This window comes from Eleutherodactylus coqui, chromosome 4 (genome assembly GCF_035609145.1).
Source record: "Eleutherodactylus coqui strain aEleCoq1 chromosome 4, aEleCoq1.hap1, whole genome shotgun sequence".
NCBI classification, from domain to species: domain Eukaryota; kingdom Metazoa; phylum Chordata; class Amphibia; order Anura; family Eleutherodactylidae; genus Eleutherodactylus; species Eleutherodactylus coqui.
In genome coordinates this window covers 213,763,701-213,907,879 of record NC_089840.1, presented here as the reverse complement: position 1 = coordinate 213,907,879, position 144,179 = coordinate 213,763,701, and the positions used below count along the sequence as shown (strand labels likewise).

The following is a 144,179-nucleotide window of genomic DNA, read 5'->3' as shown; positions in this document are numbered from 1 at the left end:
CCCCATATAAAGTTTAGCTCTTCTAGGAGGATTTTCTTGACATTTTCTTAGTTGCTTTTTTTTAGCAAAAGCCATGTTCTGTAAAGAGCTTACAACACATCAAAAGGATCTGATTGTTAGAAGGTATCAGTCGGGAGAAGGGGCAAAAACATCTCCAAGGTATTACATATACTATAAAACACAGTGAAGACGGTCATGAAGAAGTGGATTTAATTTGGCACAACAGTGACATTATCAACATCTGGACATCCCTCAAAAATCGATGGAAGAACCAGAAGAAAACTGGTCCAGGAGACAGAAAACAATACCTACAACAACATTAAAGGAGCTGCAGGAGTTTCTGACAAGTACTGGTTGTGTAGTACATGTGATAACCATCTCCCGTATTCTGTATATATCTGGGCTGTGGGGTAGGTGGGCAAAACAGAAGCCTTTTCTAACAAAGAAATATATCCAAGCCTGGCTATATTTTGCCAAAATCTACATCAAGTCTACTAAACGTTTGTGGGAGAATGTGTTATGAACTTTTTGGCTATAATTCCAAAAGGTATGTTTGGTGCAAAGCCAACACTGCGCATCCCCAGAAGAGCACTATACCCACAGTGAAGAGGCAGCATTATGCTTTAGGGCTGTTTATCTGCTGAAGGAACTGGGGCTTTAGTCAAGGCCAAGGGAATTATGAACAGTTCCAAATAGCAGTCCATTTTCGCACAAAACCATCAAGCCTCTACTAAAAAGCTGAAGATGAAGAGGAATTTCACCTTCCAGCAGGACAACAACCCAAAGCATACTTCCCAATCAACAAAAAAATGGCGTCACCGGAAGATGATCAAAGTTTGGGAATTGCCCAGCCAGAACCCAGACCTGAATCCCATTGAAGATCTGTGGGTAACCTAAAGAGGGCGGTAACCACGAGATGCCCTTGTAATCAGACAGATTTGAAGCATGTTTGTAAGGAAGAGTGGACAAAGATGTGCCATGCTGATAGACACCTACACAAAAAACGTAATGCTGTCATAAAGTCAAAGGGTCCATCAACAAAGTATTAGTTTTAGGATGTTCATATTTATGCAACCACATTATTTTAGGGTTTCAGTTTGTTTTCTAATAGAATTGTACAGATAATGGGCCACATTGAAGGTGGAAATAAATCTAAAATGATCCATTTTTGTCAGATTTTTTTAACATGATAAAAACATGGCATTTTAAGGGGATGGGGGTGTTGACTTTTTATATGCACTGTAAATATGCTTAAATAATATATAAAGTTGTAGTATACATAATATAATGTTTGGGCACTTATTCAGCACTACTATTAAAATTCTTAATACTTGACTTAATGTCTGTTGAAATACGTTGAAGATATTATGGGTAAATGCTCAAGAATATCACAAAACAGAATAGCAGTTTAAACAGTGTGACATCTACAAATGAAATATAACCATAAACTCACATGAGAGGCACAACTTACCAATTTACACGTTCTTCCAGTCCTGGAAGTCCAAATGTTAAGGTGTCAGCTTTTATAGCAAAAATGCCAGTTCCAATCATAAACCATATATCAATCACTATAATAAATCATAGATTATCATCAATCAATATAATAAAAGTTAATTGCATTATCCGACTATGAAGTTGCCAAGGAGCTTAAACAAATATTTTCGGCTTTCAAATGATGTTTGTATCAGGACTACATATCAATTAACACAGACTTCTAAACTGAGTGAATGGGAATGTAACATCAGAAAGTAACATAATATTTAAAGGCTTTTTTCAAGAAGTTTATTAAAAGCAATGGATCATTATAAAACAATATATCCAAACAGATAATGAAAACAGCAAAATACGTCCCTTCAGGTAATTGTATATGGAATGCACCAGACTATCAATGCTGGTTCGGTCATTCCCAGCTTCACAAAGTCCGACTATCACTGATGTAATTGAGGGGCGGTGCATCGCCCTCTGGTGCTTCCATGCTCCTCTGTCCTACATTCGCTCTGCCGCTGCTTTGGAAAGGGAGCAGCAACTTCAACCAGCACTGAGACATCCTGTGGGGTTACCATCAGGTATGGAGATCAGTGCTGCTCAGTCTCATTACACTTAGAAGCTTTTTGGTCTTGCAGCCATTAAATGGCAAGGAGTATGTTCCAAAATAAAGACTGCACAACCACTGGGAATGGGTCCAAGATCTAGCATAGAGTGAAGCAAAATAACTTAGAAGATCAGTAAAACCTTCCTTACGGTTCTAGTATGGTTACGTATATCCAATAAAAATGAATGGTGACACAGCATGATTGCACAATTATGTAACTGCACTCAAATGATCTACTGTATTATATACAAATAGGTATTTGTGTATAGATTCCATGCAGTATGAAGGATGTAAAGTCATGGGATATTAGATGAAGGCCTTATGTATTGCTTTTATGTCAGAAGCTTGAACTTTCGTCTCTACACGTAACATTATATATACCATAACTTTTATGAAATACTCCACAGTAGTTGTCACCTATGAATTCTCAGCTCCTCCTATGTTTTATTTTAGATCCTCCTGAGCACTTATACAAACATTGAGCTTATATCCTTGTATCACTATTAGAGATGAGCGAGCACCAAAATGCTCGGGTGCTCGTTACTCGGGACGAAATTATCACGATGCTCGAGGGTTCGTTTCGAGTAACGAACCCCATTGAAGTCAATGGGCGACCCGAGCAGTTTTATATATCGCCGATGCTCGCTAAGGGTTCCATTTGTGAAAATCGGGGCAATTCAAGAAAGTGATGGGAACAACACAGCAACAGATAGGGTAGGCGAGGGGCTACATGTTGGGCTGCATCTCAAGTTCCCAGGTCCCACTATTAAGCCACAATAGCGGCAAGAGTGCCCCCCCCCCCCTCCCAACAACTTTTACTTCTGAAAAGCCCTCATTAGCAATGCATACCTTAGCTAAGTACCACACTACCTGCAACAAAGCACAATCACCGCCTGCATGACACTCCGCTGCCACTTCTCCTGGGTTACATGCTGCCCAACCCCCCCCCCCCCCCCCCCCGCATGACGCAGTGTCCACAGCGCACACCAAACTGTCCCTGCGCATCCTTCAGCTGCACTCATGCCACACCACCCTCATGTCTATTTATAAGTGCGTCTGCCAGAGGAACCGCAGGCACACACTGCAGAGGGTTGGCACGGCTGGGCAGCGACCCTCTTTAAAAGGGGCAGGGCGATAGCCCACAATGCTGTACAGAAGCAATGAGAAATATAATCCTGTGCCACCGCCATCAGGAGCTGCACACGTGGGCATAGCAATGGGGAACATATGTGCCACACACTATTCATTCTGTCAAGGTGTCTGCATGCCCCAGTCAGACCGCAGTTTTTTATAAATAGTCACAGGCAGGTACAACTCCGCAATGGGAATTCCGTGTGCACCCACAGCATGGGTGGCTCCCTGGAACCCACCGGCTGTACATAAATGTATCCCATTGCAGTGCCCATCACAGCTGAGGTAACGTCCGATTAAATGCAGGTGGGCTTCGGCCCACACTGCATGCCCCAGTCAGACTGGGGTTCATTAGAAGTGTACACATGGAGTTACAACTCCGTGTGGACCGACAGCATGGGTGGGTGCCAGGAAGCCACCGGCGGTACATAAATATATCCCATTGCATTGCAAAAAATTAATTGGATTACACTGTAGGCGAGGGCCCCAAAAAATTGGTGTACCAACAGTACTAATGTACCTCAGAAAAATTGCCCATGCCCAACCAAGAGGGCAGATGAAACCCATTAATCGCTTTGGTTAATGTGGCTTAATTGGTAACTAGGCCTGGAGGCAGCCCAGTTAAACTAAAAATTGGTTCAGGTGAAAGTTTCAACGCTTTAATGAGCATTGAAACATATAAAAATTGTTTACAAAAATTATATGACTGAGCCTTGTGGGCCTAAGAAAAATTGCCCGTTCGGCGTGATTACGTCAGGTTTCAGGAGGAGGAGCAGGAGGATGAATATTATACACAGATTGATGAAGCTAAAAGGTCCACGTTTTTGATGGTGATAGAGAGCAATGCTTCCATCCACGGGTGCAGCCTACGTATTGTTTAGGTATCGCTGCTGTCCGCTGGTGGAGAAGAGAAGTCTGGGGAAATCCAGGCTTTGTTCATCTTGATGAGTGTAAGCCTGTCGGCACTGTCGGTTGACAGGCGGGTACGCTTATCTGTGATGATTCCCCCAGCCGCACTAAACACCCTCTCTGACAAGACGCTAGCCGCAGGACAAGCAAGCACCTCCAGGGCATACAGCGCGAGTTCAGGCCACGTGTCCAGCTTCGACACCCAGTAGTTGTAGGGGGCAGAGGCGTCACGGAGGACGGTCGTGCGATCGGCTACATACTCCCTCACCATCCTTTTACAGTGCTCCCGCCGACTCAGCCTTGACTGGGGAGCGGTGACACAGTCTTGCTGAGGGGAGCCAGAAAGCTGTCAAAGGCCTTAGAGAGTGTTCCCCTGCCTGTGCTGTACATGCTGCCTGATCTCTGCGCCTCCCCTGCTACCTGGCCCTCGGAACTGCGCCTTCGGCCACTAGCGCTGTCGGGTGGGAATTTTACCATCAGTTTGTCCGCCAGGGTCCTGTGGTATAGCATCACTCTCGAACCCCTTTCCTCTTCGGGTATGAGAGTGGAAAGGTTCTCCTTATACCGTGGGTCGAGCAGTGTGTACACCCAGTAATCCGTAGTGGCCAGAATGTGTGTAACGCGAGGGTCACGAGAAAGGCATCCTAACATGAAGTCAGCCATGTGTGCCAGGGTACCTGTATGCAACACATGGCTGTCCTCACTAGGAAGATCACTTTCAGGATCCTCCTCCTCAGGCCATACACGCTGAAAGGATGACAGGCAAGCAGCATGGGTACCCTCAGCAGTGGGCCAAGCTGTCTCTTCCCCCTCCTCCTCATGCTCCTCCTCCTCCTCTTCAATGCGCTGAGATATAGACAGGAGGGTGCTCTGACTATCCAGCGACATACTGTCTTCCCCCGCCTCTTTTTCCGAGCGCAAAGCGTCTGCCTTTATGCTTTGCAGGGAACTTCTCAAGAGGCATAGCAGAGGAATGGTGATGCTAATGATTGCAGCATCGCCGCTCACCATCTGGGTAGACTCCTCAAAGTTTCCAAGGACCTGGCAGATGTCTGCCAACCAGGCCCACTCTTCTGTAAAGAATTGAGGAGGCTGACTGCCACTACGCCGCCCATGTTGGAGTTGGTATTCCATCATAGCTCTATGCTGCTCATAGAGCCTGGCCAACATGTGGAGCGTAGAGTTCCACCGTGTGGGCACGTCGCACAGCAGTCGGTGCACTGGCAGATGAAACCGATGTTGCAGGGTGCGCAGGGTGGCAGCGTCCGTGTGGGACTTGCGGAAATGTGCGCAGAGCTGGCGCACCTTTCCGAGCAGGTCTGACAAGCGTGGGTAGCTTTTCAGAAAGCGCTGAACCACCAAATTAAAGACGTGGGCCAGGCATGGCACGTGCGTGAGGCTGCCGAGCTGCAGAGCCACCACCAGGTTACGGCCGTTGTCACACACGACCATGCCGGGTTGGAGGCTCAGCGGCACAAGCCAGTGGTCGGTCTGCTCTGTCAGACCCTGCAGCAGTTCGTGGGCCATGTGCCTCTTATCTCCTAAGCTGAGTAGTTTCAGCACGGCCTGCTGACGCTTGCCCACCGCTGTGCTGCCACGCCGCGCGACACCGACTGTTGCCGACGTGCTGCTGCTGACACATCTTGATTGCGAGACAGAGGTTGCGGAGGAGGAGGGGGAGGGTGGTTTAGTGGAGGAAGCATACACCGCCGCAGATACCACCACCGAGCTGGGGTCCGCAATTCTGGGGGTGGGTAGGACGTGAGCAGTCCCAGGCTCTGACTCTGTCCCAGCCTCCACTAAATTCACCCAATGTGCCGTCAGGGAGATATAGTGGCCCTGCCCGCCTGTGCTTGTCCACGTGTCCGTTGTTAAGCGGACCTTGCCAGTAACCGCGTTGGTGAGGGCGCGTACAATGTTGCGGGAGACGTGGTCGTGCAGGGCTGGGACAGCACATCGGGAAAAGTAGTGGCGACTGGGAACTGAGTAGCGCGGGGCCGCCGCCGTCATCATACTTTTGAAAGCCTCCGTTTCCACAACCCTATACGGCAGCATCTCCAGGCTGATAAATTTGGCTATGTGCACCTTTAACGCTTGAGCGTGCGGGTGTGTGGTGGCGTACTTGCGCTTGCGCTCCAACACTTGCGCTAGCGATGGCTGGACGGTGCGCTGACAGACATTGGTGGATGGGGCCGAGGACAGCGGAGGTGAGGGTGTGGGTGCAGGCCAGGAGACGGTAGTGCCTGTGTCCTGAGAGGGGGGTTGGATCTCAGTGGCAGGTTGGGGCACAGGGGGAGAGGCAGCGGTGCAAACCGGAGGCGGTGAACGGCCTTCGTCCCACCTTGTGGGGTGCTTGGCCATCATATGTCTGCGCATGCTGGTGGTGGTGAGGCTGGTGGTGGTGGCTCCCCGGCTGATCTTGGCGCGACAAAGGTTGCACACCACTGTTCGTCGGTCATCTGCACTCTCAGTGAAAAACTGCCAGACTTTTGAGCACCTCGGCCTCTGCAGAGTGGCATGGCGCGAGGGGGCGCTTTGGGAAACAGTTGGTGAATTATTCGGTCTGGCCCTGCCTCTAGCCCTGGACACCGCACTGCCTCTTGCAACCTGCCCTGCTGCTGCCCTTGCCTCCCCCTCTGAAGACCTGTCCTCAGTAGGCGTAGCAAACCAGGTGGGGTCAGTCACCTCATCGTCCTGCTGCTCTTCCTCCGAATCCTCTGTGTGCTCCTCCCTCGGACTTACTGCCTTTACTACTACCTCACTGATAGACAACTGTGTCTCATCGTCATCGTCCTCCTCACCCACTGAAAGGTCTTGAGACAGTTGCCGGAAGTCCCCAGCCTCATCCCCCGGACCCCGGGAACTTTCCAAAGGTTGGGCATCGGTCACGACAAACTCCTCCAGTGGGAGAGGATTCGGAAACCCTTGCTGCCCATTCTGGGCAGGGGCCCGGGAACAGTTCCTGGGAGTCTGCCTGCTCCTCAGAATGTGTCATTGTAATGGAGTGAGGAGGCTGGGAGGAAGGAGGAGCAGCAGCCAGAGGATTCAGAGTTGCAGCAGTGGACGGCGCAGAACTCTAGGTGTTCGATAGATTGCTGGATGCACTTTCTGCCATCCACGACAGGACCTGCTCACACTGCTCATTTTCTAATAATGGTCTACCGCGTGGACACATTAATTGTGAGATGAATGTGGGGACGCCAGAAACGTGCCTCTCTCCTAATCTCGCAGCAGTCGGCTGCGATACACCTGGATCAGGAGCTCGGCCTGTGCCCACACCCTGACTTGGGCCTCCGCGTCCTCGACCGCGTCCACGTCCTCTAGGCCTACCCCTACCCCTCAGCATGGTGTATTACCAGTAGTGCAGAAACAGAACGCTGTAATTAAATGTGCCGCTTATTGGCCTGTGGTTGGAGGCTGACTTCGCTTACGGAACGCCAGGAAATAATTTTGCGCAAGCCTGCTGTAACACTTAGCTGGCTGCGTATGAATTAGGAGGACAACTACACCCAGCACAGACCCAGTACACTGAGGACAGTCACAGGCAGCCCAAATATATTTTTTTCCCCAAATGTTTTTGGAAAGGCCCACTGCCTATATTCAATAAATATATGACTTCTGTCCCTGCCTTACCGCTACTGGCCCTGGAGTATGTAAAATAACTGCAGACTGTTGCACTGTGGACAGGAATACAGCGGTGATGTAACAGCCAACACAGAGCCAGGAAATAATTTTGCGCAAGCCTGCTGTAACACTTAGCTGGCTGCGTATAAATTAGGAGGACAACTACACCCAGCACAGACCCAGTACACTGAGGACAGTCACAGGCAGCCCAAATAGATTTTTTTCCCCAAATGTTTTTGGAAAGGCCCACTGCCTATATTCAATAAATATATGTCTTCTGTCCCTGCCTCACCACCACTACTGGCCCTGGAGTATGTATAATTACTGCAGGGCGCAATGCTCTGCACGGCCGATATACAAAAAAAAAAAATCTGCAACACTGCAAAAAGCAGCCTCCACACTACTGCACACGGTTAGATGTGGCCCTAAGAAGGACCGTTGGGGTTCTTGAAGCCTAAAATACTCCTAACACTCTCCCTATAGCAGCTCCGGCACCAACAGCACTTTCCCTCCTCTATGTCAGAATAAATCTGCGGCGAGCCGTGGGAGGGGCCGATTTTTATACTCGGGTGACACCTGATCTCGCCAGCCACTCACTGCAGGGGGGTGGTATAGGGCTTGAACGTCGCAGGGGGAAGTTGTAATGCCTTCCCTGTCTTTCTATTGGCCAGAAAAGTGCGCTAACGTCTCAGAGATGAAAGTGAAAGTAACTCGAACATCGCGTGGTACTCGTCACGAGTAACGAGCATCTCGAACACGCTAATACTCGAACGATTATCAAGCTCGTACGAGTACGTTCGCTCATCTCTAATCACTATGCTGTGCTTAATATTTTATATACATGTATGTGTAAAATTATGTCAATATCAGGTAATCGGGGGGCGGAGCCTGACCGCTGTGCTGTATGGCCGTGTGAGTGCAGAGCTCCGGCGGCAAGACATCTGCAGAGGACTCCAGCGGCTATCATTAGCGCTAAAATGAAGAGAATCGGGAGGGAGAAGAACACTGAGCACTCGGGGACTCCGCGGGTGAGCAGAGGACAAGCTGACATGCAGCGTTATCTGAAGGAGAAGAACTCCCGCTCACCGCTGCTCCCCACTAAGATGGCGCCGGCTCAGAACTCCACTGAAGTTAACAGTAAGGAGGGGGAGGAGGGGGCTGCCTCAGATAGCGAGGATGAAGCGACAGTTTCAAGAGGCTTCATGAAAAACCTCATTTTAAAAGCCCTGCACCCGGTTATGGCAGAACTAGGTGAAATTAAAGAGGACATTAGACAGTTAGGACGGAGAGTGGAGGAGTTGGAAACGTCCGCGATGTCTATAACATCCAACGCCACCGAAATGGCGCTAATTTTGAAAGAACACCACAACCACTTAAATAGAGCCCTATTGATGCAGGAAGACCAGGAGAATAGGAGTAGAAGATGCAATATTCGCATCAAAGGGCTGCCGGAATCATGGGCTATAGACTGTCTCCCAAAGGTGGCAAAAGAGATCTTCTCTACCCTGCTGGGGCAAGAGAGAGCTGGCCCCATTACAATCGAACGGATTCACAGGGCTCTCCGCCCCCTGCCTGCGAACACAGATCCTCCAAGGGACGTGATTTGCAAGGTCCTGTCCTTCCAGGACGCGTTCGCTATACTGAGGTCTTCCAGAAATTATAGAGACTTAAAATACTCGGATGCGCCTTTGCAAATTTATCAGGACCTTGCCCCCACTACTCTGGCGAAACGCCATCTCTTCCGGCCACTCTTGGACATACTCAAAGATAAAGGCATTAAATATGCGTGGCTTTTCCCATTTGGGCTAGGCATTTCGCATAAAGGCCGGAGGATCAATATTAGAGATCCTGGGGATCTGACGGCGTGCTGGCAGTTCTTAGAGATGGAGCCGGTGGATTTGCCGTGTTCGCTCCCACTCCCTGAGATGCCCGATCTTCCTGCACTCCCTACTGCGGCGGCTTGGGGACCGGCTGGATCAACAAAGTCACCAAAGGGCAAGAAAAAGAAGAACCGGGACACTACTCCAGCGGGGGACTGATCTCTCCTTTTTTTTTTTTTTTTTTTTATGTCTGCCGTCTTAGCCGCTCCTGTGGGAAACACCCAGAGAGGAGCCTGAGTCTTGTCCGGCCACACACCGATGGCTTGCGGTGTGGCGGCTGGCTTTGGAACATCTTCCGAAACCCCTGAGTGGGGGTTCCGCCATTCTGCGGGGTCTGCCCCGCCTTTGTTTCTAAAGTGTTCTGTTAATTTTTCCCTTTGTCGCACTTTGATGCGGGCCGGTGGTGGCCTTTTTCTCGATTCTCTCGAGTTATGAGTCTTTAGTTTGTTAAATTACTTCAAAATCAGTCCTCCAGGATGTCTGTCAGGGCAGGCTTAGTGCAACTCGGTACCTCTGCCTGGTATTGAATACATACCAGATCCCCACGAAAAGTGGGCAATACCGCCTTGCACACCACCCCCACCGACCGTCCTAGGACTTTCTGGTCTTTTACATAACTGATTGTTATTTTCAGTTGTTGTGTTACCCCCCCCCCACCTTGTGTGTCTTCCTTCTAACCTTGAAGTCGTCCCCCCACCCATACCGACCCACCAACCGCCTAATCTTGATATAATCTCATATTGACTTTCTGATATACTAATCTTTCTCATTTCTAGATCAACTACCTGATACACCATGCCTCAGCTCCCGCGACCTACCGTGGACGGGGACCTCCGCCTCTCGTCTTTCAATGTGAGAGGGATCCATTCTCCCTTTAAACGAAACAACGTGGCTCAATTACTCCGAAAATATGGCACAAAAATCGCCTTTCTTCAAGAAACGCACTACAAGAGGGGTAAGTGCTTGGCCCTCCCGGGCAGACAGTTCTCGCAGGGCTTCCACAATCCACACCCAACATCGGCCTCTAAGGGGGTCTCCATCTTGTTTCATAACTCTATCCCCTTCATATGCAAAGTGCAACATATGGATGGAGAGGGTAGAGTTATTTACCTAAGAGGGCGCATTAACAACTTTAAAATCACTCTGGCCAATCTTTACACTCCCAACACCAACCAGGTCTCGTGGCTGATCGGGCAACTAGGGACCCTCAGGGAATTTGCCGTGGGCCCCATTATATTAGGTGGAGATTTAAACCTCACGATGAATCCCTTGATAGACTCGTCAACGGGCCGCTCTCAGATTTCTCAGGTCAAACTGAGACGACTACACCGCTCTCTCTCTGAGATGGGGTTGGTAGATGCTTGGCGCCAGTGTTCTCCCTCCGTAAAGGACTATACCTACTTCTCACAGGTACACGCCACATTCCAGAGGCTTGATTATATTTTAATAGCCTCAGAATTGCTACCCTCCCTGGTCAATTCGACCATTGCAGCAGCGACAATATCCGACCACGCTCCTTTACATGTGGATTTAAAACCCCTGTGCAATTTCCCTCGGGAGTGGAGGTGGCGGTTGAACCCATCCTTGCTGGACTCCGAGAAAGATAAGGCCCAATTTGCTAGCCAACTGGACGAATTCTTTAAGATCAATAGGGAAGGGAACCAGTCACCGACTTTAGTATGGGAAACGCACAAGGCGTTCGGCAGAGGCCTGCTGATAGCTTTGGGCACCAGAAAGAAAAAGTGCCAACAACAAGAGATAGATAACTTACTGAAAGATATTGCCAAACTCGAATACTCCACCAAACAAACAATTTCCAAAGAGAACCTGTCCAAGCTGACCGACCTCAGAAAAGAACTGAATTTATGTTTGAAAGCGAGGTTCAATAAAAGATGTCTCCATCTCAAACATGTAGTCTTCATCCAAGGCAACAGGGGTAGTAAACACATGTCGGCAATGATAAAAAAGGCGCGCACTAAAAATCAGATTAGCGTAATAAAATCAGACACGGGGGTAAGGGCCACGTCCACCCCCGATATTGCGGCAGAATTCCAGCAATTTTATTCAAAATTATATAATTTACGTCCTGTGAGGGATAGCTCCGATCCAGTAAAGATCAGCGACCAGATAGCAGAATATTTAAAAAAGCTCCACCTCCCTAGCCTTGAAGCGGGATCGGAAGAGGAACTCTTGGCCCCTGTAACAGAGAAGGAGGTGAACGAGGTCCTTGACTCTTCCCCCCCGGGAAGGAGTCCCGGGCCAGACGGCCTACCCCTCGTATATTATAAGGCCTTCCGCTCTACTCTAATTCCACACTTGACGGAAACATTTAATAGTCTTCTAAAGGGTGGCTCTCTCCCAAAACAGGCACAAGAGGCCCATATTACTTTAATACACAAGGAGGGCAAAGACCCGGAGATGTGTGGCAGTTATAGGCCCATCTCCTTAATAAACCTTGATGTTAAGCTGTGGGCCAAACTGCTTGCCAAGCGCATGGAAAAGTTTATCCCACATCTGATTAATAGGGAGCAGGCGGGCTTCGTGAAGGGTAGGGAGGGAAGGGATAACTGCATGCGTATTCTCCACGCAATTCATTATGCGAATGAAAAAGGAACTCCACTAGCCTTAGTAAGCACTGATGCCGAAAAGGCTTTTGACAGAGTTGATTGGACATACATGAGATCGGTCCTGCGGCAGTTTAACTTCCCTCCCCCCTTTGTCGAGGCCATCTTTTCTTTATACGCGGAACCCTATGCCCGCTTAAAAATAAATAATATTCTATCCCCCCCATTTGAAATAAAAAATGGTACACGCCAGGGATGCCCACTGTCCCCCACGTTGTTCATATTAGCCTTGGAACCTCTGCTCCAAGATGTTAGGCTGGACCAGGAGATACGAGGATTAGACGCGGGGAGACTCACGCTCTCTGCAACGGCCTTCGCAGACGATATCATTTTTCTGGTTACCAATCCGGAGAAAGGTCTGCCCAAGCTCACTGCAAGTCTGGAGCATTTTGGGACACTCTCAAATTTTAAAATTAATTTTAGCAAGTCAACAGTCCTGAACGTCTCTATTCCGAGAGCTGGGTGTTTGAAACTGATGTCGGGATCCCCGTTCTCCTGGTCCGACAAGACAATAGAATTTTTGGGAATAAAACTGACTAGGAGGATTGGTGATCTTTACACAGCAAACTTCCCCCCGCTGCTAACTAAAATTAAGACTCTGCTGCAGAACTATTATGTCCCCTACATCTCTTGGTTCGGGAGGAAGAACCTAATAAAAACCTACATATTCCCTATAATTTTATACCATATCCGGTCTCTCCCGATTTATCTACCACCTGACTTTTTTAATACGCTGCGCTCTATGTTCATAAAATTCATATGGAGACAGAAGAGCCCCAGATTGGCCTATAGTCTAATGTTGAAGAGAAGAGAGGAGGGAGGTATAGGGATGCCCAATATCTACGACTTCTATATAGCTGCTCATATCAGCTACTGGCTGAAACTATCCTCAGTAACGGGAGACCCTCTGCTGTATCAGCTTGCTAAGGAAATATACGGCGATTCCATGAAAAGGGACCTGTGGTTCCCCAGGAAAACAACATATAAAAACAAAAAATACAACCCTCTGCTCCGGGGACCATGTGGGGCGTGGGACTTGCGGGGGGAGACACTGGCTCCAACACCATCTCCGATCACCCCCTTAAGCGTGCTGCCGGCCCTTTTGGACCTACCGACGGCCCCGTGTACAAATAAGCTTTGGATGGAGTTCGGAGATAAACCCCTCAGTGAGCTTCAAACCTTGAGTCATTTAAGCCCCAAGGAAGTGGTGGGGTCCTTGTTGACCGATCGGCCACTGACCTTCCTCCAACAAGCACAGGTGGAGGTAGTGGTGGGAGTCTTCAATAGGACATATGTATCTACTAGGCCCCTTACCACCTTTGAAAGAGCAGTAAGGGAAAATAGACCACAGAGCCAAAAAATTGCGGCCATACGGAGGTGCTGCTGTCCCCCCGTTTCTGACGCCAAACCAGCCTTTCTATTTTCTTGGGAAAAAGAGCTACATATTTCTCTGACAGCCCAAGAGACACATTTGATTTTAAAATTCGCATACAGACTGTCTCTCTGTATTATCTCACAGGAGGCCCACTATAAACTTCTTGCCAGATGGTATAGAACTCCACAGTGGCTCTCTGACCATAAACTTTCCTTAAGTAGCAAATGCTGGAGATGCGAGAGGGACACTGGTACCTTCACTCATATCTGGTGGAGCTGCCCGGTTCTGAACACCTTTTGGCAAGAAATATCAGCAGTCCTCCAGAGGATAGCCCCAAACTTTGTACTCACCCCGGAGGTGTTGTTTCTGTGGAAGCCCTCGAGTAGCTTTAACCCTATCAAACACAAACTGTTGGCTCAAGCGATTGATATTGCCAAAGCACTTATCCCCCTAAAGTGGCTGCAAAACCCCCCCCCTCCCACTCCTGAGCCAATGGAGGGACAGAATGGACCAGACATACAGCATAGAAGAGCTCTCTAGCTGGTCAAAAAATACCCATGATAAGTTCCTGATGACTTGGGGACAATGGAGTGTTATCCGCGACACGTTGGTTCCCTAGATAGCATTGTGATGAGAGGCGGAGCCACGTCACGTTCGTGGACTGTGAAAAGAGGTATGGCGTAGCGATTCCGGAATAGTTGCTTGCAACGAGATCTCCTGTCTCCATTGTGTGGGCTCCCCCCGAGGGCCTTGATCCCCTCTGTCCGGACCCAACCCTTCCCCCCCTTCCCCTCCTCCCCCCCCCCTCCACATGTTTGTCTTTGTTTGTTTGACGTTTAGATATTTCATACCAAGCAAAATGTATGACATTTGTTCGAGCCGTTACTGTAGTTTACCTAACATCATCCGCTAGGATTATACGATGCTGTCCTAACTACTTGGCTGGAGGATGCTCATGTTGACAGTGTTTGTTGATTATGTATACCTATGTTACAAAATCCAATAAAAATCTTGATTTAAAAAAAAAAAATATCAGGTAATCCATCCTAATACATTCTTATGTCATTAAAGGGGTATTCCCATCTTAGGTATTGAAGGCATATGGACTTTAGAGGGGTATTCCCATCTCAGCACCTTCTGGCTAAGATGAGAAACCGGCAGTTGGTTTCCCAGCCACCTCACAGGATGTTCTGCAATGAGCCAAATGCAAAAGTTTTACTCTGCTTCTGTAACTCTCATTGAAGGGAAAGGGATTTACAGAAACTGTGGAAGGCTGCCGTGCTCAACCAGTTTTGGAACACCCAGTGAGGTTGTCAGAAGACCAACTGTGGGTTTCTCATCTCAGCCAGGAAGAGCTGAGATGGGAATATTACTTTAAGCTCTTGGGTAATTATATTGTTGTTATATGACAAGACATATACGACATGATATAATATTCGGATAAACCAGTTTGGTGAAAGCAATGCATGGTGTCAGACTTTCTAATTTATAAGCATATGTGGAAATTGGCTACATTTACTGATGCCTTGCGGCCTGGGGATATCATTAGGATCTGGCAGTTGTGTTTATATCCACAGGATATGCTATAACTACTGTATCTGACACATGTAGATACTAGCTCTTGGATCCCTATTTCCAGAGCAGGGTGAGCTGAACCACGTCCTACCTGGTAAGGTGACCTCTGCCCAAGGCATCCAAGCAGAGTATGGATGGAGAGGTGGCTGCGTACCTGTGCACGAGTCTTTCCATTCACGTCTATGATAGTTTTGGAAAGAAGCAAGGGGTGCAGGGTCATGGGACACCCATGTTGGAGAAAGGTGCTAGACTCGGGCAGGGGAGCAAGGAAGCAGTGACTCGGGGTAATCAAGGGATTTAGGAGCATTTCTACTTTTGCTATTTTATATAATTTCAAATGGTTTGTGAAAATTTTCAAGATGGGGGAAAACCCCTTACAAGATGAGCTAGATAAATGTGTTCTTCATCTGTTGTTTACAAGGAAGTGCCAGTAGCAAGATACATACTTAATCTCAATAACTAATGCAATTGGGGAAACAATGTGGATGTATCTTAAGAGCAAATACAGTTAATATTGTACAAGAACATTTGAGGAAGTCTGTAGAGCAGATGGCATGCACCCATCAATTATATAATGTTTAGTTAACCCCTTAGTGAAGCCTGTTTGTGCCTTAATGAAGAATTAATTTTTCAGTTTTTTCATCATTACATTCCAGAAGCTATACCTTTATTATTTCGCAGTCGGCATAGCCATATGAGGGCTCATTTTTGGGGGGTTAAGTTGTATTTTTTAATGGCATAATTTTGGGGTAGATATAAACTGCATAACTTTTAGTAATTTGTGCTTTGGATTTTGAATACTATGACATGCAGTGTGCAAAATAAATCATGTGATAACATTATTCTCTGGGTCAGCACAATTCCGGGCGATGCCCAGTTTATACAGTTTTTTATGGTTTGTTATTTTTGAACGGAGAAAAAGAAACACTTTTAAAAAAAAATATTTGCTTGTGTGTCGTTGCATTCTAAGAGCCATAGCATTTAACATGGCACGGTCTCCCTGACCGTGACTGTTAGAGTAAGAGTCAGGCTATCATTCAACAGCCACGCAAACGTTTTTCCTGGTACAGGAGACCCATGCCAGGTTCTGATGCAGCCTCCATCAAAAGACAGCACTGCAGAATATAGCCTCTATACAGTCTCCGTCGAAAGACCATTGGGGTTAAGGAGAACAATTCTGCACAGATTCCAAGAAATATTAGCTTTGCTAATATTATAGAGGAAGGAATTGAGTATAAAACTGATCAGAAAAGCTTGAACAGTGTACTGCAACTAACAGAATAGTATTTAACAGGGATACATCTGAGCAACAAACATAAATAACACATACAATATAGCAGGAATTGAGCTAAGCAACAGCTAATGTGAAAAAGACTTGTGTATACTAATTAATCTTAGACTGAACATGAGTCCATAGCGTGATGCAGCAGCAAAAAAGCAAACACAATTCTGGGATGTATTGAGAAGCATAGAGTCTAGATCACATGAGGTAATTATTCCCCTCTACTCTTTCTTGGTCTGACTTTATCTGGAATACTGTTTCCAGTTTTGGGCACCCCATTTTTCAAAAATACATCAACAAACTGGAGCAAGTTCAGAGAAGAACTACCAGGATGGTGAATGGTCTGCAAATCATGTCCTATGAGGAACTGTTAAAGGATCAGGGAATGTTTAGTTCACAAAAAACAAGGCTGAGAGGAGACTTAATAGCTGTCTACAAATATCTGAAGGGCTGTCACACTGCAGAGGGATCAGCCCTATTCTCATGTGTACAAGGAAAGACTAGAAGCAATGGGATGAAACTGAAAGGGAGTAGACACAAATTAGATATTAGAAAAAACTTTGACAGTGAGGGTGATCAATGAGTGGAACAGGTTGCCAAAGGAGGTGGGGAGTTCTCCTTCAATGGAAGTCTTCAAACAGAGGTTGGACAGACATCTGTCTGGGATGATTTAGTGAATCCTGCATTGAGCAGGGGGTTGGACCCGATGACCCTGGAGGTCCCTTCCAACTCTATCATTCTATGATTTTACATCTTCTTATGTGAGCTGATGCTGCCCATCTCCATTTTGCCGTAGATGCAAGTCATTTTTTTTACATTTGCTCCTCCCATCAGTCTAGCGTGAGAGTAGATGAATTCCCAGCCAACATGTTTACTAGTTGCGAATGTCTGCAAAACTGTCTTGCGTCTTAGCCCACCAACTGCTGTAGCACATTACAGTTAGCTACAATAAAATCAACCCCTGGCATAACTATAGGGGATGCAGGGGATGCAGTTGCACCCAGGCCCGGGAGCCTTAGGGGGCTCATTAGGCCTCTCTTCTCTATATAGGGAGCCTAGTAGTATGAATAAAGCATTATAGTTGGGGGTCCGGTTACAGGTTTTGCATTGGGGCCCAGGAGCTTCAAGTTATACCTCTGCATTAGGGGTTAAGAAAGGTTGGGGGGGGCCAAGATAAACTTTTGCACCCGGGCCCATGAGCCTTTAGCTACACCCCTAGAACCAACCATCACCTAAAATACAAATGTACAGTCCTAAAACATTATAAAACCAGTATTCAAGCAAAATAAAACATTTTTTTATCAACATTTCTCATATAATTCAGACTTCCATCTTTCTGGGTACCACATACACATGATATCATGGCTGTCCAACCTGTGAGCCACATGCAGCCCAGGATAGCTATCCATGCGGCCTAAAGGTGAAGGAGGCCCATGCAAGCTGAATCTGGAGGAGGCAAGGCCATAGGCGGTACTTGGCAGTGGCAAAACGCAGAATGTGACAAAGCGAACCCGTTGATTTCAATTGCTTCGTTCTCATGAGCGTGTTTCTCTTGAGTAAAATCTGCGTGTGAGAAAAGATAGGGCCTGCCTTATCTTTCTGCATGTTACGCAGAAGGCTGCAATAGAAGTCTATGGCAGTTTATATAAATAAAGGGGAAGGGTGTGACAACCCTTGTTCATGCGCAAATATGCTCCGTTGCGGGGAGTGTATTTACGCACATGCTCATCTGTAGAAGCCCTTAATTGCATTATCTGACTATGAAGTTGTGTAGTAGCTTAAACAAATATTTCCGCTTTTCAAGTGATATTCATACCAGGACTACATATCAATTGACATTGACAAAAAGCTGAGTGAATGGGAATGTAACATCAGAAAGTAGCGCTTTTTAAGGGGCTTTTTAAAAGCAATGGATTGTTGTAGAACAATATATCCAAACAGACAGCGAAAACAGCAAAAGACTTCCCTTCAGGTAATTGTGTATGGAACGCACCAGACCATCAAAGCCAATTCACAGCTTCAGAAAGTTGCATCATCGCTGATGTCATCCCTTCTCTCTACCACTATTTAATGGGTGAAAACTAAAAAATACATCACATTGCCGGAATATCCCTTTAATTGTGCCACTCAGTATGATATCTTTGTTAGAGAATGTCTATGTGGATTACAATATGTCAGGCAAACTACCGAGGATCTAAGCAACCGCTTCAGAAAACATAAGTAGAACAATAAAGCTGGCTTCCCAAAGGCGTATACGTATTTACACGTACATGAGCTGTGATTTTGTGGAAAGAACATTGCTTTTTTGCAAGCACATGGGCGTATTTTACTGTACTTTTTTCAAGCACAAGGCATGTGCATTTGTGTATGCCAAAAAAGGCACTGAAGCTCCCAGCCATTGAGATGCCTAATTAGTCTAATGAGTTCAAGATATGTTCTTTTTCAGCACAATTATGCAGTGTGTCACACATCTCCTAGCAGTTTGCACATTTGTGCATCTCCGTTGACTTCTATGGGGACTTTTGATGTGCACATGTGCAGGAAAATAAAGCATGCTGTGCTTTTTTTTTCCGTGACCGAAATGCGCCAAATGCAAGAATCGCCAAGTATTCCTCGATCATTTGTCAGCAGTCAGATCTCAGATGAGGGCAGCGCTACACTCCATGGAAGGCTCCTATCCATTCTATGGAGCCTAATTAACTTAAAGGGGTTGTCCCGCGGCAGCAAGTGGGTCTATACACTTCTGTATGGCCATATTAATGCACTTTGTAATATACATTGTGCATTAATTATGAGCCATACAGAAGTTATAAAAAGTTTTTTACTTACCTGCTCCGTTGCTGGCGTCCTCGTCTCCATGGTGCCGACTAATTTTCGCCCTCCGATGGCTAAATTAGCCGCGCTTGCGCAGTCCGGGTCTTCTGCTTTCTTCTATGGAGCCTTTCGTGCAGGATGCCGGCTCCGTGTAGCTCCGCCCCGTCACGTGCCGATTCCAGCCAATCAGGAGGCTGGAATCAGCAATGGACCGCACAGAAGAGCTGCGGTCCACGGAGGAAGAGGATTCCGGCAGCCATCTTCACAGGTAAGTATAGAAGTCACCGGAGCGCGGGGATTAAGGTAAGTGCTCCGGTAAGCTTTCTGTACGTCCCTGCATCGGGGTTGTCTCGCGCCGAACGGGGGGGGGGGGGGTTGAAAAAAAAAAAAACCCGTTTCGGCGCGGGACAACCCCTTTAACATTGGTGAATAATAAACAAATAGATCCATTTAATATTTCTTTGGGGAAAGAAGATGCCAACATGGAATGGATGAGTTCCTTAGAACGTAGATGTGCCAACAACAGAGGATGCTGCTAACTGGATTTGTATAAGATGGATAAAGCGAGCCGACATAAGACCCTCGGGGGCCTGTGATCTGTACACGGCAAGGAAGAAATTAGGATTGGGTTACTTAGAGTCAAGTAATTGGCAACAAATAATATGATTATGATACATATATACACAAACACACATCATATAGATATATGTAGCCACCCTCTTGCTTCACTAATAAATGCTGCATGGAGTGAGATGTGCATCTGCTATCATCCTCATACTAGTAATGTCTCCATGGATATTACTGTAGATCTGCTGTCTGATGCCCGCTGAGGATAAACTCGTATCTACCAGGCTAGCGGGCGCAGTGTGTTGGTGGTGAAGGTTACTGATAAAACACAACATTTTGCCTTATATCTGTTATTTCTTTTCACTGCCATTTATTGAAATAATTAAGTTTTATAAGTAAAGACGGATTTGACAAGTTTTAAATGTAACAGAAATCAAGGTCATGTGACTGTCATGTGACCAGCCCGCTCCAGGGTTTGAATCTGCAGCCTCAGGTGACAGTTTAACTGCCAGTGTGGTTGTTACAGAGAGACAGAGAGACTGCAGCGACTTGTCTACTACAAGGAGCATTTGGAGAGATTTGACCTCAAAAGCGCCGTTTTCCCAATATTTTATCCCCACCCCACCCCTACATTCTCCCCTATTACTCCTACGTCTCCCTATTTTTTGTTATTTTTTCCATCAGCACAGGATAACATCACACATTACTGATCGCTATATGGTAAGTGTCCATCTTTACACACCATACACTATATTATAAATAGTCTTATTACAGGAGATTGGAAGGGAAGGGTTCACATACTTTGTATTTGATGGAGCTGTGCCATTTATTGAGGTTTTTGTTTTTTTTTTTAAAAGGAGGTGAATAGCAAACTGAATAGCGCACGTTGGACTCTGCTACATGTGTAGGGTAACACAAAGGCTGTCCAGATTAAAGTCCGTAGAGGCCATAGCTGGTCTCTCATAATGCGGGATCAGATAACTACTAGATCAGTGTCTTCAGAGAATAAACCATGTACTTCCTCTAGTTATTGCAGCACAGAGAGAGTGTAGGTTTGTACAGTGACCCGCTCCTGTATGTTGTGCGGGACGGACATTTTCCTGCTATTTTCATGTCATTGATTTCTAGTCAGATTTCCAGTTTCTGTTGGTTCTGATACCTATATTACAGGGGGCGGGGGGCTCTGGAAGAAATTGTAAATCCAGTCATTTCTGGAGGTCCCGGACAGGCGTGTAACTGACCGTTACTGGTCACTACCGGGCACGCTCCAGGACCCCTAATAGAAGACAAGAGCAGAGGGTCTCGTGTGCATTTGTGTAATGGCTGATAGTCTTGGTGGGTAAGGGTACTTTCACACGGGCCAACTATGGGACAAATACTCACTGATAGTTTCCCCCTGTAAATGTGAGACCCTGCAGGGTACTGAGGGAGATCGCGCATTAGTTGCTATTTTCAGCTTTATTGAATGGAAGCCGTATTATCCGATCTCCATTGTTCAAGTTTTTATAGCGATTCTGTGTCATACAGTCTTCTTCAGTAGCAGTGGTGGTGCAGGGGTCAATATCCCTCTGGGTTACAGCAGAAATCACTTGTCAGTGGGTAGAAGAGGGCGGCACACTAGGGTCTGAAGGAGCCTATGCCGGTAAAGGTGGAAGGTATATGGCTCATGTATAATACTAGAAGTTTGTTCTCTGCTCTGTAGTTTACCTGATTTTGTCTCTTATATAAAAACATTATATTTTCTTACATCTTTATATATTTTTTCCATCCTGCCCAGGATCCAGCAATGTACAGCCCGATGGAGTCCTACCCAGAGATGGACCGCCAGCTACTGGATGATGGAGTGTACAATGTCCCGACGATGATGGCTTCAGCAGTGCTGGCTTGTTTTACATATAAAGTCAGAACCGGGCCTTTCATCTAAGTGGACTGTATATTTGATAGCTAAAATTAAAAAAAATAAGAAAACAATGAATATTCCCTGTTGTATTGTAGCCTCCTCCACTCTTCATTATGGAACACATCCTGAGGACCGCCGAGGACCATAAGTGACAGCAACAGATACACCAATCCATGTACTTGCCCATGCTCATCATGCATGCACCCACTTCACATAACACATACAATCTGTATGTACTTTTTGTACCTGTGCACATATTCATACTTTACGATCAAGACAACTTTCTGGGCCACGATCTGCAGAAAGTACCATACAGTTCAGTGGAGGGCAGCAGTACAGACTGATTAGGACAGTCATCTGCACACTCTCAGTTTTCCCTACAGATTGCTCAGGGGATGGGTGAGAGAGTTTTGTGACAACTAAGCTGGACTTACAGTACTTACCTACTCAGCCGTCTCCTATCAGTACAGATGAGTAGTGCAGGATATGCAGTAGGTGCACCTCATCCCCCACATCTAGCAGTCTTCCTATTAATACCGCTGCAGTTGGCGCCAGAGCCTTTACTGGTTGAATCAGATATCTATTACAAGCTACAGGCTCTTCCTGTGTGACAGGCACCCTCTCCAACCAATGAGTGCTCCTCTATAGTGCAGGGGAAGGGCTTCTGACGCGCTGCACTATATAACCAGCTGCTGGGATGTAGCATACAGCAGCTGAAGGGAAAATTGAATATATTTATTTTTTTCCCCTAAATTGCACCCCATTATAACTGCAGTTACAGTGTGCCCTAGGCAAGTGCCTACTTTCACCCACCCTTTGTCCCGGCCCTGGTTCATGACATCTAACCGATGTGTTATCCTTCCAGTTCTTCCAGAATCTGCATAAGGAAGAGATTACCCTGGAGTCGGTAAGAACCTCATTACTACACATTATAAAATACTCCTAATAGGGGCAGGAAGGCATCAGTCCTAACCACCAGCACACAAAGGCAGTACATGTCCCAGATCCCAGATCCCAGTATGTCATCAGCAGAGATTATTAATAGTGAAGGGATTTCTAGAAATAATTATCATTTAATTGTAATTAGAGATGAGCGAACCTACTCGGCCATGCCCCTTTTTCGCCCGAGCGCCGCTATTTTCGAGTACTTCTGTACTCGGGCGAAAAGATTCGGGGGGGCGCCGTGGGTGATTGGGGGGTTGCAGCGGGGAATGGGGGGGAGAGGGAGAGAGAGAGGGCTCCCCTCTGTTCCCCGCTGCTACCCCCGCTCCACCATGCCGCCCCCCGGCGCCCCCCGAATCTTTTCACCCGAGTACGGAAGTACTCGAAAATCGCGAGTATATTCGCTCATCTCTAATTGTAATGTGTAATGTAATGGATTGATATGCGGATTTCACATTCCCTAAACTGGAGATCCGGTTTATTCTATATTCATCATGCAGAACACATATATTCTGGTCATTAATGATAATCCAGAAGTGAGAGAGCAGATACATATACATTTATGCCACTTATGTCTGCTCCATTCACTACACTATGATATCTAGTAGTGACTTCCCTGGAGTGTATGGGGAGAGTCCCAGACTACACTTCTCCCCAGGGCTTTAAGGTACTGAGGTGATTACTTTCTTACAGGTACTTCACCTTTTATAGTAACTATTCAGCCCACAAGATTGTAATGACCGTTTCTTTTAGAAATGTCACTGGACATCAGAAAGCTCACAATGCTTCTTCTACTTTTTGCTATTTGGCACAGTTGAGAATCTACGGATATCGCATCAACGAATACTACGTAAGTATAATGAACAGATAGATTTTTGATCCAATTTTCTCGGTTTCCTTCTGTTGCACATAACAAATGTGGTCTAAATTTTGACTTCCTTGCAAACCAGAGCACTTTTCTTGCCACTTGATAAATTGGTGCACAGGAAAAGTAAAAAATGTTACTGCTAAAATGTTGCATGTCACTTGTGTCACTTTTCTATCCAAAAATGTGTAAAGACGTAAAAGTCAGCCAATTATTCTCTTTTACAAGGCACAACAGTTACATTGCGGAACATATATTCATTGGAATCAAAACCTCTAAACCTCAACTTTCTACTCACCCCTTGAAAAACAAAACAGAAGCTATACTGCACTAATGTACTTATAATAACTTCTTCTTCTATTAGGATCAACAGACGGATGATGATGAAGATGATGACGGGGTAAAAGCTTCTTTTCAAAATATCCCCAACCAGTATTCCTAATTACAGATGGTAACTTAGGACGGATTTACACAGGACAACTACCAGCCGAAATATCTCTCAAAGAAGTGATTTTCATGGAGAGTTGTCCTGTGTAAAGATGGAATCTGGCAGGGTAATGAGCGAGAAATCCCTCAGTAGTAGCCAGTGGCTTTTTTTCAGCTCCCTGATATTAAGCGACTAGTGAGCGACTTCTCACTCAGTGTAAACTTTGAAATGACTGCCCGTTAACAGGAAATTGAGGAGGGCGGAAGGAGGAGATCTCTGGCGCACTCCAGCTCCATTCTCTGAACGACTATCACTCCTTTGTGAAACCCATTGAGACGACTGTTGAACGCTTATGTGCCTGACTGTCGTCCTGTATGAATCCACCCTTAAACCTTTCCAATCCACTATCTGATGTCTAAAGACATTCTGATTGAAGGCTGTAAAGCTTCTGATGTCGGAAGACATCCGGCAGGGTATTCCTACTGTATATTACTGGCTGCTCTGCTGTTGGGGGCCTCTCCAGCATGTCCAATACCGCAGTAGTGGCTCTAGCCAGCAGGTGGCGCCATTGTATAATGGCAAAAAGAGAAAGCCCCCTAGGAAACCCTGAGTCCAAAATTGGATTGCAAAGGGTTAATCTTGACCACAGCACAGAAACGACTGTAATCTTGTACGTTTTACACTGATAATTCTATCAGAAGAATTAATGGTGTTTTTTCATTTTAAAAATATATTTTGGGAAGGAAAGGGGGGTAATTAAAAAAAATCTGACTGACTGGAGACTAAATTTTAGTTTGAACTTTGTTCTCAGATGAATGTAATGCATACCAGAGAATCTCTTTATAACTGGATTTTCTGTTCATATTCCTTCAAAAACTGTTTGTGAAATTATTCTATAATTCCACCGGATTAAAGTGACAGAAATCAGAAGTGATGGAAATGGAAAAAGTCAACACATCAAAACTAATTCTTACCTGTTCTATTGTAGCCGATCTCCATGAAGTTGGATGGTGGCATCAGGATCCCCGAGGATGAAGTAAGAGCCGCTGATAATCAGTATTATCACTTCATGATCCGACATCTTCATAACCAGCTGAAATGACATGATTTACATTACATCTGCCTTGTAAGGAGCCGAGAGCAGAAGTGTCATTATGGCTGCCTGTCCACGGGGGTATTTTCATTGCGTTTCCCGCGGCGATAATCAGGCGTTGCTATGAAAAGTGCAGCCCCTCTGTCCACGAGCAGAGAATCATAGCGATTCTCTGCTCGCAGCTGGCAAATCGCAGCATGCTGCAAATTGCCATGATTCTACGCGGTGAGCCTATCCATCAGATAGGCTTTCCACTGAGATCCGTCTGCTGGCTCCTACTCCCAGGCAACGGAGATCCGCCGCGGGATATTGCAACGCCCGTAGACAGGCAGCCTTAGTCTGGAGATGCTACTTATTGTAGAACTTCTCTCCTTCACAGCCCCCCTGCGTCGCTGAGTACAGCACAAATGACCACACATAGACTCACATGCTTCATCCTTCTTACCTATATGTTAGTGAAACAGATGCCTTTCTGCCTATTTATTAGTGAGCTAAACACGATCCGCCCCGGCATTAACACCTGATGAACATTTTAGTCTCTCCCAGTCTGCAGATCACACCGTCTTTAAGTGCAATTGTGTTTACAGGAGCCCGAGATGGAGAACACATCAGAGGACGGCGTCACCGCTGCGGAGGAAGAACCGGTGGTGGAGGATGCCGCAGAGGAAGGCAGCGCCCCTACAGAGGAGGAGGGGACAACAACTTGCTGCGCCGGGCCCCGTATACTAGCAAGAGGGCTCCTGAGAAGAGCAAGGGCCAGGATCACCACCTTCATAAATAGACTATTTAGATAGTCTAGATAAGGATAGGTAGGTATGGGTAAGTATACAACAGTAAGGAAGTATAGCGATAAGTAAGTATATAGCGGTAAGGAAGTATAGTGATAAGTAAGTGTAAAGCGGTAAGGAAGTATAGTGATAAGTAAGTATATAGCAGTAAGGAAGTATAGTGATAAGTAAGTATATAGAGGTAAGGAAGTATAGTGATAAGTAAGTATATAGCGGTAAGGAAGTATAAGTATATAGCAGCAAGGAAGTATACTGATAAGTAAGTATATAGCGGTAAGGAAGTATAAGTATATAGCGGCAAGGAAGTATACTGATAAGTAAGTATATAGCGGTAAGGAAGTATAGTGATAAGTACATAGCGGTAAGGAAGTATAGTGATAAGTAAGTATATAGCGGCAAGGAACTATAGTGATAAGTATATAGCGGTAAGGAAGTATAGTGATAAGTAAGTATATAGCGGTAAGGAAGTATAGTGATAAGTAAGTATATAGCGGCAAGGAAGTATAGTGATAAGTAAGTATATAGCGGTAAGGAAGTATAGTGATAAGTAAGTATATAGCAGTAAGGAAGTATAGTGATAAGTAAGTATATAGCAGTAAGGAAGTATAGTGATAAGTAAGTATATAGCGGTAAGGAAGTATAGTGATAAGTAAGTACATAGTGGTAAGGAAGTATAGTAATAAGTAAGTATATAGCAGTAGGGAAGTATAGTGATATTTATAGTAAATTTACTTTAAAAAACTGTATCTAGAATATTATAATGCTTTTCAGGGTAAGTTAGAGTAAATGTAGTCAAAAGAATCTAAAAGTAAATAAAACATTAATATAAGATAAAAGAAGCACAAGATCTATTAGCCATAAAATAGGTACAGTGTATTTATATATTAAGTATAAGAGAAATTAAAGGGTTTTTCTGGGCATTTTTTTCTTGATGACCAATCCCCAGGTAATTGCAGGCATAGCGCCTATTAAAATTAAAGAGAGGTGCGCCTGCATTTTCCATGCAAGTTCCATCCCTACTGCAATTGCAGCCTTAGGCCTAATTCAGACAAGCGTGTATTCGCGCACAAACACACTTGTCTGAATGAGCCTTTAGGGCTTAAACACATTGGCGTGATTTTGTCCCGCTATACGGACATCATTTTCATGGCCACATAACGAGACAAAATGAAACCATTGATTTCAATGTGCTTGTGTTCACTAGCGGTATTCTTATGCAATAATAGTACCTTCAAGAAAAGAAAGGACAGGCTCTATCTTCCCTTTTTTTCAAACTTGGATGCAATAGAACAGAATTTAAGGGTCTGAAAAAACCCATTTCATACATAACTTCGCTCTGTAGCGGTGAGCGTAGTCACGCCTACGTCCATCTGTTTAAGCCCCTGAGGATAGGTTATCAATAGAAATATCAAGAAAAACACTTTCATAGATAGATGTGTGATAATTATAAGGCCTGATAATAGCAATAGTTACTGGATAGACTAAAGTTAGATATAAAGAAGAATTAAAGTGACTCTCCAGTGGGGAAGGGGGGCAGGGAATCACATTTGTAAGGAATGTCTTAAAAAGTAAATTCAGCCATGATATGTAATATGTTTAAAGGGGTTCTACCATTAGAAAAGAATAATTCTATGCTTTCCTATTCCTCGCCAGGGAGTCTTCTTACTGCATTTTCTCCTCCCTGATCTTCTCTTGGCTCCTCCAATCCCCCCGGGTAACCTCACCTCAAGCCGTCCAATTCTTCTATTTCCGGTGATGTCACCAGTTATGTAGCGTTCACTGCCCTGCAGCAAGTGAACTGTGGCATATGGATGCTACATAACAGGAAAAAGAAGATTCAGTCGGCTTGTGCAGAGGTGCGCCAGGAGAAGATTGGTGAGGAGAAGATGCAGTAAGAAGACTGATGGGGGAGGAGTAGGTAAGTATAGGATTTTTTGTTTTTGTACTGACAGAACCCCGTTAAGAACCCCTCTAGTAGTTGTGGCCACTGGGCTTGTCTTGACCTTCGACCAGCATTTCAACCTCCTTGGCTGTTGGGAAGAGCAGCAGTTTAGACACATATTGCTATATTTCTACATACAGGGTGATTTTTGGATTTTCAAAAACAGACCAAAATCAATTTCTAATGGGAAAGACTGGAGATTCGCTTTACTATGATAGCATACAGGTATAAGGTACAGATATATAAGTATGAGATATAGGAAAAATATAATAAGACAATGGTCAGGTGAGCTTAAGTGAAAGATATATAGGAAACTGACAAATTTATACTAACTATAATGCAAAAACATACTGTATATAGAAGAACTAGAACATATATGTAAGTTATGGTAAGTATCAGATGTAGCATAGTACGATAAGGTATATCTATAAAGTAGACATAAAATTTTAAAAAGTTATTCATTGAATATGTTACAATAAGAATATTTTAGACATAAAATAAAACCGGTAGTCATTCTAGAGATATAACAGGTGCAAAAAAAAAAAAATATTAAGTTATGAGATAAAGAGGATAGCAAGATAAGATCAAGAACTTACATATAAGACAGTTCAATTAAAAGCATAGGTCTGATATAAGCTGGATTTTATGTAGATATAAGAATGTAAGAAGGGAATATCCCTTTAATAAACGTTTATGGCATTTCCACACTTCTTTATTGAATTCTAATGGAAAAAGTGGTCAGTCTGAATGGTTGAATGGGTGAGAAGGTCCCGGAGGTGATATCTAGAGATAAGCGAAAACCAAAATGTTCGGGTGTTCGTTATTCGGAACGAACTTCCCGCGATGCTCGAGGGTTCGTTTCGAACAACGAACCCCATTGAAGTCAATGGGCGACCAGAGCATTTTTGTATTTCGCCGATGCTCGCTAAGGTTTTCATGTGTGAAAATCTGGGCAATTCAACAAAGTGATGGGAACGACACAGCAACGGATAGGGCAGGCGAGGGGCTACATGTTGGGCTGCATCTCAAGTTCACAGGTCCCACTATTAAGCCACAATACCGGCAAGAGTGGGCCCCCCCCCTCCCAACAACTTTTACTTCTGAAAAGCCCTCATTAGCATGGCATACCTTTGCTAAGCACCACACTACCTCCAACAAAGCACAATCACTGCCTGGATGACACTCCACTGCCACTTCTCCTGGGTTACATGCTGCCCAACCGCCCCCCCTCCCCCCCCACAGCGCACACCAAAGTGTCCCTGGGCAGCCTTCAGCTGCCCTCATGCCACACCACGCTCATGTCTATTTAGAATTGCGTCTGCCATGACGAGGGACCGCAGGCACACACTGCAGAGGTTGGCACGGCTAGGCAGCGACCCTCTTTAAAAGTGGCGGAGCGATAGCCCACAATGCTGTACAGAAGCAATGAGAAATAGAATCCTGTGCCACCGCCATCAGGAGCTGCACACGTGGGCATAGCAATGGGGAACCTATGTGCCACACACTATTCATTCTGTCAAGGTGTCTGCATGCCCCAGTCAGACCGGGCTTTTTAATTCATAGACACAGGCAGGTACAACTCCCTATTGTGAAGTCCCTGTCGACCCACAGCATGGGTGGCTCCCTGGAACCCACCGGCGGTACACAGAAATATCCCATTGCATTGCCCAACACAGCTGAGGTAGTAATGTCGTGCTTAATGCAGGTGGGCTTCGGCCCACACTGCATGCCCCAGTCTGACTGGGGTTCTTTATAAGTGTACAGATGTAGTAAAAACTCCGTGTGCACCTACAGCATGGGTGGGTGCCAGGAAGCCACCGGCGGTACATAGAAATATCCCATTGCATTGCCCAACACAGCTGAGGTAGTAATGTTGTGCTTAACCCTTTCCAATCCAATTTGTATATGGTTTTCCTAGGGGGCTTACTCTTTTTCTGCCGTTATACAACGGCGCTATATATGCATGAGCTGACACGTAGGATAGGCTCCGACAGCAGAGAGGCTGGCAATATACAGTAAGAGAACCCCAGACGGACGTCTACCAACAACGGAGCTGTACAGCCTTAAACCCTAATGTCTTCACAGGTCACACAGTGGACTGGAAAGGGTTAATGCAGGTGGGTTTCGGCCCACACTGCATGCCCCAGTCAGACTGGGTTTCTTTATAAGTGGAAACAGATGCATTTATAATTCCCTGTGGACCCACAGCATGGGTGGGTGCCAGGAAGCCACCGGCGGTACATAGAAATATCCCATTGCATTGCCCAACACAGCTGAGGTAGTTATGTCGTGCGTAATACAGGTGGGCTTCGGCCCACACTGCATGCCCCAGTCAGACTGGGGTTCTTTACAAGTGGACACATGTAGGTTAAACTCCCTGTGGACCCACTGCCTGGGTGGGTGCCAGGAAGCCACCGGCGGTACATAGAAATATCCCATTGCATTGCCCAACACAGCTGAGGTAGTAATGTCGTGCGTAATACAGGTGGGCTTCGGCCCACACTGCATGCCCCAGTCAGACGGGTTCTTTAGAAGTGTACAGATGTATTAAAAACTCAGTGTGCACCTACAGCATGGGTGGCTCCCTGGAACCCACCGGCGGTACATAAAAATATCCCATTGCATTGCCCAACACAGCTGAGGTAACGTCAGCTGTAATGCAGGTGGGCTAAAAATTAATTTGATTACACTGTAGGCGAGGGCCCACAAAAATTGCTGTATCAACAGTACTAATGTACATCCCAAAAATTGGCCATGGCCAGCCAAGAGGGCAGGTGAAACCCATTAATCGCTTTGGTTAATGTGGCTTAAGTGGTAACTAGGCCTGGAGGCAGCCCAGTGTAACGAAAAATTGGTTCAAGTTAAAGTTCCAATGCTTTTAAGCGCATTGAAACTTATAAAAATTGTTCTGAAAAATTATTTGAGTGAGCCTTGTGGCCCTAAGAAAAATTGCCCGTTCAGCGTGATTACGTGAGGTTTCAGGAGGAGGAGGAGGAGGAATATTAGACACAGATTGATGAAGCAGAAATGTCCCCGTTTTGGATGGTGAGAGAGAACGTAGCTTCCATCCGCGGGTGCAGCCTACGTATTGCTTACGTATCGCTGCTGTCCGCTGGTGGAGAACAGAAGTCTGGGGAAATCCAGCCTTTGTTCATCTTGATGAGTGTAAGCCTGTCGGCACTGTCGGTTGACAAGCGGCTACGCTTATCTGTGATGATTCCCCCAGCCGCACTAAACACCCTCTCCGACAAGACGCTAGCCGCAGGACAAGCAAGCACCTCCAGGGCATACAGCGCGAGTTCAGGCCACGTGTCCAGCTTCGACACCCAGTAGTTGTAGGGGGCAGAGGCGTCACCAAGGATGGTCGTGCGATCCGCTACGTACTCCCTCACCATCCTTTTACAGTGCTCCCGCCGACTCAGCCGTGACTGGGGAGCGGTGACACAGTCTTGGTGGGGAGCCATAAAGCTGGCCAGGCCCTTAAAGACTGTTGCACTGCCTGGGATGTACATGCTGCTCGATCTACGCACATCCCCTGCTACCTTGCCCTCGGTACTGCGCCTTCTGCCACTAGCGCTGTCGGCTGGGAATTTTACCATCAGCTTGTCCGCAAGGGTCCTGTGGTATAGCAACACTCTCGAACCCCTTTCCTCTTCGGGAATCAGAGTGGGCAGGTTCTCCTTATACCGTGGATCGAGCAGCGTGTACACCCAGTAATCCGTCGTGGCCAGAATGCGTGCAACGCAAGGGTCACGAGAAAGGCATCCTAACATGAAGTCAGCCATGTGTGCCAGGGTACCTGTACGCAACACATGGCTGTCTTCACTAGGAAGATCACTTTCAGGATCCTCCTCCTCCTCCTCCTCCTCCTCCTCCTCCTCAGGCCATACACGCTGAAAGGATGACAGGCAATCAGCCGGTGTACCGTCAGCAGCGGGCCAAGCTGTCTCTTCCCCCTCCTCCTCATCCTCCTCATGCTCCTCCTCCTCCTCCTGTACGCGCTGAGAAATAGACAGGAGGGTGCCCTGACTATCCAGCGGCATACTGTCTTCCCCCGGCTCTGTTTCCGAGCGCAAAGCAGCTGCCTTTATGGTTTGCAGGGAATTTCTCAAGATGCATAGCAGAGGAATGGTGACGCTAATGATTGTAGCATCGCCGCTCACCACCTGGGTAGACTCCTCAAAATTACCAAGGACATGGCAGATGTCTGCCAACCAGGCCCACTCTTCTGAAAGGAATTGAGGAGGCTGACTCCCACTGCGCCGCCCATGTTGGAGTTGGTATTCGACTATAGCTCTACGCTGTTCATAGAGCCTGGCCAACATGTGGAGCGTAGAGTTCCACTGTGTGGGCACGTCGCACAGCAGTCGGTGCACTGGCAGCTTAAAGTGATGTTGCAGGGTGCGCAGGGTGGCAGCGTCCGTGTGGGACTTGCGGAAATGTGCGCAGAGCCGGCGCGCCTTTACGAGCAGGTCTGACAAGCGTGGGTAGCTTTTCAGAAAGCGCTGAACCACCAAATTAAAGACGTGGGCCAGGCATGGCACGTGCGTGAGGCTGCCGAGCTGCAGAGCCGCCACCAGGTTACGGCCGTTGTCACACACGACCATGCCCGGTTGGAGGCTCAGCGGCGCAAGCCAGCGGTCGGTCTGCTGTGTCAGACCCTGCAGCAGTTCGTGGGCCGGGTGCCTCTTATCGCCTAAGCTGAGTAGTTTCAGCACGGCCTGCTGACGCTTGCCCACCGCTGTGCTGCCACACCGCGCGACACCGACTGCTGGCGACATGCTGCTGCTAACACATCTTGATTGCGAGACAGAGGAGGAGGAGGAGGAGGAGGAGGAGGGTGCTTTAGTGGAGGAAGCATACACCTCCGCAGATACCACCACCGAGCTGGGGCCCGCAATTCTGGGGGTGGGTAGGACGTGAGCGGTCCCAGGCTCTGACTCTGTCCCAGCCTCCACTAAATTCACCCAATGTGCCGTCAGGGAGATGTAGTGGCCCTGCCCGCCTGTGCTTGTCCACGTGTCCGTAGTTAAGTGGACCATGGCAGTAACCGCGTTGGTGAGGGCGCGTACAATGTTGCGGGAGACGTGGTCGTGCAGGGCTGGGACGGCACATCGGGAAAAGTAGTGGCGACTGGGAACTGAGTAGCGCGGGGCCGCCGCCTCCATGATACTTTTGAAGGACTCCGTTTCCACAACCCTATACGGCAGCATCTCAAGGCTGATGAATTTTGCTATGCGGACGGTTAACGTTTGAGCGTGCGGGTGCGTGGCGGCGTACTTGCGCTTGCGCTCCAACAGTTGCGCAAGCGACGGCTGGACGGTGCGCTGAACTACCCTGCTGGATGGGGCCGAGGACAGCGGAGGTGAGGGTGTGGGTGCAGGCCAGGAGACGGTAGTGCCTGTGTCCTGAGAGGGGGGTTGCATCTCAGTGGCAGGTTGGGGCACAGGGGGAGAGGCAGGGGTGCAAACCGGAGGCGCTGAACGGCCTTCGTCCCACCTTGCGGGGTGCTTGGCCATCATATGTCTGCGCATGGTGGTGGTGGTGAGGCTGTTGGTGTTGGCTCCCCGGCTGAGCTTTGCGCGACAAAGGTTGCACACCACTGTTCGTCGGTCGTCAGGCGTCTCTGTGAAAAACTGCCAGACCTTAGAGCACCTCGGCCTCTGCAGGGTGGCATGGCGCGAGGGGGCGCTTTGGGAAACACTTGGTGGATTATTCGGTCTGGCCCTGCCTCTACCCCTGGCCACCGCACTGCCTCTTGCAACCTGCCCTGCTGATGCCCTTGACTCCCCCTCTGAAGACCTGTCCTCCTGAGTAAGCGTTGCACACCAGGTGGGGTCAGTCACCTCATCGTCCTGCTGCTCTTCCTCCGAATCCTCTGTGCGCTGCTCCCTCGGACTTACTGCCCTTACTACTACCTCACTGCAAGACAACTGTGTCTGATCGTCATCGTCCTCCTCACCCACAGAAAGTTGTTGAGACAGTTGGCGGAAGTCCCCAGCCTCTTCCCCCGGACCCCGGGAACTTTCGAATGGTTGGGCATCAGTGACGATAAACTCCTCTGGTGGGAGAGGAACCGCTGCTGCCCAATCTAAGCAGGGGCCCGAGAACAGTTCCTGGGAGTGTTCCCGCTCCTGAGCAGGTGTTATTGTAGTGGAGTGAGGAGGCTGGGAGGAAGGAGGAGCAGCAGACAGAGGATTCGGATTGGCAGCAGTGGACGGCGCAGAACTGCGGGTAGACGATAGGTTGCTCGAAGCACTTTCTGCCATCCAGGACAGGACCTGCTCACACTGCTCATTTTCTAATAACCGTCTCCCGCGTGGACCCATTAATTGGGCGATGAATGTGGGGACGCCAGAAACGTGCCTCTCTCCTAATCGCGCAGCAGTCGGCTGCGACACACCGGGATCAGGAGCTCGGGCTGTGCCCACACCCTGACTTGGCCCTCCGCGTCCTCGGCCGCGTCCACGTCCTCTAGGCCTACCCCTACCCCTCAGCATGCTGTATTACCAGTGATTTGATTTCACAGGCAGGAAATAAATTGGCGCAAGACTGCAGGCCAAATATAATTTTTGCCCTTTTTGGAAAACGAAAGGCCCCACTGCCTCTAGTGAATGAATTATCTAAGTTTAATAACTGTGCTGTGTCCCTGCTTATGTGTCACAGAACGTGAGGGTAGCAGAGTTATTATAACTCTGGCAGAGCAGGTATTTTTTTCCCAATTAAGGAAAGCAAATGGCGAAGCCAGCAGTAAAGCGTAGCTGGGTGCGTCTGATTTAGCAATGTTGTTCACGCAGCTCACACGTGTCCACAGCCCTTAGGACGGACAGAGGCTGGACAAATAGATTTGTTTTCAGTTTTTTTCCACCAAAAGGCAGCACTGCGTATATTCAATGAACATGAGAAGTTTAATAACTGTGCTGTGTCCCTGCTTATGTGTCACAGAACGTGAGGGTAGCAGAGTTATTATAACTCTGGCAGAGCAGGTATTTTTTTCCCAATTAAGGAAAGCAAATGGCGAAGCCAGCAGTAAAGCGTAGCTGGGTGCGTCTGATTTAGCAATGTTGTTCACGCAGCTCACACGTGTCCACAGCCCTTAGGACGGACAGAGGCTGGACAAATAGATTTGTTTTCAGTTTTTTTCCACCAAAAGGCAGCACTGCGTATATTCAATGAACATGAGAAGTTTAATAACTGTGCTGTGTCCCTGCTTATGTGTCACAGAACGTGAGGGTAGCAGAGTTATTATAACTCTGGCAGAGCAGGTATTTTTTTCCCAATTAAGGAAAGCAAATGGCGAAGCCAGCAGTAAAGCGTAGCTGGGTGCGTCTGATTTAGCAATGTTGTTCACGCAGCTCACACGTGTCCACAGCCCTTAGGACGGACAGAGGCTGGACAAATAGATTTGTTTTCAGTTTTTTTCCACCAAAAGGCAGCACTGCGTATATTCAATGAACATGAGAAGTTTAATAACTGTGCTGTGTCCCTGCTTATGTGTCACAGAACGTGAGGGTAGCAGAGTTATTATAACTCTGGCAGAGCAGGTATTTTTTTCCCAATTAAGGAAAGCAAATGGCGAAGCCAGCAGTAAAGCGTAGCTGGGTGCGTCTGATTTAGCAATGTTGTTCACGCAGCTCACACGTGTCCACAGCCCTTAGGACGGACAGAGGCTGGACAAATAGATTTGTTTTCAGTTTTTTTCCACCAAAAGGCAGCACTGCGTATATTCAATGAACATGAGAAGTTTAATAACTGTGCTGTGTCCCTGCTTATGTGTCACAGAACGTGAGGGTAGCAGAGTTATTATAACTCTGGCAGAGCAGGTATTTTTTTCCCAATTAAGGAAAGCAAATGGCGAAGCCAGCAGTAAAGCGTAGCTGGGTGCGTCTGATTTAGCAATGTTGTTCACGCAGCTCACACGTGTCCACAGCCCTTAGGACGGACAGAGGCTGGACAAATAGATTTGTTTTCAGTTTTTTTCCACCAAAAGGCAGCACTGCGTATATTCAATGAACATGAGAAGTTTAATAACTGTGCTGTGTCCCTGCTTATGTGTCACAGAACGTGAGGGTAGCAGAGTTATTATAACTCTGGCAGAGCAGGTATTTTTTTCCCAATTAAGGAAAGCAAATGGCGAAGCCAGCAGTAAAGCGTAGCTGGGTGCGTCTGATTTTTACAGGTTGCAGACGCAGCTCACACGTGTCCACCGGCGTTAGGCCGGACAGAGGCAGGACAAATTTAATTATTTTCCGTTTTTTGGCACCAAAAGGCAGCACTGCGTATATTCAATGAATAACAACTGTGTTGTCGCCCTGCCTATACAATTCTTTCCCTGCAGTATCAATGGAGGGTGCAATGCTCTGCAGAAGCGATTTTGAGAAGCAAAAAAAAATGCAGCACAGCTAACAGCAGCCTGGACAGTACTGCACACGGATAAATATGGCCCTAGAAAGGACCGTTGAGGTTCTTGAAGGCTACACTCACTCCTAACACTCTCCCTGCCTATGCAGCACTTCTGTCCCTAATGCCAGGTGCAACGGTCTGCAGAGGCGATTTTGAGAAAAAAAAATTTGCCACTGCTAACAGCAGCCAACACACAGCTATCAGTGGCCCTAATAAGGACCTTTGGGGGGTCTTGAAGCCTACACTAACTACCAATTCTTTCCCTACAGCAGCTCCGGTACAAACAGCACTGTCCCTCATCTAACTCACACCGCATCTGAGGCGAACCGCGGGAGGGGCCGACTTTTATGTTCGGGTGACACCTGATCTTCCCAGCCACTCACAGCAGGGGGGTGGTATAGGGCTTGAACGTCACAGGGGGAAGTTGTAATGCCTTCCCTGTCTTTCAATTGGCCAGAAAAGCGCGCTAACGTCTCAGGGAAGGAAGTGAAAATAACCAGAACACCGCATGGTGTTCGTTACGAATAACGAACATCCCGAACACCCTAATATTCGCACGAATATCAAGCTCGGAAGAACACGTTCGCTCATCTCTAGTGATATCTGCACCTATCAGGCTGTAGGTATGCCATAAATGTTTAATGATGGGAATATACATTTAAGGATAAGATAAAAGGTAAGTTAGAAATTAATTGAAGGGGAGCCATAGGTTACATACAGAATCGTGATAAGATTTATATAATATAGGTATAAAAGAAGAATAAGATAACTATAGCAGTAGAAGATAAAGTTGGTCATCGGCTTAATTGTTAATTGTCACCAAGATACACAATTCTAAGTGAGTAACTTTCACACTTACTACACCGCCAACAATCTGCCTACCAACATCATCTGCCGTGCCTCATTCTCTGGCTGGTAGTTGGCTATAATCTAACGTGAATCGTGTCGGGTCAACTTGTAGCTGATCAGACCCTATAAAACAGCACACAGGGGTTATTCTGCGGTCCTCTTGTCCCTGCAGTTCATCCAGGATTAGAATGTTATCAGCCCAATAAAACAAATGTCTATGACCAGTTAAAGGGTAATTTAGTGATAATATAGTAATAAGAGGTTGTATAAGGCGAGAATTAGGATATAAGATAGATATTAAATAGATATAAGACATAAAATAATCTAAAATATAAGATTATTATTCAAAATAAGTTAGATAGAGAGATAAGATAACATAAAGATCTAAATATAAATAAATATATTACATGAGTAGAAAATATTATATATATGTGTGACATCGCCCCATCCAGTGTTACTACTGCGGTGAACCAGGGATCAGCCGATCGCCAGTACTTGGGGTCAGGAAGGAATTTATTTTTCCCTCACTTGGGGGTTTTGTTTCGCCTTCCTCTGGTTCACATCCTTTATATGCAGTAAATTCTATAAATTGCCTGAATGTTATAATTAGTTTATATTTAATATTACATAAGAATAAAAATTAATTTACTCTACTCATTGTGTCTGAGTCTTCTTTTATGTGTCCTGTAGTTCATTCTGAAATCGCCACCAAAGTAAAGTCCCTCCCTCTGTCAGCCTTCTATATGCCGCGGTTAGATTGACTGCAAAATGTAAAGGGTTAAACTGCTAGAATCGTCCATTTCTCTGATCCTGGGACTGGAGAATGGCTGCCATCAGACAACCAAAGCACTGCTTCCCCTTGGCAGTCTTCTAGTGCTGCGCTGTAAAAAGGTGTATGCATCAGAATAAAGCCCTCTAATGACCACCGTAAAATGGTGTATGGATTATCATCATTAAGGGATTATATGTTATCAATAGCATGTCAGCAAATATCTAACATCGCTGTCGATCAGCTGATAATTGGGGGTTCTGGACCCACAGAATCCTCTTGTAATAACCTATCACTATTTTAAGCTGAAAAACACCTTTAATGGCTAAATATGTGCCAAAATGCCATTTTTTTGTCATACCTTTGGCCACTGTATGTCACAGCTCTAACTATACTGTAAAACATCGTCCACAATGCAGTTGTAAATATACTTGCATACAGCAGCGGTCAATAGCAGATGTATACAACTGTATAGACGCTGAAAGTGGCCCCACTGGACGTAGTTGGCAAACTGAACTTAGCCTTATACAGACTGCAGAAGAATAGAAGCTCTTCAACCATTCTGTATGTTGTGTGGCTCCGTGTCCTGGCGTGATGGACAAATAAACAAGTTGGATATATACATTTGGATTAAGTTACATAACCATTTGAAATGTGGACATTCCATCCATTCATATTAGAGGACTGTAAAGACACCGGTAGGACACTAAAAACAAATTCAGCTTCACTGCTTGCAGTTGCCTTTCCTGGGACTAAGGCTACTTTCATACAGACTACAAAATCGTGCGATTTTGTAGCAATGCGACAAAATGCATGTCTGAGAAGCCGATGGTTTTAAATGGGTTCTTTCACATAACCAATGTTTTGCAGCCTGCGACATTGCTAGAATACAAAATCATGGCATGCTCTCTACAGCAGTAGTCCATGTTTTTCTATGGAGCCTTCCTATGTGTTGTATCACATGAAAATGCGTTTTTTGTGCGGTGCAATGCAACATTTACAGTAGGAAGTCCTACTGTAAAAGCCCTTAAGTAAGCCCTAGCTACATTAAAAAAAATACATCACCTAAGATACGCTGTCCATATCCGCCGCACTTCTCCCCAAGCTCTTCAGTAATTGCTTGAAGTTCTCCGACGAGCTTCCTGGTCAGGAGTTTGAAAATCCCCACTTCAGGAAGCTCTGCCTCTGATTGGTTCTTGAGCGCTGTGGCATGGCCAATCAGAGCCAGCAATCGATGAACCAATCACAGTCATTCAATGAAGCGTCAGAGAAGATGCATGGGGAGCTGACAGTGCCAGTAACACACATAATATTAGGGATTCACCATTAGATAATAGGGGCAAAGAGTGATTCTAACTAGGATGATGAGGAGGAGGACATGAAAAGAATGAAACTGGCAGTGCAGACTGGAGCTGATCATATTGAGCTGAGATAACTGGAGGCTATGCTGCTCCTATGCTAACTCTCCCCATGACTTTCTTTAATCTTTCCTTGATGCTACCCGTCAACACCAGACACCACTGTCCCTTATAGAGCCCTCAGTTAACCCTCCTGACAGCCCTGACTGGGACATTGTCACTGATCCCAAGGGCCCTAGAGCCCTGACAAGGGGTCAACAAAATGCAGGGTAGACAAAGGAAAACTAGGAAACACAGTCAGACTAGAAAACCAAAGAGCAACAGACTCTGACAGGACAGACTGGACGTAGAACCAGCTACTAGGAGCATAGAACAAGGAGAGAAAACAGAACGCTTAACGTTTCCTTCCTTTCCATCAGGTTTTCACATATTTACCGTAACAAACAGTCTGTAGTGCTAATTGTTCTGTTAAAAAAAACCCAGAAAGCTGACAGAGCGAAAGCGAGCGTAAAGCTTTCTAGTTTCCTTTTTTTCAAAACCCCTTGAAATCAATGGGGAGTAAAATGAAACTGTTTAACCTTTGTTTTTATCATTTTAGTTTTTTTCCTCCCCACTAGAGATGAGCGAGCACCAAAATGCTCGGGTGCTCGTTACTCGAGTCGAACTTCCCGCGATGCTCGAGGGTTCGTTTCGAGTAACGAACCCCATTGAAGTCAATGGGCGACCCGAGCATTTTTGTATGGGACCTATGCTCCGCTAAGGTTTTCATTTGTGAAAATCTGGGAAATTCAAGAAAGTGATGGGAACGACACAGAAACGGATAGGGCAGGCGAGGGGCTACATGTTGGGCTGCATCTCAAGTTCCCAGGTCCCACTATTAAGCCACAATAGCGGCAAGAGTGCCCCCCCCTCCCAACAACTTTTACTTCTGAAAAGCCCTCATTAGCATGGCATACCTTAGCTAAGCACCACACTACCTCCAACAAAGCACAATCACTGCCTGTATGACACTCCGCTGCCACTTCTCCTGGGTAACATGCTGCCCAACCGCCCATTTCAGTAATAGTAGCAGTCAAGACAGGCCCCAGTAACAATTCCGAAGCAGCAGTATAGTGGGAGCACAGTATTAGTTCCATTTCAGTAGTAGTTGCAGTCTAGACAGGCCCCAGTAACATATCACTAGCAGCAGTATAGGGGGAGCACAGTATTAGTTCCATTTCAGTAGTAGTAGCAGTCAAGACAGGCCCCAGTAACAATTCCAAAGCAGCAGTATAGGGGGAGCACAGTATTAGTTCCATTTCAGTAGTAGTAGCAGTCTAGGGTATTAATGAGCGACTACTACCCCCAGCAGACATGCAGTAAACTGTAGATGGTCACAGGCTTAGCTGGGTAATAATGAGCGACTAGTACCCCCAGTACACACGCAGTAAACTGAAGACGGTCACAGGCAGCCAAAATATAGTATTTTTTTTTCCAATTTTTGGGAAAAAAACCCACTACCTATATAGCCTGTATATGGATTTACCTGTTGGAGGATGACTGTGGTTATTGAAAGCACAGTGCAGCCAGAACAAAATTATGCGCAAGGCTGCAGTAACACCTAGCTGGGTAATAGTGAGCGACTACTAACCCCAGCAGACACGCAGTAAACTGAACACGGTCACAGGCAGCCCAAATATTTCTTTTTCCAATTTGTTTAAAAAGCCCACTGCCTATATATCCAATATTTCTCTTTCCCTGTACCACTGTCCCTGCCTCACCAGTACTGCCCCTATACTCAGTAAAATGACTGTAGACTGAGGACGCTATGGTCTGCACGCCCAATATGCAAAAAAAAAAAAAAAAAAGTGCAAAACTGCTAAAAGCAGCCTCAACAGTACTGCACACGGTCAGATGTGGCCCTAAGAAGGACCGCTGGGGTTCTTGAAGACGAAGATAACTGCCTAACACTCTCCCTATAGCAGCTACAGCAGGACGGCACTTTCCCTAATGTCTCTCAGCGTGCATCTGTGGCGAGCCGCGGCCGGCCACAGTTTATATACTCGGGTGTCACCTGATCTCCCCAGCCACTCACTGCAGGGGGGTGGGATAGGACTGGAACTTCACAGGAGGAAGTTGTAATGCCTTCCCTGTGTTTCTATTGGCCAGAAAACGGTGCAAACTTTTCTGGGAAGAAAATGGAAGTGACTTGAACACCGCGTGGTGCTCGTCTCGAGTAACGAGCATCAAGCTCGGATGAGTACGCTCGCTCATCTCTACTCCCCACTTTTAAAAAATCATAACTCTTTTATTCCTCCATCAACTTAGCTTGTTTTTCGTAGGGTGACTTATATTTTGCTTTGTGCTATTTAATGTACCATATAATATACCAAAAAACTTAAAAAAAATTCTAAGTGGAGTGAAATGGAAAAACCCCTCAATTTTGCCATCTTTGTTTGAGTCTTGAGTACATTCGCATATATTTTTAGTATTACAGCATGTTATGTAGTTCATTTAGAGCGCCAATGCTATTTGTGTAGCACCATACAATCACCATGTAAAGCAAACAGACTTGCATGCCAAACATTCTTCTGGTGCTTGTTACATCTGTAGACCTTCAGCCATCTTTCCAAGTACTCACTCTTCTTTTCGTAAGCCAACCAATGGCAACCAAGTACAGATAGTAGTTACTAATCTCCCATTAAGTAAAGAAAGATGTTTATACAGTTAGATAACTGTTGGCCAAACAACATTTCCTTCTGACTTCCTATTATACATGCACACTTGGCTCGACTGGGCTAGTATTTTTTTTTTTTTAATGAGCAGAGGGAATAGGCTATAGCTAGCAGCTTATCTCCCATGGGAACAAAAAGAATAATAGGCATGTTGAAATCGAACATATCCAATCCTTTTTTTCTCTGACATCTGCCATTATGGGAGAGACAGTACTATCCCCTACCCCACCCTACCCCTTCTTCCCGATACGCATGAAGCTCTGAATATTCTGTCATTGACTATTAGTAGCTTAAAAGCAGCTGTAATCAGTAGTGCCAAAGACTGAAGGACTGGAGTAAAAGCTTCTCATAAGGGTAAAGACAGGAGGGTCATCACCGAGACAGAAAAGTTCCCTGAGGAACCAAAATAGAATCACCGAGGGAACCACTAAATAATAAATAAAATTTAACCTTTATTGATATAAATTTAAAAATATGTATACATAGGGCGTGATCAATCCTTAATAGGTATAGTGCCTGTCAAAACCGATCGGCACCGTCCATAAAATATGATGCCTAGGACAGGTAAGGTGTATTAATCTCCATTCACTTATATAATTATCACGGAAGGGATTTTCCACACTACCGATGCTCTCTAGGTGTGGGTTCACCATGCACAAATATCCACTATTAGTCTGATGGTCTTATTAGAACCACTATAGGATTACTCGTGGTACATATGAATAAAATGACCAATCCAAAATGTGATCAAGATGAGATAAACCGTATAATCACAGAGTGGTTGAGTACTGGATAAAGGCATTCATAGGGCACTTTGCGATTTTTACCTATCTCGGCTATATGCATAAACAGATGAATAATGATGCATATGCTCCAATAGAGATATTAGTGACCCTGTCGCTCTATCCCTATTTTGGTAAATATCCGTGACTATAGTATGGATGAAGAAATTCCTTATGGTGGAGTAGTGTTATGGATACGCGCATTAATGTAGTGCACGAAATCCTCCACTACAGATATAACTGCCTTGATAGCAGAAAAGTATATAACAATTGTCCCAGGCGTCAATCTATATAGTGTATACTGTTAGTTGCGATGTACTTCTAACAGTGTGTATACACCATGCTGCATAAGTGCTTATTCTTATTTCAATTTTATTGAACAAGCACCAAGTACCAACAACAGTGGTTACTGAGAGTAATGTTCAGAGCCAAGTAACTCTAACTGTTAGTGGATTATAGAATATCAAAGGAGGATCTAGTATGAAAGGCAGGACTGATAAAATAGTCCAGCAGTAGCCTAACACCTGATCCTCCACTGAGGCCCGTTTAAACGGCATACGTAGACCAGCATCAAAGGCAGAACTGGTGATGCAATTCAGAAATGCCTGATAGTTGGTTTACTAATAGCCAGTATCACTCACTTAGCACAGTAGTGAACTACCACAGGCAATCAGCCTATGAGGAGTCTTACTACTAATTGCTAAATCAAATAGAACCATCAATAAAACCATCTACGCGTTTCAACAGCTTAGTTTAACAAGCTGTATCATCAGGATGGTATAGTATTATGCAATCAAGATAAAGAGATTGCATCCACAATTCAGCCATGTCCTGCACCAGTCATAGATATATAATTATGTGCAACACAAGCTAAGTTTTGAGATGGTATACTAAGGTGCAATCAGATGGAACAATTGCATCTAAGATTCAGCTAAGTAAGGCATTAGTCATAGATATGACAGACTGTGCCATAGACATAGCTGATGTTGAGCAAGTAGCGAGATGAACAGCCTAACGGGCTGTGTTAAACTGAGCAGCAATGGTCAGTAGCCTGATGACAGGGCTTATAAAGACCAAACCACGCCTCCCTGTATGGAGGGCTCGTCCCCGTTCAGCCAATCTGCTTCATAGCTTCCCAGCACTCAATTTACCGAGATCTCGCGATAGTTGAGATCCCGCGCATGCGCAGACGCGCACAGCGTCCGTGGATGCCAACCAACGCCAACCAGCGGTCCGGAGGGCGCCGTGGCATCGGGGCACTGCGCAGATCAAGCGCATGTAGTGTGGAAGGGAATGCGAGGCACAATAAAGCCCAAACCAGGGCGATATCACCAACAGGTGTAATAGTAAATATGACTATAGGAAATGGATAGGATAAATCTATAACGTATAAGGAACAGATGTTTAAGGCATATACTGATGTATGGAAGAGGGTAAGTATAGGAATATGTGGATAACAGCTAACATGAACAGTATAGCAGAGATGGTACAAGGCATAAGACTAATGCAACGCATGAAGATGGTTATAGCCTCTTTGGGGTAGTGTATAAGATATATGTATACATGATATATAGTGATTAACACCATGAACATAATTATTAGACACCCATCTATATTGACCACAATCATATACTGATAGTTAGTTGTATATGTTTATAACCATATTAGTTTATTTAGCACTTACCGCACAGCATAGTAGATTGGTACAACCGGTACCTCTATAAAAACCGGGATATATCCCCTGAGCTGTAAATATGTGGTACTAAATATAAATGTGGTCAATAGAACATACACCATAAGGTGCTAAAAGGGCGCATGGAGATGGCTATAAGATATATGTATACATGATATATAGTGATTAACACCATGAACACCATGAACATAGTTAATGGACACCCATCTATATTGACAACAATCATATACTGATAGTTAGTTGTATATGTTTATAACCATATTAGTTTATTTAGCACTTAACAAATAGCATAGTAGATTGGTACGTGCAACGTAGGCAAAACCATCCGCCAATTACGTAGACGTGTACTAGAGCACATCGGTACCATCAACCGAGGAGAGAAGACGAGTCTGGCAGTACATGTGCGTGATGTACATAACAATAACCCGGATTGTATTCAGTTTCAAGGAATTGAAATTATCAGACCTAATGGTAGAAGGGGCAACGTGGACAGGTTGTTGCTACAGAAAGAGACACGGTGGATTCACCGTTTGGATTGCTGCAGTCCAAAGGGCTTGAATGATCAGCTATCGTTTGCTGCATTTATATAAGTGCATCATGTGAATAGTGTTATAAGGTTAATATATATGCGCCCTTTCAGCACCTTATGGTGTATGTCCTATTGACCACATTGATATTTAGTATCACATATTCACAGCTCAGGTGATATATCACTGGTTTTGTATAGTGGTACCGGTTGTACCAATCTACTATGCTGTTTGTTAAGTGCTAAATAAACTAATATGGTTATAAACATATACAACTAACTATCAGTATATGATTGTTGTCAATATAGATGGGTGTCCATTAACTATGTTCATGGTGTTCATGGTGTTAATCACTATATATCATGTATACATATATCTTATAGCCATCTCCATGCGCCCTTTTAGCACCTTATGGTGTATGTTCTATTGACCACATTTATATTTAGTACCACATATTTACAGCTCAGGGGATATATCCCGGTTTTTATAGAGGTACCGGTTGTACCAATCTACTATGCTGTGCGGTAAGTGCTAAATAAACTAATATGGTTATAAACATATACAACTAACTATCAGTATATGATTGTGGTCAATATAGATGGGTGTCTAATAATTATGTTCATGGTGTTAATCACTATATATCATGTATACATATATCTTATACACTACCCCAAAGAGGCTATAACCATCTTCATGCGTTGCATTAGTCTTATGCCTTGTACCATCTCTGCTATACTGTTCATGTTAGCTGTTATCCACATATTCCTATACTTACCCTCTTCCATACATCAGTATATGCCTTAAACATCTGTTCCTTATACGTTATAGATTTATCCTATCCATTTCCTATAGTCATATTTACTATTACACCTGTTGGTGATATCGCCCTGGTTTGGGCTTTATTGTGCCTCGCATTCCCTTCCACACTACATGCGCTTGATCTGCGCAGTGCCCCGATGCCACGGCGCCCTCCGGACCGCTGGTTGGCGTTGGTTGGCATCCACGGACGCTGTGCGCGTCTGCGCATGCGCGGGATCTCAACTATCGCGAGATCTCGGTAAATTGAGTGCTGGGAAGCTATGAAGCAGATTGGCTGAACGGGGACGAGCCCTCCATACAGGGAGGCGTGGTTTGGTCTTTATAAGCCCTGTCATCAGGCTACTGACCATTGCTGCTCAGTTTAACACAGCCCGTTAGGCTGTTCATCTCGCTACTTGCTCAACATCAGCTATGTCTATGGCACAGTCTGTCATATCTATGACTAATGCCTTACTTAGCTGAATCTTAGATGCAATTGTTCCATCTGATTGCACCTTAGTATACCATCTCAAAACTTAGCTTGTGTTGCACATAATTATATATCTATGACTGGTGCAGGACATGGCTGAATTGTGGATGCAATCTCTTTATCTTGATTGCATAATACTATACCATCCTGATGATACAGCTTGTTAAACTAAGCTGTTGAAACGCGTAGATGGTTTTATTGATGGTTCTATTTGATTTAGCAATTAGTAGTAAGACTCCTCATAGGCTGATTGCCTGTGGTAGTTCACTACTGTGCTAAGTGAGTGATACTGGCTATTAGTAAACCAACTATCAGGCATTTCTGAATTGCATCACCAGTTCTGCCTTTGATGCTGGTCTACGTATGCCGTTTAAACGGGCCTCAGTGGAGGATCAGGTGTTAGGCTACTGCTGGACTATTTTATCAGTCCTGCCTTTCATACTAGATCCTCCTTTGATATTCTATAATCCACTAACAGTTAGAGTTACTTGGCTCTGAACATTACTCTCAGTAACCACTGTTGTTGGTACTTGGTGCTTGTTCAATAAAATTGAAATAAGAATAAGCACTTATGCAGCATGGTGTATACACACTGTTAGAAGTACATCGCAACTAACAGTATACACTATATAGATTGACGCCTGGGACAATTGTTATATACTTTTCTGCTATCAAGGCAGTTATATCTGTAGTGGAGGATTTCGTGCACTACATTAATGCGCGTATCCATAACACTACTCCACCATAAGGAATTTCTTCATCCATACTATAGTCACGGATATTTACCAAAATAGGGATAGAGCGACAGGGTCACTAATATCTCTATTGGAGCATATGCATCATTATTCATCTGTTTATGCATATAGCCGAGATAGGTAAAAATCGCAAAGTGCCCTATGAATGCCTTTATCCAGTACTCAACCACTCTGTGATTATACGGTTTATCTCATCTTGATCACATTTTGGATTGGTCATTTTATTCATATGTACCACGAGTAATCCTATAGTGGTTCTAATAAGACCATCAGACTAATAGTGGATATTTGTGCATGGTGAACCCACACCTAGAGAGCATCGGTAGTGTGGAAAATCCCTTCCGTGATAATTATATAAGTGAATGGAGATTAATACACCTTACCTGTCCTAGGCATCATATTTTATGGACGGTGCCGATCGGTTTTGACAGGCACTATACCTATTAAGGATTGATCACGCCCTATGTATACATATTTTTAAATTTATATCAATAAAGGTTAAATTTTATTTATTATTTAGTGGTTCCCTCGGTGATTCTAAAGACAGGAGGGTAAAGGCATTCCCTTTGATTTTGGCAGGATTGACTACCAATCTTATGTGCATTTGACAAGCCTTTTATTATTTCTTTTAAAACACATCAATGCTGCCATTTTATTTTACAGCGGCAATCATACAGCATGAAAGACACAATACATTTTTCTCTTGGATCAATACAATTACGATACCAAAAATATTATAATTCTTTTAGGTTTTTCCACTTTTTTTTGTATTATTTTTACTTAACTGCATTCAAAGACTCATAACTTTTTTATTTTTCCATTGATAGAATTCTCCGAGGGCTTGTTTTTTGCGTCATGAGCTGGAGTTTTCATTTGTGCCATTTTAGGGAACATATGGCTTTTTTTATCACTTTTCTTGCACATTTTGGGAGGGGAAAACTGACAAAATAAACAGTTTTACTTTTTTTTCTGTACAGGATTAGTATTGTGCTCAAATTATAAAACAGGTCATAACGGACATGATGATACCAAATATGAGGTTTTTCTTAGCTTTTAAATTTTTTTTGTACAAATAGAGGAAAATGAGCAAAAAGGTTTTTTTTATTTTTTTTCACTTTTTTTCATTATTTTTTTTGTTTTCTTATTCTCTTTATGTCCCTGAAGGGAGGGCTGAGTTCTCCTTCAATGGAAATGTTTAAACAAAGGCTGGCCAAATATCAGTCTGGGATGATTTAGTGATCCTGCACTGAGCAGTGCGTTGGACCCGATGACCCTGGAGGTCCCTTTCAACTCTACTATTCCATGATTTTATGATACTATGATTCGTAGCAGCTATGATTGCTATGATTAGGCACTGCAGGATGTATGTACTGTAATGCCTTATTGCTTGTAATAGCGGTCATAGGCAATGGCAAGCTGCGATGCCAGTGTCTGTTGTTCTGTTGCCATGGCAACCCGTTGACCCTCCACAATTACATTGCGGGGGTCCGATGACATCACAGAGGGAGCACCCTCTGTGAATCCTTTACATGCCGCGATTTACATAAATCACGACATGTAAGGGGTTAACCGTGGGGTTACTGTTCTCATGTACCCCCGCTGTTGCAGCGGGAAGCCGGCTATCATTAACAGGCTGCTCCCACAGTGGGATGGCACAGGCTCAGCTTCAGCTTTGCTTATCCTAAATTTCTGTTTAGACATCTTTTTAAAATCATTTAAAACTTTATTATAAAAAGTTTCCATACAAGGTCCTCTATTTTCAATAGGATAAAAAAAAGCTGGGGGATTTGAGCTTAGTGGTAATGGGCTCCTCCAATAAGACCTCTACAACATCTTCCAATTCGTTGTATGGAATGGTGGAGTCTCAATTCCGACTATTCACTAGGATAGGAATGTGATTTGGAGGGCCTTCCATTTTCTTCAATGCAAAATATTGTAAGGCTTAGTGGTCAGAATAAAAGCTGCGGGATATTATTATTATTATTATTTAAATATATATAGTGAAATGGAAATTAAAAATCACAAAAAATTAAAAGAAATATGTTTAACATAAAAAGTTGATATAAACAGTAGGTCATTTTGTGATCACACACTTCCTTGTATCGGGACCTTATAATTTGTAGATGCTTGCCATCTGGTCTTCTTTGTAAACACAGATAGAGAACATAGTTTCCAAATAAATCTTATCTTTATACCTTTCATTTAAATACCCAGCCTAATTTATGATACTGTGAGATGTATTATTGGCAGTACCAAGCATTAGGTTAGATGATCTGTTCTTAAATGGGTGTTTTGGGAAAATACTATTATTGACCTAGCCTCAGGATAGATAATCAGTAGATGATCAGCTGGGGTCCACCACTTGGCACCCCTGCCGATCAGTTGATTGGGCTCTCCCTGTTAGCACCACATCAGCCCTATTCTTATTTGCACAAGGAAAGACTAGAAGCAATGGGATAAAACTGAAAGGGAGGAGTCACAGATTAGATATTAGAAAAAACTTTCTGACAGTGAGGGTGATCAATGAGTGGAACATGTTACCACGGTAAGTAGTGAGTTCTCCTTCAATGGTAGTGTTTAAACAAAGGCTGGACAAATATCTGTCTGGGATGATTTAGTAAATCCTGCACTGAGCAGGGGGTTGGACCCGATGACCCTGGAGGTACCTTCCAACTTTACCATTCTATAATTCTGTCTATGACAACACAGTGTACAGAGCAGAATCAGATAGCTCCAACTCCTGTGTAATTGCCCGTTGCTTGTAACTGCAGGCACATTAAAATCTATGACAGCTGTGCCTGCATTTACGGTGCTGGCAGAAGGCACAGGATCATGATCACCTGTTCACCTGGGGTTCCTACATCAGAGATGTACAGGCAGACCAGGTCTCGCTGAGTCCCCAGCTGAGGATGAGTGGTGGTTACCATAGCTGTAATGACTAAAAGTATCTTCATTTGATGAAGATTTGGTATCAACTTTAAACATGTATTTTTAGTGGTATAGTGATAAATAAAAGTCTGAATAGCCTAGCTTTTTCCATTGACTCATCCCAATGAGCCACACCAGCAGTAGAATTGGTCATATTCCATGCATATGCTGTGTTGTCATTAAGTAGAGCTTTAGTATATAGTGAAGCCCACAATTAGTGCAGGACATTTATGAAAGTATCTTCTGAGTGGGTGGGCCAGAGGCTGATTATAAGACTAAGTTCCCAGGAGTCCAGCATGGTTGACTGACAGTTGAGCATGGTGAACACTTTCATTGGTCTACAAGAAGAGTTATGTCATTCTCTACGATAGAAAAAGAATAATCAGGACAGTGCTTCAAGATATATGTAAAACAGTGATGTGGGAGAAGAAAGATGAGAGAAGCAGAGCAGACTTACCTGGTGTGAACAGCCAGACCCTTTGGTAGAAGCTTTAGTATATAGTGAAGCCCATATCCCGAATCACTATTGAACAGTGAGAGCTTCTTCAATAATGGGTTGTAAAAAAAACAAACGTGCACACTCATAATTACTGTAAGTGACTAGCAGGCCTGCTACATGTGTAGTGAGATAAGCAAAGCTTGAACCACTGGGATGAGCTTTAACTAGGACCTTCTGTTATATTGAGCCTAGGAACATTGAGCTAATGTGATCGGAACTACCGCTTATTACCACAGAAGTGTGTCGTTTTTCACGGTACTATAAATCAAGTTACAACAGACTGTTCTAAAATTCTGTATTGAAGTGCAAATCATTTTATCATAGCTATGTCAACCTAACAGTACATATTCTATACAAATTATACAGTATTGTTATTCTCTCTTACATATAGCTTGACCATTTTTAGTGGTTAAGATTAATGGGATACTGCAATAATTTCCTTGTGCTCAAACTGTTTTCTAAATTGCAAAGCTATATTTCTTAATAGTTCATCCACTAGAATAAAAGCCTCTATTTTTTATATCTCCATTGTATGCCTTGTATCCTGTAACTTGTGTCGGTTGGCAACTCCCTCAACATAATCATCATTTGAAAGGTGGAAATGTTTATTTAAGCTTTTGAGAAACCTAATAGTCCAATAATGCAATTACCTTTTATTACAGTGATTGCTAAGAATCTATGATTTATTATAGTGATTGATATATGGTCTATGATTGGAACTGGCATTTTTGCTATAAAAGTTGACACCTTGACATTTGGACTTCCAGAATTGGAAGAACGTGTGAATTGGTAAGTTGTGCCTCTCATGTGAGTTTACCATCAGGGGCTTCATTTTGATTCTACACTCTTATGGTTCTACTGTATTTCATTTGTAGACATCATACTATTGGTTTTATGTTCTTTAAAACTCTTTACCCATAGTATCTTCAATGTACTTCAAGAGATATTAGGAAGGATATAAAGAATTTTAGTGATGGTGTTTAATTCAATAAGTGCCCATCTAATGACAGCTTCTTCTATTCAGATGCATTACATGTTGTATATGACAACTTTATATATTATTGAAACACATTTATCTCTTGAGGACATGTTCTCTTTTTCAGAGCTATTTACCCCTAAAGTTGATGTTGGCAAACAAGTGATTCATACAGTAAGTCAGAACTAATCAGGTATATGTGAGACTGTTATGCAGTATGTCAGTATTAGAAAATATTATTAGCTCAAGACTTGCATTGTAGTGTTTTTTCCAATATTAGAGTGTTCCTTTCTCAGTTTTAACCACTTAAAGACCGGACACTTTTTAGGGATTTTACCTATGTAGTATTGCCTTATTTTTTTTTCTTCAGCTACCAACATTATTTTTGTTGCATTTTTTCCCTATGACATATTGGGCTATATTAATATATATTTTTTCACTGATTTTTTTCTGTTTTTTTGTTTTATTAGAGGTAAAAAGCTAAAAAAAACTATTTATTTTAGATTTCTAGCTGTTTATTTATAATATTAGGATATTCATGCTAAGAACAGGAATGGCTTCCTCATTTTATTTTTAACATTTTAATATGTAACTTGTATAGTTTTGGATTACAGGGTACATATGGTGTTGGTTTTGGTCGTCCGTGGGTCATTATCTTCTTTATGTATATATTTTTATTTTGTAATTTTCTTCAAATGTATTTTTGTTTTGTTTTCTATAAATATCTGTGTTCCCCATGGTGTCATATAATTTATTTTACACTGTAATGACAAAGATGACCTGGGTCTTCTAGGACCCTGCATCTCTGGTGTGCAGAGGGGCACCTGGCATCATGTGATCGCTGGGTTGTATAGCGAAAGTAATACTTCCACTTTCTCTCTGCACTACATAGTGCTCATTGAGCTCTATGTAGCCTAGAAAGGAGAAGGCAGAAGTAGTAGAAAAATAATAACATGAGCAAAATTCGAAGATGAATATGCACTTAAAAGTGGCTTTCCCATTAAAAAAATGTATCCCATATCTACAGCAATGCTCAACTGCCACTCTATTCACTTCTATTGGTAGTCAAGAATGCACCCCCCACCCCCCTCCATTTCCATGGGGCATTTGAGTGTGCTAGTTTTGGGATTGTTGGAAATCCCAGAGGCCAAATCCGCACAATCCGACATTTATCACTTATCTGGTGGATCAGGGATAAATATCTTTAATGGGAAAACCTATATAAAGCTGAGAAAAGATACTCAGCAACTTTGCCGGTGATACACGTTGCACTGCCAAAGACAATGTCACCCTGCCGGCCTTGCATGTAATATACAGTAAGTAAATATGATCATGGTGCAATTCACACATTGTTGCCACCACAGAAAAGAGAAATGAGAATGATAAGACAAGTCCTATCTTTTCTCGCGCGTAATAATAATGCGCGAGAATCCCTATATTGGAAACGAAACTATTGAAATTAATGGTTTTGTTTCATCCCGTTATGCGGCCATGATTATCATGGTCACATAATGTGACTAAATCACACCCATCTGTTTAAGCCTTAAAAATGGCAAGAAATCCAGCATGCTTGGATTTGTTGTGACTGTTGGGTAATGGCAAATTGGGAGTCACAATGCAAGTACATTCCCTCACATTGCATGAGATACAGACAGGATGACACTATGTAGCCCTAGACTTCATTTTATTGTAATTAATTTTCATGTTTTTGTCCCCTCCTGGCAGTCAGCTACAATGTGGGTGTGCGGTCTCATAGTGCTCTCCTTAGTACATGCTGGAGTATGCATTGACAGACAAAGAAGCTGCAATGAAATCAAGAAATTATATCCATATGCTGAAGGTGATAAAAATACACACACACTTTATGTGTATACATTTGATGATATATAGTTGCAAGAAAACATAAGTGAATCCTTTGGAATTACCTGGATTTGTGCATTTACTGCATTGATTACAGTGGTCCACAACATAGAGGAGGTATTTTGGATAGAGATAAGCGAACGTACTCGGTAAGGGCAATTTCGCAATCGAGCACCGCGATTTTCGAGTACTTCACTACTCGGGTGAAAAGTACTCGGGTGCGCTGTGGGTGAGTGGGGGGTTGCAGCAGGGAGTGGGGGGGGGGGAGGGAGAGAGAGAGGGCTCCCCCCTGTTCCCCGCTGCTACCCCCCACTCCCCTCTGCAACCCCCCGCCCCACAGCGCACCCGAGTACTTTTCACCCAAGTAGTGAAGAACTCGAAAATCGCGGTGCTCTATTGCGAAATCGCCCTTACCGAGTACGTTCGCTCATCTCTAATTTTGGACCCTTGCTCCCTGCAAATGTTTTTCATTTCATCAGTATTTTTGGGATGGATGATTTATCTACACAGCTCCCTTCTGGTCATGCCACAGGATCTTGATAGGGCTGAGGTCTCTGATTTGGCCATTCCAAAACACAAATAATCTTCTTCTTCAACCATTGTTTAGTTGGTCCACTTGTATACTTTGGTTCATTGTCTTGTTCATCACCTGTTCTTACGTTTTTCTGAAGAATGCTTCGATCTACCTTGGAATTCATTGTTTCATGATCCTCTCTCCACCATGCTTTACATTTGAGATGAGGTTTTTGGTATTGCGTTCAGTATTATGTTTTCTCCAAGCATAGCATTGTATATTTGTGCTAAAAAGCCTTATTTTTGTCTCATCTGTTTGTAGAACAATATCCCAGAAGAATTGTGGAGCATCCATGTGGTTAAACTTGAAAAGGCCCACAATTCTTTTTAAATTTCAGCAAATTCCCTCCTGTTTGTTGTTTAGAGTTTTTCAAATAGTGGTCACGCGAACAAAGTGTATTTGCAATTTGTAGAGTCTTCTGTTGATCGTTTCCTGTTATGCTTGGCTTCTTCCGTGTGCTTAAAGCCCATGTGAATATGGTATATAGTCTCATTCACATGGGCTACAAAATCTTGCTACAAAACATTGCTACAAAGTGCAGGTATGTGAAGCTCATGGTTTCCAATGGGTTCTTTCAGGCTACAAAACATCTCTTATGAGAAAGAACCCATTGGGAACCAAAGGTTTCACATTCATGCCTTTTGTAGCAATGATTTTGTAACAAGATTTTGTAGCCCATGTAAATGAGACCTTATACCACTCTGTGATTGTTTCCAGCCTGATAAACCAAGTAATCTTGTAGATATGATATCTTTTATTGGCTAACAAAAATACATGATGTTATAGCGAGCTTTCGAACCTTTCAGGATTCTTCATCAGTTGTAGTGAAATAGATCTGAAGAGGCATGCATATATATACACACATACTTATGACAAGACACAGATATGGATGTGATAAATTTGCACTTAAAAGAATACTACAACAGGATGAGTAGAGAAATAAATAAATACTTAAATAGTCCACTGATAAAGATGTGAAGGTTTTTTGGTCTCTGAATTAGTGTTAGGTAGAGATGAGCGAACCTACTCGGCCACACCCCTTTTTCGCCCGAGCGCCGCGACTTTCGAGTACTTCCGTACTTCCGTAAGATTTGGGGAGCGCCGTGGGTGAGTGGGGGGTTGCAGCGGGGAGTGGGGGGGAGGGAGAGAGAGAGGGCTCCCCCCTTGTTCCCCGCTGCTACCCTCCGCTCCGTCATGCCTCCCCCCGCCCCTCGGCGCCCACCGAATCTTTTCACCCGAGTACGGAAGTACTCGAAAATTGCGGTGCTCGATCGAGTAATTACTCAAAAAGACTATATTCGCTCATCTCTAGTGTTAGGTGGTCACCAGGCAAGAGTGTTATAGATTTCTCATACTTCCCAGTCACGCATGAATCCTCTTGAAGAATGTAGTCCTCTGTTGAAAGTGTAAAAAGTTGCTTTAAATTTGTACTTTCAAATTCCTCTATGGCTTTGTGATTTACTCCAAACTGACAAATTAAAATCTCACTGCAGAAAACCCTTAATTAAGGACGTCTTTCCGAAATGTTGTTGTAGATTGCTAAATTGCAAGAGATGAAGTTTCGTAATTAAAGTTTGCAGAAAAAAAATGCAAGAAATTACTCAATAGGTTCCACAGAATGCATTCCATTAAAAGCGCAACAAAAGCCTTACTATTCGTCAAAATCTGTAACTGCGCTGTGTCCTGCAGAATAATTATACCCATGTGAAAATACCCTTAACAACTTAGTGTCTTTTTCATTCTATCCTGCATTTTCTGGATGAGGCAGACATCAAAACACAAAACCTGCACATATACCTTGAAATGTGAATTTGTGACATAAATTTGCCACCTTACTAGCTGAATTGCTTATATATAGAGTTTGACCTATTGATACTATCATCTAGATGGAATATATACACTGACCACAAAAGACGGCCTGAAGTACCAGACCTACTGTGACATGGCAACTAATGGTGGAGGTTGGACATTGGTGGCCAGTATCCATGAAAATAACATGTATGGCAAATGTACAGTGGGAGATCGCTGGTCAAGCCAGCAAGGAAACAACCCCAACAACCCAAAAGGCGATGACAACTGGGCCAACTATGCTACTTTTGGACAACCTGATGGAGCTACCAGTGATGATTACAAGGTTCTTACTCTTAATGGAGGATAACAATATTTTTACCTAATACGCATTTTAGTATGCATTTTTTAAGACTATGTAGAGGTTTCATGGTGCCCGTAAACTCCTTAACGCTCCATGACGTACAGTTACGTCTTGGAGGTTGGTGGTTTGTATGGAAGGGCATCAGTATTCGACCCCACCCATACAATGCAGGTGCCAGCTGTTTCTTACACCTGCCCGCAAAAGCTTTGATCAGCAATGCTGCTCATCGGAGCTGACAGTGGCATTTAAAAGCCCTGTGTGTTTACTATGGCAGCTGGGGGCCTTCTGAAAGCCCTGAGTGGTACCATGGTAGATTGCCTATCAAGCCATGCAAGAAAAAATAAACTGCCACAGTAGTAGCTATTGAAACTATAAGATGTCCTGCAAAAAACGAGCCCTCGCACAACCATGTAGACGGACAAATAAAAATGTTATGGTGGTCAAAACATGGCAGCAGAAAGTAATTTTAGTATGTGTATATATATATATATATATATATATATATATATATATATATATATATATAAATTTGTTTTGTAGTAATCGTTTAATCATACTATAAAGTTGTCATGTCATATTTGCACATTTTCACCGAAGAAACAAGACCACCCCTTCCCCCAAAGATGGCAGAATTTGTTTTTTTTTCCATTTCACTCCTCATTAAAATTTTCAGTACATTATATGGTACATTAAATGGTGCCATTGAAAAATATAACTTGCCCTCCGAAAATAAGCCATCAAACATTTATGTTGCTAGATAATTAACCCCTTAACGCTACAGGATGTACATTTACATCCTGGAGGTTCAGGGTTTGTATGAAGGGGGATCAGGGTTCGATCCTCCTCCATACAATGTGGATGGCAGCTGTTTCTTATAGCCAACACCTGCCGCAACAGTTCTGATGAGCAGCACAGCTCATCACAGCTGTTAACCCTTTAAATACTAACATCAATTCTGACAGCAGCACTTAAATGCCCCAATCGATGTCCGGGGGTCCCACACTGTATCCTGCGATGAGATTGGTTGCCATGCAGTTGCCATGGCAGCCAGTATGGCATTACATCATACTGTAGGAGCGATCAAACCGTTGCAAGATGTTATCCCCTCTGGGGACTAAAAAAACATGTAAAAATTAGTTTTAAAAAGTTTTATTAATTATTTAAAAAATTAAACGTAATAAAAAAAAAAAAAAACCTCTTATGCCATATTTATAATAAAAGAATCTAAATAATAAAACCCCAAAACATATTTGGTATCGCCGCGTCGTAAACATCTGATCCATCAAAGTATTGCATTATTTATCCCTTGCTGTGAACGTTATGAGAATAAACAACTGCAGAATTGTGCTTCTTTAGTCATCCTGTCTAAGAGCTCATGCAAACGAGCGTAGTTGTCAACACTGCTAGCAGCGAGAAAAGCTGGCTGCTAACAGCACTCTGAAGATCGCGTGAATGGGCTTCTTCAAGCTCCCCGAAGTAGCCCAATCACATGCTCTGAGATACGTGCTGCATGCTTTCAAGGCTCCAAATAGGAGCCTATGGAAAGAACGCAACAAAGACAGGATATGTGCTATCTTTGCCCGCACCTTGGAGCCGACATGCAAGTTTGCACTCACATGATCTATCTTTTTTTAGATACGCAGAGTTTCGCGCACCTAACAACCTCCATGTGAACGCTTCTATAGGAACCTGTTGGTTCCTATTAGAAGCGTGGTGTGTGCGCTGTTAACAGCGTGAAAACAGCGCTCATCTGCATGAGCCCTTAAAGTCATAAAGTTGTATGTACTCGAAAATGGCACCAATAGAAGCTACAGGATGTCCTGCAAAAAATGAGCCCTTGCACAACTGTGTCGATTGAAAAATAAAAAAGTTATGTCCGACACAAGATGGCAGCAGAAAATAATTTAAAAAGTAAATATCTTTGGGAAAAATAAGTGCAGCAAATAAAAACTATGGAAATGTGGTTTTGTAGTAATCGTACTGACCCACAGAATAAAGTTATCTTGTCATGTTTGTTGCAGTGTGTACGCCGTAGAAACAAGACCCTTTAAAATATGGCAGATTTTCTTTTTTTTTGCCATTTCACTCCACTTAGAATTTTAAAAAAGTTTTCCAGTACATTATATGGTACATTAAATAGTACTATTGTAAAAACGGAAATGGAGGAAAAAACAAAAATGGGGAAAAAAAGTCTGCATCCTTAGGGGGTTAAAAGAGTTAAGGTTTTTTTAAAAGTGGGGAGGAAAAACTAAAAGGTAAAAAAGAAAAAAGGGATGCGTCCTTAAGGAGTCAGGGGGCATTGAGACAGGCAGATTTGCATTGCAGAATCCAGAGGGGGCATCTGCCTCAGGATTCGGCAGTAAATACCACCCATAGCATGCAATGAAAAAGTGATTCTTTATGCACACAAGCAAAATTCAATTGTGATTTCCATTCGCAGAAGAGAAATCTTAGCATGCCCCATTTTTGCTCGGATTCCGCGGATAGCTTCCATTGAAATCAATAGAAATCATCCGATCTGCGGCCCCATTTGTAATTGACATTGGAGAAAGGTTGCGGATTCTGCATTATCGCTAGGCAGTCACACGGGGAAAGCAGGAGTATAAGAAAAAAGTCTGCATTGCGCATGTTCGACGGCTCGCCGTTCGGACCATCTGCAGTACAGAGAAGAGAAAAAGAAAGCAGGTACACGTGGACGATGCTGCTTCCAGGGCCAGATTCTGCCCAGGATTCCACATGTGCTTGCGACCTTAATGTACCTTATAAAATACTAAAAAAAAACGTTAAAAATTTTAAACATTTCTGTCGGTAAAATTAAAAAAAATTGCTATTGCTCCTTTGAGGGCTGGTCTTGTCTTTACAGTGTATATAGTGCACAAACAATAACATGGTAACTTTATTCTGCGGGTCAGTGATAGCAAACTTATAAAGTTTTTCTGTAGTACTAATTTAAAAATATATATAAATAATGCTTTTAGACAAGTGTATTTTGCACAGAGCCAATGTAAATTTATGTATCTATTTAAATTGACGTATATTTCACGGTTGTGTTTTAAAAACTTAGTATGTGCTACTGTTGATCATATTGTGTGAAAATTCTGACCATTATAGTCTATGGAAAGTGATTAAGATATAGGTGCATCAATATTCCATCAGTATTTGCATTCATTGGTATTATTAGCAATTAGGCAAAAACATCAAATACAGTGGCACATACAGATCAAATACTGATGACAATACTGATAACATACTGCTCTTTCATCTGTAACACTTTTGCACTATGGATCCATATCATGGACATGTAACAATGCGCTCATGTGAAACTGGTAAAAAAAAATTGTTTCTGTTGCCAAAGTCTGACCCCTTAAAGGGGTTGTCCCGAGGCAAAAGTGAATCTTTTTTTTTCTGCCCAGTCCCCCTTCTAAATCAAACATTACAATGTACACGTGTAAAGAAGGTTTAAAGAAGGTTTCTAATCACCATTCTAGCGTTTCATCAACTTATAAAACTTCTTCCAAAGATGGCCGCCGATCCTTTCCCAGGGATGCACTGCGGTTTTCTCCCACGATGCACCACGGGTCTTCTCCCATGGTGCACCGTGGGCTCTGTGCGGTCCATTGCCGATTCCAGCCTCCTGATTGGCTGGAATCGGCACACGTGACGGGGCTGAGCTACGCGATGATGCGTAGAAGGGGGCAGAGCCAAAACGCCGCTCGTGCCCGGACCGACCAGAAGGGAGAAGACCCTTCTGTGCAAGCGCGTCTAATCGGGCGATTAGACGCTGAAATTAGATGGAGCCATGGAGACGAGGACGCCAGCAACGGAGGGGGTAAGTGAATAACTTCTGTATGGCTCATATTTAATGCACGATGTATATTACAAAGTACATTAATATGGCCATACAGAAGTGTATAACCCCACTTGCTTTCGTGGGACAACCCCTTTAACTAATTTTTTTTCTCGATGAAGCTGTGTAAGGGCTTGATTTTCGCAGTGCAAGCTGTTGGGGATTTTTTTTACTACTATTTTGCAGCACATGCGACTCTTTGATTGCTTTTTATAAAATAAAATTTCTTGCAGAAAGGATCACAAAACTTAAGGCCTCATTCAGACTAGCGTATATTTCTGCATGCGTATGTATGCAGAAAACCACGCGTCTATTAGAACCATTGTTTTCCTATGATCACATGTCCGTCTTTTACAGGTGTGCAAATTCACACACCTTCAAAAGATAGGAAGATCCATGCGGCGTGTAAATATTCCCCATGGGGAGTCCCCTCATCACTGAACACTGTGACAGCACTATCACAGTGTTCAGTGACAAGGGGACTCCCTGCGGGGTGTAAAGAATCCCCTGCCACAGCTGTGGCAGAGGATCGCAATGTTCTCCCATTGCTTTTAATGGGGCCAGCGCTACTGCCGGCAGCCCCATTGAAAGCAATGGGATAGCGGCAACCCCTGCAGTGATTTTCGGGAAAGGGCTTTAAATATTAGCCCTTTCCTGAAAATTATCACTAGCTGTAGTAAAAAAAAAATTTAAAAAGACATACTCACCAAGACATGCAGCTGTTAGGGCTCGGCGCGTCTTGCCACTTGGCTCCCTGGCAGCGTACCGAAGCTCTTTCAGCAGGTGGAAATTTAAAATCCCCACCTCCTGAAAAGGCTGTGTCTGATTGGCTGAGCGCTCCGCCAATCACAGGCAGCGCTCGGCCATTCATTGAAGTGGTGTCCCCATTGAAAGCAATGGGCATGCAGCTTTGTTCATTTGCTTTTTTTGCACATCCGTGCAGAGCTGTTTTGCACGTACATACGTGTGTGCAAAACAATACTCGTGTGAACGAGGCCTAAAGCTGTAATTCCCTATCCTTATTTTTCTCTGACAGTATTCACCTTGTGGGATTATTATTGCAATGATATTGGGGTTTTTTGTTTTGAATTTTTTATGTCTTGGAAAAAGGTCTTTAAAAAAAAAAATTTTATGTATAAAAAAATCTTTATTTTAGTCTCTGTGGAGGACCTGAAGTTGTGATCATTTGTTCATCTGTACAGTGTACCTTAGTGTTGCGTTATTTTGTACTATTACAAGTATCATATTAAGCTGTGCCACAGCATCTATAGCAGGCATTGGAGTCTTCACAGGCCAAGCCTTCAGGAAACAGATGGACCATCTTAAGGGTTAAAGGCTGGGATTGGATTTATCTCTTATCCTGGCTACTTTAGCTGGATGTTGGCTGTTTTTGGCAGCTTTGGCAACTAGCATCTACCTTGTATGGAGTGGGCTTGGCTCCTAAAGGCACTCCATAGAAACTGCACAGATGTAACGTACATGTATGACTGATGTTGCGAATGGGTTAATGTATCTCATTCAGTTTGCTGGCACTGTAATACTGTGATAAACTTGGGATTTTTTCATGCAAATCTGTATTTGAACATCCACAGCTCTTTCAGATATATTTCAAGATACCCTTAAAATCTTGGACAGTCAATTTGAATGTCTGTTATTTCACAATTTGCTACTAGAATCCTGGATACTATGATATTATTGCTGAAGACTTGGGGTTATGGCATGTTCCCAACAAGACACCTATGTTTAAGTGGAGAAAAACCGCTATATTAAGATATCGCACAAATAACGGCTTCTTTTCCCGCGAGGGTGGAAACCTCTTCAATCTATATAAAGTGAGTAATCAGCCTGGTATCTGTTTGTAACCTTAAACATGTTTGCCATCCACTGGAGGATAGGTGTAGCCAGTGGAGGTATCACTGCCAGTACAGAGTATCACATTTCAGCAATAGAAGCAACTATCACTGGAAATTGGCCTCCGCTATGGAAATGCTCTAAACTGGCCATACACATAAGATTAATGTTAGCCAATATTACCTAACTAACGTTAGCGGCTATCTCAATGGGATTGGCCAACCATATGATGTATAAATGTGATACCCAGAAACATGTATCTGGTGGCCTGAAGACCTACACACTGAATTATATGAAAAACATTGAAATAAAAATCTTTTATTATGCTTGAATACTGGTTTTAGAATGCAAATGTATTTTAAGTAGTGGCTGGTTTTTCTAAAGTAAAGTACAGCAGTTAGAGGGTTAACAATAGGGATGAGCGAGTATACTCGGCTAAGGCACTACTCGCTCGAGTAATGTGTCTTAGCCGAGTATCTCCCCGCTCGTCCCGAAAGATTAGGGGGCCGCCGTGGGGCAGGGAGCTGCGGGGGAGAGCCGGGAGGAACGGAGGGGAGATCTCTCTCTCCCTCTCTCCCGCCCGCTCTCCCCTGCTCCCTGCCGCAACTCACCTGTCAGCTACGATGGCCCCCTAATTAAAGGGGTTGTCCCGAGGCAGCAAGTGGGTCTATACACTTCTGTATGGCCATAATAATGCACTTTGTAATATACATTGTGCATTAATTATGAGCCATACAGAAGTTATAAAAAGTTTTTTACTTACCTGCTCCGTTGTTAGCGTCCTCGTCTCCATGGAGCCGACTAATTTTTGGCCTCCGATGGCCAAATTAGCCGCGCTTGCGCAGTCCGGGTCTTCTGTGTTCTTCTATGGAGCCGCTCGTGACAGAGAGCGGCTCCGTGTAGCTCCGCCCCGTCACGTGCCGATTCCAGCCAATCAGGAGGCTGGAATCGGCAGTGGACCGCACAGAAGAGCTGCGGTCCACGAAGCAAGAGGTTCCCGGCGGCCATCTTCACAGGTAAGTATAGAAGTCACCGGAGCGCGGGGATCAAGGTAAGCGCTCCGGTAAGCTGTCTGTACGTCCCTGCATCGGGGTTGTCTCGCGCCGAACGGGGGGGGGGTTGAAAAAAAAAAAAACCCGTTTCGGCGCGGGACAACCCCTTTAACAAGCCAGACAGTTTGCAGACACAGTTTTCTAGTAAACAAGCTAGCTCATGCAGAAGTGATGGGAGGATCAAAGTTATTAAAACGACCACACCCAAAGTACAGTAAAGTGAGGCAGGGTAAGCTCACAGAAGAAGATGTAATGTTCCTCTTGTTCCTCATGCCTGGGGGCGCAGGTGTGAGGCCTGATATTGAGTGGAAGAACAAAGGGTGAGAAGTCCAAGTTGTAGCTGATTCCTCTTAGCCCTATATTTGGGGGTTCAGATGATGTTATTAGACATTCCGCTGATGTGAGGGTCCCTAAACTAAAGAATCTCATTACTCCAAGCCGACCTAGTTACAGAGACAGAGACTAGGAAGCAAAATATAGTATGGAAGGAATTGCATCCACCATCAGCAAATAGACTGTTTTAAAATAAACTGTACCTCCATACTTTGGATGTTGTAATCGCCAAGCTTTATTCAAGTAAATGGTGAGTTGACCCGAATTCCCTGTTTCTTGGACTTCATTTGGGGTTCGCACTGCATGACATTACTTGGTCACCATAGGATGGGAAGTCAGCCACCCAAAACATTGTACTGATTCCTGGTCATCACATATTAGGACCTCCATAAGCCTTCCCCAACTACAGATGTCCATCAAGAGAATGAATGGGCAGGTGGATTTCAATATATCTAATCTTTTTGGTTTTGGAGAGATAAGCCGTTGTCTACAGAGTCTGACAGCGGCTTTTCCCCTCTCCAAGCCAGTCACATGTATGCTAGCAGGGAGAGTGGGATCAGAAAAGACAAATGTTAGCTGAATGAATGGACAACTTTAATGTCTAAGACTGGAAAGCCAGTTCACCAATGGATCTGTAGCTATTAAACTTCCATGAATATTTGTGTAACTCTCTCTCAGATATACCCGGTGACGTATAATGTTGGAGCCTGCCTCACAAATAATGGACCGGCCATTCCTGTTATTTATGACTTTGGAAGTGCTCAGAAGACCGCATCATATCATTCACCACAAGGACAAAGTAAGGTCATTTTTAATTTTACAGCAGTTGACAATAGTCTTTATGAAAATAGTGTAAGTCTAAAAATTCCTTTCTTTGTCTGCAGAAGAGTTTGTTGCTGGTTTTGTCCAGTTCCGAGTTTTTAATACTGAAAGAGCTCCTTCAGCCCTTTGTGCAGGAATGAGGGTGACTGGATGCAACACAGAACATGTAAGTGCAACAATGCTGGCCGGATGCTGAACAGCAGAACTTGGCTGCAGCTTTAGCAGTTGTCTTCCCTGGGCACTAACAGTATCTTCTAGTACTCAACTATCCCCAGGATTTACAGTAGAGCCAAAAAGTGTATCAACCACATCTCACAAGAAATATAGATATGAAGCGCGTGCAGAATAAACACAGTGAAAACAAAAATGCTGCTAATGGCTCACCATCAGATGACAGAGGGTGATTGTAACTGGATGATTATGAATATAATGAAACTGGGAGCAGAGACTGGAACAAATAATACAGAACTGACATAACCAGCAGAATGCCAACCTTAAGCGTATGTTTACTCCTTCAAATTAGGGTCTGAAATGCTCAATGAATCTGCAACAAAATCTGAACCATTTGGTGTGGATATGCTGGTACAGACTTGTTGCAGAAGAAAATTTGCAGTATATCCACAAAATATTAACATACCCAAACACTGGTTTTCTCTAAGTCCTTTTCTGACACTTACCCTAACACTAGACCCCACTGTCCCTCAGTACGTTTAAGTTGTGACCCTATGAGATCCTTGTTAATGACAGGAGTGCAGTATGATCAGTACAACAAACTAACCAGTAATTGTAAGTAAAAGACAAACTACCGACTGCATTAGAAAACCAAAGAGCAAAACATACTAAGGGGACAGACTAGCAAAATAAGAACTAGATATTCAGAACTAGAAAAGGGTATACTGGAATAAACAGATGTTGTCACAACTATAAACTGCACCAAACTACAAAAAACAAAGATACTTAAAGGGAAGATATGCGATTAGGAACATCTCGCTAATATGTTTAGGCTGAGAAACGTGGCCAGATGATCGTCTATCAATGAATCAGCTGTGCAAACAGTTGCATGTAAGTGCCCCAACAATAACTTAGGGTACTTTTACAGAAACAGATGCCTGAGTAATCACTCAAACGAGCTATCGCTAGTGACTGTCATCACCTGTGAACACGGGACCTGACAGGGCAAGTGAGCAAGTTTTGCTCACTTGTCTTAGTTGCTAGGTGTTGGCTCACCTAAAAACCAAGCGGTATTCGGTATCTGTAAATAGGCAGTGAAAGCACAGGAGGAATAATCACTGTAATGGTTGTCAAGGGCTTAAGTGCCCTACAGTTGTACCACGCAAAATTATCCTTATAAGGCAGAAGATAACAATGTAGCTAGAGTAATAAGCTTGATATTGGGGTTACAATTTGAAGGTGAGCATCAACTCCTCCTTCTGCCACTTTGCTCTCCTTGTGGTTAGTTTTTAGGTCAGAAACAAAACCCTAAATGATTGTATAGCTATTACTACACAAATAAAGCTGCTAAATGAAAAAGCAACTTCTTCATTTCTACTTGCTATATTTGCAGCACTGTATTGGAGGAGGAGGCTACTTTGCAGAAGGAAACCCAAGACAGTGTGGAGACTTCGCTTCCTTTGACTGGAACGGTTATGGAAGACATTTTGAATGGAGTGCCAGCAAGGAAATGACCGAGTCAGCCGTTCTCCTCTTCTATCGCTAATACTGTATAATATACATGATTGTAGTACATCATAAGGTATAATAACTAGAGATGAACTAACCTACTCGTTTCGAGTAATTACTCGATCGAGCACTGCGATTTTCGAGTACTTCCGTACTCGGGTGAAAAGATTCGGGGGGCGCCGGGGGGCGGTGTGGCTGAGCGGGGGGTAGCAGCGGGGAACAGGGGGGAGCCCTCTCTCTTTCCCTCTCCCCCCCCCCCACTCACCAACGGCGCCCCCCGAATCTTTTCGACCGAGTACGGAAGTACTCGAAAATCGCGGCGCTAGGGCGAAAAAGGGGCGTGGCCGAATACGCTCGCTCACTCTAATAATAACATATTCTGTAAAGTGTTACAATATTAAATTCAACTGATCATCTTTAAGCATTTTAAGTGTTAGAAATATTGGAACTTCCATTCATTTAAGGGCGCCCACCCACTGGCGATTTTTTTCCCTGCGAAATTCGCAGCATTTTTTTCTCTGCAGGGGTCTATGGGACTTGTAATGTTAAAATCGCGATCACGCAAAGTCGCAATTTACCGCAAAATCGCGATTTTGCGCGATCGCGATTTTAACATTACAAGTCCCATAGACCCCTGCAGAGAAAAAAATGCTGCGAATTTCGCAGGGAAAAAAAATCGCCAGTGGGTGGGCGCCCTAAGGCTTGAGAAAATGGTTTGTCAGATTTGAGGCTGCAAAGATAAATTTTAGCTAAAGTACAGATTATGTAATGTGTAGATTTGATTATGATTCTTGACAACTAAAAAAATAACACCTCTAAGTACAGATTAATAAAATGTTTGCTTTTCTGATATACAGAAATAAACAATTTATACTACAACTAACGATTAAATTGGATTCCAGGTTAAAAACAGCGTTATACTTAAATTTCATGGATAAAGACATCTTCCAAAATTGCGCTTACATATTTCGAACAGAGTTCTAATAGCATATTCTGTCACATAATGACTAGAGATGAGCGAGCGTACCTGGTTAGGACAGATACTCGAGCGAGTATCGTCCTTTTCAAGTACCTGCCTGCTCGCCCACAAAGATTCAGGTGCCAGTGGAGGATAGTGGGGGGGAACGGGGAGGAGATCTCTCTCTCCCCCGCTCCCTCCTGCTCACTCCCGCAACACAGCGCTCACCCCCGCCGGCACTTGAATCTTTGTGGGTGAGTGGCAGCTACTCGAAAAGGACGATACTCGCTCGAGTATCTGTGCTTACTGAGTGTGCCTGCTCATCTCTAATAATGACCAATCTTTAAGAAATACACAAAAGAACCAATGAGGTAACTAAAAGTCACAGCGAGTAACAGAATGATATTCACTATAGCACATTCACAAGGCATCTAAAAACCAACAGGTGTTCAAAACAGTCATGTCACCAGATTAAGGGCTTCAACAGATGAACGTGTTTTCGGAAAGTTTTGCGGGCGTGAAAATCACCAGTGTGATCACTGTCTGACAGATGGATCTTAACTAGAGATGAGCGAGCACACTCGACCGAGCTTGATGCTTGTTTGAGTATTAGGGTAGTCGAGATGCTCGGTACTCGAGTCGAACACCACGCGGTACTCAAGTCAATCTCATTTCCCTTCCCCGCATGTTTAGCGCCATTTTTTAGCCACTAAACAAGCAGGGAAGGCATTACCACTGCCTACTGTGACGTGCCAGCCCTCTGCACGTCTACAGCAGTGAGTTGCTGGGCAGATCAAGTGATCGCCGAGTACTTAAAGTGGTGCCACCCGCGGCTCGCCTCAGACGCATGCTGGCAGAGGTTAGGGAAAGAGCTGCAGCTGAGATAGAGAAAGTGTTAGGGCGAGCACCCACTGGCGTTTGCGTTTTCCGCGGGGAAAAACGCAGCGTTTTCGCCGCGTTTCCCGTGATTTTTCCGCGCGTTTTTCGCGGCGTTTTCGCGGCTTTTCCATTAATTTCCATGGAGAAAAATAAGGACACATATGCAACTGACAGTTCCTATGTTAAAAACGCAAACGCAACGCAAAAAAACGCCAGTGGACAGGAACACATGTTATCTCTATGCCTGTGCAGGAAAAACGCAAAACGCAAAACGCAGGTAAAAAAACGCCAGTGGGTGCTCGCCTTTAGAGTGGGCATCCTTTCTTCAAGAACCCAACAGTCCTTCTTAGGGCTACTCCTCATTGTGTACATTACGTTTATTGCTGGCTGGGAGCAGTAGTGCACCAATTCTTTTTTTTAAAGCATCTAGGCCTGTGCAGACTATCTCACATATCCCATTCGCTGTGTGTGGTGAAGTAGCCAGAGTTCTCATCGCTAAACCGTCCACTAATTGTTTCTGGGGCTGTGCAGGCTATTTAACATATCCCATTCGCTGTGTGCGGTGAAGTAGCCAGAGTTCTCATCACTAAACACTGGGTTAATAGTTCTCTGCCCCTGTGCAGCGCATCTCACGATACCCTTTCCTTGTGTGCAGTGAAGTAGCCACTGTTATCAGCACTATCCACTGGGTTAAAGGGGTTGTCCCGCGAAACAAAGTTGGGGTATACACTTCTGTATGGCCATATTAATGCACTTTGTAATGTACATTGTGCATTAATTATGAGCCATACAGAAGTTATTCACTTACCTGCTCCGTTGCTAGCGTCCTCGTCTCCATGGTGCCGTCTAATTTTCAGCGTCTAATCGCCCGATTAGACGCGCTTGCGCAGTCCGGCCTTCTCCGTGTTGAATGGGGCTGCTCATGCTGGAGAGCTGCTCCTCGTAGCTCCGCCCCATCACGTGTGCCGATTCCAGCCAATCAGGAGGCTGGAATCGGCAATGGACCGCACAGAAGACCTGCGGTCCACCGAGGGTGAAGATCCCGGTGGCCATCTTCGCAAGGTAAGTAAGAAGTCACCGGAGCGCGGGGATTCGGGTAAGTACTATCCGTTTTTTTTTTTCAACACATGCATCGGGTTTGTCTCGCGCCGAACGGGGGGGCTATTGAAAAAAAAAAAACCCGTTTCGGCGCGGGACAACCCCTTTAAGAGTTCTCTGTCCCTGTGCAGCACATCTTACAATACCCTTTCCTTGTGTGCAGGGAAGAAGCCGCAGTTATCAGCACTTTCCACTGGGTTAATAGTTCTCAGCCCCTGTGCAGCACATCTCACAATACCCTTTCCTTGTGTGCAGTGAAGTAGCTGCAGTTATCAGCACTATCCACTGGGTTAACAGTTCTCTGCCTCTCTTATATACAAGTCTCTGTGAGTGGTAAATTACCCCTAGGTATCAGCGCAAGACAGCGGGTTAATTTATTTTGTCACAGAATAGATGCTCCGGTATCTACAAGTCTCTGTGTGCTGTGAATTAGCCCCAGTTCTCTGTGCTATACAGTGGGGTAATTAATATATTGCTCTAGCCTTTATCCGACATGATGAGGAGTAGGGGTAAGGGTCGAGGACGTGGAAGTTGACGCGGACGCGGGCGTGGGTGTCCAAGTGAGGGTGTGGGCACAGGCCGAGGTCCTGGGCGGGGTGAAACAGCTGGCTGCTGAGGAATTAGGAGAGCGCTGCATTTCTTCGCTCCTCAGCTTCATCTGACATTTTATGTGTCAACGTGGTAGACCTTTATTACAAGCACAGCAGTGCAATCAGGTCCTGTCGTGGATCGCAGATAGGGCATCCAGCAATGTATAGAACACCCAGTCTTCCACACAGTCCACTCCTACCGAGCTAGGGACTGCACCTCTGAATCCTCTTGCTGCTCCTCCTTCCTCCCAGCCTCGTCACTCCAGGAAAAGGAGAGATTCTGAGCAGGCAGACTCCCAGGAACTGTTCTCGGGTCCCTGCCATGAGTCTGAAAAAACTGTTCCTCACCCACTTGAGGAGTTTGTCGTGACCAATGCCCAACATTTGGAAATTTCCCAGAGTCCGGGTGATGAGGATGGGGACTTCCGGCAACTGTCTCAGCCTACTGAGGACAGGGCTTCAGAGGGGGAGGAAAGTGCAGCAGCAGGACAGGTTAGAAGAGGCAGTGGGGTGTCCAGGGGGAGAGGCAGGGCCAGAGGCCAGAATCCCCCAACTGTTTCCCAAAGCACCCACTCGCGGCAAGCCTCCATGCAGACGGCTAGGTGTTCAAAGGTATGGATGTTTTTTAGTGAGACCGCGGACGACCGATGAACAGTTATGTGAAACCTGTGTTGCACCAAGATCAGCCGGGGAGCCACCACTACCAGCCTCACCACCACCAGCATGCGCAGGCATATGATGGCCAAGCACCCCACAAGGTGGGACGAAGGCCACACCACTGCATCTTCCCCTGTGCCACAACCTGGAACACAGATCCAATTCCCCTCCCAGGATGCAGGCACAAACGCCTCCCGGCCTGCACCCACACCCTCACCTCCATGGTCCTCCACGGCCTCTAGCAATGTCTCCCAGAGCAGCACTCAGTTGTTGCTAATGTGAGGGTATATAGAGGGTATATATATTGCCATATGTGTTTTTTATGCTTTTATACCTATATGCAAGTTTTATTCAATTCCAAATGAAAAAAACTTATATGTCGCCTTACATCAGATATTTCAAGAGAGATGTTCTAGAAATTCAGAGAAAACCACCGAACCAGACATGAAGGCCACATGTACTTGGCCGATTTCCCAGAAGCGCTGGAACAAGATATCAAGATGTTCAAATGTACATAATTTGCACTGTCTCAGTCCGCAAATCCGGACTTCCCATATATGGTTATGAGCCCATCACCCCCTAGTGGGGAGGGGACAAAGTGTATAAGATCTCATGTAATCTGTAATAAAGCAGGTCGACGTCAGCCGAGAGCCATGTCCCGTGTGAGAAACTATACCAGACCTCTGTGTGGTGTCTCTTCTTACGGCCGGCAACGGGGCAAGTGGGGTGGGCCCGATTGGTGTTGTACTTAGAATTTTAACCCTCATAAATGGCGCCCAACGTGGGGCGGTAAAATCGGAGCTTACAACGCAATTCACCCGGATCCACGCCACTGAGAAACCGTCCTGCTGCAAACCGAGCCTGATCAACTCACAAGAACTCCAGGTAAGACAAACATATATTTATGTTGTGTTTTACACTGCGAGTCTTGCAGCAGGACTGACTATCTGTGGTTTGTGACCGGACGGGTTGGGTTAAGAGTTCTACACGGTAACTCGTGTGGGCTCCGGGTTTGCCGTCATGGACCACTGACCGTGATATGCGCACCAATGGCTCACCCAGAAACTAGTCTGTAGTCTATTTGTTGTTGAAGTCCGTAGCGTTTTAGCGATAGTGGAGATTGTTTGATTGTTTGTTGTATCTGCAGAATTTTTTTTTTTCCTCTTACTTTTTATTTTGTCTCACAGACGAAGGAACCCTCGGTTAGTTTAGTTGTTAATGGTTTAGAGGAGAGGGAAGCACTCTGTAAGACAGGTCCCATTGACGAAGGAACCCTCCGTTTTAGTGTAGTTTAGTTGTTGATGGTTTAGCTGAGGAGAGGGATGTACTCTTTGGGACTGGTTCCATAAGAAGAAGATGCCTTCGGTTGTATTGCCATATATAAGGGGCTGACAATTCGGGTCAGAAGGATTCACTCTATGGAGCGTGTTATTATTATTATTGTTGATGTTCTAATATGCGTAAGATCTTATTAAAGAAGATAGAGCCCCTCAAGGGCTGCCGCCGTGTGGATGAATCTGTAAAATGTAAGAAAACTCTAATGAAAATGTGTGACACCGACCCGCATGGTAGATTACAAAATGGTGTCTGGGAGGAGGTCTTTAGGACCCAGAGGTGCCTTGGAAGACCAAGGTTTGCTAGGAGGAGAGAGAGAGACAGTCAGAGTAAGTTGTATATACACATTATTTGTTTAAGAAAGTATCCGTAAGTGAAATGTTGAAAACTACAGTAAGTGATCAAGAGGGCGTCAGGAGAGTGTCTATTGAAGGTTATATTGGCAGTTAGGTAGGGGAGAGAAAAGTGCTGAAGGAGCAGGCAAAGTCGATAAGTAAGTTACAATGCATGTAATTTGTTGGCAAAGAAAGAGATGGAAATGTGTATAATACAAGATAGATAATAGATAATATGTATAATCCATACTAGGTGGATGTATATGTGTATATATATATATACTGTAGTGCAAATAGTTAACAGCTTGCTTTTAGGGGAGAAGAGGCTTGTTGACATGTAGCTGCGACTCTGTGTAGCCTTCCAAGGTCAGGAAGATAACAGCGAGAGAGAAAATGCAATAACATCCTTGGTTAATATCTTTGCTTGCTTGCAATGAATTGAAATGAATTTAATTAGTTATACTGTCTTAGTAGGCAGGGAAATATAGTAATTTCTAATGTATATTCTTACTTATACAGGGGTTGAAAATGAATGTTGCAAGGTCCCAGCATATGTGTTAATTATGATTTCAAAATGCAGGCAATAGTTTAAGCTAAAACTTATTCAGTATGTGTTTCATAGTCGCGGAGAGATAAGAGATTTATTTTAAAAAAGTGGGGGCTTTCAGATTCACTCTGAGCTCAGGGTCACAAGGGGGGTTGAAAAATACCCAGAGATTCTAAAACACTTCAGCGTTTAATACAGCATATAATAGCTTCAGTAGATAAGAAATATAGAATATTACAGTCACTCAGCAAACTTTTTTTTCACATAATTTGTCAAAGACAGCGCTCATTCACAATCTCATCTCAATAGAATCATGTACTTTATAATAGCACTCACCTCGGTGTTTTTCAGCTGATGTATGTATGCTTGTCAAACTTTTTTTTGTCCGTGCATCTGCATGGACTGGTACACCTTCAAAGGGGGGTGACGGAGCAGACTTGAGAGCATGGATGGATGAGAGTTGGTGATGTGGACGTGTGGACGGTTAAGCTGCAATGGAGTTGAGAAGACGGACGCAATGTGCCAATATCGAAGGGGTGGAGCTAGATGATGTAATAGTACGTAATAATGTTTCATCCCTCTTCTTGTCCAAGGGAGGGGGTGAGGATTTTGAGCAGCTAGTTTTTTTTTTTTTTCTCCTGTCTCAGATTTTGATAAGAAATTGCAGGCAGGAACAGACTAATAATGAATTCACTTAAAGGGATATCACATTTCAAATATTAGTAGAGGTTTTGTAGATTATTCTTCCCCGATGTAACTCATGTTTCTGCTATAGGTGCTAACATCTTACAGGCCTTATCTGCTTCCATCAAATCTTTTTACAATGTTATAATAACTTAAACCCGGCTACTATTGTTCCAATTGCGTACCCTGGTTTAAAGGGGGGGAGGAGAAGGCATAGGTGATCTAGGTATTGCAAGTCAGCCATTTTAGGTATTGCAAGTCAGCCATTTTTAAATTTTTTGCAAGCCATTTTTTAAATTTTTAAAAATTTTTTGCAACAAAGTTCTGATCTTTTTGAAATAGAATATCAGCCTGATTGTCTAGCAGTGATGCAACAAGAAAATTTAAGTTTTAAAAAGTTACTGAAAGCCCTTGTTAATAATGCATATTTTGAGTTGTTTTTTATAGATGGTACCTAGGGTGATTGACGACTCCACACTGGATATACAGTGGTTACACAACAAGATGTCCTAAAAAGCAGAATGTCTCCGCATGTCGCAGTACAAGAAGCGGAACTAAAAGCACTCACGGAGGCGTGTAGAGTGGAGGAAGGTAAGACGGCAAACATTTACACTGTCTCCCGGTATGCATTTGGCATAGCTCATGATTACGGCCCAACATGGAAGGCCAGACAGTTTTTTACCACAGCAGGACAGCCAATTAAGAATGATGCAGCGGTGCAGTCTCACGGAGACCCTACTTCTACCTGACAAGGTGGAAAGCTCACACCAATTCCTACACCAGAGAAACAAGAGGCAACGCCATCACAGACCACACAGCAAAAGCAGCGGCCCTCAAGCCGTGGAAGAAGGAAGAAAAGAAGAATTTGACAATAATTTTGGACTTTGACTACACTTGGACTTTGATAACAACTTGGACTTTGATAATAATTTTGGACTTTGATTTGAACTTGGACTTTGATAAAAACATTGAACTTTGATATGCTAAAGACTTTACAGTTAAGAAAAAGACAAATGGACTAAAAAGGGACGGCGTATGGTGAACAGTCAACAGCACTTGCTTACCATAGTCCCTGTGCCCCATGATGGCCCAGCTGACGCACGGAAAGACGCACCTCTCAAAGCAACAATGATGTCGATGCTTGAACAAGGACGGGTGGCTCCTTGGTTTTCTGTAGCTGCTGCATCATTTGTCCAATTTTGCATGATCTTTGCCGTAAAGCAACAGGGCAGAAGTAAATTTGCCACATCACACTTGCCTAGACCACTCTACCCATTTCAGGGATTGCAAATTGGCTACACTCAGCTCCTACTTGTTGGGAAGCATGAAAATGTGCTTGTTGTTGTTGATTTCTTTTCAGGTTGGAGACCTACCCTGTTACCAAAGTAAATAAGCAGATAACCGCACAGAAGCTCATGAATGAGGTAATCCGCAGATATGGGGTACCGGAAGTGATTGAGTCAAACAAAGGTACACACTTCACAGGTGAAATAATGCAACACATCATGTCTGTTTTGGGTATATTCCAGGCTTTTCACACACCCTACCATCCGCGGAGTAGGGGGAAAGTAGATACAAAAGGCGATGGAGGAAATGGTAAAATTTTGAATTGAGTGTCTTCTATTAGTTTTTCTTTTTCTCAGGAGGGTACATGCCACAGTAGCAGAGTTTGGGGAATGATTTTCTTGTTAATTTTGTCATAGGTCTCTCCAAGGAATTGTTAGTAATGTATTCTGTAGTCTCTGCTTTTCTCCCAGGTTCTACAGATGAGTGTCACAATCTAAAACCAGGTGACAGGGTCTATGTGAAAAAGTTTGAGAGAGAAACCCTGTTTGAATGTCCTTACCAGATGTTGTTCACCCAACTGCAGTCAAGCTTGAAGGAAAACCCACTTGGATCCACACTTCGCACTGCAAAAACTAATGATCCTGCATATCCTTTACATGCTATAATGTGGTACAATTCCTCTAACACACACCTTTGACTACTGTACACTAGCCCCCTGTTTCACAACAAATTAATACAATCAAATGTGCAATATGAAGCCTACACTGAGGGTGAGAATCCAACACCGCATCGTGCTAAGAGAGACGTTGACGTTCAAGGTGGTAACTTTAATCCACATGTACACATAGATACAATAGGAGTGCCAAGGGGGGTGCCAGATTAATATTAATTCTAGAGATCATGTCTAAGCAGGTTTTGAGTCCTTATTTGCTATTGTCACTGTTAATAATAATGTAGATTGGATGAATTATATCTATTACAATCAGCAGAGGTTTGTAAACTACACCAGAGATGCTTTTGCAAGGGTTAGCTGACCAGTTAGGGCCTACTGCATCCATGGCGTTCCAAAATAGAGTGGCCGTGGATATGATTTTAGCAGAAAGAGGTTGGGTATGTAATTTCATGTATGTGTATTTTCCCTTTGATCAAAAAGAGTATGAGTAAGGGACTGGATAATGTGACCAAAATTTCCTTTGTTTGAAAAAGATGAAGAGCCAGTTCCGATAATGCCAACCAGATACGTTACCAGAAGAATGGAGAGATGGACTAGTACTGTGTCTGCCTCAGTCTCATAAGATGGACTGTCAGTGGACTTCCCATTTGCCTAGGGAAAGTGCAGAAGACCTTAGGTTCTGGCGAGGGCACACCCTGTGGGGTGTTAACTTGTACAGATAGAGGGTATGGATGCCCGGAAATAAGCCCAGGGAATCCATGGCCTCCTTCTGAGGTGAGGTAGGGATCCCTCCCTTTTAGGAGTAGGGACTTACGGGCAGTGGAAAAACCCTGACGCAAGGGAGAGACAACCGAGGAAGAGTGCAAAGTCTGATGCTTGATCTCCATATTAAGTTTTTTAGGGGGGTTTGTGAGGGTATATATATATATTGCCATATGTGTTTTTTATGCTTTTATACCTATATGCAAGTTTTATTCAATTCCAAATGAAAAAAACTTATATGTCGCCTTACATCAGATATTTCAAGAGAGATGTTCTAGAAATTCAGAGAAAACCACCGAACCAGACATGAAGGCCACATGTACTTGGCCGATTTCCCAGAAGCGCTGGAACAAGATATCAAGATGTTCAAATGTACATAATTTGCACTGTCTCAGTCCGCAAATCCGGACTTCCCATATATGGTTATGAGCCCATCACCCCCTAGTGGGGGGGGGACAAAGTGTATAAGATCTCATGTAATCTGTAATAAAGCAGGTCGACGTCAGTCGAGAGCCATGTCCCGTGTGAGAAACTATACCAGACCTCTGTGTGGTGTCTCTTCTTACGGCCGGCAACGGGGCAAGTGGGGTGGGCCCGATTGGTGTTGCACTTAGAATTTTAACCCTCATACTAACACAATCGTTGGAGCGAAAGTGGAAATACGCTGCCACCCACCCGCATGCACAAGCTTTAAACGTGCACACTGCTAAATTAATCAGCCTGGAGATGCTGCCGTACGGGCTTGGGGAAGCGGAGGCTTTCAAAAACACGATGGCAGTGGCGGTCCCGCGGTACTCGGTCCCCAGTCGCCACAATTTTTCCCGGGATGCCGTCCCAGCCCTACACCAGCACGTCTCCCGCAGCATAAATCATGCCTTCACCAACGCGTTTTCTGGGAAGGTCCACTCAACAAAAGACATGTGGTGGGCAGGGCCACTGACGGCACATTGGGTGAACTTGGTGGAGGCTGGGATCGAGTCAGAGCCTGGGACTGCTCATGTGCTACCCACACCAAGGATAGCGGGTCCTACCTAGGTGCTGGTTTCTGCGGCATATTATGCCACCTCCTCCAACCCCCCCCTCCTCCTCCGCCACCTTCACTTCTCAAGTAAAGCAATTTTTCAGGGGTACACTTGTACTCTTGGTACACCAATTTTTCAGGCCTTTGCCTATACTGTTAGCAAACTAATTTTTCTGGGCTTCGCCTATACTGTTGGTAAACACATTTTTAAGGTGTTCACCTATACTCTTGGTACACCAGTTTTTTAGGCCTTCGAATATACCTCTTAGCCAACTAATTTTTTTGGGCTTCGCCTATACTCTTGGTAAACAAGTTTTTTCAGGTGTTCGCCTACACTGTTGGTACACCAATGTTTCCAGGGTTCACCTATACTCTTGCTACAGAAATGTTTCAGGGGTCCGCCTATACACTTGCTACAGAAATGTTTCAGGGGTCCGCCTATACACTTGCTACAGAAAGGTTTGAGGGGTTCGTCTATACTCTTGCTACAAAAATGTTTCAGGGGTCTGCCTATACTCTTGCTACAGAAATGTTTCAGGGGTCCGCCTATACATTTGCTAGAGAAATGTTTGAGGGTTTCGCCTATACTCTTGCTACAGAAATGTTTCAGGGGTCCGCCTATACACTTGCTACAGTCGAATAAATGAAGATGAAGGCAGCAGTGGCGGTGCAATGAAGAAATCCTTTATTCCTCCCAACACAATCAGACGACGTTTCGGCTCAAGAAGCCTTTGTCAAGTATACTTGAGCATTAGGAAATTTTCGGCTCGAGTAACGAGCACCCAAGCATTTTGGTGCTCGCTCATCTTTAATCTGAACCTTAAATAGACATGTTGTGTAACCCACATATTGTATCCTACATATCACACATGCAATTAAATTACCGACACATGTGGTGCTGCAATTAATATAATATGTTATTTTATATGTCTTACCATCACTAGAGGATGAAATGTCAGTTTTTACCACATGCTGCACACTTTACAAATTTTATGTCCAAACTTACAGCAGCCTTTCACCGATAACCATGTCTGTTTTTTTTTTGTCTTTAGAACTAGAGATGAGCGAGCACCAAAATGCTCGGGTGCTCGTTACTCGGGACGAAATTTTCGCAATGCTCGAGGGTTCGTTTCGAGTAACGAACCCCATTGAAGTCAATGGGCGACCCGAGCATTTTTGCATATCGCCGATGCTCGCTAAGGTTTTCGTTTGTGAAAATCTGGGCAATTCTACAAAGTGATGGGAACGACACAGCAACGGATAGGGCAGGCGAGGGGCTACATGGTGGGCTGCATCTCAAGTTCCCAGGTCCCACTTTTAAGCCACAATAGCGGCAAGAGTGCCCCCCCCCCCCGCACTGTCAGCGTAAAGATCGTTCTCCTCTGCCATAGCTGTAACAGCTGTGGCAGAGAAGAACGATGTTTGCCCATTGAATTCAATGGAGCCAGCAATACAGCAGGTTCCACTGAAAGCAATGGGCTGCCGGCGATCGCAGGATGAATTGTCGGGAAGGGGTTAAATATATAACCCCTTCCCTGCAATTCATCCAGAAATGTGTTACAATAAAAATATATACCGGCGTATAAGGCGACGGGGCGTATAAGACATTGCAGTCAATGGAAGCCGTCTGTCACGCTATCTTCCGCTGTAGCACAGTGGTAGATAGCGTGAAAATGCTTCCCTGCCCACCGACACCACTGTCATATGATGCGGCCGGCGCGTCATGTGATGCTGTGGGCATGTCATATGACGCTGGCGGCACGTCACATGAGACTGCCAGCGCATCATGCACTGTACTGCACATGCGCGCCGGCACGGGATGCGGGACATCGGGGAGTGCATCCAGAGGTGAGTATGGGGTCTCTGGGGTGGCGCTGTGACGGACTCCGCTGCGGTATTCCGCTTGTGTAGCCCATCACGGCCGTGGCCACTAGGCCTAAAAGGTTACTGTGTAGAGATGAGCGAACGTACTCGTCCCAGCTTGATACTCGTTCGAGTATTAGCGTGTTCGAGATGCTCGTTACTCGTGACGAGTACCACGAGTTGTTCGAGTTACTTTCACTTTCATCTCTGAGACGTTAGCGCGCTTTTCTAGCCAATAGAAAGACAGGGAAGGCATTACAACATCCCCCTGCGACGCTCAAGCCCTATACCACCCCCCTGCAGTGAGTGGCTGGCGAGATCAGGTGTCACCCGAGTATATAAATCGGCCCCTCCCGCGGCTCGCCACAGATGCGTTCTGACAGAGATCAGGGAAAGTGCTGTCTTGCTGGAGTTGCTATAGGGATAGTATTAGGAGTATTTTAGGCTTCAAGAACCCCAACGGTCCTTCTTAGGGCCACATCTAACCGTGTGCAGTTGTGTGGAGGATGCTTTTTGCAGTGTTGCACTTTTTTTTTTGTATATCGGCCGTGCAGAGCATTGCGCCCTGCAGTAATTATACATAGTCCAGGGCCAGTAGTGGTGGTGAGGCAGGGACAGAAGACATATTTATTGAATATAGGCAGTGGGCCTTTCCAAAAACATTTGGGAAAAAAAATCTATTTGGGCTGCCTGTGACTGTCCTCAGTGTACTGGGTCTGTGCTGGGGGTAGTTGTCCTCCTAATTCATACGCACCCAGCTAAGTGTTACAGCAGGCTTGCGCAAAATTATTTCTTGGCTCTGTGTTGGCTGTTACATCACCGCTGTATTCCAGCCCACAGTGCAACAGTCTGCAGTTATTTTACGTACTCCAGGGCCAGTAGTGGTGAGGCAGGGACAGAAGACATATTTATTGAATATAGGCAGTGGGCCTTTCCAAAAACATTTGGGAAAAAAAATCTATTTGGGCTGCCTGTGACTGTCCTCAGTGTACTGGGTCTGTGCTGGGGGAAGTTGTCCTCCTAATTCATACGCAGCCAGCTAAGTGTTACAGCAGGCTTGCGCAAAATTATTTCCTGGCTCTGCTGTGCGTTCTGTAAGCAAAGTCAGCCTCCAACCACAGGCCAATAAGTGGCACATTTAATTACAGCGTTCTGTTTCTGCACTACTGGTAATACAGCATGCTTAGGGGTAGGGGTAGGCCTAGAGGATGTGGACGCGGGTGAGAACGCGGAGGTCCAAGTCAGGGTGTGGGCACAGTCCGAGCCAGTGCGGTGGCCAGGGGTAGAGGCAGGGCCAGACCGAATAATCCACCAACTGTTTCCCAAAGCGCCCCCTCGCGCCATGCCACCCTGCAGAGGTCAAGGTGCTCTACGGTCTGGCAGTTTTTCACAGAGACGCCTGACGACCGACGAACAGTGGTGTGCAACCTTTGTCGCGCCAAGATCAGCTGGGGAGCCACCACCAACAGCATGCGCAGGCATATGATGGCCAAGCACCCCACAAGGTGGGACGAAGGCCGTTCACCGCCTCCGGTTTGCACCACTGCCTCTCCCCCTGTGCCCCAACCTGCCACTGAGATCCAACCCCCCTCTGAGGACACAGGCACTACCGTCTCCTGGCCTGCACCCACACCCTCACCTCCGCTGTCCTCGGCCCCATTCAGCAATGTCTCTCAGAGCAGCGTCCAGACGTCGCTAGCGCCACTGTTTGAGCGCAAGCGCAATTACGCTGCCACGCACCCGCACGCTCAAGCGTTAAACGTACACATTGCCAAATTGATCAGCCTGGAGATGCTGCCGTATAGGCTTGTGGAAACGGAGGCTTTCAAAAGCATGATGGCGGCGGCCCCGCACTAGTCGGTTCCCAGTTGCCACTACTTTTCCCGATGTGCCGTCCCAGCCCTGCACAACCACATCTCCCGCAACATTGTACGCGCCCTCACCAACGCGGTTACTGCCAAGGTCCACTTAACAACGGACACGTGGACAAGCACAGGCGGGCAGGGCCACTATATGTCCCTGACGGCACATTGGGTGAATTTAGTGGAGGCTGGGACAGAGTCAGAGCCTGGGACCGCTCATGTCCTACCCACCCCCAGAATTGCGGGCCCCAGCTCGGTGCTGGTATCTGCGGCGGTGTATGCTTCCTCCACTAAACCACCCTCCTCCTCCTCCTCCAACGCAACCTCTGTCTCGCAATCAAGATGTGTCAGCAGCAGCACGTCGCCAGCAGTCGGTGTTGCGCGGCGTGGCAGCACAGCGGTGGGCAAGCCTCAGCAGGCCGTGCTGAAACTACTCAGCTTAGGAGAGAAGAGGCACACGGCCCACGAACTGCTGCAGGGTCTGACAGAGCAGACCGACTGCTGGCTTGCGCCGCTGAGCCTCCAACCGGGCATGGTCGTGAGTGACAATGGCCGTAACCTGGTGGCGGCTCTGCAGCCGGCCGCCTCACGCACGTGCCATGCCTGGCCCATGTCTTTAATTTGGTGGTTCAGCGCTTTCTGAAACGCTACCCACACTTGTCATACCTGCTCGGAAAGGTGCGCCGGGTCAGCGCACATTTCCGCAACTCCAAGACGGACGCTGCCACCCTGCGCACCCTGCAACATCGGTTTCATCTGCCAGTGCACCGACTGCTGTGCGACGTGCCCACACGGTGGAACTCTACGCTCCACATGTTGGCCAGACTCTATGAGCAGCGTAGAGCTATAGTGGAATACCAACTCCAACATGGGCGGCGTAGTGGGAGTCAGCCTCCTCAATTCTTTACAGAAGAGTGGGCCTGGTTGGCAGACATCTGCCAGGTCCTTGGAAACTTTGAGGAGTCTACCCAGATGGTGAGCGGGGATGCTGCAATCATTAGCGTCACCATTCCTCTGCTATGCCTCTTGAGAAGTTCCCTGCAAAGCATAAAGGCAGAAGCTTTGCGCTCGGAAACGGAGGCGGGGGAAGACAGTATGTCGCTGGATAGTCAGAGCACCCTCATGTCTATATCTCAGCGCGTTGAGGAGGAGGAGGAGGGGGTGGAGCATGAGGAGGAGGGAGAAGAGACAGCTTGGCCCACTGCTGAGGGTACCCATGCTGCTTGCCTGTCATCCTTTCAACGTGTATGGCCGGAGGAGGAGGATCCTGAAAGTGATCTTCCTAGTGAGGACAGCCATGTGTTGCGTACAGGTACCCTGGCACACATGGCTGACTTCATGTTAGGATGCCTTTCTCGTGACCCTCGCGTTACACGCATTCTGGCCACTACGGATTACTGGGTGTACACACTGCTCGATCCACGCTATAAGGAGAGCCTTTCCACTCTCATTCCCGAAGAGGAAAGGGGTTCCAGAATGATGCTATACCACAGGGCACTGGTGGACAAACTGATGGTAAACTTCTCATCCGACAGTGCTAGTGGCAGAAGGCGCAGTTCCGAGGGCCAGGTAGCAGGGGAGGCACAGAGATCAGGCAGCATGTACAGCGCAGGCAGGGGAACATTCTCCAAGGCCTTTGCCAGCTTTTTGGCTCCCCAGCAAGACTGTGTCACCGTTCCCCAGTCAAGGCTGAGCTGGCGGGAGCACTGTAAAAGGATGGTGAGGGAGTACGTAGCCGATCGCACGACTGTCCTCGGTGACGCCTCTGCCCCCTACAACTACTGGGTGTCGAAGCTGGACACGTGGCCTGAACTCGCGCTGTATGCCCTGGAGGTGCTTGCTTGTCCTGCGGCTAGTGTTCAGTGCGGCTGGGGGAATCATCACGGATAAGCGTACCCGCCTGTCAACCGACAGTGCCGACAGGCTTACACTCATCAAGATGAACAAAGCCTGGATTTTCCCAGACTTCTCTTCTTCACCAGCGGACAGCAGTGATACCTAAGCAATACGTAGGCTGCTCCCGCGGATGGAAGCATCGTTCTCTATCACCATCAAAAATGCGGACATTTTTGCTTCATCAATCTGTGTATAATATTCCTCCTCCTCCTGCTCCTCCTCCTGAAACCTCACGTAATCAAGCCGAACGGGCAATTTTTCTTAGGCCCACAAGGCTCAGTCATATAATTTTTGTAAACAATTTTTATACGTTTCAATGCTCATTAAAGCGTTGAAACTTGCACCTGAACCAATTTTTATTTTAACTGGGCTGCCTCCAGGCCTAGTTACCAATTAAGCCACATTAACCAAAGCGATTAATGGGTTTCACCTGCCCTCTTGGTTGGGCATGGGCAATTTTTCTGAGGTACATTAGTACTGTTGGTACACCAATTTTTTGGGGCCCTCGCCTACAGTGTAATCCAATTAATTTTTTGCCCACCTGCATTACAGCTGACGTTACATCATCTGTGCTGGGCACTGCAATGGGATATATTTACGTACCGCCGGTGGGTTCCAGGGAGCCACCCATGCTGTCGGTCCACACGGAGTTGTAACTACATGTGTCCACTTCTAAAGAACCCCAGTCTGACTGGGGCATGCAGTGTGGGCCGAAGCCCACCTGCATTAAACATGACATTACCTCAGCTGTGATGGGCACTGCAATGGGATATATTTATGTACCGCCGGTGGCTTCCTGGCACCCACCCATGCTTTGGGTCCACAGGGACTTCACAATAGGGAGTTGTACCTGCCTGTGTCTATGAATTAAAAACCCCGGTCAGGTTGGGGCATGCAGTGTGGGCCGAAGCCCACCTGCATTTAATCTGACGTTAGCTCTGCTGTCCAGGGCACTGCAATGGGATACATTTATGTACAGCCGGTGGGTTCCAGGGAGCCACCCATGCTGTGGGTGCACACGGAATTCCCATTGCGGAGTTGTACCTGCCTGTGACTATTTATAAAAAACCGCGGTCTGACTGGGGCATGCAGACACATTGACAGAATGAATAGTGTGTGGCACATGGGTTCCCCATTGCTATGCCCACGTGTGCAGCTCCTGATGGCAGTGGCACAGGATTATATTTCTCATTGCTTCTGTACAGCATTGTGGGCTATCGCCCCGCCCCTTTTAAAGAGGGTCGCTGCCTGGCCGTGCCAACCCTCTGCAGTGTGTGCCTGCAGTTCCTCCTCATGGCAGACACACTCATAAATAGACATGAGGGTGGTGTGGCAACGAAGCCAGCGTGTGGCATGAGTGCAGCTGAAGGCTGCGCAGGGACACTTTGGTGTGCGCTGTGGACACTGGGTCGTGCGCGGGGGGGGGTGGGGGGTTGGGCAGCATGTTACCCAGGAAAAGTGGCAGCGGAGTGTCATGCAGGCAGTGATTGTGCTTTGTTGGAGGTAGTGTGGTGCTTAGCTAAGGTATGCCTTGCTAATGAGGGTTTTTCAGAAGTAAAAATTGTTGGGAGGGGGGGGCCCACTCTTGCCGCTATTGTGGCTTAATAGTGGGACCTGGGAACTTGAGATGCAGCCCAACATGTAGCCCCTCGCCTGCCCAGATTTTCACAAATGGAAACCTTAGCGAGCATCGGCGATATACAAAAATGCTTGGGTCGCCCATTGACTTCAATGGGGTTCGTTGCTCGAAACGAACCCTCGAACATCGCGAAAAGTTCGTCTCGAGTAAAGAGAACCCAAGCTTTTTGGTGCTCGCTCATCTCTAATCATTTATAAAAATGTTGAACAACATTGGAATCAGGACAGAGCCTTGTGGTACGCCACTTGAGACATTCTTCCACTTGGATGTGCAGCCATCTATGACCACTCTTTGAGTATGATCACTTAGTCATTTGTGAATCCACCTATCAATCCCATATTTGTTAATTTTTTCAATAAGGCTAGTATGAGATACTTTGTTAAATGCTGTACTAAGGTCAAGATATAATATATATCTACTGCATTTCCCTGATCAACCCAGTCGGTGATTCTGTCTTAGAAGGAAATTAGATTTGTCTGGCATGACTTGTTTGTTACATACCCATGCTGCCTTTGGTGAATTACTCCTTTCTCATCCCAGTACTTGCATACATGCTGTATAATAATTTATTAAACGATCTTTCCTGGTATAGAAGTTAGGCTCACTGGCCTGTAGTTTTCTGGGTTTTCTTTGTTTTAATATTAGCATTATATATAGGAACTTAGTTGTGATGCATGCGTTCCTTTACTGAGAAAGCACTTGTTTCTTTGCTTTTCTCATTAGGCTGGCCACCTAACGTTTGATCTATTCCTTTCTTTTCCTAGGAACCATGTACTACAACTATTGGAAATGTTCTGAGTAAAATGCTTTATGTTTTGTCTGGGGGATAAGAGCACTTACCTGCACTGGTGCACTGGTGGTGCTGCAGCAGGGTGTGTCTGCTCTGAGGATATAGAGGCAAACCAGCAGCAAATGAATGTCTTCTTAGGACTTCTGAAAAGGATTGTGGAAGCTTTTCACTGCTATAAAGGCTGACCAGAGCAATCAGTGTGGAGTTATTTTGTTAGTTAAAGGGGTTGTCTCGCGAAACCAAGTGGGGGTATACACTTCCGTATGGCCATATTAATGCACTTTGTAATGTACATCGTGCATTAAATATGAGCCATACAGAAGTTATTCCACTTACCTGCTCCGTTGCTAGCGTCCCCGTCTCCATGGTTCCGTCTAAAATCGCTGGCAGCTTGCTTTTTTAGACGCGCTTGCGCAGTCCGGTCTTCTCCTTTCAGCACGAGCCGCTTCAGTGTGCTCCCCGCTACAGCTCTTCTGCGCATGCGCAGACGAGCTGTCACTGCTCGTGAGCGCGCTGGAGCGGCCATTCTGTACCATCCTCTGTTAGAGGAAGGTGCAGAAACTGGAGCTGCCGTCCTGAGAAGCCGCCCAGGTGTCCAGCTGTCCCGAGAAGCCGCCCAGGTAAGTGATGGGTCGGGGGTGATGTTCACTGACAGGTGAAGGCCCCGGAGCCCAGCGCTGGGCTCCGGGGCCTTCACCTGGGCTCCGGAACCTAGCGCTGGGCTCCGGGGCCTTCACCTGGGCTCCGGAACCTAGCGCTAGGCTCCGGAACCTAGCGCTGGGCTCCAGGGCCTTCACCTGGGCTCCCGAACCTAGCGCTGGGCTCCGGGGCCTTCACCTGGGCTCCGGAACCTAGCGCTGGGCTCCAGGGCCTTCACCTGGGCTCCGGAACCTAGCGCTGGGCTCCGGGGCCTAGCGCTGGGCTCCGGGGCCTTCACCTGGGCTGAGGGTCTAGCGCTGGGGAGCGGGGAGCGTAGCGCTGGGGAGCCGGGAGCGTAGCGCTGGGGAGCCGGGGGCTAGCGCCGGTTACCTGCTGCCTGGCGGTGGGTGACTGGTCGGCGGCTGCGGTGGGTCCGGTCGGCGGCTGCGGGGCGTCATGTTGTCATGGAGACACAGCTGGCAGCGTCTCGGGAGCGCGCACGTCGGGCTGCAGCGAGCGACGGGAAAAGAGCCGGCGGCCATCTTGGGGAAACTTTTATAAGTTGCTGAAACGCTGGAACGGTAAGTACAAACCAGCTAGAAATGTCATTTACAGGGGGGCTTAGTAATGTATGCTTAATGGGGGGGGACTGGGCAAAAAAAAAAATTCACTGCTTCCTCGAGACATCTCCTTTAAGCCAGGACTGTGTAGATAACATGTCTGTGGACTTATGGACTTTCTGTTTCCTCATGTAAAGATGGACTGCTTTAAATGAATGCCCTATATGTTTTGGCAGAACTGGGTCCATGAATCCTTGAACTACCCAATCCTCACACCACCTTCTTTCATTTTTTGAAGATAGGGACAACATTTGCCCTTTTCCAATCTTCTGGAACTTCTCCTATTCTCCCAGAATTTTCAAAGATTATGGCAAGTTGTTCAAGAATTACATCTGTTGCTTCCTTCAGTATCCTAAGATATAATTCATCTGGACCTTGAGATTTGAATTCATTTAAGTTAGCTAAGTGTTTTTCCACCATCTCTTTGCTTATAGATAGCCTGCATTATTTTACCCCCCCCCCCCCCCCCCCCCCAATAGCACAGGGAAGATCAGTTGATGTTCCATCTACTTTCTGAGAGAAAACAGATGCAAAATAGGAATGTAAAAGTTCAGCCTTCTCAACATCATTTTAATCAATTCACCATTTTCATCTTGTAAGCATCCAATAGCATCTTTTTGACTATTCTTTTGCTTTTCACATACCCCCAAAAACCTTTTTTTATTGTTTTTGGCCTCTCTTGCAAGCTTTAATTCATTATTAGACTGCAGTATGTTCTTCTTTAGATATGACCCCCATCTTTCCATTCGATAAACATATTTTTCTTCCTTCTTAGCATGTGTTTAAGGTCTGTGTTCATCCATCCTAGTCTGTTTAAATCCTTTTCATTCTTCTTTCTTTTGGTAATGATTGTGCTTTGAGAATCTCTAATTTTGCAATATTTCCCAACCTTCTTGGACATTTCTACCATTAAGAACATCCAGCCATTGGTTTCTTCCTATCTTCTTTCGGAGTTCATTAAGTTCTGCGTTTTTCAAATCCAACTTAGAAGTCTGAGTCTTCTCAGGTCTTCCTTCCCTTGTTATCCAAAATTCAAGGATAGCATGATTACTGCCTCCAAAGATCGCAGCTAGAGATGAGCGAGCATCAAAATGCTCGGGTGCTCGTTGCTCGAGTCGAGCTTTCCACGATGCTCGAGGGTTCGTTTCAAGTAACGAACCCCATTGAAGTCAATGGGCGACTCGAGCATTTTTGTATATGACGGATGCTCGCTAAGGTTTTCATTTGTGAAAATCTGCAAAACCTACGAAAGTGATGTAAACGCCACAGAAATGGATAGGGCAGGTGAAAGGTAACATGTTGGGCTGCCTCTCTGGTTCCCAGGTCTCACTATTAAGCCACAATACCGGCAAGAGTGGCCCCATCCCTAACAATTTTTACTTCGGACAAACCCCCATTAGCAAGGCACACCTTAGCTAAGCACCACACTACCTCCAACCAAGCACAATCACTGCCTGCGGGACACACCACTGCCTCTTCTCCTGGGTTACATGCTGCCCAACCCCTCCACACAAAAGTGCCCCTGCGCAGCCTTCAGCTGCCCTCATGCCACACGCTGGCCTCATAGCCACACCACCCTCATGTCTATTTATAAGTGCGTCTGCCATGAGGAGGAACCAGAGGCACACACTGCAGAGGGTTGTCAGGGCCAGGCAGCGACCCTCTTTGAAAGTGTGGCGATAGCCCACAATGCTGTTGAGAATTGATAATAGATTGACGTTCCATCTTCATTCCAATCCTTTGCCACCTCCGTCAGGAGCTGCAAACGTCGGCATAAAGGGGAGTCCGCTGCCAGCCCAGCATTTCTACACATCTCCACAATGCAGCAATACTCGGTGTGGGAAGTATGTGAGCGGGCCCTGGGTCAGCCTCTGTCCCAGCAAACACCTTGTGTGGTTCAAGGTGCTGTGAGTGACATAGCAATGGGGAATTCATGTGTCCACACGCTACTCATTCTGTTTGGGTGTCGGATACCTTATCGACAACGCAAGGGGCAAACCATCTGCACTCTGCACCCTACCCAAGTCTGTCAGTGTTTTGGGGACAGACAGGTACAACTCCGCTATTGCAAGTCTGTGTGCACCAGCAGCATGGGTGTGTAGCAGGAACACAGACGGTACAGGAAGAAATCCTATTGCAGTGCCCCGGATAGCTGAGGTTACGTGAGAGGAAATACATGTTGGCTGCGGCCCACACGCCATGCCCTAGACAATCAGGGTTTTTTTGAAAAGTGCCAGGCAGGTACAACTCTGCTATGGCAAGTCTGTGTGCACCCGCAGCATGGGTGTCTAGCAGGAACACACAGACGGTACAGAAAGAAATCCCATTGCAGTGCCCCGGATAGCTGAGGTTACGTGAGAGGAAATACATGTTGGCTGTGGCCCACAAGCCATGCCCTAGTCAGTCTGGGTTTTTTTCGGGCCAGATAGGTAGAACACCACGATGGGAAGACTTAGTGCACCCATAGTATACACAGACCCCTGTAATATTCCTGTAGCAAATGTATAAGCTGACCCCAGTAACAGTTATGTTGCAGAAGTCTAGGAAGACCCCAGTAACATTTCTGTAGTAACAGTATAGACAGGCCACAGTAACATTTCATTAGCAGAAGTATAGGCAGACCCCAGTAACATTTCTGTTGTAACAGTATAGACAGAGCCGAGTAACATTTCTATAGTAACAGTATAGGCAAACCCCAGTAACGTTTCTGTAGCAGCAGTATAGGCAGACCCCTGTAACATTTCTGTAGCAGAAGCATAGGCAGACCCCTGTACCATTTTTGTAGCAGAAGTATACGCAGACCCTCTGTAACATTTACGTGACAGAAGTATAAGCAGACCCCAGTAACATTCTTGTAGCAGAAGTGTAGGCAGACTCCTGTGACATTTAAGTGGCAGCAGTATAGGCAGACCCCTGTAGCATTTATGTGGCAGAAGTATAGGCAGACCCCAGTAACAGTTATGTAGCAGCAGTATAGGCAGACCCCTGTAGCATTTCTGTAGCAGCAGTATAAGCAGACCCCTGTAACATGTCTGTAGTAGAAGTATAGACAGGCCCCAGTACCATTTTTGTAGCAGAAGTATACACAGACCCCCTGTAAAATTTACGTGGCAGAAGTATAAGCAGACCCCAGTAACATAATTGTAGCAGAAGTATAGGCAGACTCCTGTAACATTTAAGTGGCAGCAGCATAGGCAGACCCCTGTAACATTTATGTGGCAGAAGTATAGTCAGACCCCAGTAACAGTTATGTAGCAGCAGTATAGGCAGACCCCAGTATCATTTCTGTAGCAGCAGTATAGGCAGACCCCTGTAACATTTATGTGGCAGAAGTATAGGCAGACCCCAGTAACAGTTATGTAGCAGCAGTATAGGCAGACCCCACCACCATTTCTGTTGTTGAAGTATAGGCAGACCCCAGTAACATTTTTGTAACAGAAGTATACGCAGACCCTTGTATTATTTCAGTAGTAACACTATAGACAGATCCCAGTAACACTTCTGTAGCAGTAGTATAGGCAGACCCCTGTAACATTCAAGTGGCAGCGGTATAGGCAGACCCCTGTAACATGTAAGTGGCAGCAGTATAGGCAGCCCCCTGTAACGTTTTTGTAGCAGAAGTATAGGCCGGCAGGCAGACCCCAGTAAAATTTCTGTAGTAATAGTATAGGCCAACCTCTGAAACATTGGGGTACCATGAGCGTAGGCGAAGGCCGGAAAAATTAGTTGGATAAGAGTGTAGGCGTGGGCCCGACTGTAGGCGTGGGCCTGTGTATTATGAATAGAGCACACACAGAGTGGTCTGACTAATTATGCAATTATTGGCGTGCAGTTGGAGGCTCACAGCGGTTAAGTAACGCACACTGCAGTCCCAAAAAAATAATACGCAAGGCTGAAAAAAGGCCTAGCTGGGAAATAGTGAGGCAGAATTTATTGGACCTATTACTTTTGCCTAAGAGAGATTCCCAACAAATGTGTGGATATTCAAAATCTCCTCTATGACGTACTTTTTTTGAGAACTGGATCATCTGATGTAGAAAGAGTTCATTCATATATTCTGCTTGTCCAGGTGACCTATTGTAAATGCCTACAATGGTGTCCTTTCTGTTTTTTTCTCTTTGTATTCTTACCCAGACAGTTTCTACAGAACTAACATGGTCTGAAGCTTGAATCTCTGTGTAGATGAATGTTTTCCTAACATACAACGCAATACCTCCTCCCCTTTTATTAGGTATGTTTCTTATAAATAAGTTGTATCCTTCGAGCCTTGTATTCCAATCATGTGCATCATCCCACCAAGTTTCCGTGATGCCTATGACATCATATTTCTCTCCCTGTGTTAGGAGCTCCAATTCTTTTTGTTTATTTCCCATACTCTGTGCATTTGTGTAGAAACATTTTAGTTTGTGATCAGTGTCTCTTACTCCTCTACTTTCCATCTGAATTTTTTGTCTTTGTTCTTTCTTTCCACTTCTAATAGCAATTTTCTCAAATGTATTAATTAGCTGTATATTTTTACCTGGCCTTTCACTTTCCTTCCCATATTGTTTTAGTTTAAAGCTCTCCTGTGGCCTTCTACCGCTGGAGTTTTAGGTTCAAATCTCTCGAAGGACAACATTGGTAAGTAGCTTTTATGTTCTTTTTGTGTTTATTCTTCTCCTTCTTCTCCTCCTATGGAGATGAAAGAACAAGTGTGTTGGCTCAGTTGTTAACACTGCTGCCTTGCAATGCTGGTGTTCTAGGTTCAAATCTTACCAAGAGCAGCATCTATGTGGAGTTTTTCAAAGTACAGGCAAATGCTGTTCTTGAAGAGCTTTGAACTTAAGATCACAAGGCAATAGCACTAACCATTGAGCCAGATTATTGCATCTGATTTTTTTTCCGTTTGACTTTAATAGGAATCAAACACTGTGTAACCATAAACTTTGAGAAATAAGTAGCCACCAAGCTAATTGAATTGTTGGAACCATACAATTCTTGCCTCTGAGTAAGGCTTTAGTCACACGGGCGTTTTTTCGCGCGATTTGCGCATCGCATGATGGATGCGCATGCGCAAATCGCGTGACCGGCGCCGAAAAATCTGCCGAAAAAACGCTCCTAGCCGCGTTTCATTAGAAACGGGCCGGAGCTGTCCAGCGCATTGCATTCAATGGAGCCGGCAATACAGCCGGCTCCATTGAAAGCAATGCGCTGCGGGCAAGCTCGGGATGAATTGTCGGGAAGGGCTTAAATATATAAGCCCTTCCCTGCAATTCATCCTAAAATGTGTTAAAATAAAAAAAAATTGTATACTCACCTTTCCGCTGCAGCCGGAGCTCTGCCGCGGCCGCTGTCAGTTCTCCTGAACTGCTTCTCGGCACTATTCAGCCGGCGGGGCTTTAAAATCCCCGCCTGCTGAATGATCTGCCTCTGATTGGTCACAGCCTGACCAATCAGAGGCAGGTTTCACTCACACACCCATTCATGAATTCATGAATGGGTGAGTGACTGCTGCCTCTCATTGGCTCAGCGGGACCAATCAGGGGCAGCTCCCGCTGAGCCAATGAGAGGCAGCAGTCACTCACCCATTCATGAATTCATGAATGGGTGTGTGAGTGAAACCTGCCTCTGATTGGTCAGGCTGTGACCAATCAGAGGCAGATCATTCAGCAGGCGGGGATTTTAAAGCCCCGGCTGCTGAATAGTGCCGAGAAGCAGTTCAGGAGAACTGACAGCGGCGCGGCAGAACTCCGGCTGCAGCGGAAAGGGGAGTATACAATTTTTTTTTTTTTTAAAGGCATTGTCCCGCGCCGAAACGGGTTTTTCTTTTTTCAACCACCCCCCCCCCCCCCCCCCCCGTTCGCCGCGAGACAACCCCGATGCAGGGGTTAAAAAAGAACACCGGAGAGCGCTTACCTGAATCCCCGCGCTCCGGTGACTTCTTACTTACCTGATGAAGATGGCCGCGGGGATCTTCTCACTCGGTGGACCGCAGGGCTTCTGTGCGGTCCATTGCCGATTCCAGCCTCCTGATTGGCTGGAATCGGCACGTGACGGGGCGGAGCTACACGGAGCCGGCATTCAGCACGAGCAGCCCCATTGAAAAAAGAAGAAGACCGGAACTGCGCAAGCGCGGCTAATTTGGCCATTAGACGGCGAAAATTAGTCGGCTCCATGGAAACGAGGACGCTAGCAACGGAGCAGGTAAGTGAAAAACTTTTTATAACTTCTGTATGGCTCATAATTAATGCACAATGTACATTACAAAGTGCATTAATATGGCCATACAGAAGTGTATAGACCCACTTGCTGCCGCGGGACAACCCCTTTAACACATTTTAGGATGAATTGCAGGGAAGGGCTTATATATTTAAGCCCTTCCCGACAATTCACCCCGCGCACGCCGGCAGCCCATTGCTTTCAATGGAGACGGTTGTATTGCCGGCTCCATTGAATTCAATGGGCAAACATCGCTCTTCTCTGCCACAGCTGTTACAGCTGTGGCAGAGAAGAATGATTTGTATTCTATATGTTCTCAATGGGGTCGGCGCTGCTGCCGCCGGCCCCATTGAGCGCATATAGAGAAGAGAACAGGAATCGCAGATCGTACATAGGTGCGATCTGCGATTTCTGTTCTATAATTTATCGGACGAGCGCATAAAAAGCGCTCATGTGTCCGATACCATTGCAAAGCAATGGTTTTATAAAATCGCTGGACGCATGCGCAAATCGCGGATAAAAACGCCCGTCTGACTAAGGCCTAAAGAGAAGTTTGAGTTAAGTCTCTATGTCTCCCTGTGCTTTGCTTATTGTACTGCTTCATCTTGGGTATACTGAGGGCTGCTTGCCACTCCAGCCCTAAAAGGGCAAAATGATTGCCAGGAGAGCAGAGAGAGGATGGGAAGAGAGGGAGACTCCCTTTGTGTGGTTTTGCCATCAAAGAGACTGGAAGCATATGAGGCTATTGGGCATCAGTAGACCAGTCATGCCTTTCCACAGATGTCAATTGGTTCAGTGATGCACTGCAGATTGTGCTGGAGAAAAGGAAAGTTCTCTCTTCAGCTTGAGCAGAATATGGCAGCCCTCCTGGACACATGATATGCAGGGAACTACAGCATGGCTCCCTTCACTTCTCTACACAATGGGTGACCAAAATGCTACCAACCAGGAAAACACAGTGGAGAAAATGCAGCACTGAACCAATGCTGTGGCCCCTTCACTCCCACGGTCATGGGGTTCCCAGAGATTGTACTGTTGCAGCCAAACACAGGGTATAGAAGGTCACTGCTGTGGCCAGTGATTGGCAGTCGTAGTCACACATCCTTGTCAGCAATAACTATGAAGGACGGAGTGGTTATGTGGCAAGTTTAGGTAGTGGGAAAACCTCCCTAATGACTGCAAAATTAGCGACTCTGAATGTAATATGAGCAGAGCTCTGATACTTTTTTTTGGAAAGTGTGGAACATTGCTCCCCTTAACTAAACATTATATAATTGATATGTGCATGCCATCTGCTCTAGGGATGTCTTCAAATAGTCTTGTGGGATGTTAACTGTAATTGTTTCTTAGATAAATCAACATTGTCTACCCAATTGCATTGGTTATTGAGATTAAGTATATATCTTGCTATTGGCACTTCCTTGTAAATAACTGATAAAGAACACATTTATCAAGCTCAGGTGGATGGGAAACCAGCTGCGGGTTTCTCATCTTAGCCAGGAAGTGCTGAGATGGGAAAATCCCTTTAAAGTTCAAGATAACACCTGTGGATATGCCATCTATGCCTAAAATGGGAATACCCCTTTAATGACATAAGTATGTATTAAGATGGATACCTGATATTATTATAATTTTACATATAGAAGGAATCACTGGGACAGATAAGTCCTCACCTCTACAAAGGATTCACTGTGAAGGACTTTATTAGATAGTGCTATAATCGTTTCTTAAAACATAACTTTTAATAATTTAGTGATTTAAAATTAGGCACTATGAGAACACCACAGACAATAGACGTTTTGTTCAGACACACATAAAACAAACAAATATCATTACCCTCAGTACTATGTAGTCTGACTATTTTTGGAGTCTATTCGTGCATGTACAATATATATGTTTTGACTCTTACTGCTCTAAGATATTACGGATATAGTTGAAGATTAGAGATGAGCGAACGTACTCGGTTCGGGTGTTTTTGGACCCGAGCACCGCTTTTTCCGAGTAACTGACTACTCGGACGAAAAGATTTGGGGGGAGGCGTGGTGGAGCGGGGGGGGGGGGGGGTAGCACTAGGGAGCTCTCCCCCCCCCCCCCCCCCCCACTCCCCTCTACAACCCCCCGCGCACCCCGAATCTTTTCGTCCGAGTAGTCAGTTACTCAGAAAAAGCGGTGCTCGGGTCCAAAAACACCCGAACCGAGTACATTCGCTCATCTCTATTAAAGATAAATGACTTTGGAGACAATATATTAGACCTCTACTTCCACATATAAAGCAACATGTATCAGCTTTATAGTGATGACCATTTCCATATATTCCAGATGGTCCTAGTATTACTTTTGTCACTTATGTCTCTTCCTTTTTCCCACCCTGGTTTGGTATACAAAAGGAGGATGTTTTTGACTAAGTGTCTATGTTGCTGAGTCACGATCTAGTATAGTTGTGGCCAGATGTTTATTGTTACTTCAGGTAAGTAAGAGGTTTTGCACGTGCTTAATTTTACAGACTGATTTTTTGTACTAGAGGGTAAATAAATAAGATGAAAAATCTAACTGGACTTTCTGTCTTTTATTACAAATTTCTCTCAGCCAGTTGTACTTAGATAATTTGGATACAGAATGGGCAAGCACACTCCAAATAGACCGTTGGAGCGATCACTTGACTGTAATATTCAGGCTTCCCGTGGGTATCCCTCAGATATAGGCTATATGATTTTAAAGTGGAAGCATATATCTTATTGGGCTAACAACAGTTACATATATTTTATTCTCGGATCGACACGTTTCCTCAGCTGGATATAGATATTATTAGGGCTGATTCGGTAGGATCATGTACATAAAATATTATATACAGTATAGAGATACAAGGATATAAGTAAAGTGCTCAGTATCTAAAATGAAACATAGTAAACAGAAAAGCACAGCACTCACTCAAAACCCAATGGAAAAAGATATTCCAGGGGAGGCAAATTTAGAAAAAAAATAACAAGATTATTAGTAAAGGATTTTCTTGTTATCAGTAGCGAAAAAAATTTTTTTGGGATTGATGCAAAGCCACCGACAGGGCTATGGACATAAGCCCCTTAGGGAAACACATGTAGCAAAAAAGGTGGCAGCATACAATGATGCAAGATGAACTCCTTGTCTAAAGGAACATGCTTTATTGTTTCATAGTTTAAAATTTAGGCGACTTTTCGACCTACAAAAGGTCTTTTTCAAGCCTACAAAGACAATAACAAAAAAGTGTATAACACTGGATATAAATCTACACATGCATATCTAAAATATTTACCTAGAAATAAAACCACAGGAGACAGACTAAAAACCGAATGATACGCACCAAAAAAACTGATGAAACGGTGTAGAATCCATGTTCCATATGCCCACTGGGTGCAGCAGCTAGCTCTTAAATAGCATAGTGGTGAAAAGGTAATGGACATAGCTCCACCCATATGATGTCATATCCGGTTTGCATTAAATAAGGAGTTGCTTAGTAACCAACAAACAAAGGGCAAAGCCTAACCACAAAACTGTCAATGTATACAAAAATATTAATTTATACTACTGTGTCACAATGCAATTATCGTTATTAATCAGGCGCTACCAAGGAGTGAATATATATAGCTACCGAGGTGATCAGCGCGAAATAATGATCTATTGCTTTTAATAAACTTGTGGGGGTTTCAAAAAACCCTTTGAGGCCTTAGTCAGACGGGCGTTTTTTCGCGCGATTTGCGGATCGCATGACGGATGCGCATCCGCAAATCGCGTGACCGGTGCGCGCAAGTCGCCCGCAAATCGCCCGAAAAGCTGCTCCTAGCCGCGTTTCATTAGAAACGGGCCGGAGCTGTCCAGCGCATTGCATTCAATGGAGACGGCAATAGAGCCGCCTCCATTTAAAGCAATGCGCTGCGGGCGAGCCCGGGATGAATTGTCGGTAAGGGCTTAAATATATAAGCCCTTCCCTGCAATTCATCCTAAAATGTGTTAAAATAAAAAATAAAAAATTGTATACTCACCTTCTCCCGGCAGCCGGAGCTCCGCGCGGCCGTCCTGCAGTGGGTGTGAAGGGGGTGTGAGTCAGACCTGCCCCCTGATTGGCTCAGCGCTGAGCCAATCAGAGGCATGCCTCACTCACACCCATTCATGAATTCATGAATGGATGTGAGTCAGACCTGCCCCTGATTGGCTCAGCGCTGAGAGGCAGCAGTCACTCACCCATTCATGAATTCATGAATGGGTGTGTGAGTGAAACCGGCCTCTGATTGGTCAGGGCTGTGACCAATCAGAGGCAGATCATTCAGCAGGCGGGGATTTTAAAGCCCCGCCGGCTGAATAGTGCCGAGAAGCAGTTCAGGAGAACTGACAGCGGCCGCCGCTGGACTCCGGCTGCAGCGGAAAGGTGAGTATACAATTTTTTTTTATTTTAACACATTTTAGGATGAATTGCAGGGAAGGGCTTATATATTTAACCCCTTCCCGACAATTCACCCCGCGCACACCGGCAGCCCATTGCTTTCAATGGAGCGGCTGTATTGCCGCTCCATTGAATTCAATGGGCAAACATCGTTCTTCTCTGCCACAGCTGTTACAGTTGTGGCAGAGAAGAATGATTTGTCTTCTATATGTTCTCAATGGGGTCGGCGCTGCTGCCGCCGGCTCCATTGAGCGCATATACAGAAGAGAACAGGAATCGCAGATCGCAGATAGGTGCGATCTGCGATTTTTTGTTCTATAATTTATCGGACGAGCGCATAAAAAGCGCTCATGTGTCCGATACCATTGCAAAGCAATGGTTTTATAAAATCGCCGGATGCATGCGCAAATCGCGGCTAAAAACGCCCGTCTGACTAAGGCCTTAAATATTATGTTGCTTTCTGATGCTACATTCCCATTCACTCAGTTTAAAAACCTGTGTTGCTTGATATGTAGTCCTGGTATGAACATCATTTGAAAGGCGGAAATATTTGCTTAAGCTCCTTTGTAACTTGATGTTAAGATAACACAATTAGCTTTATTATATTGATCGATGATAATCTATGATTTATTATAGTGATTGATATATGGTTTATGATTGGAACTGGCATTTTTGCTATAAAAGTTGATACCTTAACATTTGGACTTCCAGGACAGGAAGAACGTTTGAATTGGTAAGTTGTGCCTCTCGTGTGAGTTTATAGTTATATTTCATTTGTAGATGTCACACTGTTTAACCCCCTATTTTGTACCTTAAGGACCAGACACTTTTTAGGGATTTTACCCATGTAGAGTTTTCCTGCCCTATTTTTTTTTTCCCTTTAGCTACCAAAACTATTTTTGCTGCATTTTTTTTCCATGACATATAGAGCTATTTTTTAAATATATCTTTTTCACTGTCTTTTTTTCTGTTTAGTTTTATTGGGCGGAAAAGGCTAAAAAAATTATTTTTTTAACATTTGTAAGTAGTTTTTTTAAAATTAATATATTTACGCTAAAATAAAGTACGGGAACGGGTTCCTCATTGTATTTTGGATGTTCTGATATATAATATGTATGATTTTGGATTACAGGGCGCATATAGTGACAGTTTTGGCTGGCGTCTGCTTTGGGTTACTTTCTTGCTTATGTATATATTGTTGTTTTATTCTGTAATTTTATTTTACTTATGTAAGAAATTATTCTTTTTACTATCTATGTCCCCCATGATGTCATATAAGACCTTTGGGGGACATGTTTCACATGTTTTTTTTTTATTTTTAATTTTTTCCACTGTAGCTGAGGCATTCAGAGGAGCTCCAGTTACAGGAAGAAAAATCCCCTGTAGTGACATTAGTCACTGGCAGACCTTATCAGGGTCTGCTAGAACCCCATAGCTCTGCTGTAACAGGGAGCTCCCAGCGGTCACTGACTGCCGGCTTGCGTAGTAGAAGATTTCCACTTTCACTTTTTTAGTACATATCGCTCATTGAGCGATGTGTACCAAAGAAAGGAGGAGGCAGAAAGGGTTAAAGCCCACTTCTTCCTCTTCCTCCGGGTTATCAGCTGTGACTAACAGCTGACAAATTGTCCTGCTTCTGATCGATTGCAGAACAGGAGGCTGTAATCACCCCGTAGTTTTACATACAGCTGAGCTTTAAGCCCAGGATCAAGCGCTGTAAATTTATGGGTTAAACTGGTATTCTGTTTTGTAATACTCTTGAGTATTTACTAATAATACCTTCAATGTACTTCAAGAGACATTAGATCAGATATTAAGAATTTTAATAGTAGTGCCGAATAAGTGCCCAAGCATTACATGTTCTATACAACAGCTGAAACACATTTACCTCTTGAAGACAATGTTCTCCTGTTCAAATCTCTTTCTACTAAAATTAATATTCGCAAATAAGTGATTAATAAGTCATTACTAGAGATGAGCGAGCAACAAAATGCCCGGGTGCTCGGTACTTGAGTCGATGCTCGAGAGATCGTTTCGAGTAATGAACCCCACTCGAGAATTTTTGCATGGGACTGATGCTCCGCATAGAGGATGACTTGTTAAACACCGGAAAACCTCAGAAAGTCATGGAAACACCACAGAAACGGATAGGGAACGGCAGGGGCAGCCTGCATCTGAGGCTCCCAGGTCACACTATGAAACGAGATTGGGGGCAAGAGCCTAGTGGTCACCCCCCTAACAATTTACTTGGGACAGACCATAAGCAACAAGGCACACGCGCTGGCACATCTTAGCTAAGCACCACACTAGCTGCAACCAAGAACAATCACTGCCTGTGGGTGACACCGCTGCCTCTTTTCCTGGGTTACATGCTGACATTGCTATCCAACCCCCCCGCACGACCCTGCATCCACACAAAATTTTCCTTGCGCAGCAATCAGCTGCCCTCATGCCACACGCTCGCTTCATAGCCACACCACCCTCATGTCTATTTATAAGTGCGTCTGCGATGAGGAGGAACCGGAGACACACTGCAGAGGGTTGGCAGGGCCAGGCAGCAACCCTCTCTGAAAGTGTGGGCGATGGCCCAGAATGCTGATGAGAATTGATGATAAATTAATGTACGATCATCATTCCAATCCTGTGCCACCTCCGTCACAAAATTGTCAGGAGCCGCAAGTGTGGGCATAAAGGGGACTCAGGTGCCAGCACTTCTACACATCTCCACAATGCAGCAGCACATACTAACACCAAAGATTGTTTTGAAGCAGGAGGTGTCACAAAAGTAGCCACCACAGGTGTACAGTGACCCTGTGAAAGTCTCATGAAATCATTAACACTTCCTGTGAACGCTCCAATCCAGTATCTCGGATAACTGTGGTAATTTGTAGCATGAGAGATAATACATGCTGACCAACGCAGATCCCCAGACCCCAAGCAGCAGGAGGAGGTGGCATAATAAGCCCGAGAAACCCTGACCGAGGTAGGACCTGCAATACTCTGTGTGGGAAACACGTCAGCGGGTCCAGGGTCAGGCTAAGTCCCAGCCTCCACCTTCTGTGACCCAAGGTGCCGTGAGTTACATAGCAATGGGAAATCTATGTGTCCCCACACACTTCATTCTGTGTAGGTGTCAGATAGCAGAACACCGCAATGAGAAAGCCTTCTGCGCCCTACCCAAGTCATTCAGTGTATTTGTGCCAGATAGCTAAAACACCGCAGTGGGAAGTCTTTGTGCACCCAAAGCATAGGCGAGCCCCTGGAACAGTATTAAACAGGAAGAAAAGAGTGCCCAAACATGGTAGAGTTTCACCCCGCCAAGGACCTTAGCCCACACTTCTGCCCTAGTCATTCAGTGTATTTGTGCCAGATAGCTAAAACGACGCAATGGGAAATCTTTGTTCATCCACAGCATAGGCAAGCCCACGGGACTCAAAGACGGTATTACACATGAAGAAATCAGCATGCCCACACATGGCAGAGTTTTTTACCCCACCAAGGACCTCGGCCACACTTCTGCCCTAGTCATTCAGTGTATTTGTGCCAGATAGCTAAAACACTGCAATGGGAAGTCTTTGTGCACCCACAGCATAGGCAAGCCCACGAAACTCATAAAAAGTATTACACATAAAGAACTCAGAGTGCCCAAACATGGCAGGTTTCACCCCGCCAAGGACTTCGGCCCACACCCTCAGCATTCGTGGGCATAAAGCGGACTCGGATGCTAGTTCAGCTGTGAACGTCTGATTAATTCAGTAATGCTTCTTTGTTTGGTCCAAACCAGTGTCTCAGATAACTGTGGTAACACAATAGTAAATACATGTTGCCCAGCACTGATCCCCAGATCCCAAGCAGGAGAAGGAGGTGGCATAATAAGGCCAAGAAACCATGACCGAGGAAGGACCCGCAATACCCTATCTGGGAAGCATGTCAGCGGGCCCTTGGTCAAGCGCGGTCCCCGCCTCCACCTGGCTGACCTAATGTGCCGTGAGTTACATAGCTATGGGAAATCCATGTTTCCGCACAGACTTCATTCTGTGTATGTGTTAGACAGCTGAACACTGCTATGGGAAACCTTTGTGCGCCCACAGTATAGGCGGACCCCTGAAACTTTTCTGTAACAAGACTACAGGCGAGCCCCTCAAAACTTTTAGTAGCAAGTGTATAGGCAGACCCCAGTAACATTTCTGTAGCAAGAGTATAGGCGAAGCCCTGTAACATTTCTGTAGCAAGAGTCTAGGCGAACCCCTTAAACCTTTCCGTAGCAAGTGTATAGGTGGACCCCAGTAACATTTCTGTAGCAAGAGTCTAGGCGAACCCCTCAAACCTTTCAGTAGCAAGAGTACAGGCGGACCCCAGTAACATTTCTGTATAAAGAGTATAGGCAGACTCCTGTAACATTTCTGTAGCAAGAGTATAGGCGGACCCCTCAAACCTTTCAGTAGCAAGAGTACAGGCGGACCCCAGTAACAATTCTGTAGCAAGAGTATAGGCGGACCCCTGTAACATTTCTGTAGTAAGAGTATAGGCAAACGCCTCAAACCTTTCAGTAGCAAGAGTATAGGCTGACCCCAGTAACATTTCTGTAGCATGAGTATAGGCGGACTCCTGTAACATTTCTGTAGCAAGAGTATAGGCAAACCCCTCAAACCTTTCAGTAGCAAGAGTATAGGTGGATCCCAGTAACATTTCTGTAACAAGACTACAGGCGAGCCCTCAAACCTTTCAGTAGCAAGTGTATAGGCAGACCCCAGTAACATTTCTGTAGCAAGACTATAGGCGAACCCCTCAAACCTTTCAGTAGCAAATACAAGAGTACAAGTGTACAAGTGTACAGTTCAGAGTGATGACATGCTGTTTTAGGAGGAGGAGGAGTAATATCCGAGAAGGATACACAAAGCTAATAACCCCTTTTTTGGAGTGATAGAGGATGCATTTTTCTCGTGTTGCAGCAAAAAGAATCTTTAGGATCCGCTGCTTTCCACCGGTGGAGAAGAGAAGTCTGGGGAAATCCAGCCTTTGTTAATCTTTATGAGGGTAAGCATGTCAGCACTGTCAGTTGACAGGCGGGTACGCTTATCCTTGAGGATCCATCCAGCAGCACTACACACCCTCTCTGACAAGACGCTAGCGGAAGGGCAGGCCAGCACCTCCAGGGCGTACAGCGCAAGTTCGTGCCACATGTCTAGCTTTGACACCCAATAGTTGTATGGAGCAGACTGATCACATAAGACGGTGGTACGGTCGGCTACGTACTCTCTCACCATCTTTTTACAGTGCTGCCTCCTACTTAGTCTTGACTAGGCAGTGGTGACAGTCTTGCTGGGGAGCCATAAAACTGGCGAAAGCCCTGAAGAGTGTTTCCCTGCCTGCGCTGGACATGCTGCCTAATCCCAGCGCCTCCCCTGCTAGTTAGCCCTGTGAACTGCATCTTCTACCACTAGCACTGTCAGATGGGAACTTTAGAATCACTTTTTCCACCAGGGCCCTGTGGTATTGCATCACTCTCGTACCCCTTTCCTCTTCTGGAATGAAAGTGGAAAGGCTCTCCTTATACCGTGGGTCGAGAAGGAGGTTCATCCAGTAATCCGTGTTGGCAAGAATGCGTCTAACGCGTGGCTTACGGGAAAGGCAGCCTAACATGAAGTCAGCCATGTGTGCCAGAGTCCCAGCACGCAACACATCGCTGTCCTCACTAGGAGGATGCTTCTCCTCCTCCTCCCCCTCTTCAGCTCATATATGCTGAACAGATAACAGGCAAGCAGCATGGGTACCATCCGCAGTGTGGCTAGCAGTCTCTTTCCCCTCCTCCTCGCCCCCCCCCTCCTCCTCCTTTAAAACCCACTGAGATATAGACATGAGGGTGGTCTGGCTATCAAGTGACATACTGTCCTCCCTCCTCTTCTAACCGCAAAGAGTCGGACTTTATGCTTAGCAGCTAAGTTGTAAGCAGGCAAAGCAGCAGGATGGTAATGCTAATGATGGCCGCATCGCCGCTCACCATTTGGGTAGACTCCTCAAAGTTTCCGAGGACCTGGCAGATGTCGGCCATCCATGCCCACTCCTCTGTAAGGAACTGCGGAGGCTGACTACCACTCCGCCACCCATGTTGCAGCTGGTTTTCCACAATTGCTTTACGCTGCTCGTAAAGCCTGGCCAACATGTGCAGCGTAGAATTCCAGCATGTGGGCACGTCACACAGCATTCAGTGCTCTGGCAGCTGAAACAGACATTGCAGTATCCTGAGGGTGGCAGCATCCGTGGTGGACTTGCAGAAATGTGCGCACACGCAGCGCACCTTGCCAAGCAGGTCAGACAAGTGTGGGTAGTTTTTCAGAAACCGCTGAACCACCAGATTGAAGACGTGGGCCAGGCATGGCACGTGTGTGAGGCTGCCAAGCTGCAGAGCCACCACCAGGTTACGGCTGTTGTCACACACGACCTTGCCCGGTTAGAGGCTCAGCAGCGAAAGCTAGAGGTTGGTCTGCTCTGTCAGTCCCTGTAACAGCTTGCAGGCCATGTACCTCTTGTCACCTAAGCTGAGTAGTTTCAGCATGGCTTGCTGACGCTGCCCACCGCTGTGCTGCCACGCGCTACCGACTGCTGACGTAGGAGGAAGAGGGGGGGTTGGAGGAGGTGGCATAAAACGCCGCAGATACTAGCACAGAGGTAGGACCCACTATTCTGGGTGTGGGTAGCACGTGAGCGGTCCCAGGCTCTGACTCGGTCCCAGCCTCCAGCAAGTTCACCCAATGTGCCGTCAGTGGGACATAGTGGCCCTGCCCGCCTGTACTTGGCCATGTGTCCGTCGTTAAGTGGACCTTCCCAGTAATTGCATTGTTGAGGGCACGGGTAATGTTGCGGGAGAAGTGCTGCTGTAGGGCTGGGACGGCACACTGGGAAAAATAGTGGCGACTGGGGACTGAGTAGCGTGGGACCACTGCCGCCATCATGTTTTTGAAAGCCTCCATTTCCACAAGCCTGTACGGCAGCATCTCCAGGCTAATTAATTTGGCAATGTGCACATTTAAAGCTTGTGCATGTGGGTGGGTGGCAGCGTATTTTCGCTTTCGCTCTAACGCTTGTGTTAGCAACAGCTGAACGCTGCGCTGAGAGACATTGCTAGAGGCCGTGGAGGTGAGGGCGTGGGTGCAGGCCAGGAGGCGCTCGTGCCTGCATCCTGGGAGGGAAATCGGATCTGTGTGCCAGGTTGTGGCACAGGGGAAGAGGCAATGGTGTGACCCGGAGGCGGTGAATGGCCTTTATCCCACCTTGTGGGGTGCTCGGCCATCATATGCCTGCGCATGCTGGTGGTGGTGAGGCTGGTAGTGGTGGCTCCCCGGCTGATCTTGGTGCGGCACAGGTTGCACACCACTGTTCGTCGGTCGTCCGCGCTCCCACTGAAAAACATCCACACCTTTGAATGGAGGCTTGCCACAAGGGGGTGCTGTGGGAAACAGTTGGGGGATTCTTTGCTCTGGGCCCGACTCTCCCCTTGGCCACCCCACTGCCTCTTCCAACCTGTCCTGCTGCTGCACTTGCCTCCCCCTCTGAAGCCCTCATCGTCCAGCAGCTCTTCCTCAGAATTCTCTGTGTGCTCCTCCCTCAGACTTACTGCCCTTACTACTACCTCACTGACAGACAACTGTGTCTCATCATCCTCATCCACAAAAAGCTCTTGAGACTGTTGCTGGAAGTCCCTCATCACCCAGACTCCGGGTACTTTCCAAAGGTTGGGCATCCGTCTCGAAAATCTCCGCAGGTGAGAGAGGAACCGTTTTTTCCCACTCTAGGCAGCGATCTGAGAACAGTTCCTGGGAGTCTGCCTGCTCAGAATCTGTCATTTTCCTGGAGTGATGAGGCTGGGAAGAAGGAGGAGCAGCCAGAGGATTCAAAGGTGCAGTCCCTAGGCCAGGAGTAGTGGACTGCGTAGAAGACTGGGTATTTGATACATTGCTGGACACGTTATCTGCCATTCACGACAGGACCTGCTCGCACTATTGTGCTTGTAATAAAGGTCTACCACGTGGACCCGCAAATTGTGATATGAAGCTGGGGAGCTTAGGGACTTGGTGCTCTCCTAATTCCTCAGCAGCTGATGCACCCCGCCCAGGACCTGGGCCTGCGCCCACACACTCACTTGGACTCCCGCGTCCACATCCTCGACCCTTACCCCTACTCCTCATCATTAAGGATAGAGCACGGCCAAAATAAATTACCCCACCGTATAGCGCTGAGAACAGTGGGTAATTTACCATACACAGAGACTTGTAGATACCAGAGGCTCTATGCTGTGACTTGAGAAAATTAAATCGCTGTCTTGCGCTGATACCGAGGGGTCATTTACCGCTCACAGAGACTTGTATATAATAGAGAGGCTGTATGCAGTGGGAGAAAACTAGAAAGCCAGTGGATAGTGCTGGTAACTGCGGCAACTTCACTGCACCCAAGGAAAGGGTATTGTGAGATACTCTGCACAGGGGCAGAAAGCTATACAGCCAGTGGACAGTGCTAATAACAGGGGCAACTTCACTACACCCAAGGAAAGGGTATTGTGAGATGCTCTGCACAGGGGCAGAAAGCTATACAGCCAGTGGACAGTACTAATAACTCCGGCAACTTCACCGCACCTAAGGAAAGGGTATTGTGAGACGCTCTGCACAGGGACAGAAAGCTATACAGCCAGTGGACAGTACTAATAACTGCAGCAACTTCACAGCACCTAAGGAAAGGGTATTGTGAGATGCTCTGCACAGGGGGAAAAAAAGCTATACAGCCAGTGGACAGTGCTTATAACTGCGGCAACTTCACCACACCCAAGGAAATGGTATTGTGCGACGCTCTACACAGGGGCAGAAAGCTATACAGCCAGTGGACAGTGCTAATAACAGGGGCAACTTCACCACACCCAAGATAAGGGTATTGTGAGATGCTCTGCACAGGGGCAGTGTTACGATCGTGTGGGCAGGCAAAGCACGGGACCCACACTATCGTGACCAGAGGGGACGCACACGGGTATCACCAGGGTCACTCGGGACTCACACCGGTTTCAGGCTACTGACCCTGTGCTACAAGGAGGAATGAGAGTGGCCCTACCTGAGCGGGGACTTTGCCCCAATAAGGGCAGCCCAGCGGTCTTCGGATCTGGGCCCTAGCTGATCCTAGGAGCCACGCACCAGAACATGATGCTTTCACATGACAGACCCAGAATACACTGCATACAACACGCAACCACTAGTAACAGATTGGAAGCTGAATATAAATATCAGGTATTAGTTGACATGTTGTACAAGATGTTGAAAGCTAGCAGGCCACTTCACGGCCCCTGGTTATACTGCTAGTCCCTACACTAACCAGGAGTCCAGCAGAACCAGACAGCGTTCACACTGCACGCTGCAACAGGACAGGACACAGATTGCAGGACACACAGCAAGCTAACACAAAACTGACAGAATTTAAACATACAAACGGACACGAACCAAGTCACACTGCAAACCTCACCAGACAAGCATTCATGACTACTCACCTGAGGGACCATGCAGTGACTGACCAAGGGTTGGGTTTATATGTGAGCACAGATCCAGGGGATTGGCTAGCAGAAAGTACCACACCCAGCCAGCTCAATCATTAACCCTGAGAGTGCTGTGCTGCTGGAATCACCATAGTACAACATGTCTCAGCAGCACACGTAACAGGCAGAAAGCTATACAGCTAATGGACAGTGCTAATAACAGGAGCAACTTCACTGCACCCAAGGAAAGGGTATTGTTAGATGCTCTGCACAGGGGTAGAAAGCTATACAGTCAGTGAACAGTGCCAATAACAGGGGCTACTGCACCACCCCCAAGGAAAGGTATTGTGAGATGCTCTGCACAGGGGCAGAAAGCTATATAGCCAGTGGATAGTGCTGATAACTGCAGCTACTTCACCCAACACATAGAATGGTATCTGTGAAATGCTGTTCTGCAGTGGGCCAGGAAATATTTGCGTACTATTTAGCTATGAGCATCAGCCATCTGCTTACGGCACTGCACACATAGGACGGTATAGCTTCAATGATCTGTAGTGTCCCAGGAAATATTAGAGTACTGTTTAGCAATGAGAGTCAATCCTCTGCTTACGGCACTGCACACATAGAACAGTATAGGTCTAATGGCCTGCACAGGCCTAGATGCTTAAAAAAAAGAAAATGGTGTACTACTGCTTCCAGCCAGCCACAACAGTAATACACGCAATGAGGAGTAGCCCTAAGAAGGACCGTTGGGGTTCTTGACGACTGAATCCTACTCTAACACTTTCCCTGTATAAGCCTCAGCACTTTCCCTAACCACTGCCAGCATGTATATGAGGCGAGCCGCGGGCGGGACCAGTTTAAATACTCGGCGGACACCAGATCCCGCCAGCCACTCACTGCTGTTGGTGGCCAGAGGGCTGGCACATCCCAGCAAGAAGTTGTAATGCCTTCCCCGCATGTTTATTGGCTAGAATATGGTGCTAAACATGCGGGGAAGGAAATGCAATTGACTCGAGTACCGCGTGGTGTTCGTCTCGAGTAACGAGCATCTCGAGCACCCTAATACTCGAATAAGCATCAAGCTCGGATGAGTGTGCTCGCTCATCTCTAGTCATTACTAATCAGGCATATGAAATGTGAGACTGCTATACAACATGTCAGCATTAAAAAAATCTATCTAGCTATTTACTCAAGACTTGCATTCGTAGTGTGTGTGTGTGTGTGTGTTGGGGGGGTAATATAGGTATTCCTTTCTCAGTTGTAAAGGCCTTTGCCATGTGCACTTATACAAGTGTGTAGAGAAGGAACAAGTGCCTGGCTATGAGATTAACCATCCTACTAGCATTGCATGTAACATAAGTGAATATGGTCATTAGGGATTAGAGATGAGCAAGCACCAAAATGCTCGGGTGCTCGTTACTCGAGTCGAACTTCCCGCGATGCTCGAGGGTTCGTTTCGAGTAACAAACCCCATTGAAGTCAATGGGCGACTCAAGCATTTTTGTATATCGCCGATGCTCGCTAAGGTTTTCATTTGTGAAAATCTGGGAAATTCAAGAAAGTGATGGGAACGACACAGAAACGGATAGGGCAGGCGAGGGGCTACATGTTGGGCTGCATCTCAAGTTCCCAGGTCCCACTATTAAGCCACAATAGTGGCAAGAGTGCCCCCCCCCCAACAATTTTTACTTCTGAAAAACCCTCATTAGCAAGGCATACCTTAACTAAGCACCACACTACCTCCAACAAAGCACAATCACTGCCTGCATGACACTCCGCTGCCACTTCTCCTGGGTAACATGCTGCCCAACCGCCCATTTCAGTAATAGTAGCAGTCAAGACAGGCCCCAGTAACAATTCCAAAGCAGCAGTATAGGGGGAGCACAGTATTAGTTCCATTTCAGTAGTAGTAGCAGTCTAGACAGGCCCCAGTAACATATCACTAGCAGCAGTATAGGGGGAGCACAGTATTAGTTCCATTTCAGTAGTAGTAGCAGTCTGGACAGGCCCCAGTAACATATCACTAGCAGCAGTATAGGGGGAGCACAGTATTAGTTCCATTTCAGTAATAGTAGCAGTCAAGACAGGCCCCAGTAACAATTCCAAAGCAGCAGTATAGAGGGAGCACAGTATTAGTTCCATTTCAGTAGTAGTAGCAGTCTAGACAGGCCCCAGTAACATATCACTAGCAGCAGTATAGGGGGAGCACAGTATTAGTTCCATTTCAGTAATAGTAGCAGTCAAGACAGGCCCCAGTAACAATTCCAAAGCAGCAGTATAGGGGGAGCACAGTATTAGTTTCATTTCAGTAATAGTAGCAGTCAAGACAGGCCCCAGTAACATATCACTAGCAGCAGTATAGGGGGAGCACAGTCTTAGTTCCATTTCAGTAGTAGTAGCAGTCAAGACAGGCCACAATAACATTCCCGTTGCAGCAGTTTAGGGAGATAACAGTCTCTTTCACATTTCAGTAGCTGCAGTATAGACAAGGCCCCAGTTACATTTATGTAGCAAAAGTGTAGGCCAACCCCACACACCTTGCTGTACCATGAGTGCAGGCGAAGCCCATAAAAATTACTAGGATTACACTGTAGGCGAGGGCCCAAAAAAATTGGTGTACCAACAGTACTAATGTACCTCAGAAAAATTGCCCATGCCCAACCAAGAGGGCAGGTGAAACACATTAATCGCTTTGGTTACTGTGGCTTAATTTGTAACTAGGCCTGGAGGCAGCCCAGTTAAAATAAAAATTGGTTCAGGTGCAAGTTTCAACGCTTTAATGAGATGTCTGCCAACCAGGCCCACTCTTCTGTAAAGAATTGAGGAGGCTGACTCCCACTACGCCGCCCATGTTGGAGTTGTTATTCCACTATAGCTCTACGCTGCTCATAGAGCCTGGCCAACATGTGGAGCGTAGAGTCCCACTGTGTGGGCACGTCGCCGGGCAGTCGGTGCATTGGCAGATTAAACCGATGTTGCATGGTCCGCAGGGTGGCAGCGTCTGTGTTGGACTTGCGGAAATGTGCGCTGAGCCGGTGCACCTTTCCGAGCAGGTCTGACAAGCGTGGGTAGCTTTTCAGCGTTGGTGAGGGCGCGTACAATGTTGCGGGAGACATGGTTGTGCAGGGCTGGGACGGCACATCGGGAAAAGTAGTGGCGACTGGGAACCGAGTAGCGCGGGGCCGCCGCCTCCATCATGTTTTTGAAAGCCTCCATTTCCAAAAGCCTATACGGCAGCATCTCCAGGCTGATCAATCTGGCTATGTGCACGTTTAACGCTTGAGCATGCGGGTGCGTGGCGGCGTACTTGCGCTTGCGCTCAAACAGTTGCGCTAGCGACGGCTGGACGCTGCGCTGAGAGACATTGCTGGATGGGGCCGAGGACAGTGGAGGTGAGCGTGTGGGTGCAGGCCGGGAGACGGTCGTGCCTGTGTCCTGAGAGGGGGGTTGGATCTCAGTGGCAGGTTGGGGCACAGAGGGAGAGGCAGTGGTGCAAACCGGAGGCAGTGAACGGCCTTCGTCCCACCTTGTGGGGTGCTTGGCCATCATATGCCTGTGCATGCTGGGGGTGGTGAGGTTGGTGGTGGTGGCTCCCCGGCTGATCTTGGCGCGACAAACCTTGCACACCACAGTTCGTCAGTCGTCTGCACTCTCAGTGAAAAACTGTCACACCTTTGAGCACCTCGGCCTCTGCAGGCTGGCATGGCGCGAGGGGGCGCTTTGGGAAACAGTTGGTGGATTATTCGGTCTGGCCCTGCCTCTACCCCTGGCCACCGCACTGCCTCTTCCAACCTGCCCTGCTGCTGCACTTGCCTCCCCCTCTGAAGACCTGTCCTCAGTAGGCTTAGCAAACCAGGTGGGGTCAGTCACCTCATCGTCCAGCAGCTCTTCCTCCGAATCCTCTGTGCGCTCCTCCCTCGGACTTACTGCCCTTACTACTACCTCACTGATAGACAACTGTGTCTCATCGTCATCGTCCTCCTCACCCACTGAAAGCTCTTGAGACAGTTGCCGGAAGTCCCCAGCCTCATCCCCCGGACCCCGGGAACTTTCCAAAGGTTGGGCATCGGTCACGACAAACTCCTTCGGTGGGAGAGGAACCATTGCTGCGCAATCTGGGCAGGGGCCCGAGAACAGTTCCTGGGAGTCTGCCTGCTCCTCAGAATGTGTCATTGGAATGGAGTGAGGAGGCTGGGAGGAAGGAGGAGCAGCAGCCAGAGGATTCAGAGTTGCAGCTGTGGACGGCGTAGAAGACTGGGTGGTCGATAGATTGCTAGATGCACTTTCTGCCATCCACGACAGGACCTGCTCACATTGCTCAGTTTGTAATAAAGGTCTACCGCGTGGACCCAAAAATTGTGAGATGAATCTGGGGACCCCAGAAACTTGCCTCTCTCCTAATCCCGCAGCAGTCGGCTGCGATACACCAGGACCAGGAGCTCGGCCTGTGCCCACACCCTGACTTGGGCCTCCGGGTCCTTGCCCCCATCCACGTCCTCTAGGCCTACCCCTACCCCTCAGCATGGTGTATTACGAGTAGAGCAGAAACAGAACGCTGTAATTAAATGTGCCGCTTATTGGCCTGTGGTTGGAGGCTGACTTCGCTTACGGAACGCACAGCAGAGCCAGGAAACAATTATGCGCAAGCCTGTAGTGAGACCTAGGTGCGTATGACTGAGCTACTGGAATTCACAGCGCAGAACCAGTCAAGTGGCCAAAGGCCAGTGGTAGGCCTTAAGTATTTTGCTTCAATTTTTTAAAATGGTGAGGTGAAAAACCAGACAGACACCGTATGCAGCGTATATATGTATACTCTTTCCCTCTGGCGGGATGATCATGTAACGGACACAGCAGAGCCAGGAAACAATTATGCGCAAGCCTGCTGTAACGCTTAGCTGGGTAATAATGAGCGACTACTACCCCCAGCAGACACGCAGTAAACTGAAGACGGTCACAGGCAGCCCAAATATAGTATTTTTTCCCAATTTGTGGGAAAAAGCCCACTGCCTATATAGCCTGTATATGGATTTCCCTGTTGGAGGATGACTGTGGTTATTGAAAGCACAGTGCAGCCAGAAAAAATTATGCGCAAGGCTGGGTATTAATGAGCGTCTACTAGTACCCCCAGCAGACATGCAGTAAACTGAAGACGGTCACAGGCAGCCCAAATATAGTATTTTTTCCCAATTTTTGGGAAAAAGCCCACTGCCTATATAGCCTGTATATGGATTTCCCTGTTGGAGGATGACTGTGGTTATTGAAAGCACAGTGCAGCCAGAAAAAATTATGTGCATGGCTGCAGTAACACCTAGCTGGGTAATAAGTGAGCGACTACTACCCCTAGCAGACACGCAGTAAAGTGAACACGGTCACAGGCAGCCCAAAGATTTTTTTTTTCCAATTTTTTTGAAAAAGCCCATTGCCTATATAGCCAGTATACCTCTTTCCCTGTACCACTGTCCCTGCCTCACCAGTACTGCCCCTATACTCAGTAAAATGACTGCAGACTGAGGACGCTATGGTCTGCACGCCCGATATACAAAAAAAAAAAAAAATTTGCAAAACTGCTCCCAGCAGCCTCAACAGTACTGCACATGGTCAGATGTGGCCCTAAGAAGGACCGTTTGGGTTCTTGAAGACGAATATAACAGCCTAACACTCTCCCCTATAGCAGCTACAGCAAGACAGCACTTTCCCTAATGTCTCTCAGCGTGCATCTGTGGCGAGCCGTGGGCGGGCCCAGTTTATATACTCGGGTGGCACCTGATCTCCCCAGCCACTCACTGCAGGGGGGTGGGATAGGGCTGGAACTTCACAGGAGGAAGTTGTAATGCCTTTCCTGTGTTACTATTGGCCAGAAAACGGCGCAAAATTTTCTGGGAAGAAAATGGAAGTGACTCAAACACCTTGCGGTGCTCGTCTCGAGTAACGAGCATCTCGAGTACCCTAATACTCGAACGAGTATCAAGCTCGGACGAGTACGCTCGCTCATCTCTATTAGGGATATAACTTTTTTACAACCTCATATTCCTGTATCCTAATTTGATAACTTTTGCCTGAAAACAAAGAATTTAATTATTTCAATATTACTTCAGAAAAGGTCACCCCAAAATAAAAATTATTATTTTTATATGTAAAAGATTATTTATTATCTAATATGCATGTATTATAATACAAAGAAGAACTCACAAATGTTCTAGTGTTCTAATACTTGTGCATCACTGCTTATTGCTCAAAAGCAATCAAAGTTGCAGTTTGTCTTTCTTTCTGCAGGCAGCATACAGTTCCTGCATCACTTTGATTCTGCGCACTGATTACTTCTTAGTATGTTAAATATGGATGGCTCCTGCTTTCAGTGGTTCTCCAATGAGTGGAAAGCTTTTGTATTTTCTGGCTGGTTGACAAATACTTTCATCTTCATATTTGCTGTCTTTAGACTCAGTATCACTACCGCTAGGTAGTGGATCATAATATGTTGATGCTGAAGCAAGACGATTTCAACTGTTTGAAGGGTGAATTGTTTTCTCACTTGCAACAACCTGTTGAGTACCCGATGTCTCCTTTGCTTTCCTCTTGTAGATAATAAAGTTGTTTGTCTTCAGTGGATAACCATTGGCCGTTAACTTCTGTAACATCAAACACTTCAATCAGGGGATCATATTTTCCCGTCCGGACACAGTCATCATAAATCTTCAGGACTTTGTCAAACTTTGTTTGTATTACTTGATCAGACACGTGGAAAATTCAATTTATTGTGACATAATTTTTTAACTTCCTGGGATATTTCCATTAGTCATGCCTTTCCTCCTTTGATTTCCGCTCTAAGAAACTGGTACCGTCCAATTATTTGCAATTGGAGTGGCATTCTGTATTTTTCTACTAGTGATGATTCTTCGAAAGGCATACTTCCTCTTTTTCTATGTAACTGCTGATATCTTATCAGATTACTGGTCCAGGTATCCTTGTTCTTCTATACTGCAGTATAACTTATCTTGTGCGACATTATATATTGCTCCTAAAAAAAATCCAAACAAGTAGGAAGTTGAATTTCTCAAAAGTCTTGTATATACCCTTTTAAAAAGTTCCATAAAGCTCAAGTATATTCTAGAAAGTTTCATAAAGTTCTAAGAAGGATTAGAGAGTGACACTACTTCTGAGTAGTTATCTTAGATAAATTGTGATTCCAATTTTTTTTTCTTTGGGTGAGCTGTTTTTAAAAATTTGAGGAATTTAGGTGTTTTTCAGTGTTTTTATATAAAAGTTCATCCATTTATGATACAGGAAATCATTTATTTCAAAAAAAGTCAAAAAGTTATAATCCTAATAGTCATGTTGGAATTCACAAGTTGTTGCGACTTCAGGCTGAGAGTTGCAAGAAATTCAACTGGTTTGAATTTCTTGTGACTGTTGGGAAATCGCAACTTGCGAGTGGCAATGCAAGCACATTCACTTACATTGCATTGGATGCAGAGAGGCAACACTATGATCTTTTGGCCTTCTGACCTGTGTTGTAGCCAAAGTCACTGTGTAGCCCTAGACTACTATAATTCATTTTCGTGTTTTTATTCCCTCCTAGGTATCCAGCTGCAATGTTGGTCCACAGTCTCTTAGTGTTCGCCTTAGTACATGCTGGAGGAGGCACTTATAAATGTGGTGAGTATTTTCGCTTATAGCAAAGGTAGGTAGATAAATATTAGATGAGCTAATACTCTCACATCTAACTCAAATTGAACTGCAGGCTGCAACAAACATGTCATTTTCTTTGTGTCTTTAGAAAAGGTATTTCTCTTCAACCCCCTCAAGATGAAATGGTCATTTTTTTAAGTTTCAAGTTTTCATTCCTGCTCTTCAGCAGCAGTAACTTTTAGATTTTTCCATTAACATATCTGTATGTGCCTGTTTTTTGCTAAATTGTGTTGTATTTTTTAATGTACTATATAATGTACTGAAAACCTTGTAAAAATTAAGTGGAATGAAATAAATAAAAAAAATGCAATTTGGACATTTTGAGGGTGAAACTGGCATATGAACTGTATTCTGTTGGTCAGTATAATTACGGCAAGACCAAATTTTATCTAGCGTTTTATGTTTTACTACTTCTAAAGTCTAAAGATTTATTTTTAGCAAAAATTGCTTTTTGTCACCATAATCTGAGAGCCATAACTTTTTTTTACTTTTTCAGCAATTAGCTTGTTTGCCGCTCATTTTTTGTCGAGTGAGCTGTCATTTTTATTATTACCCTTTTTGGTATGCAAACATTTTTATGATCTCTTTTTATTCAATTTTTTTGAGAGCCAGGCTAAACAAAAAAAATTGCAGATTCTGTACATTTTTTTGATTTTCACTGCACAGGAAGAATAACTCTATATTTTAGTGGCTCATAGTTTTACAAACACAGCATTACCATATCTGGGGTTTTTTCATTGTTTAGATTTTTATAGGAGAAACGGGAAAATGTGGAGGGGATCTTGAATTTTTAAAAATTATTTATATTTTGAAATTTTAATTAAACCTTTTTATATGTTATTAAACCTTTTTTAGCCCCATAGGGGATTATGCATGCAATATTTCATTATTGCAGTATATGGTCATTTTCAATGTTGCTTATTAAATCTTGTCATAGGCAGGGCTTAACCCTTTCCAATCCACTGTCTGACGTCTTCAGACATTCTGATTGTAGGCTATACAGCTCCGATGTCGGAAGACGTCGGGCAGGGTATTGTTACTGTATATTACTGACCGCTCTGTTGGCGAGGGCCTCTCCAACATGTCCCATACTGCAATACTGGCTCTAGCCAGCAGATGACGCCATTGGATAATGGCAGACAGAGAAAACCCCCTAGAAAATCCTGAATCCAAAATTGGATAGCAATGGGTTAATAGGCATCCATGCATGGCACTCTTGGGAGCCATCGCCAATGGGGGACCATGAAGCACTGGAGGGGTTCTCCATCTGGCTGACTGTTTAGATGTGCAATCAGTTCTGACCATTCCATTTAAAGAGTTAACTGCCATGATCAAAACTAACTCCTGGGCCCACTCCATACACCCTTTTGTGACCGAGTGGTGTATATTTACATGATGTAGTTGGAAAGTGGTTCAGATTGATTTTAATGGGTCCCGTGTAATGCTTCCTTGTCTCTCAGTGGTGCTGCAGGGGAATAAAATGTTTGCTCTCCCCACATTAAAGCTGACTGTAGGGGGTTCTAGCCGCATGCCAACCTGTGATCAGTTTATTTTCAGAGACTAATATAATTAAAAGAGATTGCAAAGGGCAGGTAGTCTATAGTCTTCTTGGCTCATACTAGAGAATAACGAATAAATTATATCAGATGTTTTTATTGCGTTCTTAATAGTTGTGTAATGCAATGTTATGTTTTTTCCTTGTTCCTTAGAGCAAGCGTCTGTTTCTGAGATAAAGGAAAACATTCAGACTCTCTTGGAGTGCTTGAACAAGGCCAATGGAAATGATAATATTTCAATTTCTAGGTTTGCTATTGGTATACCAGATTATGGATGCAGGAGTTGCAAGGAAATCTTGAATTTATATCCATATGTGGAAGGTAAGATAAATACACGCACAAGCACTTTATGTGTATACATTTTAAGATATAAAGTTGCAAGAAAAAGTAAGTGAATCCTTTGAAACTCCTTGGATTTGTGCTTTAATTATAACAGAGGGGCATTTTTGACTGTTCCTCTCTGCAAATGTTTTTCACTTTATCAATATTTCTGGGATGTTTTATATGCTTTTTAAAGGGCTAAAGGTGTTTTTACATGTCCTTACATGTTCGGATTTATTATTCGTATGCGCAAACTATGAGTTCATTCATGTGCTTGTGCAGCCTGTTTGCACAGGCAGATAAATCGTTTGCTTCCTAAATCCCGAGATTGACTGAATGATTGGTATTTAAACCGAATGATTAGTGATCCACACAACGATTTTCATGCTTGCGTAAAATTAATGATAAGTGAACAAATTATCGTTTATTATTCGATTGTTTACTGTGCTAACACTGAATGATTATTGTTCGAATTCGAATGATCCAGTGACTTTTTGGAAGATAATCTATTCATCTAAATGCACCTCAACAGTCCAGTCAACAGGTTATTCCTCACCTACGTCACAGTCCGAATCTGAGGGCAGTGTAAGTCAGAGCTAGGTGTGTTCCAGGTCATGTCCCTTAATTTCAGTGCGTTGTCCAACTGGAAACAAACAACTCCTCTTAAAGGCATCAGTGGCCCTCTTCTGTATGCAGAACCCCAGCTGGGAGAACTGTAGGTGAATCACCATGCAGAGTATCTGTGAAGTTAGCTCTGTATCCAGACAGCAGTGTCCTTCGTTTTCAACGTCTCTCCTCTCATTAGCCAAAGGCCCACCCTGGAAAGCTCTCTTGCCCTCACCAATCTCATGAGAGGAACACTCCTCATATGTAACATAGTTACATTAGAAAGAAAATGTAAAACAGATAAGGTATTTAATGCCACTGTAATAACGGGGCACGGAGGCACCCTGGTACATTATTTTTCCTCTAAACATAGTGTTGTATATTTATGCTAAAAAGTTACCTTTGTCAACTGTCCATAGAGCATTTTCTAAGAAACATTGTGGAACATCCAGGAGGTCAAACTTGAGATGGACTGCAGTGTTGTTTTGTTGCTTAGAGTACCACATTTTGTTGGCTTGTCTCTTTCAATTGTGCATCCTGGTGCCATCGCCTCTACATGAAAGTGATGCACATACATTAAGAAAGACCTTTTTAAAGAAAAGATTAATCAGACCAGTGGACCTTCTTCCATTGCTCAATGGTGCAGTTCTGATGCTCATGTGCAGATTGTAGATGCTTTTGGTGATAGACATGAGGCAGCATGGAAACTGTGATCCAGTGGTGAGGCTCTGCATCTTCTCTTCCCTGTCCTATTGTGGAACTGCCATTACTGCAGTCAGCAAGAAGTGGGGAGGCATCCAGCAATGGGACATACTACAGCAAGTTGGTGAGGAGGATGGAGGTGGGGGTGGAAATAAACCTGAGCTCAAGATATTGTGTGACCTCTGGCCATCAAAACTCTAAAAGGCGCTGCAGGCTCAAATGATGGCTGCATGCATTGGTGCAAATAAAAATGTTGGATGGTTTGGGTGGCCTTGCATTCCTTTCTCCCCCAGAAGTGACATAGGCTCAGTGTGGTCATTCAAGCCACCCCCTTTATAATACACACCTGCTCTGACTGGACTGTGGCTATGCAGCTCCATATGCAGCATGCGGTGATGCCCTGTGTGTTCTGCCACCTTTCTCTCATAGATAGTATTTACTTTTTGAGCAGTATTTTATTTGTACAGTAGCTTTTATGTGGGATTGGATTGGAATTGAGCCAGACTAGATAGCTTTCACACCCAATATGCATCAATGAGCCTTGGGCATCACGGCCGTGGGCACTAGGCCTAAAAGGTTACTGTGTAGAGATGAGCGAACGTACTCGTCCGAGCTTGATACTCGTTCGAGTATTAGCGTGTTCGAGATGCTCGTTACTCGTGACGAGTACCACGCGATGTTCGAGTTACTTTCACTTTCATCTCTGAGACATTAGCGCGCTTTTCTGACCAATAGAAAGACAGGGAAGGCATTACAACTTCCCCCTGCGACGTTCAAGCCCTATACCACCCCCCTGCAGTGAGTGGCTGGCGGGATCAGGTGTCATCCGAGTATAAAAATCGGCCCCTCCCGCGGCTCGCCACAGATGCGTTCTGACATAGCTCAGGGAAAGTGCTGTCTTGCTGGAGTTGCTATAGGGAGAGTGTTAGGAGTATTTTAGGCTTCAAGAACCCCAACGGTCCTTCTTAGGGCCACATCTAACCGTGTGCAGTAGTGTGGAGGCTGCTTTTTGCAGTGTTGCACATTTTTTTTAATTTTTTTGTATATCGGCCGTGCAGAGCATTGCGCCCTGCAGTAATTATACATACTCCAGGGCCAGTAGTGGTGAGGCAGGGACAGAAGACATATTTATTGAATATAGGCAGTGGGCCTTTCCAAAAACATTTGGGAAAAAAAATCTATTTGGGCTGCCTGTGACTGTCCTCAGTGTACTGGGTCTGTGCTGGGGGTAGTTGTCCTCCTAATTCATACGCAGCCAGCTAAGTGTTACAGCAGGCTTGCGCAAAATTATTTCCTGGCTCTGTGTTGGCTGTTAACTGTTACATCACCGCTGTATTCCAGTCCACAGTGCAACAGTCTTCAGTTATTTTACATACTCCAGGGCCAGTAGTGGTGAGGCAGGGACAGAAGACATATTTATTGAATATAGGCAGTGGGCCTTTCCAAAAACATTTGGGGAAAAAAATCTATTTGGGCTGCCTGTGACTGTCCTCAGTGTACTGGGTCTGTGCTGGGGTAAGTTGTCCTCCTAATTCATACGCAGCCAGCTAAGTGTTACAGCAGGCTTGCGCAAAATTATTTCCTGCCTCTGCTGTGCATTCCGTAAGCAAAGTCAGCCTCCAACCACAGGCCAATAAGCGGCACATTTAATTACAGCATTCTGTTTCTGCACTACTGGTAATACACCATGCTGAGGGGTAGGGGTAGGCCTAGAGGACGTGGACGCGGGCGAGGACGTGGAGGCCCAAGTCAGGGTATGGGCACAGGCCGAGCTCCTGATCCAGGTGTATCGCAGCCGACTGCTGTGGGATTAGGAGAGAGGCACGTTTCTGGTGTCCCCACATTCATCTCACAATTAATGGGTCCACGCGGTAGACCTTTAATAGAAAATGAGCAGTGTGGGCAGGTCCTGTCGTGGATGGCAGAAAGTGCATCCAGCAATCTATCGAACACCCAGACTTCTGCGCCGTCCGCAGCTGTAACTCTGAATCCTCTGGCTGCTGCTCCTCCTTCCTCCCAGCCTCCTCACTCCATTACAATGACACATTCTGAGGAGCAGGCAGACTCCCAGGAACTGTTCTCGGGCCCCTGCCCAGAATGGGCAGCAATGGTTCCGAATCCTCTCCCACTGGAGGAGTCTGTCGTGACCGATGCCCAACCTTTTGAAAGTTCCCGGTGTCCGGGGGATGAGGCTGGGGACTTCCGGCAACTGTCTCAAGACCTTTCAGTGGGTGAATAGGACGATGACGATGAGACACAGTTGTCTATCAGTGAGGTAGTAATAAGGGCAGTAAGTCCGAGGGAGGAGCGCACAGAGGATTCGGAGGAAGAGCAGCAGGACGATGAGGTGACTGACCCCACCTGGTTTGCTACGCCTACTGAGGACAGGTCTTCAGAGGGGGAGGCAAGGGCAGCAGCAGGGCAGGTTGCAAGAGGCAGTGCGGTGTCCAGGGGTAGAGGCAGGGCCAGACCGAATAATCCACCAACTGTTTCCCAAAGCGCCCCCTCGCGCCATGCCACCCTGCAGAGGCCGAGGTGCTCAAAGGTCTGGCAGTTTTTCACTGAGAGTGCAGACGACCGACGAACAGTGGTGCGCAACCTGTGTCGCGACCAAGATCAGCCGGGGAGCCACCACCACCAGCATGCGCAGACATATGATGGCCAAGCACCCCACAAGGTGGGACGAAGGCCGTTCACCGCCTCCGGTTTGCACCGTTGCCTCTCCCCCTGTGCCCCAACCTGCCACTGAGATCCAAACCCCCTCTTAGGGCACAGGCACTACCGTCTCCTGGCCTGCACCCACACCCTCACCTCCGCTGTCCTCGGCCTCATCCACCAATGTCTGTCAGCGCACCGTCCAGCCGTCGCTAGCGCAAGTGTTGGAGCGCAAGTGCAAGTACGCCGCCACGCACCCGCACGCTCAAGTGTTAAACGTGCACATAGCCAAATTTATCAGCCTGGAGATGCTGCCGTATAGGGTTGTGGAAACTGATGCTTTCAAAAGTATGATGGCGGCGGCGGCCCCGCGCTACTCAGTTCCCAGTCGCCACTACTTTTCCCGATGTGCCGTCCCAGCCCTGCACGACCACGTCTCCCGCAACATTGTACGCACCCTCACCAATGCGGTTACTGGCAAGGTCCACTTAACAACAGACACGTGGACAAGCACAGACGGGCAGGGCCACTATATCTCCCTGATGGCACATTGGGTGAATTTAGTGGAGGCTGGGACAGAGTCAGAGCCTGGGACCGCTCACGTCCTACCCACCCCCAGAATTGCGGGCCCAAGCTCGGTGGTGGTATCTGTGGCGGTGTATGCTTCCTCCACTAAACCACCCTCCTCCTCCTACGCAACCTCTGTCTCGCAATCAAGATGTGTCAGCAGCAGCACGTCGGCAGCAGTCGGTGTCGCGCGGCGTGGCAGCACAGTGGTGGGCAAGTGTCAGCAGGCCATGCTGAAACTACTCAGCATAGGAGATAAGAGGCACACGGCCCACGAACTGCTGCAGGGTCTGACAGAGCAGACCGACCGCTGGCTTGCGCCGCTGAGCCTCCAACCGGGCATGGTCGTGTGTGACAACGGCTGTAACCTGGTGGCGGCTCTGCAGCTCGGCAGCCTCACGCACGTGCCATGCCTGGCCCACATCTTTAATTTGGTGGTTCAGCGCTTTCTGAAAAGCTACCCACGCTTGTCAGACCTGCTCGGAAAGGTGCGCCGGCTCTGCGCACATTTCCGCAAGTCCCACACGGACGCTGCCACCCTGCGCACCCTGCAACATCGGTTTCATCTGCCAGTGCACCGACTGCTGTGCGACGTGCCCACACGGTGGAACTCTACGCTCCACATGTTGGCCAGGCTCTATGAGCAGCGTAGAGCTATAGTGGAATACCAACTCCAACATGGGCGGCGCAGTGGGAGTCAGCCTCCTCAATTCTTTACAGAAGAGTGGGCCTGGTTGGCAGACATCTGCCAGGTCCTTGGAAACTTTGAGGAGTCTACCCAGATGGTGAGCGGCGATGCTGCAATCATTAGCGTCACCATTCCTCTGCTATGCCTCTTTAGAAGTTCCCTGCAGAGCATAAAGGCAGACGCTTTGCGCTGGGAAACAGAGTCGGGGGAAGACAGTATGTCACTGGATAGTCAGAGCACCCTCCTGTCTATATCTCAGCGCGTTGAGAAGGAGGAGGAGGAGCATGAGGAGGATGAGGAGGAGGGGGAAGAGACAGCTTGGCCCACTGGTGAGGGTACCCATGCTGCTTGCCTGTCATCCTTTCAGCGTGTATGGCCTGAGGAGGAGGGGGAGGGTCCTGAAAGTGATCTTCCTAGTGAGGACAGCCATGTGTTGCGTACAGGTACCCTGGCACACATAGCTGACTTCATGTTAGGATGCCTTTCTCGTGACCCTCGCGTTACACGCATTCTGGCCACTACGGATTACTGGGTGTACACACTGCTCGACCCACGGTATATGGAGAACCTTTCCACTCTCATACCCGAAGAGGAAAGGGGTTCGAGAGTGATGCTATACCACAGGACCCTGGCGGACAAACTGATGGTAAAATTCCCATCCGACAGCGCTAGTGGCCGAAGGCGCAGTTCCGAGGGCCAGGTAGCAGGGGAGGCGCAGAGATCAGGCAGCATGTACAGCACAGGAAGGGGAACACTCTCTTAGGCCTTTGACAGCTTTCTGGCTCCCCAGCAAGACTGTGTCACCGCTTCCCAGTCAAGGCTGAGTCTGCGGGAGCACTGTAAAAGGATGGTGAGGGAGTACGTAGCCGATCGCACGACCGTCCTCCGTGACGCCTCTGCCCCCTACATCTACTGGGTGTCGAAGCTGGACACGTGGCCTGAACTCGCGCTGTATGCCCTGGAGGTGCTTGCTTGTCCTGCGGCTAGCGTCTTGTCAGAGAGTGTGTTTAGTGTGGCTGGGGGAATCATCACAGATAAGCGTACCCGCCTGTCAACCGACAGTGCCGACAGGCTTACACTCATCAAGATGAACAAAGCCTGGATTTCCCCAGACTTCTCTTCTCCACCAGCGGACAGCAGCGATACCTAAGCAATACGTAGGCTGCACCCGCGGATGGAAGCATCGTTCTCTATCACCATCAAAAACGGGGACATTTTTGCTTCATCAATCTGTGTATAATATTCCTCCTCCTCCTGCTCCTCCTCCTGAAACCTCACATAATCACGCCGAACGGGCAATTTTTCTTAGGCCCACAAGGCTCAGTCATATAATTTTTGTAAACAATTTTTATACGTTTCAATGCTCATTAAAGCGTTGAAACTTTCACCTGAACCAATTTTTATTTTAACTGGGCTGCCTCCAGGCCTAGTTACAAATTAAGCCACATTAACCAAAGCGATTAATGGGTTTCACCTGCCCTCTTGGTTGGGCATGGGCAATTTTTCTGACGTACATTAGTACTGTGGGTACACCAATTTTTTGGGGCCCTCGCCTACAGTGTAATCCAATTAATTTTTTGCCCACCTGCATTAAAGCTGACTTTACATCAGCTGTGATGGACACTGCAATGGGATATATTTATGTACCGCCGGTGGGTTCCTGGCACCCACCCATGCTGTCGGTCCTCACGGAGTTGTAACTGCATGTGTCTACTTCTAAAGAACCCCAGTCTGACTGGGGCATGCAGTGTGGGCCGAAGCCCACCTGCATTTAATCTGACGTTAGCTCTGCTGTCCAGGGCACTGCAATGGGATACATTTATGTACAGCATGGGTGGGTTCCATGGAGCCACCCATGCTGTGGGTGCACACGGAATTCCCATTGCGGAGTTGGGGATTCCCAGTTGTACCTGCCTGTGACCATTTATAAAAAAACGCGGTCTGACTGGGGCATGCAGACACCTTGACAGAATGAATAGTGTGTGGCACATAGGTTCCCCATTGCTATGCCCACGTGTGCAGCTCCTGATGGCGGTGGCACAGGATTATATTTCGCATTGCTTTTGTACAGTATTGTGGGCTATCGCCCCGCCCCTTTTAAAGAGGGTCGCTGCCTAGCCGTGCCAACCCTCTGCAGTGTGTGCCTGCGGTTCCTCCTCATGGCAGACGCACTTATAAATAGACATGAGTGTGGCGTGGCATGAGGGCAGCTGAAGGCTGCGCAGGGACAATCTGGTGTGCGCTGTGGACACTGGGTCATGCAGGGGGGGTGGGGTGGGCAGCATGTAACCCAGGAGAAGTGGCAGCGGAGTGTCATGCAGGCAGTGATTGTGCTTTGTTGGAGGTAGTGTGGTGCTTAGCTAAGGTATGCATTGCTAATGAGGGCTTTTCAGAAGTAAAAGTTGTTGGGGGGGGGGGGGTGGCCGCTATTGTGGCCTAATAGTGGGACCTGGGAACTTGAGATGCAGCCCAACATATAGCCCCTCGCCTGCCCTATCCGTTACTGTGTCGTTCCCATCACTTTCTTGAATTGCCCAGATTTTCACAAATGGAAACCTTAGCGAGCATCGGCGATACACAAAAATGCTCGGGTCGCCCATTGACTTCAATGGGGTTCGTTACTCGAAACGAACCCTCGAGCATCGCGATAATTTCGTCCCGAGTAACGAGCACCCGAGCATTTTGGTGCTCGCTCATCTCTATTACTGTGACATACGTAAACAACTTTACTAGCTGTATTGCTTATATATAAACTCTAACTTATTTATACTTTCATCTAGATGGAATATATACGCTGACCACAAAAGATAGCCTGAAGTATCAGACCTACTGTGACATGGCAACCGATGGTGGAGGTTGGACACTGGTGGCCAGTATCCATGAGAATAACATGAATGGGAAATGTACAGTGGGAGATCGCTGGTCCAGCCAGCAAGGAAACAACCCCAACAACCCAAAAGGAGATGACAACTGGGCCAACTATGCTACATTTGGACAAGCTGATGGAGCTACCAGCGATGATTACAAGGTTCTTACTTTTATTGTGGGATAACAATAATTATAATTTTACGTAATATGCGTTTTGGTCTGCGTTTTTAACACTATGTAGAGGTTTTATGGTGCCCTTTAACCCTTTCCAATCCAATTTGTATCCTGGTTTTCCTAGGGGGCTTACTCTTTTTCTGCTGTTATACAACGGTGCTGTCTGCTGGTGACACGTTGGATAGGCTCAGACAGCAGAGAGGCTGGAAATATACAGTAAGAGAACCCTGCCGGACGTCTTCCAACATCGGAGCTGTACAGCCTTAAATCATAATGTCTTAAGACGTCAGACAGTGGATTGGAAAGGGTTAATGTACCATATAATCTACTGAAAAAACTTTTAAACATTTCTGTGCTGTGTAATGGTAACCAATTTACATGAGTGTATTTTTCACAGCTGTGTTATAAAAACTATGTGCTACTTTTGTCCATATTGCAGAAAAACACACCCATTATAACCTATGAAAAGGGATTAAAATACACACTCATCTGAAATGCATCTGTATTCCATCAATATTTGATTCCCTATTTGCACTCATTAGTAATATTTTCTATTATGTAAAATACAGATCCCTGTTTGCCCAGTAAAAAATAAAACCAATGACAGCCAATACAGTGGCAAATACAGATCAAGTACTGGTGAAATTCTGATGACGTACGGTTGTTATTTAATCTGTAACTAGAGATGAGCGAACGTGTTCGTCCGAACTTGATATCCGTGCGGATATTAGGGTGTTCGGGATGTTCGTTATTCGTAACGAACACCATGCGGTGTTCGGGTTACTTTCACTTCCTTCCCTGAGACGTTAGCGCGCTTTTCTGGCCAATTGAAAGACAGGGAAGGCATTACAACTTCCCCCTGCGTCGTTCAAGCCCTATACCACCCCCCTGCAGTGAGTGGCTGGGGAGATCAGGTGTCCGCCTAATATAAAAGTCGGCCCCTCCCGCGGCTCGCCTCAGATGCCTTGTGAGTTAGATGAGGGACAGTGCTGTTTGTACCGGAGCTGCTGTAGGGAAAGAATTTGTAGTTAGTGTAGGCTTCAAGACCCCCAAAAGTCCTTATTAGGGCCACTGATAGCTGTGTGTTGGCTGCTGTTAGAAGTGGCAATTTTTTTTTTCTCTCAAAATCGGCTCTGCAGAGCGTTGCACCCGGCATTAGGGACAGAAGTGTTGCATAGGCAGGGAGAGTGTTAGGAGTGAGTGTAGCCTTCAAGAACCTCAACGGTCCTTTCTAGGGCCATATTTAACTGTGTGCAGTACTGTGCTGGCTGCTGTTAGCTGTGCTGCATATTTTTTTTCTTCTCAAAATCGCCTCTGCAGAGCATTGCACCCTCCATTGATACTGCAGGGAAAGAATTGTGTAGGCAGGGCCACGACACAGTTATTATTCATTGAATATACGCAGTGCGGCCTTTTGCTTGTAAAACAAGTGAAAAAAATGATATTTGACCTGCCTCTGTCCGTCCTAAGGGCTGTGGACACGTGTCGGCTGCGTGTGCAACGTTTAAAAATCAGACGCACCCAGCTACGTTTTACTGCTGGCTTCGCCATTTGCTTTCCTTAATTGGGAAAAAAAATACCTGCTCTGCCAGAGTTATAATAACTCTGCTACCCTCACGTTCTGTGACACATTAGCAGGGCCACAGCACAGTCATTAAACTTAGATTATTCATTCACTAGAGGCAGTGGGGCCTTTCGTTTTCAAAAAAGGGAAAAAATTATATTTGGCCTGCAGTCTTGCGCCAATTTATTTCCTGCCTGTGAAATCAAATCACTGGTAATACAGCATGCTGAGGGGTAGGGGTAGGCCTAGAGGACGTGGACGCGGCCGAGGACGCGGAGGGCCAAGTCAGGGTGTGGGCACAGGCCGAGCTCCTGATCCAGGTGTGTCGCAGCCGACTGCTGCGCGATTAGGAGAGAGGCACGTTTATGGCGTCCCCACATTCATCGCCCAATTAATGGGTCCACGCGGGAGACGGTTATTAGAAAATGAGCAGTGTGAGCAGGTCCTGTCCTGGATGGCAGAAAGTGCTTCGAGCAACCTATCGTCAACCCGCAGTTCTGCGCCGTCCACTGCTGCAAATCCGAATCCTCTGTCTGCTGCTCCTCCTTCCTCCCAGCCTCCTCACTCCACTACAATGACACCTGCTCAGGAGCGGGAACACTCCCAGGAACTGTTCTCGGGCCCCTGCTTAGATTGGGCAGCAGCGGTTCCTCTCCCACCAGAGGAGTTTATCGTCACTGATGCCCAACCATTCGAAAGTTCCCGTGGTCCGGGGGAAGAGGCTGGGGACTTCCGCCAACTGTCTCAACAACTTTCTGTGGGTGAGGAGGACGATGACGATCAGACACAGTTGTCTTGCAGTGAGGTAGTAGTAAGGGCAGTAAGTCCAAGGGAGCAGCGCACAGAGGATTCGGAGGAAGAGCAGCAGGACGATGAGGTGACTGACCCCACCTGGTGTGCAATGCTTACTCAGGAGGACAGGTCTTCAGAGGGGAGTCAAGGGCATCAGCAGGGCAGGTTGCAAGAGGCAGTGCGGTGGCCAGGGGTAGAAGCAGGGCCAGACCGAATAATCCACCAACTGTTTTCCAAAGCGCCCCCTCGCGCCATGCCACCCTGCAGAGGCCGAGGTGCTCTAAGGTCTGGCAGTTTTTCACAGAGACGCCTGACGACCGACGAACAGTGGTGTGCAACCTTTGTCGCGCAAAGCTCAGCCGGGGAGCCAACACCAACAGCCTCACCACCACCAGCATGCGCAGACATATGATGGCCAAGCACCCCACAAGGTGGGACGAAGGCCGTTTAGCGCCTCCGGTTTGCACCCCTGCCTCTCCCCCTGTGCCCCAACCTGCCACTGAGATGCAACCCCCCTCTCAGGACACAGGCACTACCGCCTCATGGCCTGCACCCACACCCTCATCTCCGCTGTCCTCGGCCCCATCCAGCAGTGTAGTTCAGCGCACCGTCCAGCCGTCGCTTGCGCAACTGTTGGAGCGCAAGCGCAAGTACGCCGCCACGCACCCGCACGCTCAAACGTTAACCATCCGCATAGCAAAATTCATCAGCCTTGAGATGCTGCCGTATAGGGTTGTGGAAACGGAGTCCTTCAAAAGTATCATGGAGGCGGCGGCCCCGCGCTACTCAGTTCCCAGTCGCCACTACTTTTCCCGATGTGCCGTCCCAGCCCTGCACGACCACCATCCCCCCGCCACAGCCCACTTAATCCTGGCCGCATTCCGAAAACCAACAAAATACAACCGTGCTACTAGGTCCGCAGTCACCATCACATTACCACCAATGCGGTTACTGTTAAGGTGCATATAACCACGGACACGTGGAGAGGACACGTAGTGCCTCAAAAACATCCCCCTCCTCCTCCAACAGGGAAAACATTCTTGGCAAATGCCTTTGCATTGGTTCGTCTGGTGGCAGTCCAAGAATTTCACCTTTACCGACACAACAAGAGAGCCCCCACACCATCCCCCCGCCACGGCCCACTTAATCCTGGCCACATTCCGAAAACCAACAAAATACAACCGTGCTACTAGGTCCACAGTCACCACCACATTACCACCAGGTTCCCCATTGCTATGCCCACGTGTGCAGCTCCTGATGGCGGTGGCACAGGATTATATTTCTCATTGCTTCTGTACAGCATTGTGGGCTATCGCCCCGCCCCTTTTAAAGAGGGTCGCTGCCTAGCCGTGCCAACCCTCTGCAGTGTGTGCCTGCGGTTCCTCCTCATGGCAGACGCACTTCTAAATAGACATGAGGGTGGTGTGGCATGAGGGCAGCTGAAGGCTGCGCAGGGACACTTTGGTGTGCGCTGTGGGGGGGAGGGGGGCGGATGGTCAGCATGTAACCCAGGAGAAATGGCAGCGGAGTGTCATCCAGGCAGTGATTGTGCTTTGTTGTAGCTAGTGTGGTGCTTAGCAAAGGTATGCCATGCTAATGAGGGCTTTTCAGAAGTAAAAGTTGTTGGGAGGGGGGGGGGGGCACTCTTGCCGGTATTGTGGCTTAATAGTGGGACCTGTGAACTTGAGATGCAGCCCAACATGTAGCCCCTCGCCTGCCCTATCCGTTGCTGTGTCGTTCCCATCACTTTCTTGAATTGCCCAGATTTTCACACAAGGAAACCTTAGCGAGCATCGGCGAAATACAAAAATGCTCGGGTCGCCCATTGACTTCAATGGGGTTCGTTATTCGAAACGAACCCTCGAACATCGCGGGAAGTTCGTTTCGAATAACGAACACCCGAACATTTTGGTGTTCGCTCATCTCTATCTGTAACACATCTGTATTATATATCCATATTACAGACCTGTTACAATACACTCATGTGAAACTGGCCTGAAAAGAAAAAAATTGCTTTCTGTCACCATACTCTGACCCCTAGAACTAGAAGCTATGTGAGGCTTGATTTTTGCGTATCGTGCTGCATTTTTTTTCTCCCATATTGCATGACATACGACTTTTTGATTGCTTTTTATAACATCTTTAATCTTAGAGACAAGGTAACAAAAAATCTCAATGTTGGAATGTGTATTTTTTCTGACAGCATTTAGCTTGCAGAATAAATATTGCAACATTTTATTAGATAAGACTTTTACAGACGCGGTGATACCAAATATCACATTTTTTTTAAATTAAAAATGAGAAGAAAAAGATTTAACTTGTTTTTTATTTTTTGCAATAATTAAGAAGTCTTTATTTTTAGTATTTCTTTGTCCTCCCTGGGGACCTTAATTTGCAAATATTTGATTGCTTGTACAATCTACTGCAATACTTCAGTATAGTGGTATATTGTACTATTAGCGATATCAAATGAATAGGAAAAATATATGGTGTCTTCACAAGTCCCCAAACTGCCATGGTAACCATATGGTACCATTTTGACCTCCCATTTGGGAGACCCATGAAGACCTCTCCCTTTGTCAAGCTTTTTAAATGCCCTGGTCAGTATTAACAGCGGCATCTAAAGGGTTAACAGCTGGGTTTGGAGTTATCTCCAATCCCAGCCTCTTCAGTCATGTGCCAACTGGCACTTGCTGCATATGGAGTGGGCTCGGCTCCTGAACAAGCTCCATACAAACCCCAAACACACATGCAACATACATGTACAGTGGATGTTGTATACATGTTAATGTGATTGAGCTACTGTTTGCACTTTGCTGAATTTAGAGCACCACATAAATTGCCATTATATTGTAACATAAGGATTCTGATGATTAATGGGAAGGATTTTCCATAGCAGAATTTCTGCTGCAGATTTTGCAGTGATTCCATGGGAAAATCTGCAACAAATCTACATCCAAATCTATGTTACATGCAGATTTGATGCAGATGTTGCTGCAGATTCATCCCACGCATTTCAGAGGATTAAATCTATGGTGGACATCTGCAGCATAAATTGATCTGCAGTGCAGATTTTAAGTATCAATTTCTACTGCAGATATTTCTGCAGCATTTAAATTTCTTTAAATTGCATTCGGTTTGCTGGTTCTGTAATATATTCTGTATATTTGGATGCAAATCTGCACTGGAAAATCCACAGCATCTATAGTATGTGTGGACATACCCTTAAAATCCTGGACAGCCAATTTGAATGTCTGTTATTTACAAATTTGCTTCTAGAACCCTGGATATTATGATATTGTTGCAGAAGACTTAGAGTTATGGCACGTTCCCAACAAGACACCCATGTCTAAGTGGAAAAAAAACGCTATTTTAAGATACCGCACAAACAATGGCTTCTTTTCCCATGAGGGTGGAAACCTCTTCCATCTATACAAAGTGAGTAATCAGCTCTCTACAGGGGGTGGACAAAAATACTGAAAGACACATATGAAATGCATGGGAATTTAATCATTGGCACTGAGCTTCCCTTTTGACTCCTGCTTGGCTGAGAGCTTTCCTGCCAAATTTGTATTTTCTTCACCTCTTGCCCTGTTCCGGGTGGTTTTTGGAGCCAGCTAGTAATAGCCGCTGAGTGGCTCAAACCCCTGACCGATGGAACCTTGTTGTTTGGGCAGATGTTCACTTCTGCCTGTCAGCATCTGTGTCATATTACCTCCACTTAAAATCGGTCTCTACATGTCCTATTGAAATATGATTTATAATCCCATGTAATTTAAGGCATGCATTTCGTACGGTGTTTCCATATTTCTGTCCACGCCTTGTATAACCTTAAATACCTTTTTCTGTATATATGAGTGGATAGTAGCCAAGGGACTTCAGTGAAGGTATCTCATATCACATCTCAACATATAAAAACCACTATCCCTGTAAAATGGTCTCAACTATGTAAATGGACTAAAGCTGACCACACACATTAGATTGGCCAGATGCAACGATTTTGATCATGTAATGCAGGGGTGTCCAACCTTTTGATGCCTCTGGGCCACATTGGAAGAAGAAGAGTTGTTTTGGGCCACAAATTTAAGGGAACCTGCTAGCTTGAACATACTTTCCAAACTGCAGGCATGATGTTATAGAGCAGGAGGAGCTGAGCAGATTCATATATAGTTTTATGGAGAATGTTTCAATAGACCTTGTATTTCATTTTTTTAATTTCATTTAAACCTCTGCACAGTCTGAGCTGAACAGTCTAATGGGTGATCCTATCAGTGATTGACAGCTACCTCTGTATCTACAGTCATTCACAGCTGTCAGTCACTGATAGCTCCACCCACTGGACTGTTCAGGTCAGAATGATCAAAGGTCTTCATAGTTCAAACAAACCCCCATCATTTTCCACAGTCCTCCAAACAAACTCCATCATTCACCATAGTCCTCAAAAGAAATCCCCAATCGTGCTCCAATGTGCCCCCAAACAACTCTCATTGTCCTGCAAATGACACCTCTTTCTCAGTACTTGCTGGGGAAACACTACACAAATATATATAAAACCGTAATAAAATGGGGAATGATATCAACTGTAATTGATGAGGAATAGAACATAATTCAGATATTAAAAAGAAAATAGAAAAGAAAAAGAAAAGAATAATAAATAAATGTATACTTCTATATAAAAATATTATATGAAATGAATTAAATCACTAGCAGACAAATATTGAAAATACAAAGTAATCATGTTTAGATAACTAATAGAGATGAGCGAACACCAAAATGCTCTCTTTCGCTTTCTCTCTCTCTCTCTCTCTCTCTCTCTCTGAATAATAACTGTTAAATACTAAATAATACCTTATAATAGATATATTTTTTCCCACACATTGCACATAGTTATTTTCTGATTTCTGCATTGATTAAAGGGGTTTTGTCATTAAAAATAAATTATCTAAACTTACCTATTCCTTCCCTGTCTGTCTCCTTATCACATCTTCTCCTGGTTGAGCTTCTCCAGTGCCCCAGGTCAGCTCACTGCAGGCTGGGCCCAGCTTGTTATGAGGGCTGCATATCTCAAATTCCTTCCGGCTGGGTCAGTGAAGGTCACATCCCTGTGCTTTAGCTTCACTGCACAGCGGAAGTATAGCGTGAATACGCGCCCTGCCCACCGCCAGGCGAATCATATGATGCGGCCGGCGCATCATGTGACTGCCGGCGCGTCATGTGACGCAGCCGGCGCGTCATGTGACACTGCCGGCGCGTCATGTGACACTGCCGGCGCGTCATGTGCTGTACTGCGCATGTGCGCTGGCGCGTCATGCAGGAGCTACGCAGTGGATCCAGGGATGAGTATGCGGTCTATGGGGGGGGGGGTGTCGTGACGGACTCCACTGCAGTATTCCGCTTGCGGAGCCCGCTACGGCAGTGGGCATGAGCCCTGAAGATGATTTTAATAATGTTTCTAATACCAATATTTTGCAACATTAATTTGCTATTTTGTAAATAATAAACAGCTATGGGTATACTATACTATTTTATACTGAAATTAGGTTTAGGGAAGTTCTTCTGCTGTGCATTAGGATATACATTTGCAAAGCATTAATTTCTTTGCTTTTTTACCCTGTGATCCAAAGAATTATTTAAGATATGACAAGTACCATTTTTTTTACATTTATTTTTCAATATTTTACATTAGTTATCTAATCATGTTTACTTTGAATCTTCAATATTTTTCACTAGCAATTGAATTTATTTCGTATATTTTTTGTGGAATTATACATTTATTTATTTATTATTCTTTTCTTTTTCTTTTCTGTTTTCTTCTTTATATCTGAATTATGTTCTATTGCCCATCAATTACAGTTGATATAATTCTTCATTTTATTATAGTTTAATATGTATTTGTGTGGTGTTTCCCCAGCAAGTATTAAGGAACAGGTTCATATACCTCGAAACGCATTTATAAGCTGGCTTTTATTAATAAACTAATATCTTTTTGGAAAATACCCATTACAGTTATTTATGTCTGAAGGTTGCTCAACATCCTTTGTGGGGAACAGTAGAGACCAGAGCACATCACCAACATCACCCCAATACTTTGACTGTAGCAGACTGGTTTGAGGGGCGACATTTTACAGTCACCATGGGGTGGGAAGTCATCCACACAAAATATTGTGTCTATTCCTAGTCTTTACCTATGAGGACCTCCAAACGCCTTCCTTGACTGAAGATGTTGAGAAATAGAAAGGTTGGGCACTTGGATTTCAACATATCGAATTCAACTGTTCTTGGAGTGATAAGCTGCAGCCAACAGAGTTTGGCAACAGCTTATTCCCTTTCTAAACCAAGTCACATGCCTTCTTGGCCAGGGATAGGGAGTAAGGAAAGATTCAGATTCCTTTCAACAGAACAAACATTCGGTCAGCAGCTATCTGAAATGTATGGGCAGCTTTAAAGGGGTTGTCCCGCGATAGCAAGTGGTGTTAAGTACTTCTGTATGGCCATATTAATGCACTTTGTAATATACATTGTGCATTAAATATTGGCCATACAGAAGTTATACACTTACCCCCTCCGGTGTTGGCGTCCCCGTCTCCATGGCGCCAACCAAAGCCGCCTTCTCCCTGGATTAGACGCGCTTGCGCAGTCTGTCCTCTTCTGTCCGGCTCCGGCGTGCTCGCGCCGCAGAGGTCTTCTGCGCATCCTGTGCCGCGCGAGCACGCCGGAGCGGCCCCTTCAGCGCAAGCGCGTCTAATCCAGGGAGAAGAAGGCTTTGGTCGGCGCCATGGAGACATGGACGCCACCACCGGAGGGGGTAAGTGTATTTAAACCATTTAATAATGGATTTATAACTTTTATGGTGCATTTACACAGGCAAGTTTCAAGTGTGAGTTCCATCCAATGGTGATATGGACGGAACTTGCGCATGCAAATAACACATTGATTTCAATGTTTTAATTCACATGAACAATTATTCTCACAGCATCACTGCATGTCCTACTTTTGGGCGATTCCTTGCAATGAATTGCCCATTATTTCTGATGTGAATTAAAAACAATATTGCATCACACTTGCATGACATGGCATGTGATTGCGAGTGATTTTTTACTATTGGAAGCTCTTGCAACTTTTTTTTTTTTTTGTTTCCCGCATGTGGAAATCACAAGTACATGGATGAAATGCATTTTTAAGCAAAACCCATCATGCTCACATCCAAAATCACAACTTTACAAGCACAATGTCGTTCCAAGTTTCTCACCCATGTAAATGTACCCTTAAACTTTGTTTGATCCCCATGAATATTTGTATAACTCTCTCTCAGATGTACCCGGTGGTATATAATGCTGGAGCCTGCCTCACAAATAATGGACCGGCCATTCCAGTCGTGTATGACTTTGGAAATGCTTATAAGACCGCATCATATTATTCACCAGCTGGACAAGGTAAGCTCATTTTTAATTTTACAGAAAGTTGACAATAGTCTTTATGAAAATGGTGCAAAACTAAATGTCCTTTCTTTGTCTGCAGAAGAGTTTGTTGCTGGATTTGTCCAGTTCCGGGTTATTAATGCTGAAGGGGCTCCTTCAGCCCTTTGTGCAGGAATGAGGGTGACAGGATGCAACACAGAACATGTAAGTGCAACAATGCCGGCCGGATGCTGAACAGCAGAACTTGGCTGCAACTTTAGCAGTTGTCTTTCTTGGGCACTATCAGTATCTTCCAATATTCAAATATCCTCAAAACTTACAGTAGAGCCTCATAGTGTATCAACCACACATCACAAGAAATATAGATATGAAGCGCGTACAATATAAACACAGTGAAAACACAAATGCAGGTCAGGGCTAACCATTAGGTGACAGAGGCAGACGGTAATGTAACTGGATGATAATGATGAATATGATGAAACTCACAGTGCAGACTGGAACAGAGGGTATGGAACTGACATAATAACTACAGCAATATTAAATCCACAGCATGTCAATTTATCAAAATCCACAACATTTCGAGGTGGAGTTGCTGCTGCAGATTTTCTGCAGCAAATCCACAACATGTGAGCATATTCTAACTTTGGATTTCTCTAATCTCTCCAAGACTCTATCCCTAGTCACCAGAACTCGCACTCCCTCAGTTATCCCAAGATGTTGCTATGAATGACTCTGTCTAAACACTATCCCTGATGACAAGAGGGACTAGGACCCAGACAATAAGCTAACAAGTAATCCTAAAATATAAATCAAGGTAGACAGAAACAAACGGAATGACAAACTACAGATTAGAAAGTACTGACTGCATTAAATAAACAAAGTACAAGTCACATTGATAGGACAGCCTGGAGAGACAAGACCTCAGAACTAGAAGAAGGTATACTGGAATAAACACATATTGTCACAGCTATCAACTGCACCAAACTGCACAAATCAAAAATACTTAAAGGGAAGTTGGCCAATGAGGGAATCCACCATAATAGGGTTCAGGTTGAGCAAAGTAGTTTGCTGATCCGCCACCAATGGTTCAGCTGTAGGAACAGTTGCATGTAAGTGTCTCAACAACAATGTAGAAGTCAGAAGATAATGATATAGAGGGAGAACTCCTATGGATTGTAAGAGTAAGGGCTCACACCCACTGGCGTTTTTTTCTCCACTGCGCTGCGAGAGTAAAGGAAAAGTCTCGCAGTGCAGTGCGAGAAAAAAAACGGCATCACGCCGGGATATCACCAGTCTTTTCAATGGGGCCAGCAGGGCTATCTGTCATTGGCTGAGTGCTCAGCCAATAGATAAGCATTAGCTGCTATTGGCTGAGCCCTCAGCCAATCAGCACAGCCCTTTCAGGAGGCGGGGATTTTTAAATCCCCGCCTGCTGAAAGAGCTTAACAGCAGTGCAGGGGAGCCAGCCGGAGAACAGCAATGGGATAGCATGCCGCGGGGATGAAGGAAACTCCTGTCACAGCTGTGAAAGAAGTCCGCGGCATTCTCCCTATGTTTTCAATGGGGCTAGTGCTGCTAGCGATATGCCGGTTCTATTCCGGCATCTTTCTTGTGCTGTGAGGCGAGAGTTTTCCCGTGCTCTCGCAGCGCAAGAAAGAAAATATCGCCAGTGGGTGTTCACCCTAAGGGTGCTTTCACATGGGACGGAATACTCTGTAAAGTGTTGCAGTTTATACCATTCTGGAATTCCATACCAAAATCTGCATGTCTAACTGTGGATTTTGATGCAGAATTTCTGACAGAATTCTGCCATTTTCATCAAAATCCACACATTAGCAGTGTTGATTTTAGTGCTGAATATTTCACAGGACAACATATTCTGCAACAGTTTGCAGAATATTCAGCTCTATATGAAAGCACCCTAAAGGACCTTTTACATGGAGCAAGTTTATCACTAGATAGCGTGCAACTGAACAATAACACTATGCAACACAGTTTTTATAACAGATGAGCAGATAGGCGGCTTATAGTAACTTTAGTGCGCTGGATTCAAATATAATATCCGTTTTTTCTGCTACGTAAGGTTTTCCAATTATGGGTAATAATGTAATCCCATTGCCGCTGTATTGTATTTTTTTGAATCTGCCTATACAGTTAATCCAGTTGGCTCGCCATTAACCTTGCTTAATAAAAAGAATAACAAAAGCGATTGCCCAAGGATTTCACAATCGCTGTTACACACCGCATGCTGACTGAACACTACAAGGGTAGGTTTATGTAACATATAGGGTATGTTTCCACGTGGCATAAACACTGCAGATCATTCACCAGTAAGTTTTAATTAATAAACTGTGTTTTACGGGTCATTGGTGAGAGGATGCATCTATATGCACTCCTCACTTAGTAAGTAACGGCCATTTTCTGTGATTGTAAATAAAAGAATCAAAATCATAAAACAAAAACCCACGTTTAGTATCCCTGTGTCCGTAAAAGTCCGATCTATCAATGTAATGCATTATTTACCCTGCACAGTGAACGTCTTACGGGAATAAAATTAAGAACGCCAGAAAAAATTACATAAAAAGTGATCAAAAAGTCATATGTATTCCAAAATGGTACTAATGCAAACTACAAGATGTCCCACGAGAAATTAGCTCTTCACCACTATGTGGATGAAAAAATAAAAAAGTTATTGCGCGCAGAAGATGGTGGCAGAAAATAATTTTTAAAAATGTAATGTAGCAATCATACTGACCCATAGAATAAAGTTATCAGGTCATTTTTGTTGCAGTTTGTGGGCCGTAGAAACAAGACGCACCGAAAGATGGCAGCATTTCATTTTTTTTCCCATTTTACTTCACTTAGAAGTTTTAAAAAGTTTTTCAGTACATTATATGGTACATTATATAGCACCATTAAAAAAATATAACTCGTCCCGCAAATACAATTTTTTAAAATGAAAAAAAAAGCTTGGTCACTAAGGGGTTAAATAACTTGAAAATAAGATGTGCTGCTATTATTCCGTTTTACCCATGTAATCAGCAGGTTTTAGTTTTACAGAAACATATCAATTACATTCTGTTATGAAAAGTTTTAAAAAATTTGTTGCACAGTATAATCACTCGGTGTAATCACTGCTGGCGACTGTATGACAAATGATAATTCGTTCGCTTATCGTTCAGTTTAGGCAGGCAGAAAAATCAAAACATAATCGCCCAATGTAAACATCCATGAACGACTGCCAGTTTACTGTCAATGGAGACAGGTAGCCGTAAATGATCTCCTATTTACTGTGAATGGAGGCTGGTGGCTGAAAGCAATCTCTGACCCGCTCTGCCTCCAACTACTGAATGGTTATCACTGTTGTGTAAAAGCAGTGAAGTGATAAATGTTAGGAAGACTGTTGGGCGCTTTAGTGCTTTACAATCGTCCCATATACTAGGACCCTAAGTATAATCTTGTTATTGGGATTACAATCTGAAAGCAAACATCAGCCAACTACCCCCTCTACATTTACCTCCCCCCCCCCCCCCCCGGTCCTTTGTTTGCCATGAGGTTAGTTTAGGTTAGTTAGGGAAGTCAGAAACAATACCCAGTATCGTTATACAGATGATGCTACCCAAATAACAAAGTTAATAGATTAAACAGCAATTTCTTCGTTTATGCTTGCTTGCAGCACTGCATTGGTGGAGGAGGCTACTTCCCGTATGAAACCCCCAGACAGTGTGGAGACTTCGCTGCCTTTGATTGGGATGGTTATGGAACAAATACTGGAGGAAGTAACAGCAAAGAAATAACGGAGTCAGCCGTTCTCCTCTTCTATCGCTAATATAATGTACATGACTGTAGTGCATAATAAGGCATAATTACAGATTCCGTAGTGTTACAGTAAAAGAAACCTATTAAATACGATCGACGATCAGCTTTAAAGAGTCCCTGCACTTTCACCTTCGGAGCGCTTCTGCTCCGTCGGACGTTTTCGGTTCTTTCCAGCAGCTGATGATGGTGGCCCCATATAGCACTTATATAGCTACAGTATATGGGGCCATCTTCATCAGCTGGAAGGAGCCAAAAATGGACGAAGGAACGAAAGCGCTCCAAGGGTGAAAGAGCAGGTACTCTTTAAGCATTTTAATGTCAAATGTTGAAATTACCCTTCATGTAAGCTCTGAGGAAATGGCCTGTCTGATTTGAAGCTGCCAAGATACAGTAAGCTACAGCAACATGTACAGATTACTTAATGAATAGATTTTATTATTTTTCTTTGCAACTGAAAACAACAATTGCAAGTAGGGATCTGGGATTAATAAAATGTTTGCTGTTCTGAAATACAGAAATAAACAATTTATACTGCAACTAATGATTCTAGTAAGAATGTTATCATTTTTAGAAGCCCAACGTCCCCCTGATATTATCACATGTTTGTTTCTTGCAGATGAAGTTCATCTTCATCCAATCTGGTATTCCCAATGTTGTACTTGAAAATGTAAACACATGTAATAAGTGTGCCCTGAACAATAAGACTGTTTGAAAGTGAAGCCACCTTGATTGATATTAGAGAATTGGTTACCAAATGTAATTGTGTGGTTTTATCCTCATCACCTTTCCAAACAGAGGAGGAGCAGCAGTACTACAGATAAGAAGCTATATAAATCAAAACATAAGTGAGTGTAAGAGTAACTTGTTTAATTACTGCTTATTTACTGGAAATTGTTGCTTATATATTTCTTATCTAATCTATCTGTACGATCCCCATTTAGAATGTGCTCCATGATTGACAATCCCATCCAGTGTACATCTTGCGCAATGTATGCAGTCCTTGAACAGCTCAAGAGTGCTCCCTCTTAAGTGTGCTCTTTCTTAAGTGTGTGACTTAAGAATAGTGACTTTGAATTCAGGGGCTTTATAAGAGTCAGTTGTATTTACTTGCAGCTTATCTATTTAGAATGTGCTAAATGATTGACAGTCCAGTGTGTATCTTGTGTCATATACGTGGTCTTTGTATAGCCATTCAAGGGTGCTTACTGTTGTACGAGATGTGTTGCACATTTGTAAGCCCAGATCCTGGATCTAAATGAGCAGCTTGCAACACTGATATCCATTGGCACCATGGAAAAAAGTTTGCTGCTCACTAAGCAGGCGCTTACTATGGTAGATGTGGGGGTGGAAGGTAGTATGGGATCGCAGGATAAGCAGGAAGATAGCTGGGTGATGGTTAGGAGGGGTAGAGGTAAGAAATCCAAGGAGGCTAGTGCTGAACTGTCACACCCCAACAAGCTTGCAAAATTGATAGATGAGGAAAATGCCATTATACAATTAGTACTGTTGCAGCATGGCATGGTCAATGATCTCCAGGGAATGTCCACTCCGGTAAGAAGGGGAATAAGAGCGAATGGCAGGTTAGACAAGCCCTGGTAGTTAATAATTGGGAGGCTCAATTATCAGGGGGACAGACAGGGAACTCTTCCAAAAAGACCAGCATCATTAAATAGTGTGTTGTAATCATGGTGCTTGAGTTTAACACATCCCGGATCAAGTTGGCTGGTGAGGATCCAGTGGTTATGGTACACATTGGCATCAATGACAAAGTTAGAGGTAGGCGGAAGGTCCTTAAAAATGATTTCAGGGAACTAGGATGTAGAAAAGAAATTCTTCAGATCAGGTAGAGTTAAAATAAGAGTCATATACAACCACACCCTTTAGAAGAAACAGATGACACAAGTTTTTCTGCATCTGACAAAGGCTTATATCAGCTCAATCCAAGTGAACTGCCCCTCATCATCTTTTATAGATAGATAAAAGAAGGTGGTACAATATGTATAGAAATAGGTTGTCTTACAAGTATGACAAAATCGAGATATATAAATATAATACTAAATACATTCTTGGCAGAAAAATAATCTTCCTAGGCTAAGAGATGGTCTAGTGGTATGGAAATCAAGATTTGGCAAATATGTCTAACATCTGTTGTTTTGACTATTTAATAATTCACAATATTTCATGATGCTTTCGACAATGGAGGACATAACTCACCCATCTTCCCCACATGCTGTCATACATTCGACAATAATCCGGGCACACCACAAGTCTCTGAAATTCTCGGAACTGTTTACTTGTTATAATTAACACAAGGCTGCATGAGAAGTCACGCTGACCTCTTCACTGATATCTTAAAGATATCAGGCCTTCCTAAAGGGACTAGATTTCTCTAGCAAGATCAGATGTAAGCTTGAGGCAAATACTTCCAAAGTAGGTCCTTCAAGAGTTGGTGTAGGAAGGAGGGGTTTGGGTTCCTAGAGAACTGTGAGGTGGACTACAGGCTCTACTTTAGGGATGGGCTGCCTCTCAATGGGAAGAGTGCAGCTGTGCTGGGGGGAGAGATGGCTAGAAGATTGGGCGAGTGCTTAAACCAGGGACTTGGGGTGAGAGAAAACAGAGAGGTAAAGGAAAAGACAGTGACCTGGGACTAAGTAATGGACGTGGAGTAGTGGGAGGCGTTAGTACAGTTAGAACTGGCAGAACAGTTAATATGGATACATTTATCTGACCAATAAAATAGATGAACTGGAAGTAATAATGTCTGAGGAAAACTATGAAATAACGGGATTAATGAAGAACTGGTTGGACAAAAGCTATGACTGGGGGGTGAACTTACAGGTTTACTGACTGTTCAAAAGGAATCGTTAAAAATGGAAAGGGGAGGGGTTTGTCTTTATTTAAAATACTATTTAAAGGCCATAGTATGGAAATATATGTGTGAGCGAGATGAACATGTGGAGTCTCTCTGTGTGGAAATACATGGAGGGAAAAACAACAATAAAATCCTTATTTCTGTAGGCCACCAAGTATCACAGAAGCGACCAAAAATCTATTACGGAGGAAAATAGATGAAGCAACAAATCACAATGAGGTATTTATTATGGGGGACTTTAGCTATACTAGGAAATTGAAAACTGTGGATCTCATAAAGTGAACATTTTTCTTCAATTAGTAAAGATAATTACCTTACCCAATTTGTTAAGGACCCAACTAGAATGATGGCAATTTTAAACTTATTATTAACCAACAGATCTGACAGAATAATAGGGGTGCAGGTTGGGGGATATCTGGGAAACAGTGAGCATAATATAATGAATTTCAACTTGTCTTTCAAGAAAGAGTTTTATAGGGAAGCTTCAAAATACTAGACTTTAGGAAGGCTCAGAAACGCCCTTAACCATACTGACTGGAAACTCAAAAATAGGAGTACAAATAATAAATGTGAAATGTTTACACTGGTTGCTCCAGTTAAGCTTATATGTTAAATAACATCTGCAAGTCCTTTTCCATGTCAATTTTTTCCAGTTGTTTCCCATTTAGTGTGTAATGGTGACATATATTTTCCTGCCAATGTGCATAGCCTTACATCAATGTGTAATCTCCTTTCCTACTTTTCTGCCCAAGCCCCCAACTTATCCAGATCCTCTTGCAACAGCCTTGCATCCTCTCTTGTGTTAATTTTTTTACATATTTTTGTATTATCTGCAAATATTGATATTTTACAGTACAATCCTTCTACCAGGTCATTATTAAATATATTAAAAAACATGGCCTTCACTGACCCCCTATGGTACCCCACTAGTAATAGTGACCCCAATCAGAGTGGATAGTGTCAGATAAATTATTTAGATCAGGTAGAGTTAAAATGAAAGTCTTATACGACCACACACTTTAAATTAAGCAGACAACATATGCTGAGTTTAGTCAAAGCGGAAAGCAGCTCTGCCTCTGGAGCTGCACCCTCATATTTTATAATGAATGAAAAGTAGGTGTAACAAGCATATAGAAAAGGGAGGGATTAAACAAATTACATAATCAAAATATATAATTACATATAGTCTTGGCAATAAAATTAATCTTCTTAATTTTGTTTAATTTGTTGTAAAACTGGTATTAGTAAATAAGGCCGTTAGATGAGGTAGTTTTCATCATAACATTCAGTGCATAATAAATGACTAGTAATTATTAGTACATTATAGTCCCAGTGTTTCTGGTGGCACATCACAGTAGCTTGATTACCACACAAGACAAACACATCTTGGTCCACCCACAGCAGTGAAATCACCACAGGTCCTTTAGCCGACTGGATCTCTGTGGTGGTGGTAGGTCAGTATGATCTGTTAGGACTGCTGAGTTGTGTAGGAAATTATAGTGCCAGTGTTTCTGGTGGTACAATACGCTATACAGCTCTGCTACATGGTACATGCATTATGATCCCCACACAGCACACACACAATAGCTTAAAGGGGTTGTCCCGCGGCAGCAAGTGGGTCTATACACTTCTGTATGGCCATATTAATGCACTTTGTAATGTACATTGTGCATTAATTATGAGCCATACAGAAGTTATAAAAAGTTTTTTACTTACCTGCTCCGTTGCTAGCGTCCTCGTTCCCATGGAGCCGACTAATTTTCGCCCTCCGATGGCCAAATTAGCCGCGCTTGCGCAGTCCGGGTCTTCTGCTCTCTTCAATGGAGCCGCTCGTGCAGAATGCCGTCTCCGTGTAGCTCCGCCCCGTCACATGCCGATTCCAGCCAATCAGGAGGCTGGAATCGGCAATGGATCGCACAGAAGAGCTGCGGTCCACGGAGGGAGCAGACCCCGGCGGCCATCTTCAGCAGGTGAGTATGAAGACGCCGGACCGCCGGGATTCAGGTAAGCGCTGAGCGGTTTGTTTTTTTAACCCCTGCATCGGGGTTGTCTCGCGCCGAACGGGGGGGGGGGGGGGGGGGGTTAAAAAAAAAAAAAACCGTTTCGGCGCGGGACAACCCCTTTAACCCCTTCACGACCAAGGACGTACCGGTACGTCTTGTGGCCGCGGGGTATGTATGAAAAGAGGTTGTGATGCAACCTCTCTTCATACAGTACGGGCATCAGCTGTTTATAACAGCTGACACCCGCAGGCAATAGCCGCGAGCGGCCGCGTGGCTGATCGCGGCTATTAACCATTTAAATGCCGCTGTCAATTCTGACAGCGGCATTTAAATCCCCCGAACGATGTTTGGGGGTCCCCCAAGGCCCCCCCGCGGTGAGATCGGGTGAGCCGTGCAGGTGTCATGGCAGCCGGGGGCCTAATGAAAGGCCCCAGGGCTGCCTTAACAGACTGCCTATCAAGCCATCCACACAGGGTGGCTTGATAGACTGCCTGTCAAAAAGCAGTATGACGTAATGCTATAGCATTACGTCATACTGCAGGAGCGATCAAAGCATTGCATCTTAAAGTCCCCCAGGGGGACTTCAAAGTAATGTAAAAAAAATCAATAAAGTTTTTCTTAATTGAAAAAAAAGTTGTAAAAGTTTAAATCACCCCCCTTTTGCCATATCTATTATTAAAAAAAAATAATAATAAATTAAAAATATGTATTTGGTATTGCCGCGTCCGTAAAAGTCCGAACTATCAAAGTAGTGCATTATTTTTCCCACACGGTGAACGTTGTCCGAAAAAAAAAATGAAGAACGCCATAAATGCACTTTTTTAGTTACCTTGTCTCCCAGAAAAAACGCAATAAAAAGCGATCAAAAAGTCGTATGTGTTCCAAATTGGTACTATCAGAAACTACAGGACATCCCGCAAAAAATCAGACCTTGCTCAACTACATCGACGGAAAAGTTAAAAAGTTATCGCGCGCACAAAATGGCAGAAAGTAATTGAAAAAAATTTAATGTCTTTCAAAAAAAAAAAAGAGGAGTATAGTAAAAAAAAAACTATACACGTTTGGTATCGTAGTAATCGTACCGACCCACAGAATAATATTCACTGGGTATATCCCTTAAAATATAACTTTTATTAATCAATAAATATAAAATGATTGGGCCTCACAAAAAACAGACAAACTGGAACTAACAAACACAGAGCAAGAATTTTAAACCCTGGAAAAGGACCAGAGAAAATACATGCAATTGACACCTCTATTACAATGCAGAAGTATCCTGCAACGTGAGACACTCTAATGCACTCTTTTTCAGTCACCATTGGGGATGGATGTCACCCAATAAAGATTAGAGGACCATATTAGGATGCGTCCTTCACAAAAAGATGAAAGGAGGATGATCGTTCCATCAAGGTAAGTGGTTTACGGAACACCTCCAATGGTGACGTACATTCGGGCTCCTATTGTGTCTCATCAACAAGGATCAAAATTATTAGAGGTGAAATGACAAGAGGCCACCAGGCCTATGTCTTCTTAGTACACAAACCCTCTTAAATAAGAGATAAAATCTGGTTCTTGACCAGGTAACTGCCCTATCTGGATAATAGCACCGGGCTAAAGATGCTGAAACAGTAGGACACCAGCAGCAGCCTATGATAGGTCCTTGTCCGTGATGAAAAAAGAACTGTATATAGTTTCGTTTAGAATGGACAAACCACAAGCAAAGCTTCTGCTGATGCCCCCCGAGAAAAAAATACACAAGTGGCTGATAGATTATCAACCACAGGTTATCAATCAATGAAGAATCAAATTCTGCTAGAAATAACCAGAGAACCACCATTAAGGTACTGATGCGTTCTCATGCAGAATATAGCTTCAATGACCATTCAGGACGAGATTCAGAAAAACCTTCTGAGAGAATTATTAATGCAGAAATGGTTCGTACTGGTTCAACGCGTTTCTGTCATACACAGACTCATCAGGAACCGTAATCTATGATGGTGTCATCAAACACGAAATTGTCCTTGGTAGTTATAACGTTTCTCTAATCTATGATACAAAGGTGCCATACACTGAAAATAATGCTGT

The 144,179-nt window shown here is 45.3% G+C and overlaps 3 protein-coding genes across 3 annotated transcripts in view; 2 read left to right on the top strand and 1 right to left on the bottom strand.

Annotated features, from left to right (window-relative positions):
• Nucleotides 1-75, bottom strand: part of LOC136626598 (intelectin-1-like) — a 26,167-nt gene extending 26,092 nt beyond the window's left edge. Inside the window, exon 1 of the mRNA XM_066601645.1 lies at nt 2-75. Coding sequence (XP_066457742.1) covers nt 2-75 — 74 coding nt within the window. The remainder of the gene's footprint in view (nt 1) is intronic.
• A 51,407-nt stretch (nt 76-51,482) lies between these two features.
• Nucleotides 51,483-65,579, top strand: LOC136626597 (intelectin-1a-like). Its single transcript, XM_066601644.1, has 7 exons — nt 51,483-51,545; nt 53,097-53,211; nt 55,692-55,939; nt 61,478-61,636; nt 63,719-63,839; nt 63,925-64,028; nt 65,427-65,579. Exons 1-7 carry the CDS (start codon nt 51,483-51,485, stop codon nt 65,577-65,579), a joined length of 963 nt encoding a protein of 320 aa, XP_066457741.1.
• Nucleotides 65,580-78,187: 12,608 nt separating this feature from the next.
• On the top strand, nt 78,188-137,229 carry LOC136626596 (intelectin-1-like). Its single transcript, XM_066601643.1, has 8 exons — nt 78,188-78,216; nt 113,380-113,456; nt 115,199-115,366; nt 123,365-123,612; nt 129,262-129,420; nt 133,295-133,415; nt 133,501-133,604; nt 137,077-137,229. The coding sequence occupies exons 1-8, from the start codon at nt 78,188-78,190 to the stop codon at nt 137,227-137,229; spliced, it is 1,059 nt and encodes a 352-aa protein (XP_066457740.1).
• Nucleotides 137,230-144,179: the final 6,950 nt, after the last annotated feature.

Coding starts and splice junctions, on each gene's coding strand:
- LOC136626596 (XM_066601643.1), top strand. CDS start 78,188: ATGCGGGACATCGGGGAGTGCATCCAGAG. Junction 133,416..133,500: donor TTATTCACCAGCTGGACAAG/GTAAGCTCATTT, acceptor CTTTGTCTGCAG/AAGAGTTTGTTGCTGGATTT. Junction 133,605..137,076: donor CAGGATGCAACACAGAACAT/GTAAGTGCAACA, acceptor GCTTGCTTGCAG/CACTGCATTGGTGGAGGAGG.
- LOC136626597 (XM_066601644.1), top strand. CDS start 51,483: ATGTTCTCTTTTTCAGAGCTATTTACCCCTAAAGTTGATGTTGGCAAA. Junction 53,212..55,691: donor ATTATATCCATATGCTGAAG/GTGATAAAAATA, acceptor ACTATCATCTAG/ATGGAATATATACACTGACC. Junction 64,029..65,426: donor CTGGATGCAACACAGAACAT/GTAAGTGCAACA, acceptor CTATATTTGCAG/CACTGTATTGGAGGAGGAGG.